The sequence below is a fragment of the Ziziphus jujuba genome, chromosome 12 (genome assembly GCF_031755915.1).
Source record: "Ziziphus jujuba cultivar Dongzao chromosome 12, ASM3175591v1".
Classification (NCBI taxonomy): Eukaryota; Viridiplantae; Streptophyta; class Magnoliopsida; order Rosales; family Rhamnaceae; genus Ziziphus; species Ziziphus jujuba.
Window position 1 is genome coordinate 22113860 of NC_083390.1, and position 142335 is coordinate 22256194.

The 142335-nt window shown below is 31.8% G+C and overlaps 15 protein-coding genes and 1 pseudogene across 25 annotated transcripts; 8 read left to right on the forward strand and 8 right to left on the reverse strand.

The window, feature by feature from the left end:
• Positions 1-2114: 2114 nt before the first annotated feature.
• LOC107429459 (cysteine--tRNA ligase 2, cytoplasmic) lies at positions 2115-6587 on the reverse strand. 2 transcript variants are annotated; one of them, XM_016040149.3, is made up of 9 exons: positions 6178-6587; positions 5819-5882; positions 4783-4944; positions 4214-4384; positions 3850-4131; positions 3621-3746; positions 3027-3260; positions 2816-2932; positions 2115-2707 (listed from the first exon to the last, which is right to left on the reverse strand). In XM_016040149.3, exons 1-9 carry the CDS (start codon positions 6351-6353, stop codon positions 2453-2455), a joined length of 1587 nt encoding a protein of 528 aa, XP_015895635.2. In that variant the 5' UTR covers positions 6354-6587; the 3' UTR covers positions 2115-2452. The 2 variants fall into 2 exon arrangements, with proteins under 2 accessions (XP_015895635.2, XP_048318848.2); XM_048462891.2 differs by lacking the exon at positions 5819-5882 and having other exon boundaries at positions 6178-6319.
• Positions 6588-8502: 1915 nt separating this feature from the next.
• On the reverse strand, positions 8503-9418 carry LOC107429469 (uncharacterized). The gene has a single exon (XM_016040158.4). The coding sequence runs from the start codon at positions 9356-9358 to the stop codon at positions 8741-8743; it is 618 nt and encodes a 205-aa protein (XP_015895644.3). The 5' UTR covers positions 9359-9418; the 3' UTR covers positions 8503-8740.
• A 3740-nt stretch (positions 9419-13158) lies between these two features.
• LOC107429460 (uncharacterized) lies at positions 13159-15046 on the forward strand. The gene is made up of 3 exons (XM_016040150.4): positions 13159-14154; positions 14274-14351; positions 14669-15046. The coding sequence occupies exons 1-3, from the start codon at positions 13375-13377 to the stop codon at positions 14672-14674; spliced, it is 864 nt and encodes a 287-aa protein (XP_015895636.1). The 5' UTR covers positions 13159-13374; the 3' UTR covers positions 14675-15046.
• A 4462-nt stretch (positions 15047-19508) lies between these two features.
• LOC107429467 (uncharacterized) lies at positions 19509-21155 on the reverse strand. Of its 3 annotated transcripts, none has more exons than XM_048462248.2 (2): positions 20757-21155; positions 19509-20638 (listed from the first exon to the last, which is right to left on the reverse strand). In XM_048462248.2, the coding sequence occupies exon 2, from the start codon at positions 20492-20494 to the stop codon at positions 19685-19687; it is 810 nt and encodes a 269-aa protein (XP_048318205.1). In that variant the 5' UTR covers positions 20495-20638; positions 20757-21155; the 3' UTR covers positions 19509-19684. The 3 variants fall into 3 exon arrangements, with proteins under 3 accessions (XP_048318205.1, XP_048318206.1, XP_048318204.1); XM_048462249.2 differs by having other exon boundaries at positions 19509-20611; positions 20717-21155; XM_048462247.2 differs by having other exon boundaries at positions 20717-21155.
• Positions 21156-23508: 2353 nt separating this feature from the next.
• Positions 23509-33056, forward strand: LOC107429471 (glutamine--tRNA ligase). Of its 3 annotated transcripts, none has more exons than XM_016040163.3 (24): positions 23509-23661; positions 23812-23960; positions 24558-24608; positions 24808-24879; positions 24957-25056; positions 25174-25269; positions 25991-26052; positions 26144-26245; positions 26408-26497; positions 26956-27108; positions 27199-27254; positions 27839-27929; positions 28010-28096; positions 28591-28788; positions 28873-28971; positions 29899-30030; positions 30133-30269; positions 30372-30471; positions 30545-30640; positions 30993-31093; positions 31173-31278; positions 31389-31478; positions 31579-31708; positions 32490-33056. In XM_016040163.3, exons 2-24 carry the CDS (start codon positions 23823-23825, stop codon positions 32582-32584), a joined length of 2382 nt encoding a protein of 793 aa, XP_015895649.1. In that variant the 5' UTR covers positions 23509-23661; positions 23812-23822; the 3' UTR covers positions 32585-33056. The 3 variants fall into 3 exon arrangements, with proteins under 3 accessions (XP_015895649.1, XP_015895648.1, XP_015895647.1); XM_016040162.3 differs by having other exon boundaries at positions 23511-23661; positions 23760-23960; XM_016040161.4 differs by lacking the exon at positions 23509-23661 and having other exon boundaries at positions 23679-23960.
• Positions 33057-37026: 3970 nt separating this feature from the next.
• On the reverse strand, positions 37027-38833 carry LOC107429464 (transcription factor MYB62). The gene is made up of 3 exons (XM_016040154.4): positions 38342-38833; positions 38115-38244; positions 37027-37994 (listed from the first exon to the last, which is right to left on the reverse strand). Exons 1-3 carry the CDS (start codon positions 38493-38495, stop codon positions 37343-37345), a joined length of 936 nt encoding a protein of 311 aa, XP_015895640.1. The 5' UTR covers positions 38496-38833; the 3' UTR covers positions 37027-37342.
• A 7683-nt stretch (positions 38834-46516) lies between these two features.
• LOC107429470 (transcription factor bHLH75) lies at positions 46517-48716 on the forward strand. Its single transcript, XM_048463013.2, has 6 exons — positions 46517-46866; positions 47045-47167; positions 47418-47483; positions 47605-47673; positions 47809-47889; positions 48218-48716. Exons 1-6 carry the CDS (start codon positions 46594-46596, stop codon positions 48311-48313), a joined length of 708 nt encoding a protein of 235 aa, XP_048318970.1. The 5' UTR covers positions 46517-46593; the 3' UTR covers positions 48314-48716.
• A 1506-nt stretch (positions 48717-50222) lies between these two features.
• Positions 50223-52849, forward strand: LOC107429472 (acyl-acyl carrier protein thioesterase TE3, chloroplastic). The gene is made up of 5 exons (XM_016040164.4): positions 50223-50661; positions 51241-51341; positions 51817-51926; positions 52387-52482; positions 52573-52849. The coding sequence occupies exons 1-5, from the start codon at positions 50369-50371 to the stop codon at positions 52690-52692; spliced, it is 720 nt and encodes a 239-aa protein (XP_015895650.1). The 5' UTR covers positions 50223-50368; the 3' UTR covers positions 52693-52849.
• Positions 52850-53394: 545 nt separating this feature from the next.
• On the forward strand, positions 53395-55580 carry LOC107429473 (universal stress protein A-like protein). Of its 3 annotated transcripts, none has more exons than XR_007237716.2 (5): positions 53395-53657; positions 54044-54135; positions 54488-54606; positions 55122-55192; positions 55288-55580. XR_007237716.2 is itself a non-coding variant. In XM_016040166.4 (5 exons), the coding sequence occupies exons 1-4, from the start codon at positions 53471-53473 to the stop codon at positions 55123-55125; spliced, it is 402 nt and encodes a 133-aa protein (XP_015895652.1). In that variant the 5' UTR covers positions 53395-53470; the 3' UTR covers positions 55126-55167; positions 55288-55580. The 3 variants fall into 3 exon arrangements, 2 of the variants coding, with proteins under 2 accessions (XP_015895652.1, XP_015895651.1); XM_016040166.4 differs by having other exon boundaries at positions 55122-55167; XM_016040165.4 differs by lacking the exon at positions 55122-55192 and having other exon boundaries at positions 53397-53657.
• A 4364-nt stretch (positions 55581-59944) lies between these two features.
• LOC107429463 (universal stress protein A-like protein) lies at positions 59945-62343 on the forward strand. 2 transcript variants are annotated; one of them, XM_048463296.2, is made up of 4 exons: positions 59945-60403; positions 60796-60887; positions 61298-61416; positions 62124-62343. In XM_048463296.2, exons 1-4 carry the CDS (start codon positions 60211-60213, stop codon positions 62200-62202), a joined length of 483 nt encoding a protein of 160 aa, XP_048319253.1. In that variant the 5' UTR covers positions 59945-60210; the 3' UTR covers positions 62203-62343. The 2 variants fall into 2 exon arrangements, with proteins under 2 accessions (XP_048319253.1, XP_024933680.1); XM_025077912.3 differs by having other exon boundaries at positions 59952-60430.
• A 1724-nt stretch (positions 62344-64067) lies between these two features.
• Positions 64068-66100, forward strand: LOC107429462 (universal stress protein A-like protein). The gene is made up of 5 exons (XM_016040152.4): positions 64068-64449; positions 64635-64726; positions 65161-65279; positions 65711-65813; positions 65932-66100. Exons 1-4 carry the CDS (start codon positions 64230-64232, stop codon positions 65787-65789), a joined length of 510 nt encoding a protein of 169 aa, XP_015895638.1. The 5' UTR covers positions 64068-64229; the 3' UTR covers positions 65790-65813; positions 65932-66100.
• Positions 65976-69109, reverse strand: LOC107429461 (endonuclease 2). 2 transcript variants are annotated; one of them, XM_025077911.3, is made up of 10 exons: positions 68879-69109; positions 68359-68517; positions 67925-68096; positions 67418-67519; positions 67230-67285; positions 67054-67137; positions 66880-66972; positions 66707-66774; positions 66357-66430; positions 65976-66271 (listed from the first exon to the last, which is right to left on the reverse strand). In XM_025077911.3, exons 2-10 carry the CDS (start codon positions 68467-68469, stop codon positions 66177-66179), a joined length of 855 nt encoding a protein of 284 aa, XP_024933679.2. In that variant the 5' UTR covers positions 68470-68517; positions 68879-69109; the 3' UTR covers positions 65976-66176. The 2 variants fall into 2 exon arrangements, with proteins under 2 accessions (XP_024933679.2, XP_060669749.1); XM_060813766.1 differs by having other exon boundaries at positions 68359-69108.
• Positions 69110-75642: 6533 nt separating this feature from the next.
• LOC107429456 (uncharacterized) lies at positions 75643-77061 on the forward strand. The gene has a single exon (XM_016040145.4). The coding sequence runs from the start codon at positions 75864-75866 to the stop codon at positions 76932-76934; it is 1071 nt and encodes a 356-aa protein (XP_015895631.4). The 5' UTR covers positions 75643-75863; the 3' UTR covers positions 76935-77061.
• A 6153-nt stretch (positions 77062-83214) lies between these two features.
• Positions 83215-84672, reverse strand: LOC107429468 (VQ motif-containing protein 20). The gene has a single exon (XM_016040157.4). The coding sequence runs from the start codon at positions 84144-84146 to the stop codon at positions 83427-83429; it is 720 nt and encodes a 239-aa protein (XP_015895643.3). The 5' UTR covers positions 84147-84672; the 3' UTR covers positions 83215-83426.
• An 11468-nt stretch (positions 84673-96140) lies between these two features.
• On the reverse strand, positions 96141-100397 carry LOC125418705 (adenylate isopentenyltransferase). Of its 2 annotated transcripts, XM_048462944.2 has the most exons (2): positions 98841-100397; positions 96141-96416 (listed from the first exon to the last, which is right to left on the reverse strand). In XM_048462944.2, the coding sequence occupies exons 1-2, from the start codon at positions 99926-99928 to the stop codon at positions 96395-96397; spliced, it is 1110 nt and encodes a 369-aa protein (XP_048318901.1). In that variant the 5' UTR covers positions 99929-100397; the 3' UTR covers positions 96141-96394. The 2 variants fall into 2 exon arrangements, with proteins under 2 accessions (XP_048318901.1, XP_048318902.1); XM_048462945.2 differs by lacking the exon at positions 96141-96416 and having other exon boundaries at positions 98100-100397.
• A 26527-nt stretch (positions 100398-126924) lies between these two features.
• LOC125418410 (pentatricopeptide repeat-containing protein At1g08070, chloroplastic-like) lies at positions 126925-130298 on the reverse strand (annotated as a pseudogene).
• Between the last annotated feature and the right edge of the window lie 12037 nt (positions 130299-142335).

Consider the following 142335-nt stretch of genomic DNA (forward strand, 5'->3'; position numbering starts at 1 on the left):
TTGTTCGTACAAATTTAGATAAGATATTTCGTATAAATTAAAAATAATTCAATGACAAAATTATTATTTCTTTGTTCATATAAAATATATTATATAAAATAAACTAATAAAAAAAATATTAATATGTAAATTGAACCAAAATTTAAAGGTTAAAGTTTCTAAATCAAACTTTAGACTCTAATCAAGAAATAAAGTATTTGGGTCACGTTCCAGAGTTTTACCTAGCTAGCTCCTTTTTCTATTGAAATTCAACTACTGTTTTATGAGAGAGTGAAGGGTATTGTGCATTTATTTTCAGAAATATTAAAACTAAGCTAATGAGAAACATCAATGTAAAAATACCACCCACATTAATTTTTGTCCTGTCAAGTTTTCACATCCATTAAAAGACCGTTCACAAACCTCAATTAAAAAATTAAAAATCCATGTGACCTTTTTGGAAGGACAACGTACAAGTTTGGTCCATTTAAAGAAATGGGGCAAGTCCCATCTGTATCTTGTACATATATATTTCTTTTCTATAGACTTGATAATGTGCAGTCCGTGTGAGGCATATATACTGAATCCATAGACTACTAGGCAAAAGCAAGAAAAAGAGACAGGGTAATGCGTCTCTGTTTATATGGTCCAGAATATCTTTAATGTGGTCCTTCATTACCCCTACAAATCCTTGATGAGAATCCTCATTCACAACGTTACAAATAGTGTTTACTTGTTCATCAAATATATATATATATATATATAGTCTGCTTTAATCGTTATCAGACGTTTTGGAGGGCACATTGTACCATGAAAGTAAAACTAGGATCAATAGTGGTATTGTTAAATTAGTGGGCATATGTCCTAGACTTTGTAGGGTACATTGATCTATCTGTTTTGCATAAAGAAAACAAAGAGAAACCAGCTCTAGATGCTTTTAACAAATCGTAAAGAACATGTCCTAAGGTCTTCTTCTTCTTCTTCTTCTTTTTTTTTATTTTTATTTTTATTTTTTTTTTTGGGACAAAACTTGGTACTATTTTGTGATTAATGGTATTCATGTGAATGCCATATTTTATCATGACTTGGGGTACTAGTCAACATCATGTTGGATCGTACTAGGCGTGAAATAAACATAGCTCAATGATTTCAAAGAGCTTCTTAGATGTGATTTGATTTATTTATTTATTTATTTATTTATTTCTTTGTCCCTAAGTAGTTTGGAGGGGTAGAGCATATAATACGTAAGTGCCTTTATATTGATTGTCGGGGAACTTTAAGAAGTTATGAGACATATAAAGAAATATACATAGGACGTTGATAATGATATGGACTAGTGTGTCAAACTTCTTGCAGAATAAGCTGTCTCCAAGGAAAAGAATGAGCTGTCTCCAACCACCAAAAAAGACTGCATAAAATCTTGTATATTTGAGTTTTGGGCCGAAGGCAATAATTGGGTAAGACGGCCATTAGGCAACCTAGTCTGGAGCTTCTTTAGCCTGATTGAAAGGAAAATATGTTGTAAAAGAGACCAAGAGGCATTAGATTTTGTTAACATTCCTTGTATATTGACATTGACTTGAAGGCCATCAAAGGCCTGCAATTGCGGGGAATCTAATCTTCTTGGGGCTTTCTCATGAAAATACAGCGGACGTCAAGTTTGGTTCTAGTCATGCAGCTGAAAGCTTTAATTTGTATTCAACTGCATGGTGCAGTGGTTTTAGTTGGAATTAGGGAAATGCTGCAAAATAATAATAAGAATAATTCAACAAAGGTAGGTGAATGAGAAAACAATCTATTGGAATCAAGCATGAGCTGAAGGTGACCAGATGTGTCCACATAACAATCCCTATTGCAATCTGAGCTGCAGATGCTCCCTTACCGACATCCTGCCATTTTTCTTTTTTTAAGAAGAAATTAAAAAAAATTAAAAAATAAAAAATTCCTTCTGTAATCATCCCTTATACCGCTATAATTATCCAAATGCCAAGTAATTGCCATTACTGAAAACTGTGAGGCCAACCATAAAGGATTGTGGATTCCAAGTTCTCTTCAACAATGTACTTCCAATTGTTTTCCAGTTCCGAAGACATTTCAGCTCAACAAACAGAATAAATAAGCTAGATTTTGCAGCGTAAACTAAAGTATGCTCAGATTGCTTTGAAAACAAATACATATGCATGGATCTATAATCCTAATTCCTTTTACTGTATGACATAATGGCTGTATGAATAGTTGCTTGACAAGTTTGTAGGCAGCTTTCCAAGCAAAAATAAATAAAAATAAAAATAAAAAAGCAAATAAGGTCAGTCTGCTGCTTTAAATCCGAGACCCAAGAGGACTGGCTTACAGCCTTAGGGGTATAACAGGTGAAGGGCCCAAAAATGTCACAATTTTGAGATGTATGAATGAAAATTACAGGTGAAACCTCATTTCCCGCAAGGCAAAGAGAAACTGTACTGGACAACCAACATCATGTTTCCTTTTGCTGTTCTTCCACAGATGCTGCTGGCTGTTCTTGTTCTACTGGGACACAAGGTCTCCAGATTGTTTCATTCCCCAAGTCCATGAGTGCAATGCCCTTAGTCGTCAAATCAGCTCTGATCTGATCACTCCTTGAGAAATCTCTTTTTTCTCTGGCCAGCGTTCTTTCTTCAATCAAATGAAGCACATCATCTTCAACTAACCCTGCTCTTATCAGTGCCTTTTCTTTGAACTGCTGTAAAACCTGTTCAGTACAGTACACCCTCAAATTCGATGACTTTTATGAAGGCTATTCAAACTTGGCATTAAAAATAAAAAATAAAAAATAAAAAGGGGGCAGAACCCGTATTACCTCAGAGTACGTATGTGAAGATAACAAACCCAGGGTGTTCAGAACTTCTGTAACTTCTTTCTTCACCTCAACAAGGGATTGAATTGTAGATAACTGTGCTTGCCTCTGCTGCTTCTTCTGGAAAATGTAAAAACAAAAGGTTATATCACATAAAAACAGACATATAGACCAGCAGAAAGAGATAAAGAGCGATCGAACATTACAATCCTACCTTCAGTGTCTTCAAAGAACTATTTATTAACTTCAAGGCATCTTGAAAAGCACCAGTCAGTATATGTGCAGTGTTCAAGTCATCAGACATTTTAGACTCAAACTCAACACGTAGCTTACTGATGCATTCTTGGGCAGCTGGGGTAATTTTAACCGTTCTGACATTTTGTTTTGTGTCCTCTTTCGTGTTGCCTTCTTGAAATGGAGATAGAGCATCCTCACAATCTTGCAGAGTCTAACAATAAAAAAAATCCTTCCATAATATGTACTAGACAAAAACAAATCCAGTATTACCTTTTTGAAAACCAAGCATAACAGCTTTACTAATAACTAAGTTAAACATGAAGCAGTAAGCCTAAAGAAAAAAAATGGTTTCCAATCAATTCTAAAAGGGATTCTAGAAATAGTTTGACCCAACACCCACTGAAATGATATATTGAACCGATCATAAATAAATTCAAAACAAGTAGTTTATTCAAGAAAAGGAAAATGTCTCAACTATCAGTAACTTAACTGGTGAATAGCAGTTGACTTCTCAAGAACTCAGCAAACAAACTTTCAAAAGATAAGCATTCAATTTTACGGAGCTTCAAACCTGATATATGTAAAATACAGCATCAGATGCACTCTCCAGCTGTGAAACTGTGTAATTGAGAGGTGACCGATAGTGTGCACTCAACACGAAGTGTCTCAAAGCCAGTGGATGGTATTTTTGAATAATCTACCAAAAAAAAAAATTGTATAAACACTGTAAATGCTGATGCAAGATTGCAACTATACTAAAAGTTATAAAGCCATCAATAATTAAGCAATCCAAATTTTACCTCTCGAATTGTGAAAAAGTTACCCAGCGACTTTGACATTTTCTCATTGTTATTTGTGACATGTCCATTATGCATCCAATAACTCACATGGCTCTCTTGGTGTGCAGCACAGCTCTGGGCAATCTCATTTTCATGATGCGGAAAAATCAAGTCGATTCCACCACCGTGAATATCAAACTTGTGTGATAGATAATGCGCACTCATGGCACTGCACTCAATATGCCACCCGGGTCTGCCAGGGCCCCAGGGGCTCTCCCAACTTGGCTCACCGGGCTTTGCAGCCTGCAAAAGTTAGAGAATGTCAGATATTGAAAGCTACTAACAATATAATAAAAAAACAGGTAAATTGGCATAGTTTCTAGACCTTCCACAATGCAAAGTCAGCAGGATTATGCTTTCTTGAGTCAACAGCAACTCGCTCGCCAGCTCTGTTATTTTCTAATTTTTGTTTAGATAAGTCGCCGTAGTTTTCGAATTTATCAACTTCAAAGAAAACGTCTCCGTCAACCGTGTATGCAGAGTCATTGTTGATGATCTGCAGAATTACAAAATCATTCAGAAATATTAAAGAGAGAGGAAAAAAAAAATTAAGCAGTCACATATCATAAGTTCAGAACATCAATTATTTTAATTACTCTAGATGATGACTAATTCATTTCAGAAGAACATTAACCTCCATGTAAAGCAAGCTGCATTAATATATTTGATGGTTACAACATTCCAAACAGAAAATTGTTACAATTTGTATATTTCACAAGAAGTTGGAACAAATATTTTGCCACTGTTTTTAGCGGGCTATAACTTCCTTTTTTCAGCTCAATTTTTATCAACTCAAACCCCCAGGTCAATGCCCTCAATATCAAAAAGGAGGGCTCCTCTCTTTCCTTGCAGTTTTTTCCTATAAATTAACATAAGAGAGACAAAGAGAAGCACCTGAGTTATCATGTTAATGATTTGTTCCATGTGATCAGAAACACGTGGCTGGTGTGTTGGAAGAAGGCACTGGAGAGCATCCATGTCATCAAGATATTCTTGGCAAAAGCGATTACTTAAAGTTAATGGATCTTCCCCAATCTCATTTGCTCGACGAATTATCTGCAGAGGTCAAAAGTTAGCCATCTCAGCATGAACAATATGAAATCCAAAGGATTAAGAATACCAAGTCGGATCCATTAAAAAGCAAAGAGCAGGTCAATGGATTACATGCCTGAATTATTCTAGATCCATCCCCCAAAAGAACCGGACATGATAATTTTTCATCATCCGGCTCGAGCACGAATCAAACGAACCAAATAGATCCATATAAAAAATAAAAAAATTGATATGGTATCCACACCTATAGATTGGCTAAACCACGTAAAAATCAAAACGAAATAGTATTGAAATCTATTTTTATTGACCAATTAGAATCGATCCTTGTAGAAAAGAGGGGATTATAACAATCTTTCTAGTTATCCTGATATAAACTGATGTTTCATGACTCACGAGAAACCAAACCTATGAGAACTATCACAAATCCAGAAGACTAAGCAAACCCGAAAGAATGCTTCACCTATTTAACAGTTTTGCCCTATTCCTAAGCACCAAATTGCACAAGGGTGTAGCAGCCATAGCTGCAACTTTAAATAATAGCAAGTTACTGCTAACGTGTCACATTGTCTGGTAGCAAAGAGAAAGGGACACAAACAAGAGGAACGACAGAAGATCCCAAAACAAACCCTTCCAACTGTTTGTTTTGAAGGTATGGAAGAAGATGAGAAAAAGTGATAGAAGTACATTGTATTTGAAAGCTAGCTTCCTAACTCTTCCTTTATAAAGAGTAATAATTTTTTTTGTTTTGTTTTTTTACGGTAAACCATCACTAGTAATGGCAAGTGATAATTCCCAGTTGTTCAATTATGAAACTCACGAAAATTTTCTACTAACGTCAACTAAAACTGCAAGCCAAAACCATAAATCTTCTTCTCACCTTGTCATCAACATCAGTGAAATTCCGAACATACGTGACTTCATATCCCAAATGCTGCAGGTATCTGTATTTTCGAAGCCAGTAGTCTTAAACAATTTGCAGACTAATATATCAACAATCTCTTAAGCAATCTTCTAATGGTTAAAATAAAAAAGGGGGTCAGATTTATGAATTCCACAAACACTGGCTTCAGTGATTAAGGGTAACATTTTCACATACTTCTGTAAATTATGTAACTTCCAAATTCAAATTAAAAAACTTTCATCACCTATTTAAGTAAAACTCATAATCAAAATTTTTCACAAACTATAAAATATATTTAAAAAAGGATAAAAACAAAAATTCACAAACTAAGTAACCTGTAGAGGACGTCAAAATTCATAGCAGCTCGAGCATGGCCGAGATGACTGAGATCATAAGCAGTGACACCACAGACATACATGCGGACTTTGCCTTGTTCAATGGGCTCGAATATCTCCTTCTTTTGGGTCATCGAATTGTAAACCCTAAACTTAACCTCCTCTGGTCCCGCCATTCTCGGATAAAGTACCAGTTGCCCCTAAACTCCTTTCCCGTTAATATCTGCGATCTGATTCAGATGATACCCTAACCCTAATACCCTAAAATCACAAAAGCAGTGAAAGCAGCTATTGCCGTTGATCGAACGCTCACAGGCAATGAATAAGGATAGTGATTGTATACGTGCAGCTGCATTTACCTCCCTTGTGAAACCATATTGACCGCCGTTTAAACTATTGACTTTTGCTCTACAAACTGCTTGGTATGTGTTTGTGATTTCATTGAATACGCTTAGTAATAACGGCTGCGCTGAAACGTTTCCGTCTCCTTATGCGTTTTTTTTTAATTATTTAATTATTTTTATTATTTTTTTTCTTGCTCCCCAAACATCTTTGGACTCGGTTGATTTCGGGCTTCCGGCCCAGCCCCGTATTTTTTTAAATTAAATTTATTTTTTAAAAGTATATTTAATTTAGAATTTGAATTATTTTAAAAAATTTTAAAAATTTAATAGTATTCGATTTAAATTTTAAAAGATTTCATACAAATTTAATGATATTTAATTTAGATTTTGATAGATATTATAAAAGTCCATTAAAATCTATATGTATTTAATTAAGATGTTTTAAAATTTTTTTAAAATATTTGAAAAATTATTGATTTTAAAAAACTTTAAAAAATGATGAATTTTAATGGATTTAAAAAGATTTTAACAGTGAAATTGTGAAAAAAATTATCAATATGAAATCCAGCCTTAAATCCAAAGATTTCGTTTGATTTTTATAAAATCTTTATGAAATCTGTAGAATTTCATAACAATCCATCAAATTCTTTAAAATTTATAGTTTATTTTAAATCCATCAAATTCTAAATTAAATACATCCCCTTAATCTATTATAACTAATTGTTTAAAATTTCATTAAAACCCTTCTTTGTAATCCCTTTCACATAATTGAACTATTTGATGCTAAAATTCAAATATTCCAATTAATCAAAAAAAACAAAGAAAATCTTTAATTGTAAATTAGCTTTCATGGAAACAGTCACATTACAATTTAATAATCAAAAGATAAATAAGTTAATCGGTTTGGAAGCAATCTAATCGCAATTGGTAACTATACTGTTTTTTCATGTAATAATTTTGATTTTGAATCATTTGTCTTAATTGTACATTGTTTCTTGCTCTGTATAATGATGCTTTTGAGTTTTGATGCTTGGGCTTGAAGTTTAAGTAATGTTGCCAACCATGAGCACCCCTATTACTTGTATATAGATATGTAAATTTGGAGGAGAAATTTTTTTTTTATTTTTTTTGAAAAATATTGAAGAAGTAAAACATGCAATTTTTTTTTAATTTTTTTTTTTTTTATGGAGGTGAGTGATAGAAAAAATAAAATAATAGCTTATCTTGTGTGCAAGAAAGTAGAAAATTGGTGTATCCTTGCAGTGCATCCAAACAAGACAAATCGTAGCAAAATGAATTATGAATTAGAGAGCGACACTTTAATGGCAATCAAAACGGCCTGAAATGAGGATCCATTTTTGGCAATTGAAGTCAAATTTTTTGGTACTCACCACAGTCTCACATATGGTCAAAAGTTTGACCTATGCCTAAAAAGAAAAATTTGACCCACACGCTTTCGTGCATTTTCAAGCGAAAATTGAAGAAAATGAAAATTAAAAACAAAAAACAAAATTTTGTCCCTCTTTTGAGCTTTCCTATCACCAATATGAAAAGTTTGTGCTATTTTAGCATGCGGAGGCAGAGCCATACGAACCCAGAGTTCTATATCATAATGGATACTTGATTTATGAATTTTGAGGTTTTTGCCTGAATGAGCTCTAAATATAATACATAATATCATTCTCAAATGGTTTTATTTTGATGGATCTTTAACAAATCTAGCAAATCTAAAAACTTAGTCAATTTGGCAATGGTAATATTCCAAACTACGTATAGCGCCCACCCCACTACCAAGTGCTATCAACTATACTTCAAGGTATATTTAAGCTTGCAAGCTGCAGAATTTTCACCCACCAATATGAATCAGAATTATTAAATCTTTTCTTTGGTGATTAATCAAAATTGTGAATCGATAGTGATAGCTTTCTATAATAGAATTAATTGGAAACTTTATTTCGAAAGATCAAAATACAGTGCGTCTGCTCCAAGAATACAAAATTCTTAATGATTCACACCAATCACAAATTCAACATAATTAAAAAAATATATATATATATATATATATATATATATATAAAATTACAACCCCATCTCCACAATCCCAAAAAAATCATGTGGATAGCAGAATAATAAAAAAAAAAAAAGAAGGGAAAAAAAAAAAAAAAAAGGGGACATGATCAATGAATTTAATCACTCTCCAACACAAATTTCCATGGATTTTATAGAGGTATCTGCCTCTGCATTCTCATCTGTTCATAACACCTCTCGATGAACCTCTCAGCTTTTAAATCAATTGAATCGTCTTCATCCTCCCAACCCAACGGCTCCAACAAAGCTCCCTGTTTTCTTATGTCATCTTCCATGGCAGGCAGAGCTTGCAGAGAGCAATCTCCAATATCTCCTCCTCCTCCTCCATCTCTCAAGCTACCCAAACATCTGCAATGAAATAACATCGAGTATACCTGTTGAAGACCATTATACTGAAGAACAGGCTTTCTTCTGTACTGAATCAGAGGACTATTGGAAGGAGAAAATTGGTATTCTGTAAGAAACCCATAATTGTAATGCCTCATAAGCTTGAACTTCTTCAACTTACGAGATTTCTTAAACAAAATGAGTTTTGATATAATGGGTTTTCTCATTTTGTCAATGATAATGGAAACCTTGAGCAGATTTGACGAAACCTTCTGTAAAATGGGCAATCTCTTTCTGGCCATTGTTGGGTGAACCTTGAAAAAGATTGAATACCCTCGTTTGGTTGAAAATGAAAGGCTAATAATTGTTGGAGCGAGCTTTGGAAGGGCTTCTCTGTTTGAGCCATGAAATAGCAGTGGCATTTAAGAGTACAAAAAAGGTGAACATGAAATTTTGCAAATCAAAAAAAGTAGTGGTGGAGAGCCTAGCTGTAAAAAGATGGCGTGGTCGGTTGGATTTTGGACTTTTTTATAACAGGAATATGAAGACATAGCCGTTACAACCCCCAAGTGGGTTTCACTTCCCTTTATATATTTGAGTTTGAAAATTGACCTTGCACTTTTAATTAACTTTTCAAGTCTTTTTTTTTTTTTAAAAAAAAAAAAATTCCAGGCAAAAGTTTTCTTTAAATGTAAGCCATGGCTCTTGGACTAGTTCATGCAGATATAGTTTTCACTGATTGAGAAAATTTAAATCATGGCTTGGAGAGAATAAAGGATATATTCTCCTAAACTTTTGACGGGTGGACTTTAATAAAGGGTAAATGGTAAAGGCTTAAAGGATGTACCTTTTAGTGATAAATCTTTTGTAAAATCCTCACTTTTTTTTTTTTTCTTTTTTGTCTATTTTGCGTCATTTCATTGGTTAATTACTTTGTTAGATTTCACTTTACAATTTCACTTTACACTTTATTTTACATGATTCAGAAATGATGAGGATTGTTTTACAAGTAAAGGGTTTATATTTTTTATTTGATTTTATTTGCAGGATATTCTAAGGTACGATGGAGCTATTAAGCTTTTATGATGGAAATGTTAATTGAAACTAAAATACAAGTTGGAGCTATTTGGTTAATTTGCAGATGAAAATAAAGTAATAAATAAGGCTTTATTTTCTTTTATGTTCAAAAATAGATTCTTATGAGGGAAAAAAAAATATATTATATGTTAAAATGAAAGAGAACATTTATATTTTCTTTTATTTTACATCGTATTTTTATTTTCACCATAATATTTTTAACGCACGTAATAACAATTTAATAGTTCTTCCAAACTCAACATAACCTTTCTGAAAATAAAATAAAAAAAATCAACATAATCTTTGATTTTGATTTGTTCGCTTGGTCTCAACATAACATTCATATCTGAATTCTGAAAGCCTAACATCGAGATCACCAAATTACCATTTCAACCATGAGATGTGAACTGAAAACAAACTAATCAAAGGAAAAAATATATAACGTGCACCAACTGAACTAACCCATCGATAATTTTGGTCGACCTTTGTAGAACTGTAATTTATAACTTTATATATGTTTATATATATATATATATATATATGTAATTTTGTTCAAAATTGAGAGATAAATATAAAGATTGATGCAATTCATATATTCTATCTTCAACAACATTCAAGTACTTTTTTAAAAAAAAAGAAAGAAAGAAAGAAAAAGAAAATGATATCATATCCTGGCTTTAGTACATAAGTCAATTAGTTTGTACCTTATACATAGCACGTCATGGTAATGCTTCCATTCTCATATTCTACGTAAAGGCAATATAAAAAATTATATTTAATTGCTGAGATGGTTTCCAATGTTAACTAGTATTAATACCTTGTTTTGTCTCAAAGCGTACATGTATACAATACCTTATACCTACCAAATCCCCAATGGAATTGGGGAGGTGGAGTTTCCTTTCTTCCTACACATTCTTAATTTGTCAGCCTGTTTCCAAATTATTTGCGGCCACATAAGATGCTTTCACTATTAATAGAAGGAATTTACTCTCTTCCTTGGTTTTATTTCTTGAATAACAAGGCAAATTTTAAACACAGATTTTGGTCAAATTAAATTGGAATTAAAATAGTATATTATAATATGTTTCTCTTATAAATATTGTGTCAAAAATTTCCACCATGAGTGTGTTGGGTGTACCATATTCCATCATTATATACTTATTGTGGTTGTTATTGTATAATCAGTCTTAATCTCCCATGATTAAATTTATGACCCAAATCCCAGAACCACATGTTTCCTAATTGGGTTCATTGTAGATATTAAAATCACAATCATTAAATTTCAGTAAGATTCTTCAAGCCATATCGGTAGATATGTATCCAAATTCACAGGGAAATTACACATATTTCTATACAAAATATATATTACAAAGTAATTTTAGTAATTTGTCTTCTTGTTTATATATTTTTTTTAAGGGTTTTGAAATGCAAAACTCGGACTCTTTTAATTAAGTTTGGTCTAATTAAAATATATTATTTTAAATTTTATCTAAAATTTGATTGTACCCAACTCAAAATAGTTCTGTATCCCATATTCCAAACAAGCTAACCAACCCTAATATGATTAATTATCAACCCCATTCTATGAAACCAGAAGATTATTCAAAGTCCATTCATATTCTTCATATTACAGGATAAATAGAGCTGACACTTGGCGAAGATTTCCTAAAGCCTTCGAGAATATTTATATGTCATAGCCTTTTAATCTTTCCTAAAATCCCTTTCAAAAGGACCAACAGATAGTTATCACTTGAGAGTAATCTTATAATCATGATCATCCAGCTAGCCTCTCTTATTTTTACAAAAGGATCAACGATCAGTATTGTTTGTCAATAATCTTTTGATTTGTAACTTTTTTTTTTTCCTAATCAATATAATAATGTGAGATTAAAAAGTGTGAAATTACAATATTTACTAAATTCAATAGCTACATTATTAAAACATTGTTCAAGGCGTAGACTAATTGAAAGAAAGTATTCAATTGCCAACATGATTAATTCGTTCAATACCTCGGAGGAGATTAATTTATGAGATTATATAATTTGAAGTATCTTTTTAATGTTATGGTGATCAATAATTTTTTTATTTATTTAATTTTATAGCAATTAAATGATATTGAATTAAAATGATACTGAATTAAGTACTAGAGAAATACTTAAAAATTTTCGCACAAATTAGGTACCCATTTGAAATACTTCAATTTTTTGGCCACAAATTAGGTACCCATTAAATTTTGTTTTGTGCTTTGATCCATTTTTCATAAATTCGGCTAAATATAAGCTTCAATCAATCATCTTGTATTTTTGCATTCTCAATTAACACACCAACTCTTGAATATGACTAATTTTCAATTTTCTATTTACATTTCGGGTTTTTATATTTATTTAAGAGGGTCACTTCTCTTCAAACGTTAGTTGACTCGTAAAATATTTAATTTTTCAGCACTTTAATTTTATTTTATTTTAAATTTAATTTCTTCTTCTTTTTCTCTTTGAAATTACCATTTAAACACATTTTAAAAGGTACTATGAAAATGTTTTGAAAATATGAATCTTGCCCGCATATTTTGAAGAAGAAAATAAGATTTTCTCAAAAAAAAAAAGAAAAAAAGAAAAAAAGATATTTAATCATTTTAAAAAAGTTTTAAAAGATTGAAATATTAAAATATCTTGTCGACTTAAGAAGTTTGTGTAATTTTTTCCTTTTCTTTTTTATTTTAAAGGGTGACAATGTAAAGTATTAGGTGTATAGAACGTCCCTATAGCATTGACCAAAATTAGGAAAATGTGACTATTTTTCTGGATAAACATAATAAAACAATATCATTCAAAAATGAAAAGTAAATAAATAAATAAAAAAGAATGCCACAAAAAAAAATTAAGATGATATTGAAGTTTTTTTACGGATGAAAAAGGGCTTTAAATTTTCTTTATATATATATATATTTATAAAGGGCTTTAAATCTACGGCAACAAAAAGAGATCAAACGATGAACACAAAATCCAACGGTAACAATGCCAATCATCACTCAAAACGACGTATCACCCGGGAAAACCCAACCGTGCGCAAAAAGCACCAACCAGCGCATTTTAGCATCGACCGAAAAACCGAGTCCCTCTTATAGACCTGAACCTTAAACGTTTTTCTTTTTCTTATTTTTCCCTCACTCATATTAAAAAAAAAAAAAAAAGAAACTCTGTGCTCCGGCGATTTGCGGGAGAAGAAAGAAAAGGAACGAAAGTCGGAGAGATTTTCCCGAGAAAATTTAGAATCGTTCGAGAAAATAAATAGAGAAATTCAGAAACAGCTCTGATCTGAGAGCAGTCTATTGCTCTCTTGCAGTTCTTCGACGGTGGCGTTAATGGTGTGTGTCGGTGAGGAAGAAGGAGTGCCGAACTACATGGCGAAAGGTCCAGAAAGATCGAGGCCTCTACTACACAATTTCGATTTGCCGTGTTTGAAGTGGGGGACTCAGAGACAACTCAGGTGCATGAAAGTTAATTCGATCGGCGCCTTCGAAGGCGTCGCCGCCGACGACGATGATCATCAGCAATACATGGGTTTCAGAGTCGAGACCACTCCGATCAGTCGGCGGCGGGAATCGGAACCTGAGAGGCGGAGATTTCGGGTTCCGAAACCGAAAACTGCCGACAGCAACGACAGCGAGGAAGGGATCGAAGCCCTGAGGGAGAAGCTCATGTCGGATCTCAAAACGGCGGCGAATAAGTTGAAAGACGCGATTTTGAGGGACGAAGTGGTGGCTGAAGGAGGAGACGCTGATAATGACACCGAGGCGGTGGTGGAGGGGTCGCCGGCGCCGGCGACCACGGCCGTCGATTTGAGGCCGTGGAATCTCAGGACGAGGAGGGTCGCGTGTAAGTCTTCGAACGGTGGAGGAGGTAAGGGGTTGAGAACTGAGGAGAGGAAGCCCAATAACAACTCGCCGTTGAGGAGTGACGGCGGCAACAATGGCGGCAAGTCGCCAAGGCCTGTGAGAGGGCTCCCTGAAAAGAAGGATAGACCGAAGTTTTCAGTGCCGCTTGCGAGGAAGGAGATCGAAGAGGATTTTATGGAGATGCTGGGCAACAGGCCGCCTCGGAGGCCAAAAAAGCGTCCAAGGATGGTTCAGAAGCAATTGGATGTAAGTCAATCGGAAAACCCCATCTTCCTTGTTTTACAGTTTCCGATTTGGTCTTTATCTTCTCTGAAATTTATTGTTTTGGTTAATGTTTCTGTTTTTTGATTTTTATTCTTTTACAGTGTCTGTTTCCCGGTTTGTGGTTGACGGAGGTTACAGCTGATTCGTACAAGGTTCCAGAGTTCCCTGAAAATTGCAAGGTAAAATTTCCTGTTTATCGTTGATTAAGTTCTTCAATCTTTCTTTGATTAACATGAGAAACCCCATAAACTAGAAAAGGAAATAGAATTTCTTAACCCAGCCGACAACCACGAATTTAAGATTCAAAATTCAAATTTTTATTTTTTATTTTTTTCCAGTTTTTTTTTTTCTTGCAAACCAAACAGCTATAATTGCTTATTGATTCTGATTTCTTTGACAAGTTGAGCTTATTTGCATTCTTTTTTTGTTTCCACTATTTATACGTTTCCTTTGGAAATCGTTTTATAAGCTTAGACTTTGGTAACTTTTTTTGCAGAGGTAGCAAGGGTTGTGCGGTACAAATGGTGGGCTCTCAGGAAAGTTTCAAGTCTTGTTTATTTTTTCTGACTTCTGGTAACTTTATGGGGCTAATTTACCGGGAAATACCACATGTTTGTGACAATGGGCATTTCATACAAGTGTTGAATCCCTGGTGACTTGTGGTATAGGATCAGTAGGTTTGGTAATCTAATTTTTTTTTTTGTTTATTCAATTGTAATTCGTTTTTTTTTTTTTTTTTTTTTTTCCTTTCTTGTCTTATTTTGAACAATAATTCCTTGTTAAAAAAAGAATGGGTCATGTTAACGATGGAAGGGAATTTTTTATTATGAGCTTGCCGTTTGTGAATAAATCTCAAATCTATTTCTTTGGACTACAGATTGTACAGTTTATTAGTTATTCTTGTTCGAATACAAACAAAAAAGCTACCCGGCAAAACGCATTAATTGCTATTGGTCTCTTGGAGCGGCTCTAGAGGTTTGTAAATTGTTGATTTGGGGTGTTAGATGGTTTTTGTTTGGGCTAATAAGATTTTTGAGAAACTGGTTTTTGAACTGCCTTCTTACTTATTTGAAATCTACCAGCTGCACTTTCTTGTATTGGTCGTACCCAATAGTTACAGTAGGCTGCTTTTTTGAAACCTTATATGAAGTTGTTGATACTTTTTAATCTCTTAATGGTGTTTTAGATTGTATTTTTCTACTTCAAGACAATAATTAGTGAGTGTAATTTTGTTTTCAAGATGCATTGTAGTCCTTTAGGTTATCTATTCATTTGAAACCGCTTTTACTAAGCTTAAAAAAAATAAAAAAATAAAAAAGGAAAAAAGTTCAGTCTTATAGCTTTTGTTGAAGAGTCCTTTCAATAGCTTGAGATTTGTAAGCTATTTCCATCTATAATTGAAAAATTGCTCGTTTAAGATAGGGAGAAGGAAAAAATTATAGCAAATAAAAAAAAAAATAGTTAAGAATTGTGTCAATGGTTGTAATTAATGTTTAATAAATTGGAATTTGTAACAATGGTTGAGGATTTGCTAGTTGTATAATTTGGGTTAAAAGTCTCCAGAATATAATTCATAAAATGGCCAATTTTGTCCGAGAGTAGTAGTTTTTTTTTTTTTTTTTTAAATAATAATTTTCCAACTGTTTTTGGATAGTAAAGTATTGGCGAGTGTTTGACCCCATAAAAATACATAATATATAAGTTGGCAAGAGTCTATAGCGTGGGAATTTTGGCGACGAACCACGTCGGGTAATTTGACTCGGAGGTTGACCAGGACTACGTGTGGCGTCGGTACTTGGGGCTAGGAGTCGGATTCATGTTAGTTGCCAAATAGGTTCTACGACTGGGTAGACCCAAGTCACCCAAACCCAACCCATATATAAACAAAAGGTGGGTCAGGCCCACTATTTTTTGTTTTGTGTTGAAATAGTCAGTACCACCCTTTAGATACGAACGGCCTCTCCCGTTCCTTGTCCTTTCCTTCTGAGGATTTCTCATTTTTGTCCCCACCTCATTTCCTGTTTATTAGGGAGTGGGGGAAGTATCACCATTTCCTATTCCCTTTCACGGTTTAATTTTTTTTTTTAAATTAAAATTTTTGAAACTTGTTAATACTTTCATAGCCTTTTTCAAACCCTATATATATAAATCATAAAAAATAAATAAATAATAATTTTTATTATATGTATATATATATATATATGTATGTAAACGGAACAAAGATTATATTCTCCAGATTTACCCCAACCCTGATCGAGGGAAAAAAAAAATTGCCCCATTCCTGTCCTGATGAAAATCTTTGTTAATTGGCACTTGTAGTTTGGATTAAATAGGATGGGTTAGCACAATGCATGAATAGGGCGATTTACAGCAAATTGTCATCCCTACACAAAGCATTTGGATCATCACAAAAGACTCTTATATAATTGAATTTTGAAATCTAGCATTTTACATTTATTTTTTTGGTAATAATCTAGCATTTTACATTAAACATAATAGTGGGAGAAATTTTTTATACTTAACGGATTATAATGTCTGGTAAGTGCTATGCTTCTTTATTTTCTTCTGCTTAGCTCAAACTTGTGGAAAAACGATAATACTGATAATTATAAAAAAAAAATCAATATATATATAATATGTCAAATTTAAATAGAAATAATATTTTAAGTTGAAAATAAATAGATTTGATCATTTAGAATTGTTGGATTATATGTTTACATTAAATCTGTCATAATAAATACATATATTAAAACAATTCTGAATAGTTAAGTTTATTTATTCTCAATTTAAAACATTTTTACCGAAACATCATTATACAACATGTTTAATTGTATTTGTTATGGTTATTTATTGGAAAATGGAATAACAAGAAGAGATTTTTAGTAATGAAAATTAGAGGGATGTGTGTAAAGTTCTTATTGCAATGCAAATGGAACCACTTTTTTTTTATTGTTCTACTAAATATAAAAAATATAATTATAGATTTATAGACTAAAAGCTAATCATAATTCATAAGAAACTATGTCTTGTAAATCTATAAAACTAAGTTAATAGAAACATTAAAAATATATGCGAGTATCTATGTTTTGTGTGGGTGACCGGTACTTCAACCAACTAAAGAAATAATTACTTTGAATATGTTAGTGTCCCAGACAAAACAAACATGTTAGAAAAACCCACTCAAATTAAATTATTAATTGTTGGTTTGCCTTTTATTCATGTTTTAACCAAGCTTATATTAAATAATGGGTTATGTTTAAGTATGTAATATTTAACACAATATGTTTAGGGGGCAATCATCGTTACTTAATCTTTGGCGTTCTACAAAACAGAAGAGAGTAAGCGTAGAACTAGACACCAATGTGGCGTTGGCCTAAAAAACTCCACCATTCAAGTCAGTCAATCAGTGATTTTAGTTTTAGAGAACTGTCCAGAATTAATTATTAGGTTTTGTACAAGAGAATGATTTATCTCATTTGAGAGCATCTTATTGATCATATACACTTCCGAGATCCATAGTTTGGGATTTAACACGTGTAAAAGGGTTAGTCATCTACCAGCTAAGTTAGGTTGTTTGATCTTTTATTTGGAAATAATTACTTTTGAGCGTGTAAGCATTTCCCGAACACAGGGTGCACGACCCTACCGACATGGCATAATGAACACTCATAGTTGCTCGTCCATGTGGGCGTCTTTCAACCGAGCAGCTCATATGAATTGCGAGGCTTAAACTTTGTATCCATGACTGTTACATTCAAGTCCACGAATATTGGGCTTTTAATGGGGAATCATGAGGATAGGCCTCTAGTATACATGAACATAAGGAGGGGATGTAAAAACTAGAAAGTCTCGAGGATAGCTCTTTGCTATTGTTTCTTTGACAATGAAATTAAGAATATATGTACATATAAAGAATTGAAGCATTCTTACTTGTAACGGAGGAGACAATAAGCTTTAATTTAGGAGCTCGTGAGCTTATATGTAAGAAAGGCACACTGGCGTTGCTTTGGTAGGTTCTATGTTTTTTTTGTCAAAGACTGATGCTGGAAATTGCAGATCCACTGTGTCTGTTGCTATAATTGAAAAAAAACACTTATTGCTGGGATTTAAGATATAAGGGAAGGAAAAAGTAAAAAGTGTTTTCCATTGTGCTTTGGCTGTTCTTCTATTCTATCTCAAGTCTCAGTCATCTCACAGTTCAAGCTCTTTGACACACTGTTCAGCCCAGTCTGTAATATTATGACACAGTACACATGCCATGCATTATAGCCGATTTGGACAAACTTTTCTTTGCTTCTTTTTGACTTATTTTCAAACATGCTCAATTTAACCCCATCATATTGGGTTATTGCAGGACAAATTTGTCTTTTTCAAAAGAAAGAAAAAGAAGGTTATTTTTTATTTTATTTTATTTGTTCTTTAAGCAACGAGACAAGGAAAGAATAAAACTAGCCGTTTGGTTAAAAAAAACTTCAGCTATGTCAGTAAAATTTTTTGTTACAGATAAGCATCATAATAAGGTTAGGGTAGAAATTAAGTCCAAAATGAAGTTTTATGAAGCAACCCATGAGAGCCCATCTATCTCAAGTTCATCTTCATTGATTTTAAAAAAAAAAAAAAAAAAAAAATTGTTCATTAAAAAACATTTAATGTTGTAATTATTTCCAACAAATGATAGGTCATAGCTTGGCAATATTTTTTTGGTCTGCCCATTGACAATAGGAAATTAACAATATGGATACTCAAAGCTATTCAACAAAGTTTGACTATGTCAAAATAGTTGGATTAATTTCAAGAAAACTAGGCCATGCTATGTTGTTGTGTAATATACACGACTTATCAGTAAACCAATGTTTAGATTAGCGAGCTAAAGATAGGGTGGACCCCTTATCATTGATCTTCTTTTTTCTAAATCCCAATCCTAATGCAGCAACTGTTTTGTCCTACTATTATAAAATAAAAACAAAAAGAACAAAGATTGAAGAAACCCCCTACCTCTATGATATTAAAGCATGAAATATATAAAACTTTCAATCAATCTTTTAAAGGATAGAAGAGTTGAGTCACATTCATATTATTGGGGGGGAGAAAAGAAAAAAAAAAAAAGGGCAAACCAAAGAAAGAGAGAGTCATGAAAGAAGGAGTACCTTTTTATCTGTCTCCTATGGCAGCAACACATTGATATTTATGCACAATTACTGTCCCTATTCCCCTACTATTCCTACTTTGAAAATTTTCACCCTATTGAGATAGTAACCAAAGATACCAAATACTAACCTTTGTTTTTTTTTTTTTTTTTTTTTTTTTTTTTTAATTTAAATACATTGGCTCTCATATTATATTTTTCAAATAAAAATTCTTTTTATAATTTTACAGAAGAGTCTGAATCACATGCTAGTTCATGATACAAAATAATACAACAGCTGAATCCATCTGTACTTTGAAGATCCATCCAGTCAAAGAAAAAATAAAAAGGAAAAAAATAAAAGGAAAAAGGAATAAAACTGACCCATTATTTCTTCTTCTTTTTAACCTTACCACTGCAAAACAGAGAACCAAAACCAAAAAAACTGATGGTAACTTTGGAAATGTATGGAGGTGTGAGATTTATAACAGGACTGATTCTAACCCCGTTTCCATAAGATCCGTTTTTCCTCAGACACGGTTTCTGTGTTGAATAATTGTTTGGATAATAGTTACTTGAACAAGATGAAACCGATGATCTTCTGCTTGACACAGATTGTTGTCTCTGCAAATTTGGTTTCTGGGTTTCTTTCGGAATTGTTGTAGTTTGCTTTGAACTTGGTGCTGATCCAGTTGAATTGCTCCTTGAAAGGAAATGCAACGATTTTATCAAACTCTTACCTCTAGCAGTATCAAAATTCAGACTGCTACTTCTTCTAAACTGCCAGAAGGACTTACTTGCAGGCTTTTCATCTTCTTCTTCTTCAGCATCAAAACTGGCTGATAAGAATTCCTTCAACCTCTTCTTCTCTGTATTGTTAATCTCAGTACTGGGATGGTGAACAGGAGGCTTAGGAGGCTCATTTTGGTGATGGGTGTTTTTAGAAGCAATGAAATTGCTTTTCTTGATTTGGGCAGGAAGAATCTTACCATTGGAGAAAAGCTCATCAGCTGAAGAAAGTTCTAGTGTGAGATTATTGACAATGCAGAAGTTGAAATCAGAACTTGAATCCAAGAGAGAGGAATCCAATCTATGATCTTCTATTGGCACTGTGTTCCTCTGGTTTAGATCATGAGAAAATGAGATTCTTGGACTGATTCCTGGGCTGGAAATCTCAGAGCAGACATCAATGGCCATGGAAAAATGGAAATTAACTTTGCTAGCTAAGCTAGCAATGTTTTTTTTCAAAACAGTAAAAGCAAAATCTGTTTTCTGAAAATACCCCAAGTCTTCAAATCTCCAACCCTTCTGGTTCTAATTCAAAGAAAGCCAAGAATGATGCTGCATGTTAACAGATTTGGAGTCAAAAAGAAAGGAAAAAAAAAAAAAAAAGTGATGAAGGAAGAATTTGAATCATACGGAGAATAAGAAGTCAGAAATGGCAGCTTTAGCCTTTTACATTTTTGTCTGAGGTTTTGAGCTTATATATATCTCATTGAATCCAGCATTGAAGGGATCTCAATTATGGAGATTAAAACAGAGGGATAATTGAACCGTTTTTTATTGACACCAAGTTAAACATAAAAAAAGAAAGAAGAGGAAAAAAAAAAAAAAGGGAATGAAAGTGTTTGAATTTAAGCACCGAAAGGCTACCCAAAGGATACTCTTCTAGGGGGGTTTCCAATGAAACTTTTACTTTAATGGAAACCCAGACTGAAAGTGAGTGACTGTGAAGCTTTGCCCTCAATGATTTTATGGGATTTATGACATAAAGAAAACTATATTAACATACAATTAAAAAAAGTATTAGTTTATTCAGGATTTTTGCGGCACCAAGTTGATCACAATCATGCATCACAAGTAAAGATTTTAACTCCTTTCTTTTTTTGTTTTTTTCTCCTTCTCTTTCTATGAACAGGAAATTGGTCAGGAATGGATCTAATTAACAATAAAATAAAGATTAGTATTTAGATAAAAATACCATCAGATCTAAAAGGGATTTTTTTTTTTTTTTTTTAACAGAGAAAAAATGGTTTCTAAGCTTTTACAGTCTAAACTAGAATTATTTTTAGAGTAAGGTGTATTGGTGTTGTTCTCTAACTGGTTGACAAGAAATTGATGATTGATAAGCCAAACAATTATGTGGCACGCTAGGTGGGGTCCCTTGAGGGATTGGAGACTTGCCCAAATTATGTTATTTTGCAATAGGGATATTATTGCTGTAATATAACCTTAGCTACAATTTAGACCTCGTTTTATTTTATTTTTTTACTTATGACTGCTTTTTAACTACCACAAGAAACAAGGAGCTTCTAAAGGTTGAAAATTGCCACTTCTCATTAGTCATCCTTCTTCAACCACAATAAGATAGTTTTTGAATAAATTAAACATAGAGTTCATCCTCCTTCAACCACAGTAATATAGTTTTTGAATAAATTAAACATGGAGTTACTTTGTAGCATAGATATTTTTACAATTTTTTTATGTAAATATTTACAAAGTCCATTATCAATGTGACATTTATGCATCACACAAATATAATACATATCATCCCTCGTCATTTATTTTAATTTATACATAATCCAACACAGTTTGGCATTTTAAAACAGATATTATGGTAGATATCCACTCATCAACATTTTTTTAAAAAAAAAAAAAAAGAAAAAAAAAAAGAGAGAGGAACACATTGCAAAAATGTAAAGCAGGAAGATCAAGATTTGACACTGTGTCCAAATAAATAAAAAGTAAACAGGATTTGACACATTTTTCTTTTTTTTTTTTTTTTTTTTTTATGGTTAATGTAATGGGAATTTGTAACAAAAAAAACAAAGTTGATTAGGTTGTAATTTGACAGGTTGGGAATGAAGACAATAATGAATAAATAAGATAGGGAAGAAGGTTGAAGGAATGGAGAGGGGATGGTCCACAAAATGCAAATGCTGAGGGCAGAGAGCCAAAGACCCACAGCCTCTGTGTCAGTCTGAAGCAGTCCTTTTGCTAAGATTGTTCATTCCTCGTCCCACCCTTCACATGTTACATGTCCATCCCAATCACATATCACATTTGCCTCCCTACGATGCATTTGGCATCTCCCTTCTTCCACTTCATATTGTCTCATTTTCCCCCATTTCTACTTTTTTTTTATTTTTGTATTTTATATTTTCCATGACAAGACCTCGAATATTATTTGTTATTATTTTTCTTTTTCAAAATATTAATATAATAATTTAAAATAATCATTTATTATAGTTTTTCCGTTGATTTGTGTGGATATGGATTTATATATATATATATATATATAAAGAAAATTTTATGGTGCGGATTATAGTAAAATTGATAATTTTTTTTATGTATATATACACAATAAAATTATTATTTTTTTATATAATCTGCACTATAAAATTATTATATATATATATATATATATATGACATAGTAAATATTTTAATGTAGAGATGGAATACCCAAAATTTCAACATATGCTTCGTCATTAAAGGGTAAATAGAGGAAGGAGACTTTTCGTTGTACACAATGCTTTGACACGTAAAAGAGATTATTAATAAAGCATTAGCCATTTGTTTGTTCCTACAATATTTACCACTATTAGATCACGTTTGGTATGCTTCTTAATCGCAATTTTTTCCTTTAAAGACTTTTTTTTTTGGGGGGGGGGGGAGGACTTCTTAAGACTTAAAAGGCAGTTTTTAGAGTGTTTGAATAATTTTTTTCTTTAATAAAAATTTTAGACTTTTAGAAGACCTCTTAACAAAAATTATTGGCTTTGTTTGATATAGTTTATGAGAAAGGCATTTATAAAAATATTTGGATAATTCTTTGAAAATACTTAAGATTTTATAAAAAAATTTCCAAATAAAAAATAGCTTTTTCCAAAGCGTTTAGAGAGAAGTATAAGCAAAAACTACATGAAGTAGAACCTATGAAGAAGCATAAATAAAGGTATACTAAATAATGCCTTGATAAAAAAAAAAAAAAACAGAAAAATAATTTTGACATCAAAAATTTCCCAAATGCGAATAAAACAAAAAAAAAAAAAATTACAGGCCTTGCCTTTTTTAAACCCAGTAAACAAATAAAGATAGCTTGATCCAATGGGCCGGAAGACCCATTAGGTCAACCCAACAGGATGTTGATAGAGAGTTGGGTAGTAAGTTAACGAAAAAGCCCAATTTGTGGCAGGTGGGTCGACTGTCGACCCAAGTTCCTTGTCCGATTGATTTTTCCACAAAGAATGCTCAGTTACAATTTCCAGAACAAAAATCTGAGATCCTTGAGCGAAAGAATCCAGAGTCCACGGAATCTCTTTTTGTCATCTCATCCCAGTAACGGTTAACTGGTGCCCATTGGTAAATTATTTATTATTAAATTATTTTATTCTCTGTAATATAGCGTGGTATCCAAGTATTTGTTAGGGTTTTATTTCTTTTGGTCGTCAAAATCTCAGCTTCAATACCACGCGTTTCGCCATCTGATTGATTCTGTGGGTGGGTCATTAGCTGTTGACGGAATGCCGGCGAAAGACGATAACTCCGATAAGGAGAAGAATCTGGAGCTCTTCTTGAGTATCGGATTGGATGAGCGAACTGCCAAAAACACCGTTGCTAACAGCAAAGTCACTGCTAATCTCATTGCCGTCATTCACGAGGTACGGATTTTTCCCGTTTTAGCTTTGTTTGGTTGCCGCGAAAAAAAAAAAAAAAATTCTTTTTCAATATCATTTTTTTTCTTTTTTTCTTTTAATTAAAAGACTGAAATGGTGAAGTCAACTAGGAAAAAGAAATCTTCATCTGATGAAAGAAGAAAATGACGAAAGCTTCTGAAGTAAAATGATTAGAGAAGTTTTTCTGAGAGTCAATTCAGTATGGCTCTCAATTTTCTCGGTTTAGCTTTGTTTGATTGCCGAGGAAAAAAAAAAATTAGTGTCAGTTTTTTTTTTTTTTTTTTGGTTCTTTTTTCTATTAATGGAGATATCGAAATGCTGAAGTAAGCTAAGAAAAAGAAATGGAAGAAGAAAATGACAGAAAATTTTTAAGTAAAATGATATATGGCTCTCAGTTTTCGCGGAGCGTTTCTGTTCTGATATATTCATTTTTCTCTATATTCAATTTCAATTGGAGTCTATTTTATGGAAATGAGATGTAATTTTTGTGATTTCCCATTAGATTTTATACATGCATGTTCTTGTTGTGCAAATTTTTTAGTTTATTCGAACTATTCTTATATGTTTTTAACTAATTTCCAGGCTGCGGTTACTAATGGATGCAGTAGAAGTGTTGGAAATCTCTTATACACGGTAAATACAATTGATAAATGCTTATGGATAAGTTATTTGAGAATATTAATGCAAAAAATCCTGTTTTCATTGCTAATTTCTGGCTCTCTTTTACCATAGTAGATTCTGATTGGGTGGGCATAGTTTCCTACTTAATTCTCTTTATCTATTGTTAATAGTATGTGCATATAAACTGCTCACTGGTGCCATGTTCTGGCAGGTCGCTACAAAGTACCCCGCGAATGCGCTTGTGCATCGCCCAACATTACTGGAATATGTTGTTTCATCAAAGGTTGGTGCTTTAACCTTCTCTTCTGATTCCAAAAAAGAGTGCATTAATTAATGTACTTACATGGTTGGTTTTTGCAGATTAAAACAACAGCTCAGTTAGAAGCAGCGTTTACATTTTTTTCAAATACTGGCCCAGAAGATTTTAAGCTGAATGAATTTGAAGATGCATGTGGTGTTGGTATGGAAATTGACTCATCTTTATTAAAGTGTAGTGTTTCTTTCTAATGTTTTCGACCTGGTTTTTAATGCATGCAAAACGTAATATTATAATTGCTTTAACTGTATTTGCAAGCAGGTGTTGAGGTTTCAGAAGAAGAAATTAAAGAAGCTGTAAATGAGATTTTTGAACAGAATAAGGAAGTAATTTTGGAGCAGCGCTATCGAATAAATTGTTAGTACTTATATTTTTTCCCAGAAATGATTATATCTCCTAATATATCTCCCATTATTATTTATTATCCTATCTCTGTTATATACTTTATTCTGTATGTGAATATGATATACTTTATTGTGTTATGAGATAATTCTGTTTGTTATGGAAAATTTATATTTGGTGTAATTTTGAAGTTAAATATATAATCTTTATCCAAATTCAAGTTTTCTCTAATAAGTTTGGGTCAACTTTTGCTGATTTTTCTATTTACATAGTTCTTGAAAAATCATCATGAGTTTTGACTTGCCAGACAAAATAAAGAGTTGTCATGAGTATCGATTTTGCTCTTTTTCTGCACGCATGGTTCTTGCCGAATCATAATGAATTTTGACTTGTCAGAAAAGATGAAAAGAAACGCCATGAATATTGATCTTGGCTTGCAAATTCATTTTGGAAATGAAATTAACTATCCCCTGTAAGCATCAATAAGTGCCCTTGTCAAATGATCAATCCAACAAGTTTGGCATTTCTTTTCTATATCTTTCTCTCTCCAGTGTTTAGGTTAACCAAGCAATACTAAAGGTTTGTTGAATGTATGGAAGCTTTATTTGAAGCTGTTAGTCTGCTTGTGCATGCCAGAACGTCTGTTATGTCTGTTCAATTCTTTTCCATTCTATGCTATGCTATCCCATTCTGTTTAATTCTATTAATGTTTCGAACTCTGATGGTTTTATTATAGTGGGTGGTTTATATGCACCATTTTGGAAGAAGCATCCATGGGCTGATCCAAAAATAGTGAAGGTAACCATCTTACTTTATTTGCAGTAATCTCTATGATCAAGTTATTTTTTCCTTTACATTTTTTTGACTGTCATTTCTTTTTCTGTGTCAGAAACACTTTGATGATAAATTATTTGAATTACTTGGTGAAAGGACTGCAGCAGATAACGAAAAGGTCCCTAAAAAGAAGAAAGAGAAGCCTGCTAAAGTTGAGGTTAGCATATTCATGCTTTCTTTCTTTCACTTTGCCTAAAACCTTATGATGAGATACAACCAATAACAGTTCCCCTTGCCTCTCTCTCCCTCCTCTATCTCTCTCTTTCTATATATATATATATATATATATATCTATTTATTGATCTATCTACTTATGTAGGAAAAACCAGTTGCCGAATCTGCCGCAGGACAGCCATCTGAAGATCTAAATCCATTTTTGATCTTCCCTCAACCTGAGGAAAATCATAAGGTGCATAGCGGCCTCTTTTTTTTTTTTTTTTTTTTTTTTAATCCTGTCTTGCAACTTTTAATTGGTTGTATAGTTAGTTTAAGGGCGGGTGGTAATATTCTAGCCTAGGGACTGTTCATAACCATTCAATAAAACCACAAACAATAGGTATGCAATCCAGATTGCAGACACTTTTAGATGGCAGGAATTGGTTTGTAATTAATTAGGACAGACATGAAAACAAACTTGTATTTTCTATTTTATTTTGTACCTGCATAAATTTACAAAATAAATGTCAAGTGAACTACATAAAGGGACAATAGGTTAAATTAAGATGGAAAAAACCACATGATGAAGCTATATGCAAGTAGATTTATGGGTTCATCACTGAGATTGGTCAACTGACTCAAACACATGATTACACCTGCAGTTTCATATAAGCATTGTTCTTATTTGATTTGTTCTCTTCCAATTTTCAGGTGCATACTGAAGTTTTCTTCAGTGATGGTTCCATCCTCAGATGTTTGAATACAAAGGATCTGCTTGAAAAACATTTAAAATTAACTGGAGGGAGAGTACAAACCCGATTTCCTCCTGAACCAAATGGGTATCTGCATATTGGTCATGCCAAGGTATATTTTATATTTTAGGTTAAGATTTTATTTGCTTTGAAACGGTTGTTATTGTCTCTCATGTTTGTTATAACTGAAATTGTTGATCAGGCAATGTTTATTGACTTTGGCCTGGCAAAAGACCGGGGTGGGGGGTGCTACCTCAGGTGAGAATTGTTGTTAGCTTCTTCAATATCTGGTTGATAAATGCACAGAGGAAAGTAAAAGGTTGAAACTGGAAAAATATTATGTAATCAGTTTGTGATGCAGTGAAAATTCAAGAACTAAAGAGTTAGTCATAAAACTTGCAGCTTCTAATATTAAAGTGCCATAACATATGCCAAAAACTGACCTGTAACATCATTTTTCTGGTTCTGAACCCATAGCATCATATGTGGAACTAAAGGATTCCATTGACGATAGGTTGGGAAGCATTTTAAGAATTAAGATTACTTTCTTAGAGGCTAGGGTTTCTCATCTAATAGTTGTGAAAGTTTACAATCTTCAAAAGTTTCCAACTGATCTTTACCAATTTGATAAAGATAAAATCTTGACATAAGGTCGCTTTTGTGTTTTGATTTCCAATCTGTAAACTTTTTTGGAGTACTTCAAGATAATAAGCTCCGTGACCATAATTTTCCATCTGATGATTGTTGCGGGAATTTGCAATCTTTACAATTAATATAAAGAGATAGAGATATCAAGATGATGTTGTTTTTCTGTTATAATTACTAATTTGTGGCACTATTAGGTATGATGACACAAACCCAGAAGCTGAAAAGAAAGAATATATTGAACATATCGAAGAGATTGTCAAGTGGATGGGTTGGGAGCCCTTTAAGGTATAGCAGTTGATCTAGATAAATGAAATACCCCTTGTCTATGTGTTTTGCTATATAAATCTCTGTTGCATTTCTTTCAGATCACTTATACTAGTGATTACTTTCAAGATCTGTATGATTTAGCAGTGGAGCTCATAAGAAGGGGCCATGCATATGTTGATCATCAGGTATTTGTTTAATTGATACATAGAAGTATGAGTTGTGTAGAGAAATGAAGATTTTAAGCATTAAACTTCACCTTGTTCCATCCCCGACTTCTGGCAACCAGTGCTTCTATTACAATTATATAATTTATTTGAACCACCTTTTCTAATGTCGTACTCTTAGAATTTCTGACACTAGGATATTCAAATAGCCCGATATTATGAAGCTATGGAGTTATTTATGCTTTTTCTTTCGAATTTATAGTAATAAGTAGCGTTGACCAGGGAATGGTGAATATCTCAGGGATTACTACTGTTACTTTGTTTTCTTTGTTTATTAGCATAGCTTGAGGATATCATCCAGCTATGAATATATGTGTCTCCCAAGTTATTGATCTTATGACGGAAAAGGAAGTGTGCATTTGTCAATAATAGCAGTTTTCTTGGCATTCTTTGTCTTTTCTTTTGCACTGCTTGCACTGGTTTGAGATGCTTACTGTTTTAAAAATTGGTTTTAGACACCTGAAGAGATAAAGGATTATAGGGAAAAAAAGATGAACAGTCCTTGGAGGGACAGACCCACTGCAGAATCTTTGAAGCTTTTTGAGGATATGAGACGTGGCCTCATTGAGGAAGGCAAAGCAACACTTAGAATGAAGCAAGACATGCAGAGTGATAATTTTAATATGTATGATCTTATTGCCTACCGAATCAAGGCAAGTGCTGACTTTTAAAGAAATCCAGCTACTCAAATCTATGAGTATTTTCTAGTATATTACTAAGCTGTGACTTTTGTACAGTTTACTCCTCATCCACATGCTGGAGACAAGTGGTGTATCTATCCAAGTTATGATTATGCTCACTGCATAGTGGATTCTCTTGAGAATATCACACATTCGGTATGTTTGATGCCTTGGATTGATTCATATTGTTCTCAAATGTATCAAAGTTGGATAATCCATGATTTTCATATGCTGCCAAATCCATTAAGGAACCTATATCTCCCTTTTATACTTAAAAAGTATTCTAAGCATCTTATTTTAGCATCTCCACTACATGTTTTATTCAGTCTAATCTTTATGTTAGAAAGCCAATTAATTTACAAACACTTCATTAAACTCTCTATATTCATTAGTTAAAACAGAAAATGCTTTTTCTTTGAATATTGTAATTATTAGTAGGAAATGAACGGATTGGTACATTTGTGCTCTGGCAGATATTCGTACATGTCAGCAAACCATAGGCTTCTCACTAGGAGAAAAAGAAGAAAAAAATTCAGATCCTTCACTCATGAACCTCATTAATGGACCCCTTTTCCTTAAGTTTTTATATGTGAATTGAAGTATAGTCTTCAAATAAAAATGAAACAGCGAGACATTCAGGATTCTCTACTTTTGTTTGGTTAGTTAGGAAGGATGGATTCACTTATTGTAATGGTTAAAATTTTATTCACCACTTAATTAGTTCTCCCAGTCTCCTTACAAATTATTGTCTACTTATGGCACATCATTGATTGATTGAGTAAAGTTTTTGTGACTCAGTTTCAGGTAATATGTTAAACACTGGCAAACCTCTTATGTCAATTTGGTTTAGCCTCTGATTGTAGCTCTTTAATTTATTTTTGATATGTGGGTCCATACTTAGAGTTAATCATCTGTGCTTTTCCTATCTTCCAAATGCTAGGTTCTCATGAATATGGATCTTTTGGCTTGTTGGCAGCCAAGCAGTGAACAGATCATATTCATATGTTATAAATGTATATGCCTCAGTTGTGGAATGGTTAAGTGTGTTGGATGTTTTAGTCAACTCATCTATTTTTCCTGTAGCTCTGTACACTTGAATTTGAGACACGGCGTGCTTCATATTACTGGCTATTGCATTCCTTGGGCCTTTACCAACCTTATGTATGGGAATACTCAAGGTTGAATGTTAGCAACACTGTTATGTCAAAGCGTAAGGTGACTCAAATCAATTGAGTATTTTTCTAATAGTAGCCTGGAAAATTAAATTGTTCTATCAATGAATTAATCTCACTTACTATAGTTGGTATGCTGCTGTAGTTAAATAGACTAGTGACGGAAAAATGGGTAGATAGTTGGGATGACCCACGACTCTTGACACTAGCTGGTTTACGACGTAGGGGTGTGACATCAACGGCAATCAATGCTTTTGTTAGAGGAATTGGAATCACTAGAAGGTTGAGAACGATATTTTGGCCTGTATTAGAGACATAAGAACTAATTTATATATATATTTTATGGTCTTAACATTTTATATGTTTATATTCCTTGTGTTACAGTGACTCTAGTTTGATACGTGTGGATCGCCTTGAGTATCACATAAGAGAAGAACTAAACAAAACGGCTATTCGCACATTGGTTGTGCTAAATCCACTCAAGGTGTGCATCTTGTTCACATTGTTTTTTGGGGATAAATTCTCTCTTTAAATGACTAATAATATTTGTGATGTAGGTTGTTATTACCAACCTAGAAGCTGGCACTACATTAGATCTTGATGCTAAGAAGTGGCCTGATGCCCAAGCCGATGATGCCTCTGCTTCCTACAAGGTAATATTGGGTTTCAAAACTAGAGTTTTACATTTGTGTTTAAGATACTACTGATACTGTTACTTGAAATTTGAAATTCATGTGTACTTCTACCTTTTATATTCATTATTTATGTTCACCTGTGGAGTCATTTGATTAGTATGGCAGTGACTGTAAATTAGACAACTTATTCTTGGATTTTTAAGTGTTTCTTCCTAAAGGATCAATTAATGTTAATAATGCAGGTCACTTTGTTCTTATTATGAACATCACGCCATTAATTTTTATTGCTATTCTAATTAAATTTTAACTAAAATTTGCTGTGGGTGGTTGGTATCTGCTGCTGAACTTGCTTTTCCTGCTTTACCCTTAGGTTCCGTTTTCCAATGTTGTTTACATTGAGCATTCTGATTTTCGGTTGAAAGATTCAAAAGACTATTATGGGCTTGCTCCTGGTAAATCTGTCCTACTCAGGTATGTGTATGGTTTTATTTGCATTTATAAACTTCAGCAGGCATGGGCTCCATACTGAAATTCTTCTTTACATATACAGATATGCATTTCCAATTAAGTGCACTGATGTTATTCTAGCTGATGATAAGGAAACTGTTCTTGAAATTCGGGCAGAGTATGATCCTGCCAAGAAGACGAAGCCAAAGGTCTTTTTTATTATGAGTTTTCTGATTTGATGTGAAAATTTTATGATGGTTGCAAAATAGTACTGGAACTTGTTAGTGAGTTCTTTGGGATTGTTTTTATTATTTTGCAGGGGGTACTTCATTGGGTTGCAGAACCCTCATCAGGGGTTGATCCACTGAAGGTGGAAGTTAGATTGTTTGACAAACTATTCCTGTCTGAGGTCAGAAATTATTTAATTTCTTTCTCTCTCTCTCTCTCTCTCAAAATATATATCCTAGAAAAATATTTTGAGTCAAACTTTTGTTTTAATATTGCATCAGAATCCTGCTGAACTCGATGACTGGCTTGCTGATCTTAATCCACAATCCAAAGTGGTTATACCCAATGCTTATGCTGTACCTTCTCTTCGAAATGCAGCTTTCAGTGATAGGTTTCAGTTTGAAAGGCTTGGTATATTCCTGAATCCTTTCTTAACTTGTGATCGTTAATATTTTAATGACTTCAAAAAATAAATACATAGGTGCACATTGCTAGGCATAAAGGGTATCTTGCATCAAATTCTTTCCATTATACCTCAAATCAGATATATTTTTTGCCATGTGTTTAGGACCAAGAAGCTTGATGTAGGTTTCTTGGAAGCTTGACAGAAATATATAGTTTGAAGTTGGCTTTTTTATTATGAAATTTATAACCAATAATGGTTGCCCTTATTTTCCATGCTTTCATTCCCCGTCTTTTTGGTATAAAAGGCCTAAATATAAAGTCATCAATTTTGTAACCCACTTAAGGTGATAACTTTAGTTTGTAAATTTAAACATTTTGAAAAAATGGTTCTTAATGGACGGTAAACTGGTCAAATTAATGGATGAAGTTTGGTAGTCCTTAAAATAAAGTACTATTCCTATAGGATGATGACGATGTAATCTTCTCCACCTACCTTCTTAGTGAACTTGTTCAATTTTTTAAGAGTTAACAATGTCAAACTTCGGTCATGTTTGTTCCTTTATTGGTTGCTATCCCCCAATGGTACTCTATGTCTTGCCATATGTTTTGGTGCATTGATGTGGCTGGACTCTTGCTTGATTCTGTGTGGCTGTGGTCTATTTTTGTTATTCATTTGTGCATTTTTTTGCATTCACATTTCATGAATTTGGACTTCCGAGATATGGCAAGATTTTGATTATGCACTGTCCTTGATCTTGCATCTGAACTTCTTTATCTGCATTTTCAGGCTATTTTGCACTTGACAAAGATTCTACTTCCGAAAAGCTGGTTTTTAATCGGACTGTCACTCTGCGAGATAGTTACGGTAAGGGTGGGAAATAGGTTCATGCGGCAGAAGAAAGTAGAATGGAATTAAACAAGGTAGCAGAAGGGCAACAATCAATATGTTATGTATATTGTGTATGAAAAATACAACAGGTTATACGCCCATACTTGGTGTTGGAATTTTGTGTCGTAGTTACTTAGAATACTATTTGTTATCATTTGGTGCATTGGATTTGTGAAGAAACTAACTCGACTGGTTGCATCAAAGATGACTGTAGTTAAATACATGGTCTTATTTTGTTAAATGTAGAACTTTATGTGATAAGATTCAGAACATACGCCCCATACTTGGTGTTGGAATTTTGTGTCGTAGTTACTTAGAATACTATTTGTTATCAGTTGGTGCATTGGATTTGTGAAGAAACCAACCCGACAGGTTGCATCAAAGATGAATATGTAGTTAAATACATGGTCTTAGTTTGTTAATTGTAGCCCCTTCTGTGATAAGATAATTTGTTGCTTTGTGTTATTAGAACGTATTGAATCTAAATTCTCTCCCACATTAAATGACTGTTTGCCAGCAAGAATAGTAGGTTAATTCATTTAAAGAAAGAATGAGGGTCAAATTTTGAAAAATGTTATAATGAAAGTCGATGTGATGTTTTGTTGCCTATATATTTACGTTAACCCAAATTATTCATCCAGCATGCATGATGTTGATTGGAGTGAATAACTCATCCTGATTTGCCATTGTTATTGCATGGCCTATGTAACCATTATTGAGTCAGCCATTTGTGACACGTATGTAGAAGAACAGTTATGTTTTAGCGACGCCTTGCTTTGCATGTTGCATTAGGCTATGTTTTACCTTGATATGTTAACCTTGATTTGTCGTCCCCATGGGCCAGTCTTCTACCCAAAATTCAAATCCCCGATTTCCCAAAAAACAACAACAACAACAACAAAATAAAATAAAAAAATATATATTTATTTCTGCCTTTTATGAGAAGGGAAATTAATCAAAACTGGATATTGGAACATGCCAAATAATCGTTTTCGCTTATATATCTGGTTAATTCACTATGCACCAAAGACTTTAAAAACATTTACAATCTGTGGTCCGTCAGCTCGTTTTCATATGATAGCTTTGCACTTTGCTATTCAAGTAGATTAGAAGTTGTTAGCCAACAACACCCTTATTTTTCACCAAAATGCCAAATGCGAAATTTGTATAACGTTGGAACTTAAGAAAAGGGAAAGAAACTAGTGGCTGTGTGAAGCTGGGGCTAAAGTTTCCAAAAGACGAATGATTGTTAGAAGCTGATTATAGTACTTAGTGCCTTTCACCTTCATTGGAGCTTTATTATTATTATTATTATTATTTTGGTGAAATTCACTTAACTTCAATGGACCTATTACTTCAAAAGGCAATCGTATTCAATAACATTTCTCATAAGGAAAAAAATCTTGCTTGTTAAACGATGTGGCCAAATAATATGACAACATGCAAGGGCATGGAATTTGTGTGGAATTGGAAAAAAGTCTGCCTTGGAATTAAAAAAGGAGAGGTTTAAAGGAGGAGGACCAATAAAAGAAGCCCAGAACTCTTTGCCAACTAAGAAAAGTAAAAGGCCATCAGCCTGTGAGAGTTTAGTCTCTTCACGCTTACTTGTGAAAGTGAAAGATTGATTTGATTGAGAGGTTTGAAAGGATAAGTCTTCCATATTCCAGTAATCCATAATGCATTCTCTCTCTTTTGGTGCCAATTCTCACATGAAATTGAGCTTGCCAACAATTTAGTCACATGGCGAGGTGCCATTTTTCTCAAAAGAGATAACCATCTGATCTGACTGCTGGGGTATATTATTTTTAAAATACCACTGGACACATTCAAGAATTAGATACTCTTAATATATATATATATATATATATATACACCCAATGAGAGACAAGAAGAAGATTATACAGGGAATCTACTCTTGTGTGTATATATATATATATGTATAAATTATATATCTGCTACATATTATTAGCACCAATTATATACATATGCTGCCTCATCATAAATGAAAAATTCGTAAATATGAATGGAATGATTTAATTCCACTTTCTGATGATTTTATCATCTTTAGGTTCTTCTCCATATGATGAATTTTATTCCAAAACATATTCATTGCATCAATGGTTTGAATTAAAGTAAAAGGTCAGCCGCGAAATGCAAAACGTTTGTTCTCCTTTATCATAAGAAAACGAGGAAAAAGCACAAAATGAAAAGAAGTCTACTTCCAAAGCTGAGGGCTTTTTATTCAGTTTTTGAGCAAAATTTGCAAATAGTTAAAGAAATGAAAAGGTGGCATAAGCATATTCAATAGTTAATCTAGGTTATTTATGTGGCATGTTTATTTTTATGTTTCATATTAGATGTTTTTACTTTAACAATATTTAAACCACATCACTTTTAAATTTATTCTATATATTATTATAGAAAATAATTTCTTTAAAATATTGTTTATCTAACATGTTAATTTAATAATCCTTTTCCCATTTGAAATGCTCAAGTACTAAATCGGGATATTTTAATATTATCTTTTTTTTTTTTTTTTTGGGGCGAGTGAAATGTGTTACTTGTTTTGTTTTATCTTTTGTGTCAATAATGGTAATGTGTGTAGTGAATGACTTGAAAGGAGGGTTTTCTACCCCATTTCAGAGGAATAAAGGTTGCGAACCCCTAAATGCTTTAGCCTTGGTCCTTTATTTATTTATTTATTTATTTTAAGAAAACCATGGTCTTTTTTGTGAGTGATATCAAAGTGACAAACTTTATCTTTTTGCAACAAAAAAGAAAGAACTCAGAAATTACCATAAAAAAAATATATATATATATATATATATATTAAGAAGAAAGAAATAAAAGAAGTAGAAGCTGGCAGTATCAAAAATTTAGGATTTACAAACATAAAATTTTTACATGAGCGTAGATAACATATGTAGGTAACTTTTGGAGAAAAGCATTAAGCATAATTTGAAAAAAAATTGTTATTGATTAATGTTAAAAACTAAATTATTTCTCAAACTTAGGGAAAACAGTTGAAGATAAGTCGCCCCCCAGGATCCGTCAATGGAGGCCAAGTTGAGGAACATATTCGTGAAGAAATAAGAATCTAGGACATGGAAAATATGTGAAAAGTCAAGAAATTGATTGAGGTGAGGCCTAAATTCATTCCAAATGTGGAAATTTATTGGTCTAAACGAAAAGGGAAAAAACTTATTAATTAAGAGTAATTAGAGAATTATATATATATATATATAAAAGTCCCTTCTAAAATTATATTTTTTTTTATATTTTTATTTTTGGATTCCACTTAAGTCATACTCAATCCAATCTACGTTTTTAATATCTAATTCTTTTGGCATTTAGCAGTGACCAATCCAATTCACTAACTTTATTCTATATTTCTTTCTTTATTTGATGATGGCAGTATATAGCTATTTTTGAGGTAATTATAGCACTAGCTAGCTAGCTATCTATAGCTTAATTGGGCCATTAATTATACATCATCAACTTGTCTTTCTCTTATTCATAGTTGGTAAATTTGGTTCTTTTTCATGGCAATGTAACCAAAAACTAATAAGATTTTACCTCCTAAGTCTTTGCTATATTTCACATGTCATTGTCTTTGTGACAGAGCTAGTGACGATATTATTGAAAACTCTCCATAAATTTCCATACGAATTAATGTCCTCTAATCAAGCCGTGACTTATTACCCCTTCAAGCTTATTTTCGCTCCTGCCTGTAGCACATTTTAGACTTGGTAATACTAGGAATCCTTGTCCTTTAGCTGTGTCTTAAAAAAGACATTTTAAAGTTATTATATTTCTTAAATGGAGATTTGGGTAACTATAGTCTATAAACTTCCATATAAACCAATCAAAGGCTGTCACGTGTTAATCCTATTGGCTAAATTGGCCGTGATGATGATGAGGCTATTAGCTCCTAATTGGTTAAGCTCCAATGCTTATGATATTCAAAGCTCGGATTAACCATAGGATATTTCATATTTATATGCGTTAACGATCTAATTAGTATCTTTACTATATATATGTATATATATATATATATATATATATATATTTAAGTATCTTTACTATTAAACAATCTCTCTGCAACTGCTACTTGATGATTTTAAGGGTTCAGGTTTAGAAATATTAGCAGCCACCAATGTCTTACGAGTAACACAATTCGTTGCCCCTAAAAAAAAATAGAAAAAAAAAAGAACACACACAAAATTCATTGCCCTTCCTACAGGAACAATATTGCAACTATATTCTATGTGTACCACAATTAGATGTGACTCCACCTTTGATCCATCAACTAGCCATTTCCTTTCCATCATTTCTTTGAATTGACTGCATTTTTGTGTTCAATTTATGAACAAGGGCGTCAAGCAGCAAATAATGTTATCTCGTTGAAAAGGGGAAAAAAAAGAAATTTGCGCAATTATTTTGATTCAACCAAAAGTGCATTGCTACTGACCAAAGTAACAAACATATACATATTTAAATAGTCTCCAACGATTTACATACTTTTTCCAACCTAAGTAAATTTTCAACACAGAATCTTCACTAATATTATCTTCACTGCACCTGTATAATTCCAATTTTGTTTACAGATGAAATGGAATATTTGATAACATAATACAAAATACCTAATTATATGGATCATTTGATTCAATATGACCATCAATTGGGTGGATTCTCCTTTAATAACAAAAAACCACCCTCTTCTTCTCACATTTTCTTTTTATTCTAACATGTTATATCTCTTCCATGTTCCACAAAGTATCTGCCATGTTGTCCAACACCCAATCACTTGCTGCCATTTGGGTATCAAATTGTGAAATGTCAAAAGCTTCAGTTCCTGAATTGTTCTCCACCAGGTTGAGACCACCCTCCATGTCATAGCTACTGCTGATTGCAAAACGACTGTTGTTTTGGATGGAATTGGTGTTGTAGGCAGTTTTACCAAATTCATGATCAGGAGGACTTGTTGGGTACTGTGGAAGCTGTGGAAGGTGGGGGATGATAGAATCTGAAGGAAAAACACAAGGTGGGTTTGTGATAGAACTCAAATATCCATTGGAATGGTTTGCAGTGTTTGTCAGTTTGCTTGGTAAAGGACATGAAGATGGCAGAGAAGAAGAAGCAATTTTGTTGGAATTGGGTAACGGAGAAGGAGCTGAAGAGGAATTATGGGTATTAATCAGAGGAGAAGAAGAAGAAGAAGAAGAAGTTTGTTCCATCTTTTGAATCAGCCTTGGCATCCAAAAATACCGAACCGCATCAAGAAAAGTCTTGCTATTAGACTCAATGTTAAGTTGGCGTGCTTGTTTTTGGACCCTTGTTCTCCAATAGTTCTTGATCTCATTGTCTGTTCTTCCTGGTAGATGTTGTGCAATTTTCGACCATCTAAAACATTTGGGAAATGAACAAAAAATAATCAGAATAATAACAATAATAAAACACATATTATTTGTGATTTGAAAAGTGGGAAAATTTTGTACCCAAGAAATATAAACAGAAAATAACCTGTTGCCCCACTTAGAATGAAGTTCAAGGATCAAAAGCTGTTCTTGTGGTGTGAGATTCCCACGCTTAATGTCAGGCTTCAAATAGTTCAACCATCTCAATCTGCAGCTTTTTCCAGTCCTCTTCAGCCCTGAAAAGTTTAACCAAAATTAAAGAACAAAACCATATCTATATATACATATATATATATATATATCTATATACACACACACATATTAGATATGTACCTGCATATTTTGCTAACATATTCCAGTGTCCTTCTCCATGGCTAGCAATGTAATGTATGAGCAGAGTATCCTCTTCAAGAGTCCATGGCCCTCTTCTTAGCTCAATTTCTTCTTCATTAATAGGATTGCATACCCTCTTTCTAATAGTAGGCATAGCTTCTGTCTTTAAGGAAGCTAGAGAAAGAGAGAGAGAGTTGTTGTAAAAGGGTTTTTTTTTTTTTTTTTTTTTTTTTTTTTTTTTTTTTTTCTTTTTCCCTACTTCTTCTTCTTCCCTGCCTTTGAGCCAGAGAGCAGTGAAAGTGAAACAACGAGAAGGGAAAAGATTTATAGAGCAGAAAAAAAGGTTTTTGAAATTACACTAGTTAAGTAAAAACCCAATTGAAGCTTTCCTCTCCACATGCTCAGACCTTTTATACACTAATCCAATGGAATTTTCTAAGATGGGGTAGGTTGTATAGTTCAATGGGGCCAATGAGTTAGCCTCTCCAGGTGTGGCAAAAAAAAGCTAGGGTGGAGCCACTTTTATACATCTATAATGACCAAAGAGAGACATGAAATAGGACCATTCAAAGTACTTTCTTTCAAAATCAACCAAGAATGAAGCAAATCATAAGAGCATGATTATCTCATTTCATATATCTGAAATGGGTTTATCATTAAAAAAAATAAAAAATAAATTTTAAAAAAATTAAAAAAAATGAAGAACTGGGCTTATCATAGTTTTGTGTGTGTGTGTGTGTGTGTGTTCTCTTTTTTTATGTTTGAAGTGTGATCCATCTTCGTATATCCCACCTAGTGGGTTAGTGGTTAAACCGCCTATATTTTCAGTAAAATTATGTTCTTTGTATCTAATTCAGTCAAAGCTATCTAAATTTTGTAAATTATAATATATATATATATATATATTTTTTATGGAATGTTAGATAGGTTTAAAGAAAAAAAGGACATTAAAGAAAGGAAGAAATCAAGATAAGCCCTTGGTCTTGAAAAAGAAATGTAGGTGTTTATTCTAGGGAATGATTCCTTTCCATTTTCTTTGAGCTTCTGGATTTTCAATACAACAGAAACGTGATTGACTAGACAAAATATGCTGCAAATATTGTATAAATTAACACAACTAAACGTGGAAACTACAGGGTAACTTAGTAGGGTGGAATTGAAGCATGTTTGAACTTTCACTAATGTGACAGTTTGATTTGAAGACAAAATCATGCCTGCTCTCTAAACCTAATGCAACAGTGTTTTTGCCTATGTGGTTCCTGTTTCACCATAGCTCTTCTCAAGGCCAAGACAAAAGAGTCTAACAAGATCAAAACCTAAGACATAACTAAATTATGCTTCTTAGAAAAAAGAACAAAAACAGATTATTAAATTTGTTAGTGCAGCTAAATTTGACTAAATAGGACTAATTAGTTTTAGTATTAAATTAGAATTTCAAAACCTAGAAGTTTCATAAATTAGAGAAGTTATTAAATTTCAAACATATATCTTAAAAATTTGACCATATTAAAGATATGTATTAAATATTTAATTATACTGGATTAGACAAAAGATGATTTTATATATCCTACCAATTCATTTACAAAATTCTAAAAAAGTACCATAACAGCTCTAAAATGAGCTAGTGAATCGTTTTTAAGGTTCTAGGACTGAAAGTATAAATGAATATAATTAAAGGGATGCTCTTGTAATGTGGAGAGCTTCAATTCCTAATTTCCCATCAAGGCAAAAGATATTTCTATATTTAGCCCATTGGGTCTATCAGTGGAGAAAGATGCTTTTGTCATATTATCCATTTTTGAATGTTTAAAGCTAAGTCTTCCCCCCAAGTGACACTGTATGCATAAAGCATAAGTAAATTCTGATTCGTAGGATGAATTCCTACAATAATTGTGACTAAGATGACACATCAATATTATAATAAAATAAAAAAAAAACAAAAAATATTAAATCATATGAGTGCACGCGTGTTTGTGTGGTGGGGAACTACCTATGGACTTTGTTAGGAAAGAGAAAGAAACAGGATTGGATAATGATGACGATGCAACTAAACAATGAAAAGGAATTATAATAATATTTTATGATTCATATGGCCAAAAAAAAAAAAAAAAATTATGATTATATGCATTGGATGGCAACATGCACTATAGATCAAATAATAATATTAGTTTGTTACAGTTACGGTAAAATTTAAAATAGTCATAATTCAATATAGCTCATTTTTACATACGACAATAAAACTACTATTTATATGGAACTTTGTATTGAGTTATAAAATGAAGTCATCCTTGAATGACAAGATTGGTATAGAAACTGGTGTTAATATTATAAGTCACATCTTTAAAGCTGTGAAGCACTTGCTCTTGATTTGTTGTTTGACTCATAAATTGAAGAATTATTAAAATATATTGGTTTTTCTTTTCAGCTTTTTTTTTTTCCCTTAATTTTATATGTTATTCCCCATAAAAAGAATTCTGAAGTCAATGACTTGGACGTAACGCCGAATGCTAGAATATTATATATATTCATTGCACTTTGTGCGTATAAATTTGAATCAATCGTGATTACTGCGAGTTTTGTTTTTTGTTCAAGAGGATTTAAACAATTCCATATATCATTGTGAGCATAATTTTCTTTTGCCGGTTCCCATTTCATATAATATTGCATAGCCTGATTAAATTCTTTGTATCCAAATTGTTTGATTGTAGTTAGCCTAGTAAGAATGGCTATGCATTGCTCTCTTTTCCACAGTTTATTATTATTAGATCACAAATGTTTTTGTAAAAATGCCTGAAACGTAGGATATAATTTTTCAACAAAGGGTAAGGAGTATCTGCAAATATTGAACATATAATTAAGTAGCTTGAAGCCATTTGCAACTCTCTCTCTCTTTCTATATATATATATATATATAGCAACACTATTGTAGTTTTTTCAATTTTTATGATTTTTTTGTTTTTATAAAGCATGTGATATTATTATTTGTTGTTTACTCTCTAATTAATTGGTGTTGATTTTATAAATTTGCTTTCTACGTTTATGGATGTAAATAAGTACGATATGATTTTTAGATAATTTTTTTTTATTTACTCTTGAATTAATTAATTTGCTTTTACATAGTTACCTTTCATATATGGTTCTAAGATTAATGTAATATGGTTTTAAATTTTTTTATTTAATATTCTCTGCTATATATATATATATATATATATATGGATGTTTATGTTAGGATTGACATTATGAAAAAAGAATTTGTAAATGCTGCCGATCTTTATGATGTCTCGGGTATTTCTCTTGTTCAATTCCATTTTGCTTTATACAATACGTTAATTCCTACAATATGTTAAGAAGTGTATGTTTTTCTTTTTTGTTTCACTTCATATGCTTAAGCTTGTGAAGAAGGATAATCTAAAACAATTATATAATTCATATGTATAAATTATATTACATATGAATGAATGATTATAATTATATATACATATGAATGAATGATTATAATTATATATATTTTGTAAAAAGAAAAATTTAAGGTCAAAAGTACATTTAATTTTTATTAGTTGAATATATTTATATTGTTTAAATAATATGTAATAAACAACTTAATATTGTTTTGTTAATGCGTTCTGAACAATTTAACATTGTTTAGTTGAAGTCTATTAAATGTTTAATAAAGAACAATATTTTAGGAAACTCATATAAATTGCAGTGAGAGATATATTCATATACCTAAATGATTTTCAAGAAATATTGTTAAATTAAAAAAAAAAAAAGAACCAATTATAGACCAAATGAATAATCAATATTGACAAATTAGTTATTGTCGTTAATCGTGAACAACTTAGAGTTGAATGAACTTAGAAAATAAGCTTTACTACAAGGATGTCACAATATCAAAATTAAGATGTAATACCTAATATTTCATCATTAATGTTTTAAAAAGTGTATAAAACTCTCATCCACTCATGCTTTGATTTAAATAATGTCAAATAGCATGCAAAACAATGATAATATAAAGGTGGTAATGTTTACCTAATTTAATTTGGATTGGTGATATCCACTCGAAGTCTTATATAACATCATGGTAATTGGATTTTTTTTTTTTATTGCATAAATTGAGTTTGGTTTGGATTTAGAAGATTCATAGGAAAATCCTAAAAATATTATATTAATCTTGTAATTGAATAAATTTATCACTAATATGTATTTTTAATGCATTATTGCTTTGTGCATGCCTAGTATATATATATATATATATATACATATATATCTAAGCTATTTTCTTATCTAGAAATTCCTTATAAATTTTTGTGGTGATTAGTATTTCATTTTATTTTATTTTTTGGGTAAATGGAAGACTTTGGATTAGTTGATTACATGTAATCAAGCATGCTTTGCAATCTAACTATATGTAAAAGACACCTGATTACATGTAATCCAAAATTTCCTACACAAATTGTCCAAAATTTTCCAGGGTAAGAGAAAAACTATGTATATATATCATTTACAGTGTTTACCTGGAGACACGCTGGGGATTTAGGCTACAAATTGATATATCCGATGATGAAGCACAAGTATGAAGATGATCCGTTAAGCAGATATGTGGGTCAATATTGGATCGGCCCATGTATGGATTGGACCATGGGCTAAAACCCAAAATGAATTTTTAAAATTTTTCATTTTACCTTTTACACTATCCATTGACAAGCAACATTTATATCAAAGTTGCTGATTCAGCAAGTCCGTAGCTTAGCTGGCATATATATTCGTCATTTCTCACCCACTTGTCATCTTCACGACTGCCAAAGATTATGTGTCAACTCAAGCAACAATGGCAATTTCTCCAGTGGATCTCTTCTTCTCTGAGTGTGTAATTTCCCCTGTGCCACAGTCTCTGATTAATTTCTTTATACGCAGTTAATTCAATCAACTAGTAATGGGCAGGTGTATAAGTTTTTCTTATTTACCAAAAAGGATTTTAAGAGGAATTAGCTACTTAATTTTGCGTAATTTACTAATGTTAAATTTTAAGATATCTAACAAATTATAATCATTAATAACAAATATTTAATATAAACAAATTACATATAATTAAATAGAAAATTAAAAATTAAAAACTGACCATGTTAAGTTTTAAAATATCTAACAAATTATAATCATTAATAGTAAATATTTAATATAAATAAGTTATAAATAATTAAATAGGAAAATAAAAATTAAAATTAAAAACTCACCATGTCTAACGAGGTACATGATTAACATTGATGATTAAATTATTAATTTTTTTTGATTGGTTATATGTGGTTGAAAATGACTGTACTTGGGATATGTCCTCGTACAACTTGTTATATTAATTCTAATAAGCACTCTCTTTTATTTCTTAATTTTCTTTTTTAATTTCTTTTGCACTTTCCTTTTTCTAGCAATTAATTCAACATCAATTACATGGTTCTAAGTGGATATGTGATTTTTTAAACGGTCATTAATTTAACACACAACAAATTAGAGAGGAGTCGCTAAAGAAAATTTAAATGTCAAAGCCTAATTATTTCATAGTACTTAATATTTGAGGCTAACGAGTTTGTGGTTAATTTCCAAAGTTGGAAGTGAATGTGTTCCTCAAGCTAAAGTAAATGCTTTTGGCCTTTCTCTAAGAATGCAAGAAGAATATATATATTATATTAATGTAGACTATATATATATATATATATATATAGAGAGAGAGAGAGAGAGAGAGAGAGAACCTTACTAATATGCTATATTAATCAAACTTTTTAACAGATAATATATGAAGCCATTTAGGTCTTTATATTGCCTGAATTAATTAATTTTAGTATATAATTAATACGAACTTTGGATCAAATCTAGACCTAACAGACCACACATGGGTAATCATCAAAACTAACCCATTATTAATTGTGAAGCTTTTGTCAAACAGTTTGGACGAGGATAGTGACATTCTCATTTTTCAATCTTATGGCTGACAATGTGGCAAAAGATAATACCGTATTCAAATAGAAAAACCATGAAGCCATCCTATTCCAATCAATAGATATAATATGGCATAAAATTTACATCTCAAACTTTGAAAATCTGGCAGCTAAATCTTGTGAAGTTTGAAAATGTGCATGATCGATATTTGCAGGTGCAACAGAATCAAAGGTTCATTATGGGTAAGACTGGCTCATAAATGGTGTGTTTCTAATTATTTGCTATTAAAAGTTTTTTCATAATCTATAAGGCACAGTGCCAAGCAGGCCATGCATGGTATTTTACGCGGTTTCTTTTGACTTTTTGTGTATATATATGTAGCTAGGGAGGTGAGGGAGGGTTTCGGTATTGCCAATTTGGATGAACATGGGTTTGTATTTATGAAATTGGATATTGGGTAGGGCAATGAAAAATTCTACATCTAGAAAGCCAATTATGTGGACATTTTTGGGAACTCCTTGAATTGTGAGAAAATATCCAATTGAAGGTTAAAATTTGTTTGTGTAAGAATATAATCATGTGGCTGATCATAAACACTAAAGGATTAAAATAAATAGTTTAATACGTACATATGCCTTCTGAAATATTGTAGCGAGGGAAATGGAAAATTTGTTTCCCAAAGAAAGCTTTGTAGGTGTTTTCTTTTTTTTTTTTTTTTTTTTAAATAAATAAATAAATTGCTGAAGGAACTTTTAGCATTTGGACTGATTGAACCCAAAATTTGAGAGTACAACTGGTTTGCCATGGGCTGTTTCAAAAGGATTAAGGTTATCTTTTAGTAATATGGATTTTTGCGTAAGCTTAGTTTAACATGATGATGCAAAAAAATAATAATAATAATAAATAAATAAAAAGACGAAAATAAAAAGATGTAAATTCATATTAAAAAGGTTATATGATCCAGTGTATAAATTTTATTGAATAGTAATTTTATGTAGATAATACTGCATCCTTTAATATTGTTTTTCGCTAGAGAATACAATTTTATCGAGCAAAATTTTCGTTTTATAAATTTATGCGGTTAATTGTTAATGGAGAATAGCTTTTCGGCATGTGCATATATAAAAAATAACTTCCCCATAAGAATTAAATCCAATGATATACTTTCATATAAGGATATGAATATTCTAAAACCCATTCAAGGCAGCAAAAGAAACGAACTAAAAACAAACGTTACTAATTCAAATTGACATTAGAAGCATGCTTCAAAGTCAGTAAAAGAAAAATTAATAACATATCAAATATTAGCACCGAAGTCATTTTCAAGATTGTTTCATAGACCATTCGGTACATAACTGTATTAATGGCTCCTTTTTGCACCATACTTATCAAATCAAAGCCATCCGGTGGCCCCCCACCCTATATATATATATATATATATATATTTATATATATATGTGGGGATGATATGGCAAGGTGCTCACCTAGCTAAGCATCCAACGGATACATCAAATAGTGAGACCTTTCCTTAATAGATTTCCTTATAATTGATGCGTTGTATATCTAAATATATCAATCATATAAATGTAATCCCAGTTCGAATGACAATTGATGATAGCAATTTGATTTTGAATTTAAATCTAATGTTAAATTCCCATTCCCAATTTATCAAATATATATCTATATATATAATAGAAAAGTAAAACCTCAAACAATTATATGCTTTGCACTTTACCCTCAAACTTTAAAAAAAGTTTCACACTATTCCATAAGCTATATATATATATATATATTGTCTTTTTAGTCTAATTGAAGTTTATATATATATATATATATATATATATATAATGATACACTTTTTCTAATAAATTTGACAAAATAGGCTTACATGCCAATAAAAAATGAAACAAAGAAGATAAAGTTACATTAATTTTAGATGATTAACTTCGTAGAATTCATTTGTTGAAAATGCATAATAAAATTAATATGACAAAACCATACCAGTTTAGAAAAGCAATATGACATAGACTTTTTATAAATTGGAGATAAAGTGCAAAATATAAAATAGTTGAAGGAGCTAAATATATTTAACCCTTAAAAGAAAAAAATAAATAAACCTATAAAACTTATATAAAGTCAATTTATAACAGAAAAATGAGAAGATGGATAGTTAAAATTTAATTCAAAATCATATTGCCCACTCACACACATATTTATCTATTATTTAAACAAAGCATATGAGGTGGTAATTCAGTTTCTAATTGCTTAGTTTATCAAAGACCTTCTCCAAACCTTAAATTTCTTAAGTTGGACTCAAAATAAAAATGGAACTCATAGAAAACCTTAGAGCATTGGAGAATCTCAACGACAACAACCATGATATCATGGCTTTCTCCGGCGAAAGCTTTCCGGCTGATCATCATCAACAATATCAACAGCATCAAACACCTCAGCTTCCTATCAACTTATTCACTGATATTAATACTCAAAGCTTTTCTCATCCTGATCATGACCATCCAAATACTTTCCTAATTGATCACTCAATGGCGCTCAGTACTACTAATGATCACTTTGGCAACCGAATCAAGAAAGAAAAGGTGATAAACAACTGGGGTTTTCTCTAATATTGTTGAACTGGTTAGATAGATAAAAAAACACTTGTTTTTGTTTATTCATATTGGTTAAATTTTATGGTTTTCTCTCTCTCTCTATATATATGTTTATCTAGAATTGGTTCTCTGAACTTTTTATTCCATTATTGTTGGTGGTTTGCAGAGGATAGGAGGAAGAAAAAGAAAGAGAAACATTAATGAGAAAGGGAGGGAAAAATCTAATGAAGTTATTCATGTAAGAGCAAAGAGAGGTCAAGCTACTGATAGCCACAGTTTGGCAGAAAGGGTAACATACCTTTTTTTTTTTTTTTTGTTTAAATATTGAACGCATATAACATTCATTTTCACATCGAATCTTTCACACACACACACACACACACACATATATATATATATATATATATATATATATTGTTTCAGAGCATCAAAGACTTTTTGATGTTAATTTTAAGGGGAAAATATTTTCAGAGAAAGTTTTATAATTTATCATTTAAGAGAACAAGACCAAATGAACATTTATTTTTTCTCAAAACTAGGTAAGAAGAGAGAAAATAAATGAGAGGTTGAGATGTCTTCAAAATCTGGTTCCAGGATGTTATAAGGTACGTAATTCAGCATTAATCTACTCAAATTCTTGCACTTTTTCCCAAGCTTTTTGGTGTTTAATTACCTGAGGTAATTAACAAAAATCATTAATTACTTATTTCTGGAATGGATTTGCAGACAATGGGAATGGCAGTGATGCTGGATGTGGTTATCAATTATGTTCAATCTCTGCAGACTCAAATTGACGTGAGCCACTTATAGGATTATCTGAGACAAATAATTGTTGCACAACAACTTGTACATATTTATTTTCCTTTGTTAAATATAAAAATTTAAATTTTTTATAATTTATTTTATTTATTTATTTATATTCTTTGCCAGTTTCTATCTATGAAGCTTTCTGCTGCAAGTATGTACTATGACTTCAATTCCCCAAATATGGACGCCATGGACATGATGCAGGTGCGCCATCTTACAATGTTTCTCATTTTTATTTTTTCTAGACTACAATTTATAATTATATAAAAATTTTGTTATAAAATATGTGTGTAATTATATGTAATCAGGTCACATAACATTATAGCCAATAGGTTACATATAATTGATTAGGCATACATTTTACAGCAATTTTTTACAACTATATAGAGTTTTATCCTACATTATAATAATCACAATCCTATATCTTCAAAAAATAAAAATAAAAAAATCCTAATTATATCTAATATCTATATTGAAATATTGAAAATATATATTTGTGTGTGAGCGGTATGCATTTGTATACACGGTGCAGGGAACAAATGCGTCTGAGGTGCAAGAGATGGAGAAAATGATGATGAGAGAAGGGTATGGAGGGGTTTCATATTTCCATTCAACATGGCCCCTTTGACTACAAAGCTTTATTACAAGAAGTGCGGAGAAAATGACCAAATTTTCTGTACCCAAATAAAACTTAATTAATCTTAATTGATTAATAATATATATATAGATAACCCGTGAGCCAATATTGTTGTTGTTCTTGAGTGATCGACAATCCGAAGAAGAATGGGTGATTTGTCTTTTTATTTTATTTTTATTTTTTCCTTTTCTTTTCTAAGTTGTGGTTAAAGTTTTAAAATTATTTCCCAACAAGATCTACGGGACATGATATACATGTCCGGTGAGTAGGATTACCGCCTCACTCTTTCTTCGTTTTTTGTGACCGACACTTTTGAATTTGTGTGACTTGCGGAACATTATGCCAAATTAGTATTTGTATCTTATCCTTAATTTTTATCATTAATTTTTATCAGCAATTTTTTTTTTTTTTTTTTAAGAGAGAAACACTAATCCTGATAAGATGTCTCATGCATGCAATAGATTTAAAATAAATAAAGAAATAAATAAAAGGGAGTCTTTATTGAATGAATCCATGACCTAAATCTAGCCTAAAAATTTAAAGTCGATCCAATTTTTATATGTATATATAGTGAGGTTCATGTAGAAACCTAATTAAGCCTGCAACTCATACATACATGCATACATATTCATACGTACATACATATACATATCTGCATGTATGTATGTATTTGTATTATGCATATATCGAATGCACTTAATGGTTTGAGAAATGATGGCAAAGGCAGGTATATTTAGCACGCTCAATAAGGATCTAGATGGAAAAGCAAAAAGAAACGAAAAAAAATAAAAAGGAGGTTCAGAGAAATGGATTTTTAAAAAAGATCCATTAAATTGTGACTAATTTAGAGGTCATTATGGAAACCTTTTTAGTACGCATGGTTTGGTGCATTTGAAATATGAATTTTGGTTAATGATCCGTAAGGCTTTTTTTTGTTTTGAAGGAGGGGTGGGTCAATATGTATAAGCAAGAATGGGCAGGTTCAGCGATCCTATCTATCTAGTTGAGGTGGGGGAAAATTAGGTAGGTTTATTTAGTACCACTGTCTCATAGTGGTTGGAAAGGAAATGTCATTCATGATCTTTTATTCTCTATGTCCACCTCCAAAAAATAAATAAATAAAGATAAAAGAAAAAAGGTTAGTGTTAGACATATGTTCTGCCAAGCTCTTCCCATGCCCCCAAGTCATCCTCATACTCATTTGGATGGGCAGCAATTGGAGTTGGAGCCAGACTAAAAATACACAGAAAATATCTATATTTTTAGGTTAGGTTCACATAAACAATAAACATTAATTCATTAATTAATACTCTTTTTTTCCCATTTACCTGAAAAATTATATATACGGGTTCTTTTCTTTTTCTTTTCTTTTTTTTTTTTTTTTTAAAGAGAGAATATATGCACAACTTCATTGACTAAAAATGACAAGTTGCCTTGCTATACCAGTTTAGAAATATGTTGTTTCTATAATAAGTTATCCATCTGAGTACTTGTGTCGGTCGATTTCATCGAATTCCAATTAAAATTTTGAAATATTAGTCAATATTATGACATAGCTTAGTGAGAAATCGGCTTATCTTTTTCTTTTTTTTCTTTTTTAAAAAAAAAAAAAGACAAGAAGAAGTTGAATCAAAGATGAATGATTAGAGGATTTTTTTTGTTATTTTTCATTATTATTTTGAAAATATTATCAAATTTAAAAAAGAAAATTTAAAATATTCTATTGGGCCGATATACCCAACTTTTAACCCATTGAATTTCAATTAGCCCAAATAATGTTCCACGAGGACCATGTTCAAATTTTTCCATTTTTGGGCCCAATGTAGTGTATTCTTCAACCCGATCCATGTTCCGACTTCGGAGTTCGTAATTGCCGCTTCATGCACTGTCTTTGTGATTATCTTTGGGTCGTGTTCTTCACATTCTCAATAAAATTCATATTTTTAAGCAAAATAATTTCGTTTAAAAAAAAAGGAAAAAAAAGATGGTTTTAGTGCCAAGGATGTGAGAGAAACAGACCCGCTAAAAGCTAAAGCCATTTGTTGTATGGGAATTAACGCCAATTGTCTGAAGCAGGCATTGGCAATCAAAATTCCCAAATTCCAAGACACCCAACTTGTCCATCTTCTTCGTCGCAAAGAAATGTTACAGGTAATTTCAGTTGCCAACCCCACACAGGCATTGGTTCCCGCCAAACCTGTTAAGTCCACGTGGCTACATCTACGTCGTTCATCTGCTGCTTTTCCGGCCAGTGGTCCCCTCATCCCTCCTCGTCTCCGATCACTCCCCACTTTGAGGAGCTTCAGTGGAATTGCATTTGATTTCCAAGGTGGAAAAGGGTACTTGATAATTTACTCGGTTTGCCTTCTTTGTCTGTTTAAAGTTCTGTCTTTTTGGGTTTTCAATTGGGGATAATTTTGGATTTTCTTAAAATGTTTCAGTCTGGTTGTTTGAAATTCGTGAAATTTGGGCATCTTTGGTTTATGGGTTTTTGTGGGATCATTCATTCCCGTGCGTACATGAACTGGTCTCTATAGCTTTTGGTTTAGTTTTGTGTTTCGTGTAGTTTTCCATGGGAACTGTTTGCTGTCAAATTAAGATTCATTCTACTTTCTTTTTGGTATAGTTTTGTTTTTAGTAATTTTCTCATTCGTGATTTTTAAATGGCACCCAAATTTGTCATTAAACTATTCTTTGTTCCAATTCTTATAAAGTAGGAAATCTGTGGATTCGTGTGTGTCTACTGGCTATGTAATTGTAGTGAGGTTTTCATGAATTTTCATGGGCTTGCCAGTTCTGAAATTACAATTATATAGCGTACAGTATACATCCATTTAGGTTTATTCATAGGTAGTTGATATTAGTAAAACTTCTATAAAAGTTGGAGTTTAACATCTTTCTCTTTTTGGATCTTTCAGAATGAGCGGGTTCCATGATGTTGAGCTCAAAGTACGAGATTATGAACTTGATCAGTATGGTGTTGTAAACAATGCTGTTTATGCAAGTTATTGCCAACACGGTAAGACTATTTTGTTGGTTAATGTAAACTGAAAATTGGGGATCATACTATTAGATCATGTTTCTTACCGTGTCGTTTCTTTCTCAGTTTTAGGCTTATATATGATTAACCATACTGTGCGCTAAATGGCATTTTCTGCGTCACCTGCTCCCTTATGCTGTTGTTTTGATTGGTTCCTTCATTGAGCTTTTTAGAAGCACAGTTTTGCAGACTCGAACCTTTTGATTTTCTTTGATAACTCAATCTATGGGGCTTGATTGATGACCCATGTTTTGGGTCCTCAAGCTTTGTCTATGGATCAAAGACGTGATTTTCATCATTAGATTTATAACTGCTGGTTCTATTATGATATAGATGGCTTTGAGAATGAATTCTTGCACATATCTTATAGTATTTAGAATAATGTATATTTATTAATTAAGAATATGGTCTGAATACAATACAATGACCACATACACTTTGATATATTAATCAGCTCGTCATGAACTTCTGGAAAGAATTGGTGTCAGCGCAGATGCAGTTGCCCGCACTGGGGATGCATTAGCATTGACGGAATTGTCCATCAAATTCCTTGCCCCTTTAAGAGTATGTATCTTGGAAGCCTTCTCTCACTGCATATATTTTTTGGTTCAACATCTGTAAAGAAACTGATATTTGCTTGGCTGCTGTGTAATGAAATTCAACTTCTAAAATCCAAGATGCTTTTTGAGATTCATCTTTTATTTAAGCTCTTTACTCTACAACTTGCTAAACAACACTACCAAAAGGTTATTCCCTGCAGGTCGTAATTGCTTTTACTGTGTAAAAATCTTAAAGAACCTACAGTTCTATATACACTTTGGTTAATACGATTCTCTCAGAAAAACTTTATGTTTGGCGACCCCATGTGTTGTATACTACACAAACATTCCCATTTGTCTGATGAAGTAAGCTTTCCCTAATATGTAATTGCAATAATTTGTATAATCTGTTTATGCCTGCAATTGGCCAAAATAGGTATTATGTATTATTCACTCGTATCTTTCATCATTTTGTGTTCAAACAGAGTGGAAACAAGTTTGTTGTAAAAGTGAGGATCTCTGGGTCCTCAGCTGCTCGCCTTTACTTTGAGCATCTAATTTTCAAGCTCCCAAATCAAGAGGTCTGCTATTTTTTTCTTCTAGCACTTTTTTTTCACAATCATTTGAAGCCAATTTCTTGATGCTGTATTACTTTTATGTGGTGTGCACAGCCTGTTTTGGAAGCAAAGGCCACTGCAGTTTGGCTTGATAAAAACTACCGTCCTGTCCGCATTCCCCCCGATGTGAGATCTAGATTTGTCCAATTTCTTCGCCATGAAGAGTCTATCTAATTTTTCTGCGAGACAAACTTGGAGGTGAAGAGAATTCCTTGTTTAATGTATCTATGGGATAGAAATCAATCTTGTTTGTCCACGAGAAAAGCAAACATGAGAAAATGGTCCTGTCACATTTATTCTTTAGAAAGAAATTTGTGATTATTTGGATTCATTACACTTGTCCAATCCTTTATGTTTATCATATGCGGAAAAAAAACTTGTTCGTTTATCCGACAAAACGAGGGCTTCTGGCTCCGAGCTTGTCACTTTTCACATGACCACCAGTCCCGCCATTGTTGTAGAATTCTAAAGGAAATGGACTCCAAGAACATTTCTTGAAAAAGAAGATGAACATATTATATTCATCACTCTGCTAGTGTGGACGAGGTAGCCCAGTAGATTTTTTACGTAAATGAAAGTATGACGATGCGATGGTCATGATTAGTTGTCACCAACTGTAGAATTTTCATCATAACCCACATACATTTTCTGTAAATATGATGACCACCTTCACATGGTAAAAGCCTTCCTAGACTTTATCACCTCTCGCTTGGCTCTCTGGTAATTTTATTTACATCAACAATACGATTCAAACTTGGCCGGCGTATTAATAATCCGAATAGTATTGAGCCACGTGTGTTTCTTTCAATTGCGTGTGATGTTTATCCAGATAAGTGGGGTGGGGTCCAAGGGGACAATATATATGCATACACAAAGGAAGGAGCTGACAAGTCAAATACTTATCACGGACTGTTACTGTAGACACAGAGAGAAACAGAGAAGATTGTAGAAAATGGCGGAGGAGAACAAGAAGAAGAAGGTGATGGTGGCCGTCGATGAGAGCGAGTGTAGTCATTACGCCCTTCAGTGGGCCCTCCAACATCTTACCCACACCATCGTCGATTCCCATCTTGTCATCTTCACCGTTCAGCCCTTTGTCAATTCTGGTTTTGCCTTGGCCGCCACCTATGGCACTGCTCGTAAGCTCATGATCTACTTCTCTCTCTCTCTCTATATATATATATATATGAGTCTGCATAGATGGCGTCTGGACGTTTTTATTGTGCGGAGTACATTCACAAGGATGACGGATAAGAAATCGTCGTCGATACTGATACTATTACACAAACGATGATTTCTTCAAAAATCATATTTTGCTAACATATGCACGATAAAAATATGCGAATATGTGCCCTATAAAATCTTTATAGATATATATATATATATATATATATATGCATATGATCAAGAACTGGGGTTCTAAGTTCTACCCTGGAAGTCCTTAAATTGATTTGTTTTTCATTGAAATCTTACATTAAATTCAATGAAAGTGACAGTTTAAATTAAGCGCATTTTCTATATACAGCTGTTGAATTGACGGCATCCCTCCAAGATAACCAGAAGAAGATTGCATTGGCTTTGTTGGATAAAGCTAAGGAAATCTGCGCCAAGCATGGGGTATTCATTCTTTGCTCAAAATTTTCTTCTGCAGTAAGATTATTAAGTTGCATTCACTTCTTCTTAGAACTATAGCATGGTTTATAAAACACTACGAGCTATAATTGTTTTACTTTGATTTATGATGAATGGACAACCATCCATTTAATTACTATGGTATGGCAGAGACTTGCACTTCCTTTAAGAAAAACTTAATATAGATGCTGAAATTGCTGAAAAGTGAATGTCCGGTAAACAAATAGTTAGTCCATTGTGATGATCCTGGTCAGACTGAAGTTTGTTTTAATTGCTGTAAATCAAAAGTAAGTTGTACAAATAGAATGTAATTTTTTTCAGTTTTCCTTTGCTTTAGATTGTGGCAGAGACAATTACGGAAATTGGGGATCCTAAAGAGACAATATGTGAAGCTGTGGAAAAGCTCAACATTGAATTACTAGTGTTAGGCAGCCACAGTCGTGGGGCCATCGGAAGGTTTGTCTTTGTCCTACTTTCTGGATCTTACATTTGATCAAGAGTTGAGGAAGCTTGTAATCTTCATGCAACACCTTTATTAAGAAATTGATTCATGATTTTCGAGATTCTTAGAAATTGGTTTTCTCATGCTATTCTTGATGATAAGTTGTTTGACAAAGTTAATTTTGTAGAAAGCTTTGGTCCACCAAGTTGAGGAGACCTTTATAAATTTATCCTTTAGTTCTTAGTAATGGATCACACATCTCCCCAACCATTTGTATTGTAAAATATATATTTTTGACTTCTATGATAACAGTAAAGTTGAAGCATGGTTTAGTAGGCATTTTCTTAATTTTTCACTGACGCATACAAAATTCTAGTTCTCTTTCTCCCTCTTATGGGAACACTAGAATTTTCATAAAATGTATTAGGGGCAACATGTCAAAATATTTACTGCATTGGCTTATGGGACTTTGATTCTAATAAGGATTTTTTTTTTTTTTTTTTTTTTGGCTAATTATCTGCTTCAATAGTTAGCATTAGAACCAGCACGACTGTGGAAAAGAAGAAAATAGACAAGTCTGTGCAAATTCCATTCTCTCATGTGTGTTTACATAATAATTTGAGTGTCTCAGCTTTGAACTGAAAAGAAAATCTTTGTTCCATATGGTTATCTAACACAAGTTTAATCGGTGACAGGGCATTTCTGGGAAGCGTCAGCAATTACTGTGTTCATCATGCCAAATGCCCTGTTTTGGTTGTGAAGAAACCAGTTTGATCAATTTGTTCTTAATACGCTATGAAGCTAGATCATCAATCCCAGTTTGTAGATATATAAATGATTTTTAATAATATTACCAACTTAATGTAAATGGTGAATTAACTTTTATTTTTGCGTATGTTGTTTTCATATTATTTTACATAGATAAATAAATCTTGTATAAACGTATACTTTTAAGTTCAATTAATTTGGCTTCTCTTATAGTATGAAATGGCTCAGATGTGGTAAAATTCTTGATGTGTGATGCATATGACACTTCCAAGCCGAAAAGACATCTCTGAGAATGCAACAACGTTGGGGGATGTTGAATGTTCCTGTCTAACGGAAGATGAGAAATCAGAGTTGATAAATAGTTAGCTTGATTTGAAATTGGTGGTTTCTTTTCTAATTGGTTTTTGGTCAGTGAGTGGTGCATTTTAGCAATTCTTCTAATCAAAGATGACAAAGTTTTTACAAACAAAACTCTTGGAGAAGATCTTTGATTTAATCAACTTCCTCGTAAAGATGTTTTTGATAATTCTCTAATTTGTTATGTTGCTAATCTTTCTATCTAACGCCCCGTCTGCTAACCTGGGATACGTTTAAAACTCAGGAAATTATTTGATTACCAATCTGTCATAGAGAGTGAATTGTAGAGAAGATTGTAGGACAAACTGAGTTCGGCTAGTAATCGAAATGGTTCAATTTCTGGACTGGTCAAATAACTCTGTGGAACAAGTTATGGAAATTTAAGTAATATGAATGACATAACTTGACATTCTTTTGGAGGTTAGTTGCAAAATATTTCTTATCAATTTCTAGTAAATTGACTAAAAATTGTAGAGAAAAGCACTACTGAAAGCATTAAGATTCATGTCAAATTTTTCCGGTACTACAATTTGGTCAGGTCTAGTGTTTTGGATTTGAATTTCTCAACTCAACTCTTTAATATATATATATATATATATATGACTTACATATACATATATATGAGAGTTGAGACAATCAAATTAGATAATATTTTAATTGTGTGGGATTCTTTTGAGGATTGTTATTTTAGTTTGGTTGCTAAGGTGTTAAAGTTGTAAATTAATCAATTAAGAGGTCTCTTACACCGTTTCTTTGGTTTTGTTATATTTTGGTAATAGCGTACTCTGACATAGATTAATCCCATCACGTTGTGAACTAATTTTCCATCTCAATTTAATAGTGCACATTTGATGGGCCATAGGTACCAAATTAGGTTTTCTTAAAAAAATAAAATAAAATAAAGGGTACCAAATTAGGTTCCATAGACTATAGACCATGTGTATTGAATAATTTTCTTTTTGAAAAAAAAAAAAAAAAAAAAAAAAACGCATAGACCGGAAACTCTACTAGAAAACATAGAACTCTAAAACAATTAAAGGGTATTGTCATGCGTGACACTACTTCCTTTTATTCAAATTATTATCACATCATTTTCAAGCATTATATTTGAATATGTATATATATATATATATATATGTTTAATGTAAACGTGCTTTTAAATATATCTTTTACATAATAATGATAATAATAATTCTAAGAAGTGTACCAATTTACTTAATGTACATGTGTCTTTGATCAACTTGTATTTAATTATGTTTATTTTTAACTAAAGTTATATTAATATTTTAACCAATAAAATAAAATATACTAGCTTGATCAAGATTGCCTCTGGAATTTCGGGACCTTAAGCCAACTGTATACGTTAATTTTTCAATAATTATTTAAAATAAAATAATAAATAAAATTATAAAAAACAATAATTTTATTAAATAAAAATAATTCAAAATTACATGCTATAATATTCTTAACACTTCTAAAAATCCACGTAAAATTTGTTCTTTTAGCATTTTTAGATGCGAAATTAGTGATTGAACTATTATAATCAATTTGTTTTAGTAATATTTTTTTTTCCATTTAAATGATAAGAAATTAGAAATGTGAGAGTATTTATGTGCTATCTATATTCAAGAAATGACTATAACACAATTGTAGCTTTATTGAAGGCAACAAAAAGATAATTATGATTGTAAATTTTCTTCGAAAATTACAATGCCATTTAAAGATATTAATCATTAGTTAATAAGAAAAACCTAAGACAATGAAACAAACGGGGCACATCCCATTGTTATTTACTAGGTAATCTAATATTCAATTTTTTAAACTATTTTAAATATGTTGTGAAAAAAAATTAAAAAAGCATTTAATAATAAACTTAAAAAGCCTTTAAAAATGAAATTGTAAGGAAAAATGTCAACATAAAATCTAATAATCTATCAAATCCTTTAAAATTTATAATTTTTCTAAGAAGAAGAAGAGGAAAAAAAACAGAGAAGAAGAAAGAGAAGAAGCTAGGATTGTAGGCCATGGGGTACGTATTTTGTATTTTTTTTAAAGAGAAATTATAAATATTTAAGTAAACTCTAATTAAATTATAGGTCATATAATTAGATTTTAAACAAGTCCTTATTGATTACAGTTTCCTTTGAATTCTTAATTTTAATATTGTTAAATTTGTTTCACACACTAATGACAGTTGGTTCAGGTGGTTCGACACCTATTTTTTTTAAGTAAAGTCTCGGGTTCGAATTTTATGAATAGAGAAAATTGGTGTTAAGAGAGCTTTATATCCTTGTTGTCCGATCCGGTTCGATCCAGATTAGTCGGGATCCAGTGACCACCGGAAAGATAGAGTCCCATGGCTTAGTGATCTCGGAAAAGATGAGATCCATCGGATACCAAAGGTCTAAAACCTAAAAAAACAAATTTGTCTCACACATGGATAAGTCCAATTACAAACCCGTTGTTTTCTCCAGCAAAATTTGATCGTCCGTTTGGAAGCTAAAAAATAAAAATAAATAAATAAATAAAATCCAAATCTTCAATTTAATATTAAAAAATAATAATAATCGACAAATTTTACTACAGTTCTAGATACAATTCACCAACATAGTGCTTAAGTGCACATACGAAGTATAAACTTCATATCAATACTCTCGATGAAGAAAATTTCTAATCATCCAATAAAACATATATAATAATATTATCTTCAAACGTGGAAGATCCTTTTTCTCGATTTGCAATAAACCTAATGCCCTTTTTTTTCAACGGAAGCAAGCATTAAAATATGCAAGATGTAATGAAAAATTTCCCAAAACCATGCAATTAATGAAATTAGGTAAAGCTAAACAAACCAAAAAAAAGGGGTCACACCAATGACCCACCCCTCTGACAAATTTTTGGTTAATTAAAAATGTCAAACATAAATTGATGATACTTTATTACAATTTTCAGTTAATTGTCACGGACGCTTCGAGCAACTAATTAGACAGTTCATATAAGTGAAATTTCTTTTTCAATCTATGCACAAATACCCCACACCAAAAACAAACCATCTTGACTTTTCAGTACGTTATTGCTTTTTTCTGCTTTCTTTAATTTTTTTTTTTAATTTTATTATATCACGACTTTACAAACATGCATGCTTTGAAATAGAGGGACATATACTAATATTCATCCAAAAACAAAAAACAAAAAAAGATAGTATAGCCATAGCTTCAAATGGGATGCTATTGTTTTCATTATATAGTCAATGGTAACTGGGTTCATGAATTATGGTCAACAAACAATACGAGCTGGAAGGTACATTGGTCGAAGTTTCATGATCCAGCTGTTGTTCCCCTTCCAATGACAGGTTCTTACACGTTACTCACCCATTCGTCAATGGAAACACCATTTCCCGTCGGACTTTAAGGTTGTATCATCTTTCTTTTTATTTTTATTTTTATTTTTTAATCTTATTACTAATTTTATAATGTAGATGTAAAGGGCAATACTACTAAACTAACCTTATTCTTATTTGACATTAAATGGTCTCTAAAGGATATCACTATGCTTTCTAAAAAATATAAAAAATAGGGCCCTCTTTTGTTACGAAATTTTGACAGCCATATAAACTTTGATGATATGCGTATTGTATTGCCAACGTTTAGGATGAATTGAACTGTTCTTTTTTATGGCAATGTTATAAAAGATCTTGAATGTCTATGGAAATAAATAGGCAACAGAGAACCTTATAGGGTGTTTTTTTTTTTTTTTTCCTTGGTAAATAAACTTATATGGTATCTTGTTAAGTAATGTCAACGGTAAAAAATAGGCCACAAAACAATTTGCAAAACTCAGATGGAGATTTTTGGCTTTTGAACAGCTCAAGGTACCTATGCATCCGCATTTATATTCTCTTTTCCTCGTTTCTATTTATTCTGTCCACTATTGATATTATGTAAAGAACATTAGCAAATGAATTAGTTACCAAAAAAAAAAAAAAAAAAAACATTAGCGAATGAATGGGAAAATGGATTGGCGATAATAATAATAATAATAATAATAACTACTTTTTAAAATAAAATAAGAAATACGAATAGAGATTGAAATCTCCATCTATATATGTAGCTACCTTTCTTTTCTGTTTGATAATGACCATCTATGTAGGCACCTAGTATAGCTACAAGGTGATTATAGTATATAAAGTGCATGATAATTAAATATCAAATAGAACTAAACCTTTTCTGGAATAAGCTTTTTAAATAATTTTAAGGTGTAGAATAAAGCATATGTTCACCTCCCTCTCTCTCTTTCTCCATAATATACATAATGGAGGTTATAAAGAAACTCCAACTAGCTTAATTTTTCTATTCATTATGAGTAGGTGAACTTTCAAGTCCATCCCTCTCTCTCTCTCTCTCTCTCTATATATATATATATATATATGTAAAGTAATATTTTCTGCGAGTGCTATAAGTCACAAATACTTGAATCTTTTTTGGATATTGAAAATGGAGAAAGAAAAAGAAGGTAGCAAGAGTAAGAAAGTGATGGTAGCCATAGATGAGACTGAGAGCAGCTACAGAGCACTCATATGGGTGCTTGAAAATCTCAAAGAATCAATCTCAAAGTCTCCTCTTGTCATCTTTGCAGCTCAGCCTCTTCCTAATCATGTCGTCTCCAGTGCCGGAATAGTCGGTTTTGGTCTCCTCTACTGCCCTTTATCACCCAGTTTCGTGCAATTCTCTCTTATTAATTTTGTTCGCTTTTCTCTTCTCTAATTTTCCTCTCTTAATTAACACTTCTTAATAATTACCATTAGTATTAATTCTTTATGTTAATTAATATAACCAGATCAAGATTTTATTTTGTGTTTATTTGGAATGAAAATAGTTCAAATTTTTGTTTTTTAAGCTTTCAGACAGATCTCAGGATCCAGAAGAGGAGGGGGGCCGGGGGGGGTTTGAAGAAGAACAAAAAAAAGAGAGAGCTTTAAATGTTAATTATTTTATTTTAATTTTTTCTCTAAGTTTGACTGAAAATTATGTTGGTATACGAAATTAATAATTTTTCATAAACTTTGTGACCCACCACAGCTGCAGCTTTGATCAAGAGGAGCCAAGATTTAAACAGAAAAGTTTCATTGGGGCTCCTGGAAAAAGCAAAGAGCATATGTGCCAGTCGTGGGGTATGAATAATGTGAAGGATCTTAATCTTATTTATTATTATTATTATTATTATTATTTTTCTCTGAAACACAACAATTTTTTTTTTGGTTAGTATTTGGCTATATACTGATGGACGTTTTTATCTTTTTTTTTTTTTAATTTTTTTTCCATTTCTTTTTTGGGGGCTTGTGACTAGCTTTTTATGTAATTTTGGTTGTTTCTACTACAATCGATATGGGTTGCTTGCTTTTCGTACTAATTATTGGATGGTTGATTGAAATTTGAGAAAGCTTAAAATCAAATATAACTACTTAATTATAAAAAATAAATGAGCTTCAATTTCTATTTAATCCAAGTTTACTAAAATTCTATTAAAAAAAGAAAACAAAAAAAAAGTGACGTATATGCCTTTTTATGTTTGTGACATCAGGTGGCTGTAGAAACATTTACAGAGACTGGAGATCCAAAAGAGACCATATGGAATATGGTTCAAAACTACAAAATCGATCTACTTGTTATGGGTGACTCTGCTTATGGAAGCCTCGGCAGGTTGGTGTTCTTTGTGTTTTTAATTTTTTTTTTTTAACTAATATATATATTTTTTTCTTTCTTTGGTTAACCTAAATTATGGATTTTGGATACCGTTCATTTCCTTATTACTCTGTTGAAGTTGGGCACTAGTTTTTAGCTTTTAGCTTCTAATAACCTTTTTGAGAATTTGACTATTATTTCCTTTGTTAAAGTTTTTGACACTTGTTTTTAGTTTTAGCTTCCAATAACTTTTTTGAGAATTTGACTATTTATTTCCTTATTACTTTGTTAAAGCTTTGGACACTTGTTTTTGGTTCTTAGCTTCCAATAACTTTTTTGAGAATTTGACTATTTATTTGCTTATCACTTTGTTAAAGTTTTGGACACTAAACTAGTTTTTAGCTTTCAAAAAACTTTTTTTGATAATTTGAGTATCTATTTTTTTGCTGGAAAATTTGACTGTTTCTAAAGAAAATTTTTAACCGACTTTCAGTTTTTTTTTTTTTTAAAAGAAATTAATGTTTAGTTTATACTAATTTTCATTTAAAATACTAAAATATCTAAAACTGGTCATTTTTCAAACAATTTTGACACTTGAGTTACTAAACTATAAGTTTTGGCTATTAACTCTCTGTCTTAAACAAAAATAACTAATTGAAATCCCTGAGAGACTAACTAATATTGCCTTTGACATCATAATCCTAAAGATAAATTTTCATACACAGGGCTTCGCTGGGGAGTTTGAGCAGTTATTGCTTGACTAATGCTAAATGTCATGTTCTTGTTGTGAAGAAAACAGAATAAAAGACAGAACAAATCTTTTTTGAGGATATTGATGACATTCAGTCACTGTACGTACGTTGAAACATATTGATTTGTATTTTTCCATGGATGCTTAATTTATTTCAAGTTGTAAATTATCGATAAAATGGACATGTTATTATCTGTCGTCCTCATCTTATTATTAATTTTTCTTTAATAAGCAAGGAAAATGAAAAAAATAAAAAAATAAATAAATAAATACAAAGAATTTGCACTCTAGCTAGAATTTGATTAATGATTCTGAAACTTTGACGAATAAGATGAATGTGTCCTTTAATTTATTTATTTATAATTGAAGTTGTCTCTACATATATAAAAATTAGAATTTTACTAAAAAATTATGGTTGTTAAACAATAATTATATGCATATATGTTTCATATATTCGAGGGAATATATGCCCTCGTATGTCAGCATGAGATATAATAATTCAAATCCAATTTTAAATTGATTAAATGACATGCAACCCGAGAAAGATGATGGTTTTCTGTTCTTTTTGTTTTATTTTTATTTTTATTATTTTATCATTAGGATAATTCAAGGGACAGCAAGATGATACTATTATCATGTCGGTCCTCATCTTACTATTAATTTTTTTTTAAATCCAAGCAAAGGAAATGACAATATAAATAAATATAAAGAATTTGCACCCTGGCTAAAATTTGATTAACGAGTCTAAATCTGGATTACTATCAAGATAACCCAAATAGATTATAGCCCATTTAATGGCAAATGAAAGCCAGATAGGAGAATGGGTGACTTTGGTGCTTTCTTAGGCCATTACAATCAACAGTAAGGCACCAGATGGATTTTAAAAATAATAATAATAATAATAAGCCTCCTCCGAGTTCTAGGGCACCGATACCTATTTTTTTTTTATGATTGAACCTCGGAACTTTCAGTGTGCAAACAACTAGACCTAGGAGTACGTACAACCATTTATTGAAAGAATAAAATCGAATCTTATAATTAATGAAAATATTCTGAGAAAGTGGTGGAGAATAGTGGTGGACAACAGTAATGATAATGAACGGAACATTGTCGAAAGTAGTTATGATTATCGATAAAAACATCATTGAAATTGTTAGGAATGTAAACTAAAGTCCAACCAACATTAGAAAATATAAATATAAAAATTATGTATCATATAAAAAAATTATACCGTGTAAACTATATTAAAATCGATATTTTTTAAAAAAAAAATAATTAATTTTGCTGAATATGTATGTATTGGATACAGTAAAAATTGATTTTTTTTATCAATTCTATACTATATAATTTAAGTTGTTTATTCCATTCATAACCAATTAATTTTGGATTCAAACTTCATTTTAATTTGGATAAATAGTAGATTGATTCCACTTTCCTACAACAATAGAAATCTTCAAAATCTCTCGGTGAGATGAGAACAAAAAGCATTGGCATTGTAAGTTGAAAGAGTGCCAAAAATTAGTCGTGGTAGGATAAAAGGATGAAAGTTATTGTCTAAGAAATGAAAAACAAAAATAAAAAGAAAAAAACATACACTATATAATTTAAATGGATTATTTTGCCCATAACCAATCAATTTTGAATTTATTTTATTTATTTATTTATTATTATTATTATACGAAAACACACAGTTTTTATTTCTCCAACTAACTAAATTATTTGGTTCTCTAACAAACACCAAATGACAAACTTACAGTTTTAAAAAATAAATAAATAAATAAACATAAATTATGATTTGGTCTTTGACTGGCTGTTATGACTTAAAAGAAACGTGCCCTGTATTTTTCCAACTACCATTTTCGCAAATAGATCACAACAATTAATTAATTTAGGAGCTTCATCATGGGATTTAATGAAAATCTTTTTGTTCAAAGATTATATCCCACTAATATCTAGTAGATTTCTTCGGATTTATCAACTTCTTTTTTTTTTTTTTTTTAATATCTAGTAGATTTCTTCAGATTTATCAACTTCTTTTTTTAAAAAAAAAAAAAAAAAATTGGTTTAGGAGGTTTGAAAAATGGGGGAAGTAACAGCAAAAGAAGCAAAGAGGAAGGTAATGGTAGCCATTGATGAAAGTGATTACAGTCACTATGCTCTCATGTGGGTTCTTAAGAACCTCAAAGAATCCATAACCAACTCTCCCCTTATCATCTTCATGGCTCAGTCTCCTCCCAAAAACAATCCTACTTTCGCTGCTTCTCTCGGATGTGCTCGAATGTATTGCCCTATTTCATCCAGTTAAGTTTTGTCTTTCAGACGTATTTGATTATTGTTTTTCTTTTCACTTCATATAAACTTAATTAATATTTTTTTTATTTAAATGTTTATTTTTTTCTATTTTAGTACTTTTGATGATGTCAAATCTTCGGTTTGTATCTTTATATTCTTCCTTTTTTGAAAAAAAAAACAATTCATTATACAGCTCCAGAATTTGTTAGCTCTGTCCAAGAGAATCATAAGAAGCTCACCATGGCTTTCTTGGAGAAGGCGAGGGATATATGTGCCACTCATGGGGTATGTATGGCCCACATTTTTATCCATTCTTTCAAGAAAGTAATAAAAAAAATAAAAAACTAATATAGAAAAAATAATAATAATAATAATAAAAAAAAATCTGATAGTGCTTGGATGTTGCAACTTACAACTTCAATGCAAATCACATAGCAATCTCTTTTAGGATTCACATTGCTAATCATTAGCAAAAAAGGATTCACATTGCTAATTATATAAATTCTGGCGATTATTCATCATCAATAATGATCATTTATAGATCATCAAATCTCTATGCGCGCATACACACAAAAATCACTAATGTCATTTAAATACTTGGATGATGCAGTTGAAACTTGGATTTATACTTCCAATTGTAAAATGTGCTTGGCAGCACCTCTTAATGACAATATAAAAAGACTAAGCTTAATATTTTTTGAAAATGGTGTTCTCCACAGGTAAGTGCAGAAACACTCACAGAGGTAGGGGATCCTAGAGCAGCCATATGCGATGCAGTTCAAAAACACAATATAGATTTACTTGTTTTGGGTGAGCATGGAATTGGAAAACTTCAAAGGTAAGACCCTTTTTTTTCCCCCAAAAAATGTCCATTTGTATATCTCATACGCATACAATATAAACCAGAATATTGGATAATTAAAAGTTACGTCTTATAACAAAAAACCTTTGATCGTTTGCAACATGACTAATCAGAACATTACTGATCTTACTTTTGAAAAGCTAAACATAATATTCTTCAATGTGGTTTTAAAGTTATGTTCGAAGTTCCAATGGTTTGGGGTGAAGTGTTAAAAGAAACTTATGAGAAACAAAAATAACATTGAAAAGAAAATAAAACAATCTGGTACGAAAATCGGAATGTGCAGTTTATATGTTACTAGACCTCTAAAATTGTGTGCCAAATATGAATGCTCTCTTTGCACATTTCTTTTTTATTATTTCACTTTTTGTTTGGTAGTTTGATGATTCAAATATGTGCTAAATTAGGGCTATACTTGGAAGTGTAAGCAACTACTGTGTTCAGAATGCCAAGTGCCCTGTCCTCGTTGTGAAGAAACCAAAGTGAGGAATAGTATGCAGTGCAATAAAGGCAAGTGCCAAGTTGTAATTTTTAAATGTCATATAATAAAAATCAAAATGTAATTAAATGGGTTACTTTTGAAATGTAGAGTGTTATATTAACTGTTTGCTTTTTGCTTGTTGTGCAGAGAATAATGGAAATAAAAGCTAGTTGCTATATTGTAGCTGAAACTAACAAGAAATCCATTTTTTATTAAGAATATAGGTTAAGGCTACTTTTCACTTGTCTGAAACAATAGCGCTTAATATATGGTAATTTAAATTAAAAGAGTGATTTTTTGAGCCTTAAGTACATTATATAGCTTACTCCAATATGTTTAAATCTCCTGGCATGTGCTGTCAATCCCATTTAATTGAAGCAGAACATAATCTTTCAGCCAAATATACTGTTGAGAGCAGCTGCTAACCGAACACCAGCTTGAGCCAACCGCAGATTGAGTATTGGTAAACGAGAGAGGAAATAATCATCTGCAGATAAATTATCATGAATTTGGTATTCTTAGGCACGGACAAACACAAATTATTGTGAAGTTAAGAAGCTTCGATTGTTTACCTTCTAGCGTAGAATCTTGGGAAACATCCTTGTATGCCCAGTTACAAGCTGCTTTTATACTTTCAGAAGCATATCTGCAAAAGGGTTCCCAGAGTCATCTAATTATTATACAAATAGATTGTTCACTGAATGGAAAAATGAATACCCGTAGACCGGAGAAAGACAAAAAGGAGTGTTCGTCGTGGAAAAATGACATCTTAGAACCAATACTTTTCAGCAATTAAAAAGGAGATCAAAGGGAAAAGTTTCAATACAAATAATAGTCATACTATCTTCAAAACTCATAACAAAATCTGTAGAACTTAATTATATAATTCCTAAAGCATCCATACAGCAGTTGTTAAACATACGTGTCTGGGCATGGAATCTTATTCGAGTTGCATGTCTCCCATCCTTTAACTCGATCTGCCCATTCAGTCTATCCTCAAGAAATTTCAAGCCAAAATAAGAAGACTTAGGATCCATTTATATAAATCACAAAAAAAAAGGCATATCAGTTGAAAAAGAGTGGAAACGAGATTACAGTAATATTCTTTTGAATTGCTTCAACAAGTTGCTCCACATTAGAATCATAGAATCTCTCTTCTGCTGTCTCAATTATGTCCCTATCCCAAACCTGAAAGCATATGATTTTCTGAGTAACTTATAATTTAGTTGAATAAAGGCAAATGTAGGTGGCAACTGCAATTAAACTCACATGGTGAAGATTTTGTTTCCTCGTATACCAGTGAACATCAATATCATTTCCTCCCCTGTCTGTAGCAAATCCCACATGTAGAGGCTGCAAAGGACATTAAAGATCAGGTATAAAGGTACAAAAGAACGTACAATCATGCTACTGCAAGATATGTCTTGATGAAGTCGGAGTCATACCTGATGGATGTCTCCCATAAAATGAGAAAGGAATAGAAGAGCTTCGGTGAGGTTATCTGATTGTCACAATGCATTCCAACAAAAGAACCAGAATTTGATCAGCCTAGTTGCCTAACATAGAAGGCTTTAGTTGAACAAAGGACAAGGAGAGAAGAAAAAGCATAAATTTCATGTAAGGATGGATTTACATTCGGCCTGAGCAGTACTGTAGGTGAGAAGCTGGGTGGTGTAATTGTTAATTGCACCTGCAACACACCTTCCTTTCAAACCATCTTCATCCTTGCAGTCCCCTGAAAGATTAAAAGTGAGTATTTTCAAGAACAGATCTCTTAACTGGATTAAATTTATGCAATCTCGAGATAGTTTTCATCACTTAAAATTTCCATCGCATACAGTATATCAGATCATTGTCAAGCCTCTACTACCACCATGACTCTTATGAATCAAATTTTATTTTGCTATGGGTGATTAAGCTTTTATCTTACTGAAACATGTGGCAAGTGGAAAATTATTCTAAGGTTGGTATATATGAAAACAAAAAGCTGTTTATAGAGACACAAAATTAATCTAAAGAAGATCTTTAAGAGATTTAAATTCCATGCCATTGTTGGTCAACAAATCTTTGCTCATATATAAAACTATTCCTCTACTTGTGAGTTTAAATGATTATTTTACATTGTTATAAATCAACTTACTTTGATATTGAAAAGTGCAAAGGTCAGGAGTGTTAATGAAGTGAAGAGCAGATGACCAATGATATCGAAACCTGACTTCATCAGCCCATATACACAAACTTCCCAAGTCATTTTCAGCATATTCTGGAAGCAGTTTGTTCACAGCATCTGCCGCTGCTTTGCTCAACCGAGACTGTTTTCCATCACAAATGACCACACATTATATATATACAAAATAATAATCCAATCAAGATATCCTTATTTTATAAAGTTAAAAGACAATGCAAAAAATAAATATGTGTGTGTATATATATATATATATAAACAGCTTTGCTATGGGGCATACCAGTCCAATATCATAAGGGGTACATCATCAGTTTTTTATCGACAATAAACTCGAAAATCCAATTTATTATCAGAGCAGAGCAGAGAAAGATAAAATGAAGATTACCCACCTGGGCAATTCGACAAACAGTTAGATGCCCATCAGCTCCCCAGCCATGAATTACTGGAAAAAGAAGCAGCAACAGTGACAAAGTAAATATAAGGACCCTGCAACTCCCCATCTTCTTCCTTCCTTTTCTCTCAAGACCCACCACGCAATATACAGCTATCTGAAAATGGGTTGTCTCTGCTTTTATAATTAGAAATGAAAAATCCAAAACATTTAGTTACAATCAATCCTTTTTTTTTTTTTTTTCCTTTTCTTTCTTTCTTTCTTTTTCCGGGTAAAACAAATTCTTGGCTAATCATGTTGATTGGCTGGTGACTTATGCAGTGTGATAGTGTGTGTGAATTGAATATACAGCTTCATTCATTGCTACATTTTACCATAAATAATCATTCCCATGTTATTTATCTGCTTTGCAGAGAAAGTTATAAATTAATAGACTTTTTATGTAAATTTTTCGACCATGACAAAATTGTAGCTAGAAGTATGAAATGGTGGGCTCTAATGGAATTCTGAGTTCATACTCGATTTACATCATGGGACCAAAATGACCATTAACAAAGCTGTATGAAGAGTAAATCTGAGGGTGTATTTTGGTAATTTAAGCTAGGAAGGCATGGTTTTTCGATGGTGAGGTCCGTGGTGGGAAAGGAAAAGAAGTTTAAAAAAATGACAGGGGATTTGAAAGCTGGATAGAGGCCTGAAATGGCGATGCCAGCCGTCACTGTAACGTTGATGGCAGAGTTGCTTATGGAAATAAGAAAGTACCGAAAGAGGCATGGAATATAACGGTCGGATTCTGTTTCTTGACAAATATGGAAAATAAATCCTCTTTTTAGGCTATTAATTTAATTCTCCATAAATTCAATAACAAATTTAATCATTCTATTACATGACCTTTTTTTTTAAAAAAAAAAAAAATTGATAATATAAAGTCATGGTTATTGTATAAAATGGAATAAAGATATAATTAAAAATTCTTATAAAGAATGAAATGGAGTGTGAATGAAAGAAGGCAATCTGTGAATTTTGTGATTAGAAATTGAGTTGAAATATGCAACAAAAAATAATAATAATAAAAAAAAAAGATAGAGTTTAAACATAAAGTGCAATTAATCCTGATTAAAAATAGGGCAAAAAAGAGCCATAAATCACCACCAAAAAAATATCTTTTTATTTTAATGCTTTGTGTTCTGTTTCTATGTGGTATAATTGGTTCAAACTTGAAAAAATATGCTAGAAGTTCCCTTATTCTATTTATTCTATCATGTTCGATTGATATAGATATAATATATGGTATAGCCAGCCAACTTTGGATAGATTCTAATTTAGCTCTTTCATTAAAAATTAATATTGGTATTTACTCTTTTTTCTTAATCAAATATTAATATAATAAAAGATGTAATTTATATCTAGATACAGGTAATAAGACAAATATAAACTTCAATTTTAATATTTAAATATGTAAAATCAACAAGTCCCATATTTTGGTCTAGATTAGTTTGTTTCCAACATGTTGGGTTTTTTCTTCTTTTTATTTTTATTTTTATTTTTTGGGGTCCCATTTGCATGTTGGAAAGCCACTTTAGAGTAACAATTTTGTGGAGGAGGAACTTTATTTTTTTGAAAGTTGCGGAGGAGAAACTTTAAAACCACTTTATGTCTCCAAGCAATAAAAAGTTTGTGTGCAAGTTAAAGTGATAGATTCATATAGGTCACGTTTCTGAAGCCACCATAAATAAGTTGTCAATATATCCTCCTAAAAATTAAAAGTTAAAGAAAATATAGGGAAAAAAAAAAAAGTTTAAAAGCATTAATTAGATTATAAGCACATTTTGACCATTTTTTGAACTTTCAGAAAAATGAGAATTTTTTAAGTCATTAACCAAATAAAATTTAATTTTGCTTTTTCTATTGTCTCCTTTTAAAATAGGTTTCAATACCATTTTCAGTTGCTAAAAGATAAATTCACCATAAGAAGAAAAAGAAAAAAAAAAAAAAGAAACGTACTTTTTTCATCATTTTAATTTTTTAAGATTTGTTTTACCTTATTATTTCTTTTCCCTAAAAAGTTGTTTGACAAATTGTTGAGGTGGAAATTTGTCAAAAGACCATCAACAACCTATAATCGGAAGGGTAATCGATCTTTTCGTTAATCTACTTTACAAAAGGATTGAAAATGCCAAGTAAGGAGTGTTCACAAAATAAAAGAAGATATTTTACCCAGAAAATAAAATAAAATAATCAAAAAAGAGAAAGAATGGAAAAAATAAAATTGTTGGCCAGAACAATTTAAAATTTTTTTTTTTTTTTAAAAAATAGAGTTTGTTTCAATAAGATTATATGTGGATTTACAGTTTGTTTTGGGCCATTGAAACGTCCTGGAAAATTGGGCTTTAGGCCCTCGAATTGGTAGTCTGACTCTTTTTTATTTTTATTTTTTTTATATTATCTTAATGGACAAAATTATGCTCTATTAAAATAAAAAAGTAATATATATATATATATATAAAGATTTTATTACAGAAACGTTAATATATTTTTATTGTATGAACATTTATAAATATGATAATTTTTAAAAAAATTATCTTTAATATTTATATTTGTGTGATAATATAAAAAATAATTTTTTAAAAAATAGTTATTTTTATAGACATTTACACTATAACAACGTCCGAATGGACATTTAACTGAGGGCTTTAGGCCCTCGAATTGGTAGTCTGACTTTTTTTTTTTTTTTATATTATCTTAATAGACAGACTTTTTTATTTTTATTTTTATTTTTATTTTTTTTATATTATCTTAATAGACAAAACTATGCTCTATTAAAATAAAAAAGTAAAAAAAAATATATATATATATATATAAATTTATTACAGGCACATTAATATATTTTTATTGTATGGACATTTATAAATATGATAATTTTTAAAAAAATTTATCTTTAATATTTATATTTGTGTGACAATATGAAAAATAATTTTTTAAAAAATAATTATTTTTATAGACATTTACACTATAACAACGTGGACATTTAACTGACTATATTTATATTTATATATATATATATATATATATATATAAAAATGGGTGTGTATAAATTTATTTATGAGTGCAAAAAGAACCACAGCTTGATGCCTGTGGGCATCGCATACGCATATAAATCCTTGCTCGGGAATTTATACGTTCTCTTCCTCCGCTCTGAATTTTGATTATTCCTATTCTTCCGAAAAAATTCCCAAAAACTTAAAAAGCGTCTCGTGGACCAAGTTTTTTTTTTTTTTTTTTTGAATAATCTTGTGGACCAAGTTTAATCTGTTTGTCTTACATAAGTGAAGCAATCAATACAGTAAACAAAATGCGTACGCAACAGCAATACCATAATCGTCTCCGTCCACATCATTATTTATTTTTTATTATTATTATTAAAGTTATTCAAATTCAAAATCTCACATCATTATTTATTTATTTATTTATTTATTTATTATTATTATTGTTATTATTATTATTATTAAAGTTATTCAAATTCAAAATCTCACATATAAACTATAAATATTATCATATTTAGTTTATAAATTTATTAAAAATATATTTATTATTACTTAATTAATTAATATATTACTCTAATTGAAAATTTAAAATTAAATATTATTAATATAAATAAATTAAATTATTAAATTAATAAATTTTATGATATATATTCTATTCTAAATAGGCTGTCTCTGTAAGGATTCCATATATAAGATTTCCGACCAACATTTTTGAGATGTACATTATATATATATATTTAATAAATAAATTAATAAACTTTATGATATATATAGTATTATTCTATTCCAAATAGGCTGTCTTTGTAAGGACTCCATATGCAAGATTTTCCTCCAACGTTTTAGAGATGTACATTTTTAATGAAACACCCAACGTATTCAAATCTTATCCAATACTTCATTTGGCAAGATTGCCTTCCAATTTTTGTGGCTCTCAATTGTAAGCGTGGAAATTTCCTCTTTTTTTAAAAAAACAAAATTATCTTTTACCAATTACCTCCGCTTAAAATATAATATTATTATACTATGAAGTGTCAACAAGAAAAATTCAAAACATATTTACCTTTCCTTTCTCATGACCAGCTAAAAAAACCTATAATAAAAAACCTGAAAATCATTTTCCTCAACCATTTATGAGTCAAAAAGTACACATTATATTGGGTCATCATTCTAAGTAGAATTTTCTAATTGATTATTATGCTTTCCCATATACATGTACAAATTCTGAAAATTTGACCCATAATTTTTCTATACATGTTACATATGTAGTGGAGGTTTTATGAATATCGATGAAAATTTGAATTCTTAATCACTCTTTTGGACCCAAGATAATGTATATGATTACAAACTGTTTGGATCTGGTCGTCTCTAGCATTAAAAAGATGAAGAATATTATTAGTCAGAAAAATGAAAAAAATAATAATAATAAAAAAATAAAGTAAATATAGCTGACTTATATATAGTATATCAGTTTAAATTGATTCAAGATTTTTGACTAATATCAACACAATAATGTTCGTTAGAAAGATTAACGACAGCTTAACATAAGCAACATATAAATATATAAATTAATTTTTTTATGAAAAAAAAAAAAGCAAATAATTATTGTTTATTAGCCTCATAATTTGTGAATGCCTTCAATGTAGTATGTTAGAATATGAACTACTTTCTCCAAAAGAGAAAATGGAAAAATGGACATTTTAAGTATCATACAATTTTGGTGGAATATATATATATATATATATATATAGTTAGATATTTATATATACGTTTATGCATAAGCTATTTCTTACAGAATTTAAGATAAGAATTAAAAAAAAAAAAAATAGTAGATGTACTATGTAGCATACAATAATTAAGTCAATGTATAAATGCCTCAATAACCCAAAAAAAAAAAAAAAATTATGTTATAGAAATAATCTATGTTATTTTTATTTGTTTTATCAGGGTACCTAATACACACTAGAATATGACATTGTACCTCATATAGCTACCACTTATTTAAGTGAATAATAATATGACCAAAAAATAATAATATGACATTACCTATGGACTTTGTATCTTATCTTATTCACATATGAATTGTTCGATATGCCAATTTAGATATAAATAATATTGTTTGACCCAATAATAGGTGGTTTATCTCTAGATTCAAATTTTGAACCTTCAAAGTAAAAATTCTCCTTTCCCATTTGTAATAATAATAATGAATAATGAAAAATGAATAATATTTATCAGACAAAAAGATATAAATAATTACAAACAAACACCTAATTAACAATATTCGGAAAATCTTTTCGTTTTTGTTTTTCTTAGCAATTATTTTCTAAAAGAGATTCATATCGAATTTTTATTTGAAGGGGAAAAGCATAGTACAGAAAGGCCTTATTGTTATCTACAACAACATCTAAATGTAGGGAATAGTATTATTAAGCATTGAGTAAATATTCCTACTTTTTATGTATGACCGATAATAAGGTCACCCTACAGGGTCCTTTAGTTTTGATAATCCAAAGTTTTTCCTAACGGAACGTTAGCAAAATCCTTTTTTTTTTTTTTTTTCAAAATAATGGTTCCAAATTTTTAATTCCCACTCCAAATCAATATGCATATATATAATTTTAGAATACAATTTTATTTGTGCTTAATTAGGAGAGAGTAAAATAGTTTTCTATAAAAATAAATAAAAACAATAAATTTGACTAAGTATGTTCTGCAAGTAATTGGTTTGCAACTTAGGTGTATTACCTAACTAGTTAATAGTTACTTTCATTTTATAGCAAAGACAGCGTAACCAATGAATTGTATACTATTTTATTTCAATCCTGATATCTTCAATATCTGTAAGAGTATTTGAGAAACATATTCTCATATTAACTCTACTGTTCTTGTTCTCATAATTTCCTTCTTATTTATCAATTCAAAATCTTCTTCATTTTATTTTATTGATCAAGAAAGCAATATCTCGATCTAACTAAAATAATTAAACCAAATAAGAATATTATATATAATCCAAAACAATTATTATAACTATGACTTTTTATGTAACTTTCAAGAAAAGCGGTGGCAATATTTGTTGGAAAAACAAAATTCCAATTGATGGGGACTTATTGAGCTTGTATTTTCAAGCAATCATCTCCTACCAAATACTGAACTAACAGGTGGAACCTACTCTCCGCCCCTTTTTTCTCCTCAATCGATAAAAACAAAATCTAATCCGTCTGGTCGGTTTATAGTGGTGCCGTCCGACTATCACTCATTGGGTTTTATACTAAAAACGCAATAAATTATTCACACATGTTGATAATGGATATGCATCGCCGAAATAATTAATATGCTTTCAAAAGCAGTGGAAATGAAAATACAAGAGAACATGATAAAATGATGGCACAAGTAAAGAAAACGATTGAATTTGAATTTCTGCATTTCAAGTAAGCAAAACAAAAGTTATTTTATTTTTTTACATTATGTATTCCAAATTCATTCACTTTCTTAGTGTTTATAGTTTAGAGATAAATATTTCAAAATTCTTGAAAATTGAATTATGTCAGGTAAAAATCACAGAGAGCAATTAATTGGAGGAGTACGAGAGCCATGTGATGCAATTTTTTTATTATTAATTTATCAAACTGGACCACCACACGACTAGTCGTGTGTGCGGGTCCATCAATAAAGTGCATGAGACCCAAGGAAAGCCAGCATCATCAACTAGAATCACATTAATCATAGAGTTTCGTGGGGACCACCAAACCCTCCCCTGCCGCTCTATTACAAAAGCGAAAGTATTCAAAAAAGGACAAGCAAATGAGGTGTGAACGCGTGTCAACATGTCTGTGGTGGAGCTGTCCAATACTCCGAACACCACTAGTTTCATAAAACAAAAGGGACCCACAAAAGTAGCTTCACGAAACTCAATAGTAGAGGATCACATCTCCAACTGCACTTTTTTACTTATGACTCAGCATTTTTATCAAATCAATCACTCTTTGTGACCCCAAAAAAATTAAAAATAAAAAAAAGCCCAAAACCCAACCCCCATTGCGTCCTCTTGACTCAGCCGTTCCAATCTTCACTCGTTTCCAAAATGTCCGCTTGCTCCTTTTTCTGACGTGGACCGAATATTCTTTAATTCTCACCCAACTGTTATCATCCACGTCATTGACACTCTAAAATCCATGTATTTTAATTTTTCCTCTTCAATTGTTAGTCCCCTTTTAACTTTCTTGATGCCTTTATATACTCCATGTCCTTACGTATCCAAAACCTCCTCTTTTGCTTCTTCATTCTCAACCAACGCTTTCTGTTTCTCTCTGTTTCTGCGTCTTCTCTGTTAGACATATAGATAAAAAGATAAAGCTTAAAAAAAAAAAAAAAAAAAAAGCCCATTTCAGGCAAAAAGCTCTTGGGTCGATTTTATTTTATTTTTTAAAATTTTTTAGCTGAAAAATTGAAAATCATTACCATGGAGATTCCTGTAATCAATCGAATCGGCAATTTTGAATCCGGCATAACCACTTTGCAAAACCCGTCTTTTCTTTCCCAGATTATTTCTCTTTCTCACATCGAGAAGGTTTCTGAAGCATACAGCTTCTGGAAATGGGGCGCTTTGATCATCGCCGTGGTTGCTTCTTTCGGCACCATAGTCAGTAGGATCAAGATTCTGGCAATTAGACTGCAGCATCGTTATTATACTGCTGTAGCTTCTGAACACTCTCTTCTCAGAAATCTGGTGGATGACGATGAATACAGCAGCGAAAGCGACTACGATGCTGGAGACGACGACGACGCCGTTTCCTGGTCATCGGCGTCTTCTATTTCGGAATTCGATGACGACGAGGCTGCTTCTACTTCCGATGTTGATTCCCACTGGAGGACCGTCGAAGAAAATTTTCACGTCAAAGGATCTGGTCATTACGTCGATGACCATTGGCAAAACCGTAATTTGAGGCTCCGACGGCGTAGAAGCTTTACGGAGAATCGGTTTTCCTGGTCCGATTTTGCTAGCGGCAAGAGCGTCGTCAAGCTCTGGGACAGTTTGGGATTGGGGTTGGACATCGACGGCACATCGGGGAATGTCGTATCAATGTACGACATGGACAAGGAGCAAAAGATTGGCACCATCTTCGGCGGGACTCCGGCGACCGCCACGTCATCTCCGGCGTCGCTACTGTCCGCCGGGACGAACTCTTCCGGGAACGTCTCGTTCGGCCTCTGGGACACGCGCGACGGTTGTCGTATTCCGGCGATATTCGCCGAGTGGGGACCCCACCTGGGTAAGATCGTGGGAATCGCATCTGACGGCGCCGAGAAAGTTTACGTCAGTGATGATGTCACCGGCGGTTTTACGGTCGGAGATTTGAGGAACGTAAGCTTGCCGATAAAGAGTTTAACGGCGTCTGAGGTGGAAAAGACTTGGTGGGACACCGACGCGGTTCTCGTCTCGAACGAGTGCTTTGACGATTCAGCAACTGTGACTGGTCGCGGCTCAGCCGTGACTCGTTGCTGTGACGCGGTTCGGTCTTATCTGCTGTAGACAAGGTTATATCAGTAAATTCAATGGGACGGACAAAAGAAAAAAAGAAAAGAAAGGAAAAATTGTATGCATAATTTGTAAATAATTTTATAATTATTCTCAATAATTTATGGGGTTATTTTCGTTCCATTAGTTGTCTTTTTTAAATTGTTGCGTAGATTTGGATTCAGCAAAAATCCGATTTTGCTTTTTTGATTGCTTCTTTGTGTCGTGGTGAAGGTTGGAACTCATATTTGTTATCATGGATAAGAAAAATGAACAGTATCTTGATATAAAAATTTGAATTAACGATCATATTATTTAATGTTGTAATTAAATTTAATAATTACTGGTATAATTAAATATTATGGAATATTACATTAAACCCTCTTTTTTTTTAGTTGCTATTGCATCATTCCACAATTTTTTTTATTTTTCCTAAATATGGTCGGTTGATTGCGTATACGTCATTTTCTTGCTTCTTGGTCTAGATTAGAGATTAACAAATGAGAAGTCTATGCCATATTTTCCAAACCAGAATTACTTTTTTTTTTTTTTTTTTTTCTGTGGGTGTCGAAGAAACATCCTTTTATTAAGGAAAAAAAACAAAATATGTGCGTCACATGTTAAATATGATCTATTCTATGAAGCCTTAGGGTTAGATTAACCATTTCAAAGTCCACATCGCTGAAGTGTGTACAGGCTGGGACTATGAGCAGTCATCCTATCATCATGTAGACACATTAAAAAAGTTCAAAATTTTCTGATTTTATTTTGTTTTTGGTCAACAAGCAATTAATAAGATTTATAATTAAAGAAAAAAAGAAAAAAAAAAAGAGCAGATTTTGATTTTCTATCCTTGTTCATTGAGATTCTTTGTAAAGGATGTGTGTGATTTTTGATTTGCAGCAAAACTTGTCAGTTTTACAAATATATAAATCTGCTTGTGAATCACCTTGATTCTTTTCTTTCAATCATTTCCAAAATTTTAATTGTTACATATTCAGCAACAACTAAGAATTGGTTGTCGTTGAATATGTGAAAGCAAATATATGATTTTATAATATTTGTCAAGGGATAATTAATTTGTATGTGTTTCGTGATTTCCAGAAATATTGTCACTGTATTATCTATTTATTCCAGACCTAATAAAATGTAAAAGTACTATTCAACGAAAATCATTTCATAAATTGTTTAAATTAATCTTTTTTGATTTCATAAGTGATACATCATATGTCATGTCATACAATTAATGTCTAATATAATTACAAAGAAAACAAGATAGCATCTTCAAATTTTTTTTGTTTTTTAAAAAAATGAAAGAATATTAGCTATTACGGATTTTCTGGCAAAGGCAGATCTGGTCCGGGTATTTGCCTAAAAAGATTGCCTCTTTCTTTCTTTTTTTTTTTCCCCTTATATATTAATATTTTCATCATAAAACCGAAAGATCAGTTGGAAGAAAAAACTTTAAATAAGAGACACATAATTTGTAATGTAAATAAGGTAAACTATACATATATATAGTTGGTGGTTGGAAAGAATACAAGGAATGAAATAATAATTAATTTATGTTTGCAAATTAAATAATATATTATAGATGGATGGATGCATTATTATATGAAAGTTGAGTGCTTACCTTTTAAAAAGTTGGTAGACATGCATCCAAGAGAATCATGCTTCTTGAGCAAATTGATAAATGTTATTATTAGTTGTTGCTTTCCAATAATATAGATAAATAAATTTAGTTGTTGCACCTAATGTAATCAATATCAAAATTGATTAAGGTAATGTCTCGGTGATCATTCATTCTGTTGCAACTTTTGCAAAAGAGTGAAGAAAATGCTAGAAGTGTTGGCAAAAAGTCCGAACAGTCCAACCATGAAGTTCATTATAAATTAACTCTCTCTGTTCTTCAAAATTATGCTGATCATAATTTTAAAAATCGCTGTTGACTAATATTCTCCAAAAAAAAAAAAAAAAGAAATAGAATATGACTGCATTATGCATATCATAATTGTCAAGTATTGTGAATAGTTTTATGGTGTTAGTATTATGATTATTATACGTAATATGAGCAGTCGATAATTTAAAACGGCAATTAAAAAAAAAAAAAAAAAGGAGTAGCTTGTTGTATTTTATCTCATTTCAATTTTAATATATATGTAACCCCTACAAGCATAAGTCATTTTACAAGAAACAAAAGAAATTTTTTTTGATGGATAAGAGATAAAAGAAATTAAAAACATAACAAAACATATCTATATTTTATAATGAAATTAATGCTTCTATTTTATGCCTTAAGGTTCACTCCAAGTTAAAGTCACATGTAAGAAAACGAAAATGTCAGTTGAAGTTACATGTAAGAAAAAGAAAATGTTACTAAGGTAGGTCGGTATGAGCTTTTAAGGGTTGTTTTACTCCTTGAACTAGGTTTATATTTGCACTTTGTATTTGGATTTTTCTTTTTGGCATTTTAGTATTTGAATTTTAATTTTTATTACATTTTAGCACTTTGAACTATTTTTAATCTATTTTTTTAATGGTTTTAAACCGTACAATGTACCTACCACAGCATAAAAACAATAAAATTACAAAATATGGTAACCTTATAAAATTTTGTATATTGCATTAGGTAAAATATACACTTTAATATCGATAAAAATTATATTAAAAATAATGTTATGGATAAAGGTGTAATGAAAATTAAAATTTAAAAATCAAAATGTTAAAAAAAAAGTTGAAAAATCAAAGCGTAAATATAAATATAAATTAAGGTAAAAGTTCTAATAGCTTTTTTTTTTTTCCTTTGCACAGGAAGTGGAGTGTAAGTTGCATATGTATAAAGTGACCATGTTGTTATCAAAAGGCAACTTTATTCTTCCCCTTTAACGTTCCATTCTAATTTTCTAGAATCATGTAGTTGTCTCCAATTTCAAGGGCTTGGTCGGAACTCGGAAGCCCATATAACAAAACAAATTGTTTATTTTACTTACCTTTTAAAATAATTATTATCTTATAAGATGCTTATCTTTTAAAATAATTATTATCTTATAAAATACATTTTTATCAAATAGATAATCTAGAGTGATTAAATTTTTTTATTAAAATTTTGATATTTATAATTTGATAATTTTTAAATGCTTTATCTATCTATGTATATAAAATAATATTAATTTAATTTCATTAAAAAAACTGTCACAAAATTAAATTTGATACATGTAGCATTGCTCTTATCAAATTCGACAAAATTATGAAAGTAAGTTCCACTTTTAGGACAATATTTAATGCCCCATTAGACCAAAATTTTTCTTTCATTATGAATGAGAACTATTATTTCAATTGCGAAAACACGTCCCCATTTTTATTTTTGTTTTTGGCTGAAAGGAAACACTTCTCTTTTAAAAACAGTCTTGGAATTTGGACGGAGTTCGAATTTCTAATATCAAAAAACTTTGGTGGTACTTCAGTTTTCCTTTGTTGGGCCAAAACAAGATTTTCAGCCCTTGTGGGTCAAACAAAGGTGAATTTCCGTTTTCCTTCTAGAACCGCATCTTGAACCAAGACTTGGATGTCTTATGAGCAATGGTTTATTTTTTATTTTTATTTTTTCCAAGTTGCATACCAAGAAACCATCCACTAGTCAATAGTGTAATATGTTTAGGGCTTGAGGCCCATCTCTTATAGTCTTAGACCCCGGCCTATTTCCTTTTTTTCTGTTTTTTTTTTGGGTTGGGGTTGGAATGTCTTGTGGTTTTTCGGCCTTTTCCAATCCATGGTGGATGGGTGTGTCTTGTGACACTTGGGCTTAAATTGGACTCCAGAACAATATTGCTTGACGAACAGAGCATTTGACACAGCATTTGGCTAAGGATGAATCAAAAGCCAACCACACCAGATCACCAACACAATCCAGCCACTTTAGTGCCCTGCTTGGTTACAAGCCCTTACTACAAGGCTCTGCGATGGTTGTTTGAATACTATGAAATTGACATGAAAATCCCAAGCCGTAGCGCACCAGCTTGATACCGGATCACCAAGAGAACCTAACCACTTCAATGCCTCGCTTGGTAACAAGCCTTCAGTACTACAAGGCTGGCTATGGTTTTTTTTCAATACTACAAAAGTGACCTGAAAATCCCAAGCCCACCTTATTAACAAAATGGATAAGTTTCTAGTATCCCAATAAGTCCTGAAGGATATTGATTCCAAGGGGTTTCCAGTATCGATTTTACAACCTAAAAGAATGAGAACCCTTATATTTCTTATGTAGAAAATATCATAATTTAGGCTTATGGATCGGTTTGGCTTGATTTGCTCTCATTTATGATCCCAAGTCTAGAGAGATATAAAGGAACATAAAAACTGCGAGTTCAATGAAAAGGTTAAGAACTAGGTAAAGTCACTATCGTCCGCCAAACCTTTTGAGAACAATTAACTGAGGGTTGTATGATAAAAGATTAAGAATTGCGTAAAATCAGCTAATCTTTGAAGGACCATTAACTAAGGTCTTCTACATGGTGAACGTGATTTTCGGTTGAATATATAAATCCGTATAAGACCCTCAAACACCTATCAAACACATGCTACTGGTATTCTTGGATTTTGAATAATGAAATATAATTAATCTTTCTACCATGCATGCCCCTTGTAAATTAAATTGATAAAAGGAAGCGTATTTGAAAAACAAGGATTTCCGAATCTAAGACTGAAAAGGATATTCAGTGAAAATACTTGGATGAACTAATGAATTTAAGCTAAAAGACAGCACTCAATTCCCATGTCAACATAGAAAGCCTTCTGGCAATTCTTTCGTCCTAGTACTTTGAGATTTATTGCTTCATTGACTTTTCAAATTTAGTAACATGCATTGTGATTGGTAATCAATATTTGGTATGCTAGCCTTTCACCGTTTCAAACATTACTGCAATGTATTGGATTGTATGTAGAGAAAACACACATATAGAGAAAGTCGCCATTCTAAACATAAGGTAGGAATGTGATGGTGTATAAAATATTAGGTTCCAACTCAATTAATGGTTTAATATTAAAATCATAATTAGGTAAATAGCAATTCTTTAACACTTGTCACGTGGTGTTTAATATAAGATGGAAACTATATTTTCAGCAAATAAAAGCTATATACATATATGTACATAAAAAAAAAAATAATAAAATTTGGAACTATATTCAATCTTATTTCAGAAGACATGTTGATGTGGTTAGTAAAATAGGATCTACATAATTTATGCTTACCTTAAAAAGAATTAGCTTTCCCATATTATGTTTTTAGTATTACAAAAATAAAATTATTTTGAAGGATTAATATGTAAAACCAAATGGTTTAGTTAATGGGGATACCATTTTTTTTGTCGATGTAGTTTCTTAGAAGATCAAATTTGTACATATATATATATATATATATGTATATATTTATCACACACACTTAAGCTTTCATTAGTCAGTAGTCTAGTCTCAAATGTCTACATATTGATTAATGTTAAAGAATTAATCAAGGGCTACTTAATGGGCTCTAATGTACATACACCAAAAGAAATAGTGGGCTAATATACACAGAATTTAGGCAGAGTTTTCAGTGGTCTAAAAATCACGCTCCTTTGTGAGACAATTATTAAAATGGCAAAAAGCTTTTCGTAATTAACTTTTGTATTTTAAAAGAAATGGCCAAGGCGCTGCTTGGTGCTAATAGAGAGTGTTCCCACTCGGAAAAAAAAATAAATATATATATATATATATAGATATAGATATATAGATATATCAATTTCTTCCTCCTACTTCATTGCCCATCGTTTGAACTTTGAAATTTGAGGTATACTGTATGTGCTGTTTTAATTTTCAAAAGCCATTGATAATTTAAAGTCAAGACAGTTGACGCCATGAATAATCGTATTATATGCATTCCAGAAATACGAAAATCGGTGTACAGATCAGTAACTTTCACTGAATTTTCAATGTCTTGTGATTTAAGTAATTAATTATAGTATTTATGCAAACCAGGCGTATTAAGACCGATTCTATTATAAAGTTTACATCATGACCATTTCCATCATTGACTTTAGATTAACTTACAGTCTTTTAAGCAACATTAATTCAGAAGTTAAACATAGGAAAATTCAACGAAGAAAAAGCCCAATATATATAAATACATATTTATTACTCAACAAATACGTAGCAAATACGTACATATATAATTAAAGAAAAGGTTAGCATACACAAACCATTGCTGAACAGAAAATATCTTCTTCTTTTTTTTGAATACTGGCTAAAAGAATTAATTAAATTTCTGAAAGAAAAAAAATTAACATTTTTACTTTAATCAGTCTGGCTCACATTTGAAATTAACAGCAACTAAATCATTAAAAAGAGAAATTAACCAAGTCATTAAAAAATTATTTAAAAAAAAAAAATCAAAACCTACCTATGGACAAAGAAACAAGTAATCAACATGAAATGAAGATTAGCGCCATAGATCGATCCCTCTAGAGACCATGATCAATATTCTTGTATTCGTTTAATGAACTCCAAAACCGAAGGCGATATTGAACCCCCGATGTTTGGCGACGCGAATGACGTATCCGCGGCGGGGAATCTGTAACCGGGCCGAGGAGAGCAGAAGAAATCTGTTCCATTGGGTGTAAACAACGGAACATCACCGAAATAGGAATTGGAAAAGCTGAGTATGGAAGACCCACCAGAACCAGAAGATGATGACCTAATGGCTTCCATATCGTAACTGCTACTATTTCCACTATAATTCTTATTATTGTTGTTATTATCATCTGTCACAACCGACGACGACTCCGTCTCTTCTTGACTGATGATGGTGGGATTCCTATTTCCACTCTTCGCCGCATTCGCTTCCGACATGGCGGACGACGAATCCTTTGCATTGCCATTGCTCTCCATCTGCTTCTGCGAAAACGACGCCGTTTCGTCTTCTGGATGCGTGAGACCCGTGAGCTTCTGCACCAGAGCCATGAAATCACGAGCTTGTGTGTGGATGACCTTGGGAGAATGTGTGTAGATGATGACCGGCTGTCGCTTCTGCTGCGGATTTGGAAATGCAGATGCCGGAACCACGGGTGCTGCGGCGAAAGAAGAAGATGGTTTTTGAATCGAATGTGAATCTCTGTTGATCTTCAATGGAGATGGACGTACACCGTGGATCGCCTTCATCGAACGATCTTCATCGTTGAACTTCGCTGGGCTCATGGTTATGATTATTCTTCTTCAGATGAATTCGACGTCGAGAAAAAAAAAATACAAAATACAAATTTTTATGCAAATGTAAATATATTGAGCATGGAGATCTTATACGGAGAAGAAAAAATCTAATGTATGCATATATATATATATATATATATAGATGAGGTGGGTGCTTATAGAGAAGTTAGGAAGAAACAAAAGCCAGCGATTCTGACCGTTGACATTTTTTTTTGTTTTTTTTTTTTCCAGTGGGAATGGTACAGGGAAAAGGGAATCCATTTAACGGCGTTAGTTACGGTTGAACCTTTCAGCGTATAGAAGTTGGTAACCTTTTTGAAAGTTGTCTTCGACGGCGTTTATGTCGGCTTTTCGATAACGACGACGGTGATTGAACAAGTGGAGTTTAGTTTTTTCAATTAATTTAATTATTATTATTTTATTATTATTTTCTTAAGTTACTTCGTACACCGGTGTTTTGGTACTAATTAATCACATTAAACTAATTATTGCGCCGAGTTGAGTCGTTTTTGGATGGTTTTAGCTGCTGCCACGTATGCACTGGCTGATGAATTGGAGTGTGGATAAGCTAAATTGTTTATTAGCTCGGCTTGAGCCGGCGCTGTGAAAATTGGATTTTATTGTTATTAAAACATGTGGAATAATTATGTGGTTATTAACTTAATTAAGTGTAATTATGATTGTTATCGATAGTTGTGATTGTTTTATAAATTGCGGTGAGTGTGCCACTTGTGGTCTGTTGGTTTGCTGAGCGCAAATTTTGATAGATTCCGTTTGGTTTTAGCCAACTAAAATAGAAGATATTTGTAACAAAATTAATTAATTAAATCATCTGTTTGAAGCACCAGAAGATTTTTTTTTATGAAATTATTTCAACAAATTAAACTATTATATGCATTTAAAATTGTTTTATTCTTTAATTTGCTTACTAGATTTTGAAATTATTGAGATTTCACTTATAGAAAATTGTTTACTTGTTAAAATTCTTATCATGAATAAGGCTTTGGATCAATATTAAAGAAAATTCTGATGTCCAATACAGTTCATAATATGAAAATTATAAGATAAATATTTCTTTCATTGCAAGTGAAAATCAATTCCTATTCTTGCTGTGAGATGGGGAATAAAATTGATAATAAAGATTGTTATTTAAAGAAACAGTTACTCTATCATTAGGCTATCTTCATATATATAGAGTATTCTTGGTTTTTCATTTATGTTCAATTAATATGTATGAAGGGCAAGTAATAAATTATGGAGGAATATTCACTAATGTTTGACAAAATGAATGTTCTATGAAACTAATATGGCTAAGAAAAAGGACGTCTAATTGCTAACAAACAAAATGTTTCAACGTTAAATTTCAAATCACCAATAGTAATTCATTTCAAAAACGATTATATAAAGGAAATGACTGCAACAATCAAAATCATGGGATGCTAACAAAAAAGGAGATGAAAAATTAAATATAATATTTACAAAATTAAGATAGGCAATCTATAATTCTACTGATATTATTTCTATAATTGATTTTTCAGCACGTAAAAACTATTTCAATACATTTAAAACATAAAAATAAAATTTAGGATATGTTTGGCCAACTGTTTTTAGAACAGTTTTCTGTTTTTGAAAACAAAAATTTGTTTCTAAAACAAAAAAAATAACTGTTTAGCCATTTGTTTCTAAAAACAAATCCAGAAAACAAATTGAAAAATAAAAAAAAAATTGGGAAAACATCAAAAAATGTTTCCACCTGTTCTCTCACCTTCGCCACTCGACTGTTCTCTCACCTTCTAATCCTGTTGTGGTCCAGCTACATTATCATCAACGGCGAGGTTGAGACCGTACGGTCGTACTCTTCGATCATGTTCTCAAGGTCTTCATCAGTGGTGACCAAAATCAGCGAGTCGAGATCTTCACAGGATAGCTGGTATTTGAGGGTAAAAGGTCGCCCATTGAGAAGGGTTCGAGAGAGCCGTGCACAGAGCTCCGAAAGACTAGAATGGCATTCGGCGCCGACTATGCCTGTCTTACTGCCGGTGTAACAGAGCCACTTATCGTGTGGATGAGGAATGATGTGGCCGCCATAGCTACACATTAGACGGAGCTTCGCACCTGGGACTTGAGGAAGATTGTCGTTGACCCAGGGGATCCATGGATGGAAAATGGTGGTCAGTTTTTGATGTGCTTTAAAATATAATATATATTTTATATTATATATATGTATATAATTTATTAATATGTGAATGAATTAATATTATGTAAATATATATAAATATATTATAGCTACATATATTATATATAAGATTTTTTGTATGAAAGAAAAAAAAAAAAAAGCCTCGTATGTAATAAAAAAAAAACACAAAACAAAAAACAATTTAAAAACATGTAACCAAACATATTTTTTGTTTTTTAGTATTGAAAATTGTTTTTAAACATTAATGGTTAAATTTTTTTGTTTTCATTAAATAAAGAAAAACAGTTTTCTATTTTTATTTTTGAAAATAATATTTAAAAAACAAAAAATAAAAAATATGACCAAACAAGTTCTTAGTTCTTAATACATAATAACTATAATTTAAATTATTTTATTTACCATATTTTTTTCTATTTTATCTATGATAGATGGGTAAAGAAGTAATTAAAGCAGCAATAAAGTTCATTATAACAGAAACTGGTTGGATTTTTTATTTATTTTTTATTTATTATTATTATTATTATTATTTTTTTTGTGTGGTAATGGATAAACTAGTTGTGGGTTGTACAGCAAAAGGTGCAACTTGTAGGTTAGCCTATCTTGGCTTAATGCATTAAATTTGATGGAGAATTCAGGAGGGACCGAATCCACCTCTGCATTTTAATGGGCCACCCTAGTAACATCATCCCCTTTAAAAATAAATTAATTATTTAATATAAATATATATATATATATATATAATTATTAAGTAAAAATATTTTAATTTTATAAAATTAAAATATAATGTAAAAAAATTATAATAAAATGAAAATAATTAATTTTTTTTAATGCTGATTTGAATTGTATTATAACTTTATATACTATATATATATATATATATGGTTTGATTAAGATCTAATGGTTGAAATGTTTGACTTATGTTAAGAAAAATTGAAAACAAAAACAAAGGAAAAACAGAAATTTTATTATTTTCTCGACAACCAATATTTAAGAGAATAAAGACATTTTTTTCAACGTAGGGGGCGGTTTCTATATGTCAACGGAAGCTTTGCTTTGCCTTCCTCTTCTTGCAATAACCTGTGATTAATTAACAATATCAGTGCTTAATATTAGTGCTTTACTTTAGAATTTCGAAACAATTTTCACACGGTAAGTTGATTTTAAAAGTAATATTATGATCTTTTTGGGTGATTTTGTATTTGTTTAACAAATATATTTTAGATATGGAATTTAAGCCAAACTATGAAATGTCTTAATGGAGAAGAGATAAGAGTTAAAAAAAAAAAAAAAATGGTGGAAGCATATGTTATTAGAAAATTAATTAAGAAAATCATAAATAGTTTTAAAGAGGAAAGTACCTTGGACCTCTCTTTAATGTTTTGTTTAATTAAGAGAAGTCAGCATTGGTTTGATAACCGCCAATTGGTTCCTCTACTTGTATTATCAAATGGTATGATATAATTACATAAATTGTCATGAGCAATACTATTAAACAAATTATTAAAATTATCTGATGAACTTTAAAACTCTAAAATGGTGTAAACTGATGAATTTTAAAATCAATACAGAGACCATTGGGCAAAACTTCAAAGGATGCGATCAATAAAATTATCCCTGTAAAATTCAACTAAAACATTTTTTTTTTCTTTCCTTGATTTTTTTTGGGTCAAATTTATTTTCCTGGAATTTGACTTTCATATATATATATATATATATATATATATATTTAATTGCTAAAAAGCAATTTGTAGATCACAAGCAGTCCTATGTGACCTTTTTTATATGCATGTTGCCTACTGACTCCAAAAACAATATGCAAATAAAAGGATCGGTCAACGTGGTGAAACGATATTAGCATTATGATATTCCTTCGTTGCCGATGTTGAAACATATGTGGAATCAAGATTTTACATCATCTTATTTGTCAATTTTTCATGGCATTCGCCAGAGATTTTTTTCTTAGCTTAAAACACAAATTGGTTCGAAAATCACGGTGATTAATTCATACCAAACTTCATTATTGATGTAATTGTTTACGTTAGAAAAAAAATACATTTTTCGTTGACGAACCAAAGATCTAAAAGATTTTAAATTTAAAATTCAACAATTTTATTCAAAATTAAATAAAATAAAATTCATAAAAAATTCAAAAAAATAAACCTAAATATGAAAGAAAATATATATAAAAAAATATGAATCAAATAAAAAATTCACATTATCTATCAGTTAATTTTTTTAAAAAAAATTAAAAATATGGTATATATGGTCATGCTTGCATGCATCATGCATGAGGAATGTGTATGTTGTTAGTTTATTTGTATTCTATAAACGGCGCATCTCTTCAAAATATAAGTCTGGGGTATAAAATAATCTAAAAAAAAGAAAAAAAAATTGTTGTTACAATTTACAATTTATTAAAGTCAGATTTTTTATAATTTTTAAAAATATTGCAAAAACTGATGACAAGGCAGATAGAATATTATAAGTATTATTTACCATTATTTCACAGGTATTGATATGGGAAATCAGGATCACATAACATACGACCATGAATTTGTCATTGCAAATATATGTCATGCGTCTGACGAACCATATAAAATCAAACAAAAACAAAATAATATTGTTTAACTCCAATTAATGGTTAATAAAGAGAGGAAAAATATTATTAAAATACTTTATTATCTTTTTAAGTTTGAACGTGTCACGCTGAATGGACCAAATGATTCGCTAAAAGCCTAAAACTCTTTCGGTCAAACGAAGAACACCACAAGTTAAAACTAATGTGTTATCTTTCAGACCATTCATACATTCATCCAATCAAAAAATAAAGAAATAAAAAAATATATTATTTGAACCACACATATATATATATATTCGTATACACACTGACACACAGACATACACACACAGATTCAGCCCCCCCATATATTGCATATTTGTCCGACATATACATACACATATATATATATATATATATCCCGACACATGTGTCTATATGTACATATATATATATATACAAGTATAATGTTCTATTTTAGCAGCTGGACCGGATAAGATGCATGAAATTGGATTTCTGTGTGGCTTTTTTCAAGTTTTCTACTTTGACTGTCATCGTCCCTGAATAAACTGTTGGTGCTTGTCAAAAATTTGCCTTTTATAAGCAAAGCAGATATAATTATTCTATCACCTTTTACCGAGATTTGCGTGGACTTTTTACATTAGCAGCATTATTCTCACTTACACCAAAGAAAAAACAAGAAAAGTAAAATAAATATTCACCCAGAAAATAAATAAATAAATGAATAAAATATACTGTAAAACCTTCAGGAGAATTGGGAGCATCTTCAAAGATGAGACAAGTTTTTCCTTCCCTCCACTGCAAACAAAACCAGATTTTTGCCTCAAACTTCGATTCAAGGGGTGCTAAATTTTTTATTTTTTAAAGTTTTTAATTAGTTTTTTGAGAATTATCAATCTGACATGCTATTTTAATACTTATTAGATAGAATAGCTAAGCTAGCGAGGCAACCGGGCAACCCTAGTAAAGTCAAAGGTCAAGAGCTGCTGCTTTATCATTAAAGATGTATATATTTTTTGCTTTTCCTCTTCTGACCTCTGTTAGATTGTCTTCCTGGAAGGTAATCATATTCTTAGACAAAAATCTATTGAGTTTTTATTAGGTGGTTGACCAAAATTTAATATACCGAACTTAAAAATGTATTCCCTTATGCAAGAGGGTCATTACCCATTGCGAAACTTCGTAACTCTTGAAAACCTTTTTCCTATGCCTGGTCTGCTAGTCACTTTCTAATTAACAATAGCACTCCAATAATGTTAAAATTAATTAATTCATGCGTCAAAAAAAGCACAAAACTAACATGTGTGATAATGTTTATATTCTTTCTTTCTTTTTTTTTTTTTGTTCTTTAGTGAACATTTTGAAAAGATACAAACAAATTTTAAAATTTTAAAAATTAGGAATAATTTTCATTTGGTATTCCAAAAAAAAAAAAAAATTGTTTATAAAGTGGACCCATTCCCACAAGTAATCTAGCTATTGTTCTTTCAAAAAAATTAAAAAAAAAATTAAAATAAAAATTCTAGTTCTTGATGTGTATAATTGGTCAATAAAGATAATCTCATTCTTGTTATCATTCAATTTTAATATACAACCAAAATAAAATTTGTAAGTTTGATTCATGTGTCTATGGGTCGACAAAAATAACGTTGATTTCAACTTTTACAATCGACTTTAAAAAATAAAAATAAAAAATAAAAAATCCAAGACGATTTAGGATATAGAGAATATTGTATAGCACATGACAATTATTAGATTACGTAGTCTTATTTTTTTTTCTTGGACGATAGATTACATAATGTTTATAATCTTTTTTTTATTTTTTATTTTTTTATTTTATTTTATGGGGGAAACAAAGTTTTTATACGCTTAATTTCATTCTCTGCGTACTTAATTTGGCAATTTCAAATAAAATGTCATATAAGCCCAAGGAAATTGACCCAACTTGAGAGTAGTACCAGTACCACATGGGCGGCCTCTATAGTCATCATGTCTTATTGAATTGGAAAAGCCCAAAATATTCAAGTAGAATAATGATTATGTATGACTGTGCTACGTCGTTTGTTTGCTATATATTTTTTCTACACCCAAAATCAATCAAAGAAAAGAAATGGCTACCATCAAATTGCTTGTGCATTAACCTAAATAGTATTATATAAATCTTATTTCTTCAATCGTCTTTTAGGTCATGTTTTTAGAAAATTAATCCAGAGAAAAAAAACAAATTAAAGATGGATGTAGAGGAAAGCAGATCGAGAATAAATATTTTATTTGGAGGGAGAGAAGATTTGAGGAATTCGGCATATATTTCCAAATATCCATTAAAATCAATCGCTTCAAAGCTAGAAGTGGATGGAATTGACGAACAAAGAAAAGTTTCAGTATAAAATTTGTTGTATTCTTTATCTAGTTATAATCCAGATTAGTAAATCTTATAACTTTCAATATTAAATAAAGGATGAAACGATAGTTTACTGATAAATCAAAAGTCTTATGCCAATCCAACGAATACACATTTACAATTTCTGAAACATAAAACACATTTAGTATGAACTTTAAAAAAAAAATGATATTTACCATCAATGATAGACATGAATAATACAATCTACATACCATCTAATAATTAATAAATTGTTCAAAAAAGTCTACTTTTTCTTTGAAAAATAATTAAATACTTCTTATTAGTATTTTATTAGTATTTGTCATTTCTGTAATAGTAATCATCTCCTAAATAGCAAAATTCATATAAGTTGGTTGTTTTATTATCCAAATGTTAAAAGCAAAAGACAAAGCATTTTTGAAAAATAGTTCTCCAATGCACTCAAATAATTATGAGAAGAAAAGAAAAATAAATTTTAAGGGGAAAAAAAATTTTGAAAGTTGAGAGAAAGAAAACGAGGACAAAACCTTTTAAGTCTTGTGTGATTTGACATCGGATGTGAAAAATCCAGGTAATAGATTCTCTGAAGGTCTGGGTTTGCTTTTGTTGGGCTACAAAGTATAATCAAATGAGTGCTCATGGGCCCAAAAGGCTTTTAAGGTATCTCACAAAGAAATTGAATTTTTTTTTTTTTCCAGGAATATGGAAGTATTAGAAGAAAGTAGTTAAAATTGAGATCTTATTTGACAAGAGAGATGAAATAAATTTCACAACTGACTGAAATTGTTCCAATCCAATAGTTTATTTCCCAACTTTTGGAACCAACTGATTTGATTTCTGAGAGAAACCATTGGGTTTTCTTTAAATTACGCTTCTCAAAAGAGGGTTAGGAGATTGATAAGCAAAACCCCCCAAATTGTGGCAATTGAGTTATGCAGAGAGAGTTTGAGGGGGGATAACTAAAAAAGCCTATTCCTTAATCTCTATTTCCCTTTTGCCAAAGAAAGTTTGTTCCATATAGATTTTGGAGTAGAAATTATAATATCTATAAATATATATAATATTTTTATGATGTTCTATATGTTATAAACTTATAAATGTACTCCTATTTTCAATAAGATAAATGCATTTTTGCACTCCTATTTTTAACAAGATAGGCGCATTTTTTGGTGGGCATATATACATATATATATATATATATATATATATATTATCAAATCAAACATGGTGCAGAAGTGACCAAAAAAAAAAAAAAAAAATCCATGTTGCAGAAACACTGTTAATAGCTATGTGAGATTAATGAGAGAGTAAGCTTCATTCCATTTTCCAATGAATTCCAGTGCTGACTGGTCAAACTGAGTTATAGAGATAAAGATTAGAATGATTAAGAAACTAAAATGCTTATTATTATTATTATTATTATTTAAACTCGTAAAATTTTACAATTCAAGTGGCAAATCCAGGAAACCCAATTGTATGGCAAACAATAGCAGTCCAATTATTCCGTGGAAAACTCATACTGTCCAATTTCGCGATGGTACAGAGGACGACTAAAAGATGAAATGGCCATTATCGACATTAGAAAATCAAATGTATATAAACAATAACATAAAAGGGGTGGCATGCAAACCCCACATACATGTACTTGTCGTCATTATGTTTCGTAAAATGGTCAGAGAGACACGGAGAGAGAGAGGAGACTCCTAGAAAACTTAATTGAGCCAGAAACCCATCTACATGTAGTGAGTATAATTGGAACATGGTGTGCTCGAACAATGTTTAATGTTTAATAATGATAAACCAAGTTGTAAAAAAAATTGATATATTCTTTTATATTTAATAAAATTGGTGAAATATATTATTATATAATATAAGACAAAAAAAATGCAAAGTGTGTTTTAGGCAGAGAGTTATAGGATCATGCGCAAAACCCAGCCGTGCGCACGCGCATGCACTGCACATACACTCTCTCTCAGTCGTCGCAGCAAAACAGAAGCAGAGGCTCTCTCTTCCCTCTCGGTTTCTGCTGCAAAGCCCATCATGCTTTTTCTCTTCCATTTTTCTCCTCACTATTCTAATCCATTTTGTTACATATAAATACCATTGAAGCTTTTTTTATTATTTATTTTTCACTCTCTCTCTCTCTCACTTCTCGATGGCTTTGTCTTTTCACTCTTCCTTGGATCTCCCATTCACGCTTTTATCATTCCTTTTTCTGTCATTGATTTATTATTATTATTATTTATTTTTCTTTTTGCATGTTTTTGGGATTTTTTTTTTTTTTTAAATTTTTACTTCAAGTTATTTTCATTATTTAAGCAACATACTTGAGACAGCTTCATTAAAACCAGCATGTCCATATTCAAGCCTTGCTGGTAATGGCTTCGACAGTGGGATGGCACGTGCCAGTTTGGGACCCACTTCCCATGTTTTCCTTCTTTTATTTTGTTCCCTACTCTCAATTCTCTCCTGTATTTTTTTAATGCTTGTTGTATTGTCTCTTTAGGTCACCAGGAAAAATATTATGTAATTATGTTTTTTCAAAAGTAGATTTCGACCAGATGAGAAGCTGCCAACATGAATCTCAGGACTTCAATATATCCTGAATATGCCTTGTCACTGGTTTGTGTTGCCAACTATCCCGCCTTGCAAGCTTGCAGTCGTTGGATTTAGTTCAACGAAAACTAAATCAACAACATATCTTTATAGAATAAGTACTTATCAAATATATATACTTGTATATATCTAAATCCATTTTTTAGTCCATATTGTATGTGAACAAATAGAATGTACTTGTGGACGTTGAAGGATTTGACATGCGGGTGTTTATCGTTATTTTTCAATATTGAAAGTGGAAGATTCAAATTTTTAAAATTATTATTCGAAAATACAGTTGCTTTTATCATCTGTTGTTCTAGTAGAAGAATTTGGATGATTATTGGTGTTTAAGATCAATATTAGCGGTAGCTACTTTCTATTTTGAGTTTAACATAAGAACTTAACACAAAATCATTATATTGGATCAATGCAGTCACTTTTAAAATTGAGACCTTTTATTTATATCCAATTATAATTTTCATATAACTAGGTACTCAACTACTTATGTCACAATGGGTCTTGAAAAATTTGGGGATAAACTACTCAAACTTCCCTCTTAATTTAATCACATTTATGATCAAGATTCAATTTATTACATGAACAACCCTTGGTAAAATATTTCTACTAATTAGACTTAACTTTTACTACACTTTCCGTACATTTCCAATTACTCTGTTTGTCCTTTTTTTTCCTACTCACATGCATGAAGTCTTTGCTACTAAGCAAGTAACCTAGAAATTTCTGCATAATCTATGATTACCTCAAAACATACTCATGGGGAAGTAATAATTCCTATGTTTTTTGGTTATTCCCAAGTACTTATTTACATTTAATCCATGGTCCCAAAAATGTCCGATAATATATTTTTATTTCCCTTCCTTCACATTTGCACACTACACATAGCAATTTGTGCATTAACTATATGTGCATAGTGTACTTGTGCTTTGTGCAAGTGGTATAAACTTAACTAAAAAATTTCTTGTTCAACTAGAACTTAACCCATTTTGCTTTCTCTACAAGGTCAGACTAATAATTGACCACTAAGGTTTTTAGAATAAGAAGTTTTAGTACAAAGTTTTCATAGTGTTTTCAAAGTTATAAAATTGGGTGTAAACATTATAATAAGTTTTGGTTCGTTTATCCTAGCCATAATTGTTTAATTTATACAAAAATATGTTGTTTAAAAAATTTATTACGACCCACGAGAAAATGTCTCCCAACAATATTGCATTTTTGCTGGCAGAACCGACCCATTAGACACCATGCCTTTAGTTGTTATATATCCCCATGCCATTGTCAGCCAATTTGCATTCAATAATAAAACAATCTCTCTTTTTCCTCTTGCTAGGCTTATTATGTGTAGCTTACTAGGCATGTTCTTGAAGGGAAATTTACAACGACCTGGAGAATAAATGAACATTATATATTAATTAAATAATTAAGTCTAGAATTTGTCAGAAATAAAAGAACCATGCATGTATGCTTGTTGCTTTAAAAGACAATAAAGCATCTTATTTAACAACAATATTACGGTTATTAAATTTATTTATCAAATTTTATATACCAACTAGCATTGAGTATTTGTAATGCAAAATGAATGATACATCCTACCTATCTAATTAGTTCCTAATTTGTGGTTAACTAGATTTTACATCCCCAAATTATCATTTGTCTGTTTTCTACAGGGGACAATTCAGTTGGCAATAAGATTCAATGTTACTCTCATATTCTGGATTCAAACAAGTCTATGGCTAAAAAAGTTCTCCGTCTCCGATTGATTGAATGTCCAAACAAAAAAAAAATAAATAAAAAAAAAATAAGAAAAACAATTATGTACGTTATATTCTCTAAAACATAAAGGCTTTCATATTGCTTTGTACCATATGGTTTTCTATCATGTTGGTTTCTATTTTGTTCTTCTCTTCGCGGTTCGCAGTACATAGAAAAGAAGAAAAAGAGTCACCAGCCAAAATAAAATGAAATCCCATAGCCAGAGGAGCCTTTCTATTCTATTATATATTGGTTTACACATAGTATTTGGTCACATAAATTTATGCACTCCTCAAGCAACGTTTTATGGTAACTTTTCTTGTTACTGTTTTAGCTTGTTTTAATTTATATATCAGATAGATGACTAATTTTGTTAAATTAATATAGCAAAATTGTAGAATCAGGCTAATTTGGTAAGAAGAAAGCATAGATTCAGAGACAGTGGGGGAGATTTTGTAATTTATGTAATATTTTGAAATTTTGAACAGGTAAATTGTAATAACTTATAAAAGTTTCTCTTTATAAAAAAAATAACAAAATAAAAAAATAAAAAAATAAAAAATCATTTAATCCTAAGAGATCATGGCTGGAGTCGAGTGGAGCAATTGGCTTCATCATTTACGAGATGAGCTGGATGACCAGATGTGTAGGTGGGTCCCTGTCTATGATTGGATTTGGGGCCCAAGAAGACTCCACCTCTGCAAACTGTTCTTTCAGCTTCTCCATTCCAGGAAACTAATCATCATTCAAACTTTGGAAATCAGAAACCTTAAGCATGAAAAGTTGTGGAGGAAACAGAAGGCAATGTTGTGTAAGAAAGAGATGGGAAAGTTGTGTAAGATAAAACATGCTTAGAATTTATTTTATTTTATTTTTATCAATTTATTTCTTTTAGAGAATTTTGGTCCCCACTATACGATATTAGCAATCAACAAAGTACATAAATATTGTGGTTTCCCAGGAGGAACAACATTTTGGTGGCTTTGGATAACGACCACCAAAATGCCTCCATCCCTTCCTCAAAGGCCTTTGCATTATATTAAAGAAGCTTATAATCGTTACACAAAAGATTCAGAACCTTCATCCCAAAAGAATGGTTCTTTTGTTATCTGTAATTTGGCAATCTCACTTCATATGAATATATATATATATATAATTAAGATAAATATATTCTATAAATTAGATGAAATTAGATGTAATCAATCACAAGATGTGCAGCATATATAGAATAACAGCTTTTAATAGAAAATTTCTATATATATATATATATATATATATATCTATGAAAATGGCATGGCCAAACATGTTTCAATGCTTATTCTCTGTTTTGAGAGATTAGGAGACAAACTTGAACTCGGAAGTTAGAAAGGGATTTTATGACCAAATTGTTTTGTTTCCTCATTTAAGCTAATATAACCAGTTCAGTTTTCTTGATAACTAGGAGGAGAGTAGTATTTTAGAGGCAAATATTTCTCCATTTCACTCCAACTTTTTCATAAAGAAGGTGTAAAATTACGTGCCCGGAAAATTTAACAAAAATGAAATTATTCATTACATTGGCATTTATGCTTTCTGACTCTGCCACGAAATTGACAATTCATACAAATAATTCAGTTTCTAAGTACAGCAAGAAATTAAACCTACTGCTAAAACTGACCAAGGAGTCATTCTCTAAATCTACCGGTAGCTATTACGTTGATGCTGACAAGAGTCTGAATACCCTTATTCCATTTTACAGAAATGGAAGAAGGCATCCTATTCCTACCCTTGATTTCTCTGTCTATTGCATAGAAATCAACCTTTACGATTTTGTGTAAGTATTCCTCTCTAATGCAAGTTCAGGTCTCCTATTATAGCAAACCTATGTTACTGAGACTCTGTTTTTTCTCTATTTTGGCATATCAAACACTTGGATTTGTCTTGAAATTTGGAGAAGTTTTTGACCAACTTTATCCTATTTAATAATTGAGGATACTTTATTTCAATAAAAACCATGTCTTCAAAATTGTTGCTATAACTCTCATAACTTCTCTACCACATGTACAAAACCCAAATGCCAGAGAGAAAACAGAGTTTTTCTGTATATTTTTTGGTCTGCTTTTTCTCATGAGAGAGAGTTTAAACATTATTCAGCTTCAGCTACTACAATAAAAAGTCAAATACCCACAAAATAAAAAAAGAATATTAAAAAGTCAAATACATGAAGAGTTTGATTATTCTCTCAATTTGTAATTTTAAAAGTTCATGCATATGAAATATATATAAAAAAAATAATTAAAAAAAAAAGGTCCATGCATATTCTAAATCCGTGGCGCTGAAAAATAACAATTTTTATTTTTTATTTTTTATTTTTTGTTAGATTTTGAAGGGAAGATTATATTATTGGAAAGAATTGATAGGAAAATGTTATGAATACATGATCAAATTGAAAGAAAAAGAAAAGAAAATTAAGGCTTTTGTGAGGACAAAATTGTTGAACCCAAAGGAAAGATTTACGACACTCCCCTACCCCAAAAAGAAAGGCAGTGAATCTCAAAGACCCATAAATGATTTAATCACCATAAGGTGTAAGGCTGCAAAACCAAACCAGAACCATAACCAAAAAGGCCAATTTTGTAAGCATACATTTGGCTTTGACATTGACACCAACAACAATACAAAGAGAGAGAGAGAGAGAGAGAGAGAGAGAGAGAGAGTGAGGGAAAAAAAAAAAAAAAAAAACCAAAAGTAACTCAGAAAAGAGTGCTTCAGAGGAGTACCACTCTTCTCTGTGTGATTTGCTTACTCTTTTCACACACTTTACAACAAAAAATTGAGAACCGAAAACTTTCAAAATTCTATATTAATTTCTTTCTCGCATTTGGTATATTGATTTTTTTTTTTTTTTTTTTTTCCTCATTTGTCTTTAGGTCAGTCTCCCCCAAATCTCCAATGCTACAAATCAAACCCAGTTCTAGTCAAGATTTCTAATGCATGTATAGCTCTTAATAAAAAATTTAAAAAAAAAAGAAAAAGAAAAAAGAAATAAATTTCATGCGGAAAACCTAACCCCCAAAATTGTTTTAACAAACTGGAAAAAAAAAAAAAAAATTTAAGGGGAAAGAAAAATTAGCTGGAAAAAAAAAAAGCCTAAAAATTAGCTGGAAAAAAAAAACCTACTCTTCCAAGAAGCGCTTCACAATCTTCACGCTTGGTTCCATAACCTGCTTTTCCCAGATTTCCGACCACCTCCCCGATGACGTCAGCACCGCTCTAAAAGCCTCCGTCGCGTCCACTCTCTGTAGGTCCCACCCTCCCTCTCTCAGCCGTAGGATCTTCCCTACCTGTCTCTTCGCCAGCTGATGCGTGTTCTCTTTGATCGACCTCACCGCCTCTTCGTATGCTTCCCTCCGCATCCTATCTCTCTCACCCTCCACCTCTCTTCCGTAGTACTTTTCAAAATACCGGTCGAACTCCGGCACGCCTATCGCCTTCCTCAACCCGGTCCGACCCGCATCCGAATGGTCCTCTTCCGGGTCGTAAAACTCGGCCAGCTCTTCGAACATTCCCGAATCAAGCATATCGTCGACCCGGTCCGATAAATAGTCCGATAAGACCTTCATCGAAACGTCGACCCAGAGGAAGCAACAGTTATACCTCAACTCGGACGACGAGACCGAAACGGAAACCGACCCGTCGAATACATCCGAGTTGGGATCGAAGCGGTCCACCACCAGCGCATGAATGAACGAGTTCGACCCACCAACGAGCACCGGCAGCTTCCGCCGGGAAACGATGTCCGATATCGTCTCCCCGGCCACTGAGCGGAATTCCAACGGAGATAACTCACCTCGGTGGGTCGGGTCGATGTCGCCGAGCAGGTGGTGGGGCACACCAGCTCTCTCGTGTAAACCAATCTTGTTCGTGGTGATGTCGAGGCCTTTGTAGACTTGCATTTTGTCGGAGTTGATGATTTCGAACGAAAGGAAACGGGTGGCGAGGTCGACGGAGAGACGGGACTTTCCGGTTCCGGTGGCACCCATGATGACAAGGAGCTTCTCTTTGCGGCGGTTATGGCGGCTAGCGGAGATAGAAGGATTAGTGGAGTCCATGCGAACCCATCTGGCTTTAGAGCCAGTAAGATTGGTGGCCGTGAGAAAAGATAATGAGAAATGGACTTTACAAAGACTTGAAGAAGATGAAAAAGAAGGAGAATAATGGGAGGAGTGAGAGGGAAAAGCATAAGAGGGAAGAGCATAAAGTCTCATAGAAAGGAAGAGACAAATGGAAGAAGTGGGTTTGTATTGCTGAGCTGTGCTAATGTGCTAGCTGCATAGACATATATGTCTATATACGGAATATGTGTGTGTATATGATGATGATGATAAGAAACTGTACCTGAATCTGAATAAGCAGCGCAGCAGAGCAAGGGGAATTCTTGTGCGAAAATGGGCTTTTTACTCTTTTTTTTTTTTTTTTTTTTTTCCTCAGTACGAACGAAATGCCATTTTGCTTTTTGGCCTATTTCATCAAATAAAAAGATCGTTTAGAGGAAAGTGGAAACAAACTTGATTTTAATTTTGGTACAGGTGTTTGTGTATACGTCTCTGAAAATAGGAAATGAATAGTGGGGGCTTGAGGGGCTTTTGGTTTGTTTTATGAGGGTGGGATTTTTTCCTTTTTTTTTTTCGGTTTCGTTTTGTTAACAAGCTTTTTCTCTCCCCTTGATGCCAGATATCATATTTGCTCTTCATGCGTCCTCTGTCTCTGTATGAGTGTGTTTATATATATATATATTCGTAAGTCAGTGTGAAATATAAAACTTGACTATATATATATATATATATATATAGGTGGACCAAATTACAAGCGTCTAGACGTGGGGGCGCTGTGTTGTTATCACTGAACCACTTTATAATTATTATTTTTTGAATTATTTACCATAGTTTAATCCAAATTTATCACCAATTTAGATATAAGTCAGAAATATTGATATAAATGGGAAAAACATTTTTTTTCTTTCTTCATTTACAAAAATATTGAAAATGAACTTTGAGCCATGCTAAGAATAATAATATGTTTTTCTATTTTACTTTGAGATAGATAGTGTTTGCCACAACAATTTCTTTCATATTTTCGTTTGGGTATTCTGAATAGACAAATGGTTTTTATTTATTTTTTGAAAAAAAAAAAAATCTGACCAATGAAAAGTTGACGGTAGGAAAATGAGAAAAAGAAGCTCCTGCGATAATTCATTAGACAAGCCAAGAAAGTTTTTTTGGAGATTCAAAATTATCGGAGAATGTCAACTCAGGAAGCTACTAGTTTGGCATGACCTCTAAAGAGTTAATAATTGTTGTTCTCACATTTAAAGCAAAATTCATTTGTATTAATATAAATCCATTTTTTATACACCCCCCAATCATTAATACAAAACAAATTAGCTAAATTATAAAACTAATATTTATTTACACAAATACATGCATTTTGCATTTCCAAAGAGAGATCCCTTAAAAGGCATCATTGAAGTTTAATGCTCGCTAGTTTATAAACCCCAAAAAGCAAAAGGAATATACTTTTAAGTTGTTCTTTTCCTCTCCCTTTAATTTTAATTTATTTACACATGTTTGTCTCCATTTAGGCATGATATTTGAATAGTATTTTTTTTCTTTTTTTTTATTGAAAGATGAAGGATTCAAATTTCAGATAAAAATTACTGGATTGTCTCTGCAGCGGCCGAGATAAAATTTCCATTTTCTAGTTTTTCTGTTTTTCAGTACGGGAGATAGAATTGCCTACAATAAATAAGTAGTCTTAAGGATAATTGCAAGAGATAAATGTTGAAAATCTATACTTTTGTGTATATACATATTTATACAATTATGTGTGTGTGTATATGGAATCCAGTGACAGCCCTTTAAATATTGACGCATGCATATTTATGTATACTTTACTTGGCTAGGAGAGAGACCCCAGTTCTTTAAACCTTAATAAAAAAACACTTAATAAATTAGAATGTCTGCACAAATAGACGAATTAAGCAAACAACAATTCCACGTCTCCTTCTTCTTGTTCTTCTCTTTCTCAAAAAATGGAAATTAATATATGGTTGTCTCTTTGTGGTTTTTTTTTTTAATTTTTTTTAGGTAATATAATGTCCCTTTGTGTTGTTGGAGGATTAAAGTAATAGTGTTTTTATCCATATTTTCTTCATTTTCATTTCCAAAAAAACTTTTCAAATAGCTTTGGTAGGAAAAAGAAAACAAAAAACAAAACAAAACTAAGAAGTTTTCATAGCATAGCAATATATTGTCTTTCCGGGTATTTTTAAAACTTCTGGATATTATTTTATATATATAACAAATTTTTGTCGGCTCAACACAAGGCCTCCGTTTGTGGGTGGGTTGTACACGTACGACAGTATATATATATATATATATATGTATATATATGTGTGTGTGTGTGTGTGTATATATATATTATGATAAGAATCAATTTTCGTTTTACAGGTGATGAACTAGCGGCAACACAACAAATTTTGCCGGCTCATGTTCGGAGTCCATTAGTTTAACATTTTATTTTTGAGATTAAGAGAGGAGAGCAGTTGGAATTTCAGAATTTTAGAAGAGAAGGATGAGGTATATGTAAAGCCAGAGAAAATTAGAAAACTCTTTAGAATAATATAGATTTGTTAGAGAATCTTATGAGAAATTATAAGAGTTCTAATTAATATAGAACCCTTCGAGAAGATTATTCTTACACTTCCAAAAATAAAAAATAAAAAAATGAAAAAGATAAAAAAATTAAACACTCTTTATTACCTTTATCATTAATTTTTTAATAACCTAAAACTCACTTTTTAGATTACAAAATAAAAAAATAAAAAAATTAGATTAAAAAGGGATGAACTTAACCGGCTTCTATTATATTTGACAGCTTGTTACAGAAATACAACTTTTTGAAATTGAAAAGGTATCAAATGCAAAAATATATATATATATATATATATAGAGAGAGAGAGAGAGAGAGAGAGAGAGATCCTAAAATGAACTTTATCAAATGCAAATATATATATATATATAGATAGATATATATGTATATATATATATATATATAGAGAGAGAGAGAGAGAGAGAGTTCTTAAATGAATTTTCCCTGTGGGATACTTTAACCATACCCTTTAAGTCAAACAAGTGACTACCATTTATTAGCATACAAAAATGCAAAAAAAATTAAAACTTCATTAATTAGAAATAAATACTACTCAAAAACCCAAAACTTAAATAGAAATCAATATTCAAAATATATTTTAAGTAAATTCCAACAAATAATTTAAACAAATTTAAAATATTATCTAAAAAATAGTTAATTCATTTAAAAATCTAAATAAACTAATGGGAGTTCACCTTAAGCAGTTTATTTTCTAATATAAGATTTATTGTCTAAAAGTTTTCAATTGCTATCATGATGCTCTAACGATCTACTAGATAAACCAATAAAGCTTATTCATCATCATCACCTAAAAGATATATAAAGGGTGAGTTTACAAATAAACTTTGTAATTTTCTAAGCTATAAAGAATAAACATGCAAAAATCTATTATTTACAATACACACTCATATATACATCATAATCCATATCTTATAGTGCATAAATCACCAAACATAGGTCATAGTAAGCTTACATATTGACTTACCGTTTAAAACAATACCTTATGTGTGAAACATGATAATATAGATAATATCTATATAACTTATAACATATATCTTATCCGAAAAAATCATAAAAATAATACTTAATAAAATATCTTAACATAAAGCACATTGACTTAATAAAAGTCATAGTAAGCTTGTGTATTGACTTACGGCATAAAACAATACTTTATACTTGAAACATGATAATATAGATAATATCCATATAACTTGTAACATATATTTTATATGAGAAAATCATATCAATAATACTTTATAAAATATCTTAATATAAAGTACATGAAACATAAAATTTGATTTTTGGGAGTTATAAACACCCACTTAACTTAAATACGATATCGGAACTTTATATCTTATGCTCAGTTCAATTTTAGTAACACAGTTTATTATTATTCACATAAATTTTATATACCATAGTTATAAATAAAATTATTAGGTAAAATTTAGAATTGCTGAATGGAGCTTCACAAAATTAAAGTAAACACAGTAGAGGTTCTATAAAAAAATATTCAGACCTATATAAGTGCAAAAACCTACTCATTTATACTTTAGAAGCACCAAACAGAATCTTAAAAATATGTTTATGCACAAAACATGTGACAATTAAACATCAAATACTCTCAAAATATAAATGATCCGGACCTAATAATTTGCCACAAATTAAGAACTAATGTGTAAAATTTTAGGAATTTAGGAGTTTAATTGATCTAATAAAAATAATAAATAAAATCAAGTTTTTGACGCCATTATAATTTTTTTAACATATTTATCTAGATTGTCAAATTCGTCAAAAATTGAATATAGGTTCAAGAGACGTGAAATAATTTTTTAAATTTTCCTTAGAAAGTTAGATTATGCAGTAAAAATTTTAGATTAAAAATAAATGTATATACATATCAAAGAGATCATTCAAATGAATTACTCAAGTAAAAACAATATTTTTCTAATTTTTCAAAAAGTCAATCAAGTTTCAAAAATCATAAATAATTTTATGAAAATCCAAATTCAATGGTTCTTAACTTAAAAGAAAGGTTTTTAAATCTACTTTTGAAAAATAATGTACACAAAAGTCAAACAGCAAGTTAACTAACTCAAAACTTAGGTTTACAAACTTGGTGCAGATTTGTTGACAATGGAGAAAGATCATTTTTGTAAATTCATAACTAATTATAGAAAAATTGTATGGGAGTGGTTCAAATTGAAAAACGTGCCTTGGTGAGTCTAGTTTTTAAATTAAATATAGTTTTGAGAAAACATTTCAATTAAAGGTTTGAAAAAGGAGTTATAATGGGTTTTATTTAGACGAGATAGAAAACTGTTTTTCAATTTAAACTTCAAAACCATATTTTGAAAAGAGTCAAACCAAGGAAAATGTTATAAATGGTACATAGAGATCATTATATTTCAATTTATAGGTTTCATCTGAATTATATCCCAATATAAATACATATACTAGCCGTATAATAATTCTAAATTGATACATTACATAAAAATATGGGCATAAACATAACAAAATATCTTATATTCTCCATAACAAAAAAAATTATTTTGATTTTGCTCACTAGCCAAAAATCCCTTCAAGTCTTGATTCCCAACTAAAAGAAACAAATAATAGAAACTAAAAACAAAAATAAACTTAGTTTTTATACTAGACTAAAATATCTAGAACCAAGCTAAGAGAGGATTTTACATTTGTCCTACAAAAGCCTTCAAATTTCTCTAACCTTCACTTGGAAGTCCTAGAAAAACCATTGTTACTTTCTTTGTTTTCTTTTTTATAAAGTCTCTCTCTCTTTCTCTCTAGGTTATATCATGATAATAAGAATAAATATTATTGTAAACCTTCAATATTCCTTTGGTTTTTAGAAAGCTAAATCAATTAATATTAGGAAAACATAATTAAAAGAAAATAATAAATATCCCCTCGTTATTATCTTATCCTAAATAAATGAATAAATAACTTAAACAAAACTCCTGTTCCATCCAAACTTCATCAACCATAATATCCACATATCCATGGGTCATTGAAAACCAAATTAAACTCCAAAACCCCTCCAAACCGGGTAAATTGTCAACATAAATATACACTAATTAAAATCTTCATAACTTTTTTTAGAAAATTTGAAAAATTGATCCATAAAATTCTTTGGAAAGTTAACTTCTGGACTTTTTGTTCATGACTTATGAGTACTACATTTTCTTAACCTTCTAGAGAAAATAAAAAAATTGACCCGTCCACATGGGCTTAAACTTATACTACTCTTAGTGCTCATTTGGCAATCAAGTCATCAGTTTACCTATCATTATAAGCTACTTGGCACTCCTTTGCACCTGTAAAAGCCTAATTTCTATGCTGTCAGGACCCGTCCAGAATTCCTCCTCCGGAACCCTAGACAGCCCTGATCCCAGGGAAATACCACCGAACCTTCCAACGGAAAATCCGACAGCACCTCCCCTAAGGGATTTACTTACCACAAATTTACCTGCACTGAAAACACACTTCAAAAATATCCCCTTATTCCTCCCACAAACTACAAATTGGTTCCACAAATTGCAGCACTTAAAAAAAATAAATACAGTAATCCAGTGCAAAATAAATACAACAAGAGTGAAAGAAATATTACAACTGCAATAAAAGAATAACAGGGTACTTCACGAAGTAAAACAGCGAGGAAGATCAAGTCCGCTCCGAATGAACACCGACAACCTGGAACCTAGAGGAACGGAATTTAAGAGTGTGAGATGCTAATCATCTCAGTGAGCGACCCTGCTACTATACCAGTAATAAGTATAAATAATAATTATTTGGAAATAATAATTTCTCTCAAAACCCTTGCAATTCTCTCAGTTGGAAAGGTTCCCCTTTTAAAACAATTTCACAAAACCCTTTATCCATATTCCCCGAAAACCAAAACATCAATTAAATACCAGAAGCGGTAACAATTATATTTTTAATTCCAATTCAGTTTCCAAACATTTTATTTTTAAAACACAGTTCTGAAAATCATTTGATGCACCCACTATATACCAGTGGCGCCAACAGTACCCAGCGTCCCAAGGTACCGCCAGACAGGAGGTTATAGAAAGAAACCGGCATACGGTCGCGTGGCGTCCCACTGCGCCGCTGCTAACCTGGTGTCCCGGCCAATGGGGGGTGGCCACCCTCTCCGATGGCATCCACAGGACACCCTCATAATATCACCTGCGCGCTACTCACACCCACCTGCGCGCTAATCATATCCGTGTGCACAATATCCATATCACATATACCATATCACATAATCAGAACACCAGTACGTGCACGGTGCATCTAAAAATCATAAAATCCACAATTTAAATTATAAAACAAATTTCACATTTTTCATAAACATAGCGGGCATAATCCATCCGCTTGAACCGGGAAATTCTCCACAATTTCCTTATAATTAATACCATAAATCCCATGATTTTCAAATCCACCAACTCCCAAATCCATCAATTCAAATATCCACATTTTTTCCAAGCATAAATAATTCTCAAAATCTCATAATCAAATCTCATAATATTTCATGGGCATATTTTATAAAAATTGAAATCACCAACATAACCAAATATTTTCCTTGAAATATTTGAAATTCAAATCGTGCCCAATTTACCATTAAAACCACACCAATTTCAAAATCCTCAAAACCATAAAATAATTCCACACGGCATAAATTTGTAGAATTCGCATTTTCTTAAATCCAATAAATTCATAAATAATTCTACAATAAATCCAATAAATATTTGGCACATAGAAATTAAATTCCAAATATTTAATTCACACATAATATATTCATCAATTAAATTCCCCAAAATTAATTTGAAGGTGGGTCACTCACCTGGAGCACGCAATTAACCCATGATCCACTACGGGATCAATTCTACGACTCACCGGTGCTCCTAGAACAAAATTCACAGACAGTCAAATAAATTAATATTTTATTCGGGTAAATAATACCCGGTACCCGGGGGGTCAAAACACAAACGATAACTAAAATTTACGAATTATATACCGAATCGAAGCTCGAGTGATGCTAATCACAGATCCGGTCTTAATTTCCGATGATCGTACCCGACGGGGTCGGAATTTTATCGGGAAGCTTTTCGGGTTTCGGCTCTGCAATTCTCCCAAACCGTCGCGAATTGGTGGAAACGGAAGTCGGATTTGGGTTCAGGAGGTCGAACACTGCGGACTGGAGCTGGCCGGAATTTTCGGGTACTCGCCGGAACAGTAATTTCCGGCGGGCCGCCACGTCACCGGCAACCGTCGCCGGAACAGTAATTTCCGACGGTGGCCGTTTGCTGTGAAATTTTGCAGATTTGTAGATCGTGAGGAGAGCAATCCAACGGGACCGACGGTGAGCAAAACGGAGGTCGGACGGCGGAGAAATCACCGTTTGAAGATTTTTGACCCCTCGCCGGAAAACGCTCCGATCCCGGCGCGTCGGTGGTCCGATGGCCGTGATTTTTGGTGGGTAGGCCGGACTTGAGGAGAGGATGTTGGGTGTATGGCGCGTGTACTGTAGATCGGCCGGAATAGTGCCGATTCGCGGTGGCCGGCGGTGGAGGGAGAAAAATCGCCGCCAAACTTCGGACGTCCGATCCGGGCGCGTCCGGCGGCCGTTCGCCGTGAAATTTGGAGGTTTTGCCGGAAATGAGGTGGGCAAGCTTTCTGTCCGGCGCGTGTACAGTAACTCGGCCGGAACAGTGGCAAAATCCGGTGGCCGGCGGTGGCTCTCTCTCTCTCTTTCTCTCTCTTTCTCTCTCTTCTCTCTCTTTCTCTCTCTTCCCCGAGAGTTTTTCAAAATTAAAACCCTGCATGACACTGTTCATGCCACGTGGACCAATCAGAAACTGACACGTGGCGTTTCACTGTTCACCGACCCAAAAAAAAATATTAAAATAATACGGTATCCGGTAAATTTCAAACGTCCATAACTTTTTAACCGGATGTCCGTTTTGAGCGTGCCGCTAGTCTGTGAACTCGTATCGACGAGCACTTCACAACCATGCATGAGTCAAAGCTCAATTCCCCATAAACAAAAAGTCAACTCCGGCACCCCTTGGACAGTTTGGACCGCAACTTGTTTCGTCCATAACTTTCAAACCGTAGCTCCGTTTTCGACGTGCTACCAGACTACGAACTCGTGGCATCGTGCACTTCGCCACGGTACCCTAGTCAACTCAAAATTCTTACCGAGTCAAAAAGTCAACTTTTGACCCCCTTCGGTCAACGGTCAACCTCGGTCAACGTGCACGGATTCCGGTGCGATTCGGGACGGGGTGTTACAGCCTTCCCCCCTTACAAAAATTTCGTCCTCGAAATTTCCGCACGTCACTGGAACAGATACGGGTACTGCTCACGCATCTGTGCTTCGGGTTCCCACGTTGCTTCCTCGACCAAGTGGTTCCTTGCCAACCAATCCATGCCCAACACTACTTCAAGTCCGGATAGATCCAACAGGATCAGGTCTGTTTCCATCCCTTGATCTGTGAAATCGTCGGGCGTAGTCCTGGCTCCCTGCTGCGTCATAGCAAACACCCGGCCTTGACTTGTCTGCTGGGGTCTCCTTCCTCTACCTCGACTCGATCCTGCAGACGGCTGTACTGATCCCGAAGAAACTCCTACTGGCTGACTCCCCTGGGAACTCTGTCCTGGAAATATCCCCGTATGCTGTGTCCGTCGACCTGCTTCTAGCACACTGCTGCTACCATAAGGGCAATCCCTCCTTATGTGGCCTGGCTGCCCACACCGAAAGCATAAACCATCCATCTGACACTGCCCAGAATGATTCCCCCTACAAAGTGGACAAATCCGCGGAGAACCAATGCGTGACTGCTGATACGAGCTTGCATCCACACTGATCGAATGGCGAGCTGGCTGGGGCATGCGATAACTATCTCTCCTCTGGAATCTGCCTCGTGGGCTTAACCCATCACTGTCTGAGCCTGAGCTATGGCTCTTCTTAGCTGCCCCCTGTCGAGGTACTCCGCTATACGAACCTTCGAATGATCTGCGCCTCGCGGGTCTGTGTATCTCCTCCTGTCTCTCTAGCTCGAGCGCTGCATCCCTGGCGGACTGATAGGTGGGATGTACTGATCCAGAAAGGGTGTAGCCGATGCTCTCTTTCAATCCGTCTATGAACCTCACCTTCTTCGTGTGATCGTCGGGAATTAGGTGCATGTAGAATTCTGATAGTTCTCGGAATCTCCTCTTGTACTCTGTCACTGTCATATTCCCCTGTCGTAGTTCTTCGAACTCTCTCCTTCTTGCTTCACGGTAGGCAGGAGGACAAAACTCAGTAGAGAAGGCCATCTTGAACTGATCCCACGTATGCCTTGCACGAACAACTGGGCTAACTTCTCGGGTGAAAAACGTTCTCGCACCGGTAGGAAGTGTGCCGACTTGGTGAGACGATCAATGATTACCCAAATGCCGTCGTACCTTCTAGGTGTGGAAGGAAGCTTGAATACGAAGTCCATGTTGAGTTCTTCCCACTTCCACACGGGAATCGGTAAAGGTTGGAGTAGTCCCGAAGGCTTCTGTCTTTCTGCTTTCACTTGTTGACAAATCAAACACTTTAATACGAAGTCTGCCACTTCTCTCTTCATACCAATCCACCAATAATACTTAACAAGCGTCCGGTACATCTTGGTACTTCCCGGATGCATCGCATACATCGAGCTATGCGCCTCCTCTAAAATCTCCTTCTTGAGTCCTGGAATATCCGGAACACAAAGTCGTCCTTTATACACGAGGGCTCCATCCCTCCTTATGGAAAATTCCGGATCAAGACCTTCTTGTACCTTGCCCTTAATTGTCCTCAACTTAGGATCTTCCATTTGGGTCTCTACTATACGATCCACCAACACCGGTCGTACCTGGAAGCTAGCCATGAGAACTCCTAAAGGATGCATATGCATTAACACCCCCATCTTCTTCAACTCCACCATGAGAGGTAGTTGGATGACTTGGATGTGAGCAAGGGATCCAGTAGCCTTCCTACTCAAAGCATCTGCCACTACATTCGCCTAATAGTGACTTTAACTTCCCTCTTGTGCAACTTTCCTTCTCATGCCCACTAATTAAGGATAGTCAAATTGGTCCACGAGAACACGATCTACAAGTCTTGGTCATAGTCGAACGCTAACCATAAGGTGCTTCTAAAGCATGCATCCTTAAACCAACAACCAACTCTCGTAACTCGATCAGCAATCCAAAAGGTAAGATTAGAACTTAAGTCTAATTTCCTCAAATACTGGTATCACCAAGTTAAGGTTGAGATTAATTCACTTATCTTCGATTACCCTCCTAGTACTTACAATTATAAAACCCTTGCTCCTCATTGATTTACCAATAGTCTTAACCTCGACAAACATCAATCTTTCTTTTAACTAAATTCATCAAGGTCATGAATAAAATTCTCAACATCCAAATACCATTCTTGAAAACCCTAAGTTTTCCCAATTTCAAATAGATTCCATGAATCCACACCTCAAGCAATAAGAAATTTAAATCTTAATTCTAGCATCACCACCAATACTATGAACAAATCACTAGATCCTTAACCCACACTTCTTAAATTCTAACTCCGTCCCAAAAATCATACTCCTTATCATTGTAAATTATCACCAACAATATCAACCACCTTGAATCGATGAAGCACCATCAATACGAACCTTAAATCTCCAAGGAAATAAAATATCAAGATCTTAGCTTCTAGAATGAAAATAACCATGCTTAAACATCCAACCATGCCTAAGGAATCATCCTCATCTCATTAACCTCATCAACCACCAAGTAGAACTTTAGTCGCTATCCGGAGCTGGCTTGATTCTCTAAACGCTATCGTACCTTCTCTTTGTGAATGATAGTTTAAGCACGAAATCCATATTTACATCTCCCTACTTTTACTTATCGGTGACCTAAGTACCTTTATTCGGATCTTGCAACTTCCTTTATCGTGCCAAACCACCATGTCATCCAGTGAGCATTCCATACGTCTTGGTACCCTTGGGGTGTATCGCATACTTTGAATCGCGTGCTTCCTTTAAGATCTCCTTTTTGAACTCAACGATACCCTGCTTTGGATTCTCGACTGGCGATACTTAACCCTTAAGTCGCTCTTGGAAAAACCATAACATAAAACAAATAATAAAATATATTTTTCAAATATACCTAACTTGCATAGGCAATTGTTAAAACTCCACATTGAAATTCATATCTTAAAATCCATAGCATAAAATAAAATATGCACGCTTGTAATGGAGGTACGTACAACACCTTCTACATGTTACGTAATCCATGATTCCAACTGTCGCCGACACTCTGTTACCAATACAAACCAGGGTGGTTGCCTATATTGGCCGTCCAATTCCCCGAGCTCGTAGGCAACATGATCATGGGGCTAGCTCTACATGGACCACATTGGTTCGCCGCCTCCATATGGTGCAGTATAATATTAAACAATATAACATACAGATACATGTATGAACACAAACCAAAAATACTTGAATAAAACACCTTGAAAAGCATTTAAATTTTGATAATCGATCGGGAAAATATTTTGACGCCTTGAAATCGATCGACGCACATCCTTAGGCAATCATCATTCTTCTCCATGAACGAAACGGATACCATTCACGATGATAAGCTTGACCTTCAAAAAGAAAACGCATCCTCGACCATCGACTAGGCCATAGGAATTTCCCGTTAGGCTAGATGATCCTAATTGACACCCTCGAAGATTAGAGTTATTCAAACTCGGGCAACGAATTTACTTCGAGACAAATAGAAAGAAAGCTTTCACACGGGTAAAACGAGAGACTAGACATGGATGGGACACACAACAATGCACAGTCCCTTCGAAATACTAGAACCTAGAGCTCTGATACCAACTGTCAGGACCCGTCCAGAATTCCTCCTCCGGAACCCTAGACAGCCCTGATCCCAGGGAAATACCACCGAACCTTCCAACGGAAAATCCGGCAGCACCTCCCCTAAGGGATTTACTTACCACAAATTTACCTGCACTGAAAACACACTTCAAAAATATCCCCTTATTCCTCCCACAAACTACAAATTGGTTCCACAAATTGCAGCACTTAAAAAAAATAAATACAGTAATCCAGTGCAAAATAAATACAACAAGAGTGAAAGAAATATTACAACTGCAATAAAAGAATAACAGGGTACTTCACGAAGTAAAACAGCGAGGAAGATCAAGTCCGCTCCGAATGAACACCGACAACCTGGAACCTAGAGGAACGGAATTTAAGAGTGTGAGATGCTAATCATCTCAGTGAGCGACCCTGCTACTATACCAGTAATAAGTATAAATAATAATTATTTGGAAATAATAATTTCTCTCAAAACCCTTGCAATTCTCTCAGTTGGAAAGGTTCCCCTTTTAAAACAATTTCACAAAACCCTTTATCCATATTCCCCGAAAACCAAAACATCAATTAAATACCAGAAGCGGTAACAATTATATTTTTAATTCCAATTCAGTTTCCAAACATTTTATTTTTAAAACACAGTTCTGAAAATCATTTGATGCACCCACTATATACCAGTGGCGCCAACAGTACCCAGCGTCCCAAGGTACCGCCAGACAGGAGGTTATAGAAAGAAACCGGCATACGGTCGCGTGGCGTCCCACTGCGCCGCTGCTAACCTGGTGTCCCGGCCAATGGGGGGTGGCCACCCTCTCCGATGGCATCCACAGGACACCCTCATAATATCACCTGCGCGCTACTCACACCCACCTGCGCGCTAATCATATCCGTGTGCACAATATCCATATCACATATACCATATCACATAATCAGAACACCAGTACGTGCACGGTGCATCTAAAAATCATAAAATCCACAATTTAAATTATAAAACAAATTTCACATTTTTCATAAACATAGCGGGCATAATCCATCCGCTTGAACCGGGAAATTCTCCACAATTTCCTTATAATTAATACCATAAATCCCATGATTTTCAAATCCACCAACTCCCAAATCCATCAATTCAAATATCCACATTTTTTCCAAGCATAAATAATTCTCAAAATCTCATAATCAAATCTCATAATATTTCATGGGCATATTTTATAAAAATTGAAATCACCAACATAACCAAATATTTTCCTTGAAATATTTGAAATTCAAATCGTGCCCAATTTACCATTAAAACCACACCAATTTCAAAATCCTCAAAACCATAAAATAATTCCACACGGCATAAATTTGTAGAATTCGCATTTTCTTAAATCCAATAAATTCATAAATAATTCTACAATAAATCCAATAAATATTTGGCACATAGAAATTAAATTCCAAATATTTAATTCACACATAATATATTCATCAATTAAATTCCCCAAAATTAATTTGAAGGTGGGTCACTCACCTGGAGCACGCAATTAACCCATGATCCACTACGGGATCAATTCTACGACTCACCGGTGCTCCTAGAACAAAATTCACAGACAGTCAAATAAATTAATATTTTATTCGGGTAAATAATACCCGGTACCCGGGGGGTCAAAACACAAACGATAACTAAAATTTACGAATTATATACCGAATCGAAGCTCGAGTGATGCTAATCACAGATCCGGTCTTAATTTCCGATGATCGTACCCGACGGGGTCGGAATTTTATCGGGAAGCTTTTCGGGTTTCGGCTCTGCAATTCTCCCAAACCGTCGCGAATTGGTGGAAACGGAAGTCGGATTTGGGTTCAGGAGGTCGAACACTGCGGACTGGAGCTGGCCGGAATTTTCGGGTACTCGCCGGAACAGTAATTTCCGGCGGGCCGCCACGTCACCGGCAACCGTCGCCGGAACAGTAATTTCCGACGGTGGCCGTTTGCTGTGAAATTTTGCAGATTTGTAGATCGTGAGGAGAGCAATCCAACGGGACCGACGGTGAGCAAAACGGAGGTCGGACGGCGGAGAAATCACCGTTTGAAGATTTTTGACCCCTCGCCGGAAAACGCTCCGATCCCGGCGCGTCGGTGGTCCGATGGCCGTGATTTTTGGTGGGTAGGCCGGACTTGAGGAGAGGATGTTGGGTGTATGGCGCGTGTACTGTAGATCGGCCGGAATAGTGCCGATTCGCGGTGGCCGGCGGTGGAGGGAGAAAAATCGCCGCCAAACTTCGGACGTCCGATCCGGGCGCGTCCGGCGGCCGTTCGCCGTGAAATTTGGAGGTTTTGCCGGAAATGAGGTGGGCAAGCTTTCTGTCCGGCGCGTGTACAGTAACTCGGCCGGAACAGTGGCAAAATCCGGTGGCCGGCGGTGGCTCTCTCTCTCTCTTTCTCTCTCTTTCTCTCTCTTCTCTCTCTTTCTCTCTCTTCCCCGAGAGTTTTTCAAAATTAAAACCCTGCATGACACTGTTCATGCCACGTGGACCAATCAGAAACTGACACGTGGCGTTTCACTGTTCACCGACCCAAAAAAAAATATTAAAATAATACGGTATCCGGTAAATTTCAAACGTCCATAACTTTTTAACCGGATGTCCGTTTTGAGCGTGCCGCTAGTCTGTGAACTCGTATCGACGAGCACTTCACAACCATGCATGAGTCAAAGCTCAATTCCCCATAAACAAAAAGTCAACTCCGGCACCCCTTGGACAGTTTGGACCGCAACTTGTTTCGTCCATAACTTTCAAACCGTAGCTCCGTTTTCGACGTGCTACCAGACTACGAACTCGTGGCATCGTGCACTTCGCCACGGTACCCTAGTCAACTCAAAATTCTTACCGAGTCAAAAAGTCAACTTTTGACCCCCTTCGGTCAACGGTCAACCTCGGTCAACGTGCACGGATTCCGGTGCGATTCGGGACGGGGTGTTACAATGCTCACAAAAATATTTAACAAACAATCCAATAAAAAATAAAAAAATCATTATACCCTTTCTATATGTCAAATAGATAAGAGCAAAATTGATTTTTCACATAATCACACACAAAAATTTTAATTTAATAATTAATATTAAATAAATTTGAAAATATTTAATAATTTTTATTTTAAAATCTACAAGGATGGCGGGGTCTTTACGTTCCCTATATTAAAGGGTAATAAGTTTCCCCACCCAAAGGGAAAAAAAAAAAAAAAAATACAAACTTCAGCCTTCAAATTAATCTAGAATCTCACCTAATTTCGCATTATTCAATAGTTGACAAATAAATATAATTTAAATACAACACACATATAAAATATTATATGATGTGACTAATTGAATTTAGAACCTGCAACTCTAATATTGTATAAAAAGTACCATATTTTCTAAAATTTAAATTATTTAAATAATTGCTTAAATTATAAACAAAAAAGTAAAGATTTAAGCTCTACCATCGTTTGGATTTGGATTGGAAGCATAATTATATATATAAAACCTCAGAAAAAAAAAAAAAAAAAGTACACAGATTGGCTAAGTTGACGATGTGGTTTCACCTACCTCTATCCCCTCAAACTTTTTTTTTTCCCTGCCAAAAAAAAAAAAAAAAATCATTTAGGCAGCGGGTCAAAAAGTAATGTATATACTTTTAAGTTTTAACCAAAGTTAAATATTCTCTCATCAAATTAACCGTCTAATCTCGTGAAAATTGAGTTGAACTAATTGGTCAATCTAATCGGTATTCATTTTATTATTATTATTATTATTATTATTATTTTTTGAATTTTCCACCCCAATGAAACTATGCACATAAAAGGAAATCCCGACGCTACTAGCCTAATTTATTACTTATGAAAATGATATACACGGGTGGTGGGGTCTTTGGTACGTTTTATTCACTGCCTTCCCTCTAAAGAAATTCTGTACAAAAAAAAGTTCTCTTACGAGGTTGGTGTTTTTCCTCTCTCACTGACAATTCAAATGTTGAATATTGGCGAACGTAGAATATCGTAAAGGGAATTGATTCAAATCCAAGTTCCTTTTTTCCTAATTTCTCGCCCCACCAATAAGTTCCATTAATAAATTTTCAGAAACCAAAGAAAGAGCCACAAGTACTTTTGATATGGTCGGTTTGCGCCTCAAAAATAATCAACATGGTCATTATCATTCTCACCCTCCTGATTTTCTATATCTGCGAAGATTTCTTTAGAAAAATAAAACCCACACTAGTTATAAGCATTGAATTCTTATTCTTGTCGGTAACCAAACATATATACCTAACAAATAGTTCACAAATAGAAAGGAATTTTAATTACTTGTGAGTCGGATTGCAACAAATCAATGCATGCAAATTTTTTTTTGGGGTTATTATTATTATTGTTATTATTTTATTCCAAGTTATCATGGCAATATGGCTTTTTATTTGATTTTGACTTCAAGTACAGGATATACCATGCAATGATGATGAAATTGACCAAATATAGCTGCAAAGATATGTCAACAATCAGGCGGATCTTAAAGATAGTGACAACGACCAATGGGAAGCGAAATTAACATATCTAAGGTATAAAAATAGATCCTTAAACGACTTCTGTGGTTTTCTCAGTCTATATCTTTGAACGAATAGCCTTTTTTATATGAATATCTAAATGAAATTATTGATCTCTAAATCATTTGAGATGGGCTCCCTCTTAGACTTGGTGACCAGGATATATTTCGTACATATATATATATATATATGTGAGAAATTCTTCGAGCATGCTACTACTAACTTCCTTTTTTTTTTTTTTTTTTTTTCCAAATATGCACAAAAATTCTTCAATAGGGCTATTTCTCGTTCTAGGCGTGCGACTAGAAAAACCTATTTAAATTATTTTGATAAAGTTAGAGCTTCAATTATTTGAACTTTTAGAAACTGATGGGGATTGAAAAAAGTTAATCAGACTGCGTGTGCTTTTTAAGTTAGTTCATCTTCAAGGGTTTCAATCTTATCGAATTATCTTTCACAGATTTCGAAGGAAACACAAAATTTGTTCTGGATTACTTTGGACCAAAGACTTTGTCTTATGTAAAGATTCTGCGCCTATCAATATGTATCACATGCAGGACTTAAACCTAATTCAAAATGCTGATTAACCAAACAAGTAGATGTTTAAGTGTTACGTTTAATGTGTTCTCACGGATGCCATATCTAGAATTTCTACTTGAAATTCCTAAAAAAGCAATGCATTAAGGGACGGATCCTAGGAATCTCTTTAATTGGGTCTTTGATAGATATGATCGTCAATTATAAGAAGTAAGGACTCGATTGGAAAAGTAATTTTGTAACTGTAGAAAGTCGATGATAAAGGTTGTTTTGATATTGAAAAGTTACTTTGATTGGCTACTTTTAGTCCAAGTTCAGGACAGAATATATATATGTTCAAATCCAAATGTAAATAGAGATCAAATATGAAAGAAAGAAAAACACAATTTTTGACTAAAAATATTGACGAACAAAGATTTTCTGAAAATGGGAAACTAAGTTTTGGTCTTTTTATTATCTGAATGGTAAAAAAAGTTTAGAATATCTTGTATGGTCTACGCACTCCGCCCTGAAGCAAAGAAAACAGAGATCCATAGCTTTACCTTCAAAAAACAAAAAAAAAAAAAAAAAAACAAAAAAAGAAAAAAAAGAAAAAAAAAAAAGAAAAGTATATCACAGACAGATAAATGCATTGACTAATTTCTTATTTAGAGGGGAAAAAAAGAAAAGAAATGAGCTCATGCATGGACTAATTTCTTATTTAGAGAAAAAAAAAAATGACCTCATGCATGAACTGATTTCCATTTAAAAAAAAAAAAATTGAAGTAGTAAATGAAACCTATATATAGTATTATTCTTTACACACTAGCATTAAAATACATAAAAAATATAAAATAATTTTATATAATATTTCTAATACCTAAAATATTCATAATTTATATAGTTTAAATTAAAGAATTTTTATTTTTAATTTTATAAATTATTTACAAATCAAACACCACTTCATCAAAATTCTACTAAAATTTTTTACAATGCTTTTGGATGAAATTGATAGTTATGAAAATTTTATAAAATTTTCTTTCCAGTTAAAACATTTTTGGACAATAAAAAATATATTCGTTAGAGTGTTTGGTCTCAAAATTAGAAATATATTTAAAGGTATTTGGTCGTATACTTCTGAATACATTTAAAATATTTAGTTATATATTTTTAAACATATTTGAGATGTTTCTTTCTAAAGATTTTTAATGGTATACTTGTGAATGCATTTAAGATATTCAGTCGCATAATTCTAAACATATCTGAAATATTCGTATAAAAAAATATTCGATCGCATGTTTCTAAATATATTTAAAATGTTCAATCACATATTTTTGAACATATTTTATATATTTAATTCTATATTATACTTCTAAATACAAATATGTTTAATTTTAAATATAAGTAAAAATAAAATTTTAATAAAACTATATAAAATTCATTTGATAATCCAACTAAAACTTTTCAATATTTTATTTACTATATCTGAACGGCTATTATATACCGTTTCAATTTTTATTTTATTTTATTTTATTGATTACACAATTCAAATGACGAAAACCTTTAATGTTAAAGTCTAAATTTTGGATCCGATCAATTACCAAAATTTTTGGATTGGTTCAGTCTTGTGATCAAAAATTCAATTTTCTTTTTCTGATTTTACTTTTTTTTTTTAATTTAAAAAACCTTCTCTCTTGCTAACTAATAATCAATTTCATGGTAATCAACTTAACTCGTCATCATCTGTTTGTTAAGGATAACCATAGGTTCATATTCCTAGTTGTTTATTTTGTATGAAGTATTTTTTATTTTTCTTTTTTTATATGCAATTAAGAAAAAAATTGTGAGATCAAACCAATCTCCAATGAGTTCGATGAAAGTGAAAAGAACGAAATGAAAATATGCTTGGATCTCCACTTGATAATAATGGGACTCCTTGAAAGAAGCCATAAAAGAAAGGAGGAAATTGAGGTCAAAAATCCGAACCCCACAAATTTAAATGGATGTCAATATCTATCATTTTCAGCTGACATATTACCAGGCCTAATAAAATGATTATAGAAATAAATACTTATTAATTGCTTTTCATTCGTCAAATCATATAGTACTCAAGGAATTTATAAAGTAAATGATTTGTTCGTGCATGAAACAATTGGCTTCTAGATCACTCGGCAGTTGGAATAGGTCCCTTCACACATGCACACGGTTTGGCATGTATATTTGTACTTACTATTTAGCTTTCTACATTTTTTTGCCAACAAATCAGACTGATCAGAACGATAGTAAAATTGTCGTATTATATGCTATTATACTGTACCCAATTAATGAGAAGTTACACAATTCTTTAATTTTTGCAGTTTGAAGATGGATTGGCTAGTAAAATTTAACTCTTTTGATGGAGCATCCAATCATAATAATATTGTAGTATCAAACACGAGGACCTATAATAGTTAATTATAAGCTTTATTGGTTAAAAAAAAATATAAAAAAGAAAGCACGCAGAGGCAAAATTCTTAAATAATATTAATTATGTAGCATATCCCCTTAATGGAGACGTAAGTCACTCGAGTTCTTATTTTATGAAACGCGTTTTGCTTTTTTTTAACTCCAAAAAAATTCTTAAAAGCGGACGAAAAAGCTTTTGAAATTATAGCAGATTAAAAGAGAACTTCTTTCCAAAAATAAAATCATAAATAAAGGATGAGAAAAGGAGAAGAGTACATAAACAAAATGGTTTAGCTCTCATAAACCTTTCTGTAAATTAGAGTGAATAAAATCTTTAGAACAGAAGAATTTTAGAGCTTGTTTGGTTTCGTTGTGTTATAGGTTAGCCAAAGTTTAAAATATCTAAAAAAATTTTGAATTTTTTTAAAATTTTTATTTTTTAAAGTATCAAAATAAAATTTAGATTTCAAATGAAAACGAATAGAATTTTTATAATATGTATTGAAATTTTTGAAATTTCATCAAAATTTTCATAGAAATTTACGCTAAAATATCTACATCATATTCTTAACAATTTAGTTAAAAAATACATAACATTTATCAAAATTTCAAAAAATTTCATGTAAATTTCTAAAAATTTTCATGGAATTTTTTGAAATATTTATGATTTTTTTTATAAAAATTCAAAAATATTATTGATGTTTAGTAAATTATTTTACCAAATTAACTTTAGTGATAGTTTCTTTTTAATCTTTTGATTTTTTAAGTATATAATGATATAAATAAAACGAAATGAATTGAATTCAATAACTTTAATAAATTTTATTCATTGATAATATATATATATATATATATATACATATATATATTTGCTACACATTTTATATAAAATGGATTCATTTGAATCCTATAATTACAATTTAATAATTGATTGTACAAGAATGAAAAATAATAATATGAAAAAACAATATTATATAGAATTGATATTGATAGCATTTAAATTAATAACATTAAACAAATAAAAATAAAAAAATAATAGAACATATTATACTAAACATCAAGAACAATTATATTTAATATAAGATCTTTATGATTGACGTATTAATAATTACATGAAAAGTTATTAAGGAGATACATTTTTTAAATTATTTTTTATATTTCACATCTCAAAATGAGAACGAAAAAGATGCTAATAATTTTCAATTATCTAAAAATTTTATGAGTATTAAGATGGTATTTATGAATATAATGTAATTATAATGATTGTTTTATTTTAATTAATAAACAATTTATCGAATAGATATATATATATATATATATATATTTACATATTTTTATTAATAATAATTTATTTATGATAGTTACTGCTTATTATAAATTAAATTAATTAAGAGAAATATAATATCTATTCAATATTTTTGTAATTTTTATAATCAATTTGATAATGGATTGTTTAAATAAGCGAATGCTAAAGTTTCAACAAAAATTTTTATTTTTTAAAATAATTTTTTTATCATTTTTTGTAAATTTTTATCGATATTCGATATTTTCCAATATTTCTATGCAAATTTTCATATTTTGAACCTACAATATTTTCATGTCGATACCGAAATTTTGAATCTTGAAGTTAGCGTGTATGTTTTTTGGTTTTTTGTTTCTTGATTTTTTTTTTCTTGTTTTTCCTTTTGCTATCCATCAAAATATACATCAATAACACAAAAATAAAATGTTTATCCGAATGAAAAGATAGTATATAAACAAAACAAAACGAGTACTCAAATAATAGCCATATCGATCCCACTATCAAGTTTCAGTTCTTATCATGTAGTATAACTTGTTATATCCTTTTTATAGATACATGTATATTTATTTTGCTGGGCACTAATTCCTAATATAAAGAAACCAGACAAACAACTTAAATAACCATTCAACATAGACACAAATTCAAAGTGGTAGCATCCAAAGTTGAACACAAAATATCTTTCAATAATTAGGTAACTATCTATTTCAAAAGCTAATTCAGACTTGTTATGTACTTTTATAGATAAATGTATCTTTATTTTGCTGAGCATTAATGCCTAAAATAAAGAAACTAGATTTATATATACATGCCAAACAACTTAAATAACTATTCAACATAAAAACAATTTCAAATTTGTTGTATCCAAAATTGACACAAAATCTCTTCATCATTAGGTAACCATCTATTTCAAAAGCTTTAACTCATAGAAAAATGGGTTGTATATCAAACATATTTTTCAATAGTATGTGTGTATATATATATATATATTTGAAGTTATGTGATTTTGTTAATATGGGCAATGGAACGCCCATCACTTTGTGGGCGATGATCGTCTGATTAAGTGTGATTATATATAGCCATGTGGATCAGACGGAGACAAATACTTGTTGCCCACATTTTGGTAGGGGATCTTATCCACAATAGCATCAATTTTATTTATATTATTGAATCACAACTTTGAAGTTGGCTGGATGATATAGATTACAGTGATAAAAATATCGATATTAATAAAAATGTCAAACGTATAATTTAAGAGAAATGTCAATAGAAATATCATTGGCGATGGAATTATCGATAAATTATGACAACAATAAAACTTAAAATATAAATTTTTGCATATGAAATATTTAGTATAGTAAAATGAAGTAAAAGATATAATAATTAGAATACAAATGATAATAAAATAGTCCAAAAATATTAAAAATTATTGTTTATAAAATAAACACATTCCTTGCTAGTATGAAAACATAATAAATTTAATAAATAATATTAAAAATAAATAAAATTATTAAATATAATTCATAATATATCATCAATACCAAAACAAACTTCTTCATGGTTTAAATTGATGACTATATCCAAATGCTTAATGCGTATAACAATATGATTCCAACTCATCATGCTTCTTCATGGTTTAAATTGATGACTATATCCAAATGCTTAATGCGTATAACAATATGATTCCAACTCATCATGCTGGATAAATTTTTATGTAATTATGGATGTGTAGAAGGGCCAAAGATATTTTTCTCTATCAATTCCAACCATCTACTCAAGTAAAGGGTAATGTTGATTCACCCAAAATAAAGTATAGTATTCTGTTGAAAACATAAGATAACTAAATATACCAACATCTTAATCAGTGTGGGAATTACATGATCCCATATGATCAATTGGATGCACAATTAGAATCTTGAAATTTTTATGATGAGAACTAATTTGTGTGTTTAAGTTTGTTGTATCAAAAGGGTTAAAAAGATAATCTTTCTTAAATTGATTCATCATGAAAATTTCACGGTGACTTCTTGAACCATGATCGTTGTTGAAGTCTTAAGATTAAAATTTAGTATATCATGTGTATATTCATTTTCACTAGTAAATGGACTTAATAGTTGTTGATTTGATTGTTGATCAAAATCTAACATTTTTACTATTTTTTTTTAGTGTTATTTCAAAATTTTCTCATCTTAAAACATGTTCAAATAATGAGAAATTTAATGCATGATTGAAAATCTATAATTTTTATCGATATTTTTTTTATAACACTAATATTTTCTATGCTAATCGATATTTTCATCAATATTTTTAATAAAAATTTATATTAAATCTTTAGGTTTTTTCTCCAACTTTAGACATCATTGATATTTTCCCACATCATTGACATTTCTATTGATGACTCTAATAAATATATCTTAGACCACCACCCCCCCTCCCGATGTTGAGGTTATGAAAATTCCGACCATGTCGATGAAATATTGACAATATGGACGATTTTTTCTTCCGTGCACTTAGACTGGGTTTTGTCTTATATATTCCATGAAGAGAAGATACATAGGAATTGTCAAATAATTAATAAGGGTGGTCCATTTGAAAGCCGAAGCCACCCCTGTGAGCTAGTCTTAGACAATAGTAAGAGACGTTAGAGAGTGGAAGGTTGGACTTTGACAAAACGACGACTAAGACTCTTTAGCTACCAATTCCTCTCACTGTACAATATGCAAATATATTATATCATTTCATTTTCTCCAAAATCGACCGCGTATAAATTTCACCAAGCCCAGCTAGCTGCAATTAATATTTTACATGTATTCATAGATATATTACTTTCTCACTCTCTCTGATCTCCACGAAAACGTGAACCAATTAATTACTTGGTTTTGAATTTTAACTTAAAATTGAAGTACGTAGAACCAACCCCAGTCGGCAAATCATCGTCTACATTAATTGATAATTGATTTGCTTTAATTTTGCTTAATTTGGAGTTGAATTGAAAATGTGTATCATTACCATCACTATCATCATCATCATCGTCATCACCATCGTCATCTTCGATGGTTACATTTTCATGATTTTTTTTCTTACAAGTCTTGCTCTTCCTCAATAGAGACTGTTAGAATATTGGGACCGTACAAAAGGGACCCACTAAACTGGCCGCGGGAGAGTTTTGTATCTAAATTTCCAAAATTGATGGCAAAATTAATGATGGAATAGTTGCAGGTCATCTTTGAACACTCAAGTATATTTATAAGCATGGGAAAATCTTTCAAAGCTGCGGCAGGTCGCAATAGATATATAATATAAAGGTTTAATATTTCTTATACTTGGACCAATGAAAGAGTAACATTTTCTTTTCGTTGATGGATTTTCTTTTTCTTTTTCTTCTGGGTCAAACAGTGGATATCTTTTGTTTTATCTTTATTATATATAATTTATAACTTTTTTCTTTCACCACGGAGCGGCAAAGACAATATTTATTATATGTAAATCAGGATTTTAGTGGGAAACTTATAGATGCAGTGATAGATACATAAAAACTCATAAAATATGCTTGTGGTTTTTAATGATTTAAATGTTTTAAGGTTTTTTAAAATAAAATATTTTAAGTTTCTTAAATAAACCTAAATAAAATAAAAATTATTTTAGTGCAATATAATGTGCGTGACTCAGTCCCTAACAAACATGGATGGGAAATATAGAGAAACTTAATAATATTAATTTGTAAATTCTAAAAAAAAGAATAATATTCATTTCTAGTAATCTTAAAGGTACCAACTAATTTATCAAATGATATTACAAGGAGATGTGTAAACATTCCTTCTAACCTATTTAGCATGAATATTTACCTAATAAACATTGAACTTAAAAATTATAACAATTTTTAATATAAAAAGGAAGAGGATGTGGTATCTTGGCATGCCAACTGGTAATGCTTCACTTGACGATCACTTGGATGTCTTTTATTTATTTTTTACCATATTGTTTGATAGAGCTTCTATTGGTATTTTCATCATACCAACTTTGATAAAGCTTTGAATAGATTCATTGGAGATTTTTCACAATTAACAGAACTAGTGAAGTCGCTCCAATTCTTGTGTACACATGAAGGAAAATAATATATATATATATATATTATTGATATTATTTTTTTTTCTTTTTTCTTTTAATACAGTTGGTTTGGGTCATCAGTCTAACATTTGACAGGAATTGAATCCACTATCCCTGACTATGACATGAAGAATAAAACGTTTAAAACATCTATAAAAACAAGATACATAGACAATTTTAATTACTATATAATAAGGAAAATAAAAAAAAAAAAGGTAAACGAAGAGCATATAGGAGAGAAACTTGGTTGGGTCACCGACTTCATTTCAAAGGACTCGTAGTGGTAAGAGTAATTGAAAGGTGGTTCATTTTAGACAGCCTACAAATTAACACACTAGTTGACTATCATCTCACCGACTGCCACTTCAGCACTCCTGCAGTTGCCATCACATTTCAGAACATAATTACCACTGCATACCGTAGAAATATACCACATGGACAAGATGAAGTAAGCCACACCCAAATTCAATTTTACAATATACTCTTATCTAAGATTGTGAACTAATTAAAATTAAAGTTCAAGAACATACCAATAATTAAAAACTAATAAGCTCCTTCAAACGGTAATAAGATATTTATAAGTGGTGCTACTATAACACCTTATTATTTAAAAACTAAAAATCTATACCATGAAATGGCAACACGTAACTCTCAGGAAAAGAAAAAAAAAAGGTCGCAATACGTAAAATTTGCTAAGCCAAATATAGTTTATCAGTACGTCAAAATTATTTATTTATATGTCATATTTATAAAATATCATGAACATGCAACTTGCTAAGACTACACTCCACTTGGCTCAACTGCAGCTTTACGTTTTTTTTATTTATTTTATTTATTTTTAATTCCGCCGTATTAATCATGGTGAATGATGTAGGAGGATTAGATTGTTAATTAATAAATTAAATAATTAAATAATAAAAAAAGGATAAATACAAGGTGAACATAATACGTACAAAAGAATATAATATTAGTTTATAGAGTTTAGAAGATGGGGTTAGGTTTATAAAAATTTATAAATAATAGTAGACAACCCAGGCTTTCAGATTCAGAGCTGTTAGAGTGGAACCCACTAATTAGCATCTAACTAATTTATTAAAATTCCTTCCCTTTTTTTTTCAATCGAATTATTATGGTTTTATTAATTTTTCATTTTGGTATGGAGGTTAAGGTGGGTGTTTTTGGAGATAATTGTATTGCTAGGAACCCATTAAAAAATTACCAAAAAATAAAAGAAACTACTAAAAAGTAAGTTAAATACTCGTGAAGTTGGTCTATCCACATGCGACTCATGACATACACGTGCCATGCCCACTTGAAAGTGAATTTACTTTTCGACTTGTACATTAATACTTACAAACAAGACAGAGCCGATAAATTTTGGGCTTTTAATGCCCACGAAACTCCATGAAATGAGAATGTTGGGTCCTTTGACTGGGCCAAGTAGTTTGGACCCTTTGGACTATGGACTTTTTTTGGGTTTATTCCGGCAGGGTGTTTCAATATGCACTATCTTACAAATATACACACCTATTTTATTGTAAAGTTCAAAATACCTTTATTTATTTTTGACTTTTACATTTCTAGAAACACTCAATAAGTACACCGCATAGGAAGAGTAAAAAGATACCTATAGCAATGTATGAAATACTTGGTTTACAGGTAAGTCAACATTCATTTTATTGTTAAAAAAGAAAAAAAAAAAAAAAGAAGGTAAGTCAACATTCAAGGCAACGACTTCACTGAATTTAATTTACACATACAGAAAATTAGTAACAATTGGGTCGTGAAAAGGAAAATTTACATAAAGTATTCTAAACTTACCTACCATCATGTGGAGTAGTTTCATATCAAGTGTATAGAAAAGAATGCAGGACCAGTATATTACTGATGAACAAACCCCATAACTATGCATTTCCTATTTTAGGCCTTAATTATCTTCGTATATGACTTTCTTTAGGAAGCGTGTAGGAAAATCAATCTTTCTATATGACTTTCTTTAGGAAGCGTGTAGGAAAACCAATCACCAAATTGCTTCAGTTGCTATTTGGGGTCCTCTGTCCCAGAACAGTGGTTCAATGGCACCTGTTAAGCAAAAAGTCTTTGGTCAGAAAAATTGAAACCTCAACAAGCAATAGTTGTTTGAATAAATTTCCTTTAATTTGTACTCCTAGGATGGTTGGTCAAGCTTCTCTTCTACATGAACAAACACTTTTCTCAAAAATATATTCAATTAGATCTATCACTTTTTTTTTTTTTTTGGTTGGGGGGGGGGGGGATAAATTAGATCTATCAATTATGTTCTAACACTAATGTTCCGCAAACAACATAATTAATCCTCTAAAAGACATATAATCCACATAGATTGAATGTAAGAAAATGTTCAAAATGACAACTATAAACTGCGTTAATTAACATCAACCAAAATATGTTGAAAAGGATCAACACTGTTAAGTGCTGCTTACCAATCTCTATATTGATCAGGTTTTGGATTCGATTGATTTCTAGTTGCATGAAGACACAAAATGTCCTTGCCCACGCCCATCAATGCTCCATATATTTCCTCTCTCTTTGGATGCCTCTCATCTAAGGAATAAAACTCAACTACATCATTATTTACTTCAATTAAGCTGCATCCTGGCAATTTCTTAAACCCAGTATCTCTCATTGCAACTTTTAATTTTGCCACATCTTTCCATCTTCCACGATCCCCATATATGTTTGAGAGCATGACATAATTTGCCAGGTTCTTCGGTTCAAGTTCAAGGAGCCTTTCAAGCGCATGTTCAGCCAATTCAATGTTCATGTAAGTCCTACAAGCACCCAGTAAGGCAGCCCAAATAACAGCATCCGCTTTCAAGGGCATGTTCCTAACAAAGTTAACACCCTGGTCTAAAAGTCCAGCCCGAGCTAGCAAATCAACCATACAGCCGTAATGCTCAATTTGAGGCACAATAGAAGAGTCATCAAGCATTGATTGGAAATATGAGAAACCATCTTCGACTAACCCAAGATGTGTGAATGAACAGAAAATGCCAACGAAGGTGATCCCATCCGGTTTCTCTCCAGCATTCTTCATTTGACAAAACAAATTCAAGGCATCAGCTCCTCGTCCATGCATTGCCAAGCTACAAATCATAGAGTTCCAGGTAATTAGATCTTTCCTATCCATGCTCTTGAACACATCAATTGCACATTTTGCATGCATGTATATCAAAGCATTACCAAAATAAACAGTTCTCTTGTATCTGATACTCTCTGCATATATATGTGCCAATTTACCTAAATTAAGAGCACCTAATCTTGCACATGCAGATAAAGCAGTAACTAGCACGGCATCATTGGGAAGCACATCACCTTCAGTTAGCATCCGTTTAAAGGATACCACAACATCAAAGAAATACCCATTACGTGCATACCCTCAAATTAAACCATTCCAGGAGAAAACATTCCTCTCAGGCTTTTCCTTGAACAACCTTTCACATGCCTCAACATTCCCATTGCTTGCATAACCACTCAACATATTGTTCCAAGACATCACATCCACTTTTGTGCCGCCACCACATTTCCCAACTCAATATAACCTGAAATAACAGTGTTCCACAACACAATATCCCTCTGAGGAGCCAAATCAAAGAGACGCTCTGCAGAAACCATATCATGAAACAAAAAATAACCATTTATCATTGAAGTCCAAGCAACCACGTTTCTTTCAAGCATATCACCAAACACCTTATGAGCAGCTCTAATAATTCCCCGACATGAATACATTTCGATCAACGTACCCACAAATGGGTTTGCTGTAAACCCATCCCTCATCAGCGCACAATGTACTTCTTCACCCTCTATTGATGCATCAATTTTCCCACATGATTTGATCACAATAGGAAAAGTGAAACAATTGGGAACAATGTCCAAGCTCTTCATTCTCCTAAATAAAACTATAGTTTCTTTATGGCACTCATTTTTAGCATATCCCCTGAACATTGAATTCCATATTGCAACATTTGGATAGGAAATTAGATCGAACAACCTGAGGGTATAAGACATCCGTTTTAGTTCAGCATACACTGTAATTATTTTCGGGGTGATGTAGGCATTACATTCCAAGCCATGAGTGAGTATCTAGGCTTGGATTTGATAAAGGTGGGTTGCAGTTTTACATGACTGCAAAAGTGAGACAAATTTCACCTCAAGTAGTGTTTGAGGTGGCTCTTGGGCTATAATCTTGAAAATCTTGGCTATTTTTACCACAATGTAGGAGCTAAGGAATAGCAACGATTAGACACAGGACTGCGATTTGTTCAAAAATTTATCACATCGCTCTATTCTCACCTACCACAATTCTAGACCTAAATTTGGCTTTAATCCAGTACTTGCCACTGATACATAAAAAGAAAAGGCAAAACATATTACTCTTGGCAATTTTTGTATTTAACAAAATTTTATGATAACTAACAGATTCAAACAAGGTTCCTCCAAAATAAAATTAGATTCATCCAAAGCAATACACATGCAATCTAAAAAGCCCAAAATCTGAATTTTGCTCAACTATGCTTCGTTTTAAAAATTAAGAGAAAAATTCTTAAAACCCATTATGTTTTTTCTAATCAAAATAGCGAAAAGTCACAGTGGAAACGAACAGAACAAAAAGAAAGAGTAAAATAGGAAGATACGCAAAAAAGAAAAATTCGAAACGTCAAAAACTACGAGCAACATTTTTGAAGTAAAGGGTGGTGCTGGTATTTCATTTTTTATCAGAAGCTAAACTCGCACAGAAAATATGGAAAGCAAAAGAAAAATCTCAAGAATTGTATAAGTAATAATAAAATGCCATTGAAGAAAGAAAACTAAGAACAGGGGATGTGTAAATGCTTACAACTCATCACCTTTTCAGTAGAGCTTGCTAAGTGGGCAATGACCTTCACAACAAGAAGAAGTATACGTACGTCTTGGATGCTGTGCTACAGAGGCTGAGATACCGAGGGAGCAAAGAGCACCTACAGAGAGAACGAGAGCATGAGAGGGCCGGCTTTCCCCGCCCCCCCGGTTCCGTTGCTACCTACCCACCACGAACCCGGACCCGACCCATTTTTCCTATTAGTCCGTCCGTACATCTAGGAAATAATCATTACTCATATAATAATCATCAGGGTTAAATTAGTATTTTAAAGTTTTGAAATCGTTAGAATTGAACCTTTAACCGTATTAATTTTACTATCAAATGATGTAAACATGGTACATCATAATTCGTTTTTTAGCCCCAAAAAAAAAAAAAAAAGATTAAAATTTTTTAAAAAATAAAATGTTTATTTTCCCATTTTATATTTATGATTTTTTGTTTAGAAAATTGTATCCAATTCAATTTTATTTAACTTTTTTCAATCCTCATTAGTTTCTAAAAGTTCAAATAATTGAAGCTCTAACTTTATCAAAATAATTTAAATAGGTTTTTCTAGTCGCACGCCTAGCACGAGCAATAGCCCTATTGAAGAATTTTTGTGCATATTTGGGGAAAAAAAGGAAGTTAGTAGTAGCATGCTGGAAGAATTTCTCACATATATATATATATATATATATATATATATATATGTGCGAAATATATCCTAGTCACCAAATCTAAGAGGAAGCCCATCTCAAATGATTTAGAGATCAATAATTTCATTTAGATATTCATATAAAAAAAGGCTATTCATTCAAAGATATAGACTGAGAGGACCATAGAAGTCGTTTAAGGATCTATTTTTATACCTTAGATCTGTTAATTTCGGTTTCTCATTGGTTGTTTCACTATCTTTAAGATCCGCCTAATCGTTGACATATCTTTGCAGCTATATTTTGGTCAATTTCATCATCGTTGCATGGTATATCCTGTACTTGAAGTCAAACTCAAATAAAAAGCCATATTGCCATGATAACTTGGAATAAAATAATAACAATAATAATAATAATGATAACCCCAAAAAAAAATTGCATGCATTGATTTGTTGCAATCCGACTCACATGTAATTAAAATTCCTTTCTATTTGTGAACTATTTGTTAGGTATATACGTTTGGTTGCCGACAAGAATAAGAATTCAATGCTTATAGCTAGTGTGGGTTTTATTTTTCTAAAGAAATCCTCGCAGATGTAGAAAATCAGGAGCGTGAGAATGATAATGACCATGTTGATTATTTTTGAAGCTCAAACCGACCATATCAAAAGTACTTGTGGCTCTTTTTTTTGTTTCTGAAAATTTATTAATGGAACTTATTGGTGGGGCGAGAAATTTGATGTTTATTTTGAGGAACTTATTGATAATGGAATGTATTGGCAAATTATCAGGTCTGGATCATTTCTATTTTGAGAGAATTTAATGTTTAATTGTCGCATATTTTGTGCAGAAACATATTTTTAAGATTTTGTTTGGTGCTTCGAAAGTATAACTGAGTATGTTGTTGTGCTTCTCTAAGTCTGAATATTTTATATACAACTTCAACTATGTTTACTTTAATTTTGTGGAGCTCCATTTCGCAATTTTAAATTTTACCTAATAATTTTATTTATAACTATGGCATATAAAATTTATGTGAATAATAGTGAATTGTGTTATTAAAATTGAACTAAGCATAGGATATGAAGTTCCGATATCGTATTTAAGTTGGTTATAAACAGTTGTGGTGCTCTACATCTAAGTATATAAGTCATGGATACTATGTTATGATTAAATTAAGTGAAGTGGGTGTTTATAACTCCCAAAAATCAAACTTTATGTTTCATGTGCTTTATATTGAGATATTTTATTAAGTATTATTGATATGATTTTTTGGGATAAGATATATATTATAAGTTATATTGATATTATATATATTATTATGTTTCAAGCATAAGGTATTGCTTTATGCTGTAAGTCAATTGCAAGCTTACTATGACTTTTAGTAAGTCAATGTGCTTTATGTTAATATATTTTATTAAGTATTATTGATATGATTTTCTCGGATAAGTTATATGTTATAAGTTATATAGATATTATCTATATTATCGTGTTTCACATATAAGGTATTGTTTTATACTGTAAGTCAATATGCAAGCTTACTATGACTTATTTTTGGCGATTTATGCACTATAAGATATGGATTATGATGTATGTAGAAGTGTGTATTATGAATGATAGATTTATGCATGTTTATTCTTTATAGCTTAGAAAATTTGTAAACTCACCCTTTATATGTTATCTTTTAGGTGATGATGATGAGTAAGCTTTATTGGTTTATTTGGTAGATCGTCAGAGCATCTTTGTGAAGTCCCACATCGGTTGGAAAGGGAAACGAAACATTCCTTATAAGTGGGTGTGAATACCTTTCCCTTGCGAGACCTTTTAAAATCTTGAGAGCTGGGTTATAAGAGGATTTCCCAGGCCCAAAGAGAATAATATCGCATGCAAATAGTTTGGGTTGTTACAGTGGGTATCAGAGCCAATATAAGTGGGTGTGGATACATTTTCCTTGAGAGGCCTGAAGGCTGGGTTGCAAGAAGATTTCTCAGATTCAAAGAGGACAATATCGCATGCGGATGGTCTGGGCTGTTACAATCTTGATAGCACTTGAGAACTTCTAGATAAGAAATCTTATATTAGAAAATAAGTTGTTTAAGGACGAACTCCCATTAGTTTATTTAGATTTTTAAATGGATTTACTATTTTTTAGATAATATTTTAAATTCGTTTAAATTATTTGTTGGAATTTACTTAAAATATATTTTGAATATTGTCTCCTATTTAAGTTTTAGGTTTTTGAGTAGTATTTATTTCTAATTAATGAAGTTTTAATTTTTTTTGCATTTTTGTATGTTAATAAATGGTAGTCATTTGCTTGACTTAAAGGGTATGGTTAAAGTATCCCATAGGTAAGTTCATTTAAGATATCTCTCTGTATGTATATATATATATATATCTATATTTGCATTTGATAAAGTTCATTTTAGGATCTCTCTCTCTCTCTCTCTCTCTCTCTCTCTCTCTTTCTCTCTCTCTCTCTCTCTCTCTCTCTCTCTCTTTATATATATATATATATATATATTTGCATTTGATACCTTTTGAATTTCAAAAAGTTGTATTTATGTAAAAAACTGTTAAATATAATAGAAGCCGGTTAAGTTCATCCATTTTTAATCTAAATTTTTATTTATTATTTATTTTGTAATCTAAAAAGTGAGTTTTAGGTTATTTTAAGATGAATTAATGATAAAAAATAAAAATAAAAAAATTAGTATTAAAAAGTAGATGAATTTAACAATTTCCATTAACGTTTAATGGTTTGTTACTAAAATGCAACTTTTTGAAATATAAAAGATACCAAATGCAAAAAAGAAATAAATAAAATAAATTTTAGGGATCCTGAAATAAGTCTTGGCCCAAACTGAAATAAGGGTAATAAAGAGTATTTAATTTTTTTTTTCTTTTTCTTGTTAAACTAATGGACTCCGAACATGAGTCGGCAAAATTTGTTGTGTTACCCCTAGTTCATCACCTGTAAAACAAAAATTGATTCTTATCATAACATCAAATATATATATATATATATATATAGAGGGGTGCTACTATCAGGTCGGTCCTGATGGTTATAATCCGGTCCAAAAACACGGGAAAAATTGTGGCTTTATATTAAAACAAATGACACAGAAGGCTCGGATTACACCCTTCTTACACGTGCCTTCCACTTCTCCTCTCCTTCCACCCTACCTCTCCTCCGCTACTTCTGCCCTTCCACCAGCCAAATCCAGCGTTTGATTCCCTTCCTCTTCTCCTCTCCTTACACCCTTCCTCTTCTCCTCTGCTTCTCACCCGCGTTCTCAACTGAGGACCAATTTATGACACCATGGTAGTAGTAAACAATTCCTAAACTAATCATTTCCATCTATAATTGAAAATCAGCCTCCAATAATTCAAGCTTCTTAAAAGACTTCCAGACTTTGTCAGGAACCGAAAATGAAAGAAACGACTTTCTATGATATGGGTCAATTTACATTAAGAAAAATAAAAATTTAGCGGCTATTTCACTACAATTGAGAAGCTACCTGAGCAAATGAGAAAACAATAATAAAACCCATCAATGGCTATAAAACAAACCAAAAAAAAAAAAAAAAAACAATCTAGCACTGAATTAAGCTGTAATACTCAATGTACATATGTACATATAAGAAGAGCAGAGTTGAGAGAAAGCGGAGGTGGAAAATGGGAAGGTGGGAGGTAAGAGCAGTGGTCAAAGCCATTGGGATTGATTAAGGGAAAGAGGGGAAAAAAAAAAAAAAACTGGTTTTGGTTTCTAAGAAGATAAACACAAAAATATTCCACTGCTCCGAATCCAATGCAGGTCTCTCCGAGTAGGAGTTTTAGAAGTGTGTATGGATGGATTTTCCCAACTATTCTGATTTCTTGGTTGCTAGTTCTGAGCTTTTTGAGGGGACCATGGCGGTTCTTTCCTCTGTGCCACTTTTGGGCCCTTGCCCCGTCCAGCAATCATCTCCTACGCTGGTTGGGTTGCTGGTTGCTTTCTGGATCAGAACGATGCTTGCTAGAATGGTGGATTTCGCTGATGGAAGGGCAGAAGTAGAGGAGGAGAGGTAGGGTGTAAGGAGAGAAAAAGTGGAAGGCACGTGAGAGAAAGGTGTAATCTGAGCCGTCCGTGCTATCTGTTTTAATCTAAGGCCACAATTTTGCCCATGTTTTTGGACCAGATTATAACTATCAGGACCGACCTAATAATAGCACCCCTCTATATATATATATATATATATATAGTATCGTACATGTACAATCCACCCACAAATGGAGGCCTTGTGTTGGAGAAAATCTTGCATGCAGCGGTGGTACAGGTCAGCCGGTACCATTCCAACTCATTTGGTGCCATGTGTTAAAAGTACCGTTTATCTGCACATTTCAAGCTAAGCTGTAAATCCTTTAAAAGAATTAAAAGTTAAAAAAAATAAAAAAAAAATAGTATTATTAATCTTCTTTGATGTGCCTTTGTTTGATTGTTTGTCTTTTTTTTTTTTTTTTTGTTTTTCCATAAAAAAACGCTTTACTTTTCTATGTGTGTATTACCATTTTTTGTTTTTATGAAGCTTCACAGCTTAACTCTCTCTATCTCTCTGTGTATTTCTCTATATTCTCTGTTCTTTATTTTTTTTTCTTTTTTTGGCTCTTTTAAAGTTTATATTAAAAAAAAAAAAAAAAAGCCCAAAAAGAAAGGGTTTGGTTGAGGTTCAGATCTAGTGAAGCTAAGGTTGTTTGAAACCATGACGACACCCAATCTGTATTCGTTTTTTGGCCTCTCAGATTTAGAGAAAAAAAATCCGCTTTCTTTTTTATCCTTTTCATTTGAGCTTTGTTTTTGGAACCTTTGGTTGAATCTTGTATTTTCTTAGTTTGTTTGTTCTTCAAAAACCTACCATTACCATAAGCCCATAACAATTTGGTGTTCTTCAATTTCTTAAGAAATTGACCAGGAGTGGAAGAGAGATCTATAAAAAATGTTAGCTGTAGGAGCCATACGGATGGGAGAAAGAAGTAATAAAGCGCGTGCAAAAGTTTTACATTTTCCAAAAAGAAAATTAATTGAGCTGATGAGCAGGTATGACATGGCATTTCTTACATATGGCATAAAATTACTTGAAGTGGTACTAAGTGAGCTGGTACCACAGCTGCATGCAAGATTTTCTCCTTGTGTTGAGCCGACAAAAAATTGTTATATATATATATATATATATATAATAATATTCAAAAGTTTTAAAAATATCCGGAAAGACAATATATTGCTATACTATGAAAACTTCTTGCCTGTTTGGCCAGCTGTTTTCAGAACAGTTTTCTGTTCTTGAAAACAGAAATTTGTTTCAAAAACAATTTTATACCTGTTTGGCCATTTGTTTTTAAAAACAAATTCTGAAAACAAGTTAAAAAAAAAAACAAAATTGGGAAAACATCAAAAAGATGTTTCCACCTGTTCTCTCACCTTAGCCTCTCTTGTCTCTCACCTTCGTTGCTCGACTACATATATAATATAACTTTTGTATTATTTTATTATATACTATCAACTACGTTTTATTATATAATAATGGAGAAAAAAATTCAATGGAAAAAAAAAGTTATATTAGATTTCAATATATATTTTATATTATATATGTATATAATTCATTAATATGGAAATGAATTAATATTATGTAAATATATATAAATATATTATAGCTACATATATTATATATAAGGTTCTTTGTATGAAAGAAAAATAAATAAAAACTTTGTATGTAACCCAAAAAAAAAATAAATAAATAAAAATAAAAACAAAAAACTGTTTAAAAACATGTAACCAAACATATTTTCTATTTTTTGGTATTGAAAACTGTTTTCAAAAATCAATGGCCAAACGCTCTTTGTTTTCATAAAACAAGAGAAAACAGTTTTCTGTTTTCATTTCTGAAAACAATGTTTCAAAAACAGAAAACAGAAAATATGGCCAAACAGACCCTTAGTTTTCTTTTGTTTTTTGTTTTTTTGTTTTCTTTTTCCTACCAAAGCTATTTGAAAGGTTTTTTTGGAAATGAAAATGAAGAAAATGTGGATAAAAACACTATTACTTTAATCCTCCAACAACACAAAGGGACATTATATTACCTAAAAAAAATTAAAAAAAAAAAAACCACAAAGAGACAACCATATATTAATTTCCATTTTTTGAGAAAGAGAAGAACAATAAGAAGGAGACGTGGAATTGTTGTTTGCTTAATTCGTCTATTTGTGCAGACATTCTAATTTATTAATTATTTATTTTATTTTATTTTTTTATTAAGGTTTAAAGAACTGGGGTCTATCTCCTAGCCAAGCAAACTATACATAAATATGCATGCGTCAATATTTAAAGGGCTGTCACTGGATTCCATATAAACACACACATGATTGTATAAATATGCATATACACAAAAGTATAGATTTTCAACATTTATCTCTACCAATTATCCTTAAGACTACTTATTTATTGTAGGCAATTCTATCTCCCGTACTGAAAAACATAAAAACTAGAAAATGGAAATTTTATCTCGGCCGCTGCAGAGACAATCCAGTAATTCTTATCTGAAATTTGAATCCTTCATCTTTCAATATAAAAAAAAGAAAAGGAAAAATACTATTCAAATATCATGCCTAAATGGAGACAAACATGTGTAAATAAATTAAAATTAAAGGGAGAGGAAAAGAACAACTTAAAAGTATATTCCTTTTGCTTTTGGGGGCTTATAAACTAGCAAGCATTAAACTTCAGTGATGCCTTTTAAGGGATCTCTCTTCGGAAATGCAAAATGCATGTATGTGTGTAAATAAAGATTAGTTTTATAATTTAGCTAATTGGTTTTATATTATGCTTAATACAGAATTCTGACTTGAGTAGGAAAAAGGCTCATTAATGATTGGGGGGTGCATAAAAAATGGATTTATAGTAATACAAATGAATTTTGCTTTAAATGTGAGAACAACAATTATTAACTCTCTAGAGGTCATGCCAAACTATTAGCTTCCTTAGTTGATATTCTCCTATAATTTGAATCTCCATAAAAACTTTCTTGGCTTATCTAATGAATTATCGCAGGAGCTTCTTTTTCTCATATTCCTACCGTCAACTTTTCATTGGTCAGATTTATTTTTTTTTTCAAAAAAGAAAAATAAATAAATAAATACCATTTGTCTATTTAGAATACCCAAACGAAAATATGAAAGAAATTGTTGTGGTAAACACTATATATATCAAAGTAAAATAGAAAAACATCTTAAAAAAATAGTTATTCTTAGCATGGTTCAAGGTTCATTTTCAATATTTTTGTAAATGAAGAAAGAAAAAATTGTTTTTCCGATTCATATCTATAGTTCTGACTTATATCTAAATTGGTGATAAATTTGGATGAAATCACGGTAAATGATTCAAAAAATAATAATTGTAAAGTGGTTCAGTGATAACAACACAGCGCCCCCACGTCTAAACGTTTGTAATTTGGTCCACCTATACATGTATATATATAGTCAAGTTTTATATTTCACACCCACCTATGAATATATAAATATACCTCTATATATATATATATATATATAAACACACTCATATAGAGACAGAGGACGCATGAAGAGCAAATATGATATATGGCATCAAGGGGAGAGAGAATGCTTATTAACAAAACGAAACGAAAAAAAAAAAAAAAAAAAAAATCCCACCCTCAAACCCCCACTACTCATTTCCTATTTTCACAGAGACATATACACAAACACCTGCACCAAAATTAAAATCAAGTTTGTTTCCACTTTCCTCCAAACGATCTTTTTATTTGATTAAATAGGCCAAAAAGCAAAATCCATTTAGATTATAATGGGTTTCAACTGATAATAATGGGTTTCAACCATTTAGATTATTTTTTAATAAAAATAATTATTCATAAAAAAAAAAGAAAAGAAAATTGTGTACTTTCCTAAATTCCAAAATCTTTATGCATATCAAACCATAGACTAGAAAGGAACCAGATCTTTTAAAGTATTTGAAGTTGGTCGAGATATGATATCAAAAAGGAGGCGAACCTTCAAAATACCATGTGAAACAGTGACGCTATAATGAATGTCAACAATTTTGGAGAAGGTAATAGCATTTTTTTTTCCCCTTAAAAAAAATACATGAAAGATCAAGAGAAATTGGTAGATATATAGCTTTAAAAAATAAATAAATAAATAAATAAAAGAAACAGTGCCAATAACATATCAAGAGATTAATGATAAAAAAAATAACACCGATAATATCCATAGATAGTAAGCTAGGTTAGGTATTCTTTCGGACTTCATGGATCAAGGGATAGTAGGCTCTGTTAGGCTCTGTGTTACTCTTCGCCAGTCTCGCGTAACCCTCATCACCCCAAACTTTACCCCATGTATTTTTAACACGCCAGTAAGGTTCATAGTTCTTAGTCAGTCCATGCCCAACTATCACCATTGCGTTACCACCTTCATTACTAACACCATTATGATCTCTTACGACGGGTTCAAGATACACAATGTTCTAAAAAAATCAAATTTTATAAGATAAAATTAAATATAACATACATATAGAAAAATCAATAAATAAAAATAAAAGTAAAAAAAAAACTATAAATAAAAATAAAAGTAAAAAAAAAACTTACTGATCGAGAGTTTTTAATGTTAGATGCAAACGGAAACAACCAACAACCGGGTGCTCTTGTACGACTTCTTCAATTTCTTTGATCCCACACACCATTTCATAATCTTTTACGCCATTAGATATCCGCTGCACACAAATAAATTAGACTAAATTAGCATTGAGGTAGTAAATAATTTGAGAAATAATAATAATAATGATAATAATAATAATAATAATAATAATAATAATAATAATAATAAACTTCTCAAAGGAGGTCGTAACTCCTCTCCAAGGATAATCATCTTCATGTCCGATTCCATTAGTTTTTATGTAGTTAAATCCCCAGCTCGCTTTATCCATAATAGCCTTATCATGTTGATAGTTGTCTATCAGCTCTTGGGCTGATAGACGGGAATCCAAACGGTTATCAGGTTCTTCTTATTATGCAATATCTCCACAAGATCGCAAACAACATGAGCCCAACATGTCTCTATATGTTAAATGGAAAAGAAATTAATTATTAAAAAATAAATAAAAAATTAATATAAGCAAAGCAATAATGTATTCACTTATTCACTTACTACTGTTTCCTTGATCTCTAACTTCAGTCATCCACTGTTGATCCCTCCAATTAATATCAAAACTCTGTTGACACCGAGACATGATTTATCAGGTGTAAACTGCGAGAGTCCACGGTTTAGAATATGGAAGTGTAATGTAAACTAAACTGAGAGAGTCCACGCTTTAGAGCCAGTGGGATTGGTGGCTTTGAGAAAAGATAATGAGAGATGGACTTTATAAAGACTTGAACAAGATGAAAAAGAAGGAGAATAATGGGAGAAGTGAGAGGGAAAAGTATAAACGTGTATATGTCTATATACGAAATTCGTGTGAGTTCATGATGATGATGTGAAAGTGTAGCTGGATCTGAAGCAAGGGTAAACAAAGTTGATTTTAATTTTGGTGGAGGTGTTTGTGTATGTCTGTGAAAATAGGAAATGAGTAGTGGTGGTTTGGGGGTTTTTGGTTTGTTTTTTTGAGGGTGGGATTTTTTATTTATTTATTTATTTTTTCGGTTTTGTTTTGTTGATAAGCTTTCTCTCTCCCCTTGATGCCAAATATCATATTTGCTCTTATGTATCCTCTGTCTCTATATTCATTGGTGAGTGTGAAATATAAAACTTTTTTTTTTTTTTTTCCCACTCACCAGTGAATATAGAGACAGAGGATGCATGAACAATAAATATGATATCTAGCATCAAGGGGGAGAGAAAAAAATACCCCCCTCAAAACTTGACGCTACATATAGGTGGACCAAATTATAAGCGTTAGACGTGGGGGCGCTGTGTTGTTATCAATGAAACACTTTATAATTGTTATTTTTTCAAATCGTTTACCATAATTTCATCCGAATTTATCACCTATTTAGATATAAGCCAGAAATATAGATATGAATGGGAAAAAACATTTTTTCTTTTTTTATTTGCAAAAATATTGAAAATGAATTTTGAACCATGCTAAGAATAATAATTTTTTTAAGATGTTTTTCCATTTTACTTTGATATAGATAGTGTCTGCTACAACAATTTTCTTCATCTTTTCGTCTTGGTATTCTAAATAGACAAATGTTTTTATTTATTTATTTATTTTTTTTTGAAAAAATAAAAAATCTGACCAATGAAAAGTTGACGGTAGGATTATGAGAAAAAGAATCTACTGCGATAATTCATTAGATAAGCCATGAAAGTTGTCAAATGTGGAAGCTAATAGCTTGATATGACCTCTGGAGACTCAATTATTGTCGTTCCCACATTTAAAGCAAAATTCATTCGTATTAATATAAATCCATTTTGTATTAATGTGCCTCAGGTCAGAATTCTCTATTAAGCATAATATAAAACCAATTAGCTAAATTATAAAAGATGAAGGATTCAAATTTCAGAATCGTTTGTCCGAGAAAAATTACTGGATTGTCTCTGCAGCGGCGGAGATAAAACTTTCATTTTCTAGTTTTTCTTCAGTACTGGAGGTAGAATTGCCTGCAATAAATAAGTAGTCTTAAGGATAATTGCTAGAGATAAATGTTCAAAATCTGTTTTTTTTGTATATGCATATTTGTACAATTATGTGTGTGTATATATGGAATCCAGTGACAGACCTTTAAATATTGACGCATGCATATTTATGTACACTTCGCTTGGCTAGGAGATAGACCCCAGTTCTTTAAACCTCATTAAAAAATAAATAAATAAATAAAACACTTAATAAATTAGAATGTCTGCACAAATTGACGAATTAAGCAGACTCTTCTTGTTCTTCTCTTTCTCAAAAAATAGAAATTAATTAATATATGGTTGTCTCTTCGTGTGTTTTTCTTTTTTTCTTTCTTTCTCTTTTATTTTATTTTATTTTTATTTTTTTATTTTTTTATTTTTTTATGGTGGGTAATATAATGTCTCTTTGTGTTGTTGGAGGATTAAACTAACAGTGTTTTTATCCACATTTTCTTCATTTTCATTTCCAAAAAAACTTTTCAAATAGCTTTGGTAGGGGAAAAAAAGAGACAAAAAACAGAAACAAAACAAAACAAAACTAAGAAGTTTTCATAGCATAGCTATAGAGTCGTTTCGTGTATTTTTAAAACTTTTAGATATTATATATATGTATATATAACAAATTTTTATATATGTATATTTTGATGTTATGATAAGAATCAATTTTCGTTTTATAGGTGATAAACTGCAACACAACAAAGTTTGCAGGCTCATATTTGGAGTCCACCGGTTTAACATTTTATTTTTGTTTTGTAATTTTTATTTTTGAGATTAAGAGAGGTGAGCAGTTGGAATTTCAGAATTTCAGAAGAGAAGGATGAGGTATATGCAAAGCCCGAGAAAATTAGAAAATTCTTTTCATTAATATAGATTTTGTAGAGAATCTAATGAGAAATTATAAGAGTGCTAAT

What these genes read in the sequence shown, in the direction of transcription:
- LOC107429471 (XM_016040163.3), top strand. Translation starts at nt 23,823, where the DNA reads ATGCCGGCGAAAGACGATAACTCCGATAAGGAGAAGAATCTGGAGCTC. An exon ending in TGAAGATGCATGTGGTGTTG is followed by an intron (nt 25,057 to 25,173) that starts GTATGGAAATTG and finishes ATTTGCAAGCAG; the next exon opens with GTGTTGAGGTTTCAGAAGAA. An exon ending in GGTAAATCTGTCCTACTCAG is followed by an intron (nt 31,094 to 31,172) that starts GTATGTGTATGG and finishes TTACATATACAG; the next exon opens with ATATGCATTTCCAATTAAGT.
- LOC107429460 (XM_016040150.4), top strand. Translation starts at nt 13,375, where the DNA reads ATGGTGTGTGTCGGTGAGGAAGAAGGAGTGCCGAACTACATGGCGAAA. An exon ending in TGGTTCAGAAGCAATTGGAT is followed by an intron (nt 14,155 to 14,273) that starts GTAAGTCAATCG and finishes ATTCTTTTACAG; the next exon opens with TGTCTGTTTCCCGGTTTGTG.
- LOC107429472 (XM_016040164.4), top strand. Translation starts at nt 50,369, where the DNA reads ATGGGAATTAACGCCAATTGTCTGAAGCAGGCATTGGCAATCAAAATT. An exon ending in GATTTCCAAGGTGGAAAAGG is followed by an intron (nt 50,662 to 51,240) that starts GTACTTGATAAT and finishes TGGATCTTTCAG; the next exon opens with AATGAGCGGGTTCCATGATG. An exon ending in TGCAAGTTATTGCCAACACG is followed by an intron (nt 51,342 to 51,816) that starts GTAAGACTATTT and finishes TATATTAATCAG; the next exon opens with CTCGTCATGAACTTCTGGAA.
- LOC107429470 (XM_048463013.2), top strand. Translation starts at nt 46,594, where the DNA reads ATGGAACTCATAGAAAACCTTAGAGCATTGGAGAATCTCAACGACAAC. An exon ending in CTCTGCAGACTCAAATTGAC is followed by an intron (nt 47,674 to 47,808) that starts GTGAGCCACTTA and finishes ATTCTTTGCCAG; the next exon opens with TTTCTATCTATGAAGCTTTC. An exon ending in ACGCCATGGACATGATGCAG is followed by an intron (nt 47,890 to 48,217) that starts GTGCGCCATCTT and finishes TACACGGTGCAG; the next exon opens with GGAACAAATGCGTCTGAGGT.
- LOC107429462 (XM_016040152.4), top strand. Translation starts at nt 64,230, where the DNA reads ATGGGGGAAGTAACAGCAAAAGAAGCAAAGAGGAAGGTAATGGTAGCC. An exon ending in GTATTGCCCTATTTCATCCA is followed by an intron (nt 64,450 to 64,634) that starts GTTAAGTTTTGT and finishes TTCATTATACAG; the next exon opens with CTCCAGAATTTGTTAGCTCT. An exon ending in ATATATGTGCCACTCATGGG is followed by an intron (nt 64,727 to 65,160) that starts GTATGTATGGCC and finishes TGTTCTCCACAG; the next exon opens with GTAAGTGCAGAAACACTCAC.
- LOC107429464 (XM_016040154.4), bottom strand. Translation starts at nt 38,495, where the DNA reads ATGCCTACTATTAGAAAGAGGGTATGCAATCCTATTAATGAAGAAGAA. An exon ending in TATGTTAGCAAAATATGCAG is followed by an intron (nt 38,245 to 38,341) that starts GTACATATCTAA and finishes TAAACTTTTCAG; the next exon opens with GGCTGAAGAGGACTGGAAAA. An exon ending in CATTCTAAGTGGGGCAACAG is followed by an intron (nt 37,995 to 38,114) that starts GTTATTTTCTGT and finishes CAAATGTTTTAG; the next exon opens with ATGGTCGAAAATTGCACAAC.
- LOC107429456 (XM_016040145.4), top strand. Translation starts at nt 75,864, where the DNA reads ATGGAGATTCCTGTAATCAATCGAATCGGCAATTTTGAATCCGGCATA.
- LOC107429463 (XM_025077912.3), top strand. Translation starts at nt 60,211, where the DNA reads ATGGAGAAAGAAAAAGAAGGTAGCAAGAGTAAGAAAGTGATGGTAGCC. An exon ending in CTACTGCCCTTTATCACCCA is followed by an intron (nt 60,431 to 60,795) that starts GTTTCGTGCAAT and finishes GACCCACCACAG; the next exon opens with CTGCAGCTTTGATCAAGAGG. An exon ending in GCATATGTGCCAGTCGTGGG is followed by an intron (nt 60,888 to 61,297) that starts GTATGAATAATG and finishes TTGTGACATCAG; the next exon opens with GTGGCTGTAGAAACATTTAC.
- LOC107429473 (XM_016040165.4), top strand. Translation starts at nt 53,471, where the DNA reads ATGGCGGAGGAGAACAAGAAGAAGAAGGTGATGGTGGCCGTCGATGAG. An exon ending in CGCCACCTATGGCACTGCTC is followed by an intron (nt 53,658 to 54,043) that starts GTAAGCTCATGA and finishes TTCTATATACAG; the next exon opens with CTGTTGAATTGACGGCATCC. An exon ending in AGTCGTGGGGCCATCGGAAG is followed by an intron (nt 54,607 to 55,287) that starts GTTTGTCTTTGT and finishes AATCGGTGACAG; the next exon opens with GGCATTTCTGGGAAGCGTCA.
- LOC107429468 (XM_016040157.4), bottom strand. Translation starts at nt 84,146, where the DNA reads ATGAGCCCAGCGAAGTTCAACGATGAAGATCGTTCGATGAAGGCGATC.
- LOC107429461 (XM_025077911.3), bottom strand. Translation starts at nt 68,469, where the DNA reads ATGGGGAGTTGCAGGGTCCTTATATTTACTTTGTCACTGTTGCTGCTT. An exon ending in CAGTACTGCTCAGGCCGAAT is followed by an intron (nt 67,286 to 67,417) that starts GTAAATCCATCC and finishes TGTGACAATCAG; the next exon opens with ATAACCTCACCGAAGCTCTT. An exon ending in CCAAGATTCTACGCTAGAAG is followed by an intron (nt 66,272 to 66,356) that starts GTAAACAATCGA and finishes ATTTATCTGCAG; the next exon opens with ATGATTATTTCCTCTCTCGT.
- LOC107429459 (XM_016040149.3), bottom strand. Translation starts at nt 6,353, where the DNA reads ATGGCGGGACCAGAGGAGGTTAAGTTTAGGGTTTACAATTCGATGACC. An exon ending in CTGTATTTTACATATATCAG is followed by an intron (nt 3,261 to 3,620) that starts GTTTGAAGCTCC and finishes TTTTATTGTTAG; the next exon opens with ACTCTGCAAGATTGTGAGGA. An exon ending in GTTCTTTGAAGACACTGAAG is followed by an intron (nt 2,933 to 3,026) that starts GTAGGATTGTAA and finishes TACATTTTCCAG; the next exon opens with AAGAAGCAGCAGAGGCAAGC.
- LOC107429467 (XM_048462248.2), bottom strand. Translation starts at nt 20,494, where the DNA reads ATGGCCATTGATGTCTGCTCTGAGATTTCCAGCCCAGGAATCAGTCCA.
- LOC107429469 (XM_016040158.4), bottom strand. Translation starts at nt 9,358, where the DNA reads ATGCCACTGCTATTTCATGGCTCAAACAGAGAAGCCCTTCCAAAGCTC.
- LOC125418705 (XM_048462944.2), bottom strand. Translation starts at nt 99,928, where the DNA reads ATGAGACTTTATGCTCTTCCCTCTTATGCTTTTCCCTCTCACTCCTCC. An exon ending in GTGAAGCGCTTCTTGGAAGA is followed by an intron (nt 96,417 to 98,840) that starts GTAGGTTTTTTT and finishes AATGATGATTAG; the next exon opens with TTTCCTGGAATGGAGAAGCT.